Source organism: Poecilia reticulata, chromosome 1 (assembly GCF_904066995.2).
Source record: "Poecilia reticulata chromosome 1, P_reticulata-male-v2, whole genome shotgun sequence".
Lineage (NCBI taxonomy): Eukaryota > Metazoa > Chordata > Actinopteri > Cyprinodontiformes > Poeciliidae > Poecilia > Poecilia reticulata.
In genome coordinates, this window is record NC_088830.1 from 9882818 (window position 1) to 10026996 (window position 144179).

Sequence of the window (144179 nt, forward strand, 5' to 3'; positions counted from 1 at the left end):
TCATAACAAACCGTCATGACATGGTGACATTTTTAACAAATATGTAAATAAAATACTCTTTATAAAATTTACACAATGCAACTTTAAGCGTGATTTTCTTGCAGCCTTTGCTTTTGTCTCCTGCAAAACATGTTGGATTACCTTGTGAATAATAATAGTTGCCTTGGCTACCAGCACCTGTTTTTCTATAACAGACATCCAGTGATAACCCTGACTGTTGCCACTGGTTGGACACATTATTTCACAGAGTTAAGCTCTAACCAAATTCCACTGCTGATAATCAATCTCTTGCTCCCTGCAACTGTGGTGCTCCAACCAGACCCTGTCAAAACAAATCTGGAGCAGTAAAGAAAATGTTCCTCATCAACAATAAATGAATGTGCTCTCTCCTTTTTTCTTTTTAGTTATTTAAAGTTTGAATATCTATCTAAAGGACACAACAAGTCTTATCTCTCGCTGGAGCTTCTGCGTCGCCACACGTAAACAACTGTGCAGCGAGAGCGGCGAGTGGTCCCAATCAACTGTGCCTCGGCCACAAACATGCTGCTTGGAGCATGGCAGTATGGATTCTGGTGAGAACCCAGCTGCTCTGCTGCATATGGAGGGACATAAAAGGGCTTTATTGGAAGCTAAATTAGAGTACGTGATTTCGTTTTTTATTGTTTTTCCCAGGAAATGGCAATCTCCAACATACCATGAAGAATACCTCTGAAACCACATCCATATATCGAGCAACTGTGCAAACCGTAGCGAGACGGTTCCTGATAGGCTCTTCGTGCATGGCAGAGCTCGTTAAAGGTTACTGTTAATTGAAGTCTCGAAAAAATGTTTCACTGATTGCTCTAATTCAGCAGCACAAAACCCCAAAATTGGCTCCTTACGGTTCCTTTGAACGCAGTTCTAGATATTTAACGAAAACTCAAAAGGGGTAAAGAGTTAATGAAGCTAAGGCAGGACAGAAATGTACAAGAAAAATAAGAGATAAAGATGGGAGCAGTGACCATCCCTGGGAACTGAAGGTGGTGATGGTGAGGAGGGGGGATTTGAGCAAAGGAGGAAGAGGAGGTAGAGGAGGAGGAGGAGGAAGAAGGTGGATCCAAGCTGACCCCCGTGTCTGTGTGTGTTGTTGTGTGTCTCAGTGGGTTTCCTCTGCCCTGGCGCCAGCTGGAAATGCCTCCACTAAGCACAGGGAGCACACACATCATCCTCCATTCACCACCGTTCAGTCCCCCCTTTGATGAGGGTAACACTATACATGCCCAGCAAGCCCCACGGATCACAACAGGCCGCTGTTTAAAGGCTGCGTGGAGGAGCCAGGCCAGCTGATCATAACTTACACAAAGCTCCGCATCACGCAGGTTTTATTTTCCTAAAATAATAATCATAAAAAAATAATGTAACGTGAGTACAAATGAGACGGTGTTTTGTATTTGCAGCTATAAATCCGGGCAAAGTTTTCAGGAGACGCACTGCCACCTGCAGGGTGCTCCTGGTTACTGCAAAAGAGAAGCCTCTACTTTGAGCGAACGGTGCTAAAAAAAAAAAAAAGCCCTTTTAATGTCGATGTGATTGTTTCACCAGTAAATTTTTACCTCATTGGCCCTAACTAGAATACCCTGCAATCAGATGAACTCCAGGTGCTGTTTAAAGTTGACCTTCCTTATTAGTTCCATTTGTAAAATGACTCAATATCCATGAAATTAGTCATTACTTTGTTACCCTGCAGTGATGTTACCCTCACGCAACAAAAACGTTGCCAGTAAATAATTATCCGACCGGCATGGCCCAAAGCTGCAGCCCAGACGCTCAGCAGGAAAAAACAAGCAGCTTTACTTTGCTTAGATTCGGATTCGCTTTGTTCTGGCGATTACAGAGCTGAAATATTGTCATTACTCACAGACCGAGTCACTTTACGACATCCTGCAATTAAACTTTAGAGGAATAGGTTAATGAGACAAATTAAATTTGAACGCAGAAAGTCGGTTTCTTTTAGTGACAGCGATGCAGGGAGGAGTAGGATAGTGCACTCGCACTCACACACAGAGCACAGACTGGTTTGATTTGGGTTTTTGCGGTTCCCTCCCGGTGCAGCTTCAGACAACCAGAGGGGACCAAAGAGAGAGAGAGAGAGAGCAGTGAACTCCAGTTCAGCCCGGTCCCTGGCTGTCTCTGCTCAGCTTCAAGTCCAAACCTCTCAAATTGGGTTTAATCTGTGTTTTGCTTGGCCAATTATCGACCCGCAGAGCTGCGTGGCAAACGGGAATGAGTGATGCCGTCGATGGGCCTGGTAAAGAGGAAGGTCACTCTGTGATTTATGGTGATCCGCTGAATCCGCGGCAAAAAAACAAAAAAGTTAAAAAGTAAGATGGGTCGAGTCGTCGGCGAAAATGAACATCTGCAGGACAAATGCAGATCGTTGTGCTGCAGAAATGTAGCAGGAAACCAAATGTACAGCAAAATGAATTGTTCGGATAACCAAAGTGGTCGTGCAAACACATTTGTTTTTCAGCAAACTTGGTTTGTAAATGTCTCCAGACAGGAGATCTGGTTTCTGTCTCCTGCTATGTTGGAGCTGTGGTGGGAGCAGTTTAATGAAGATGAACTTGCTGTTTGGTAGCCTGATGTTCATTATAATCACTGGCAATTATTGTCAGAAAACCATGGAGCATATGATAGATTAATCTGGGATGATTCAGGTTTTGTTGTTTGGTTACGCTTTAAAATATTGTTCATCTTAACCAAGTTCAGATGTTGAATTTGATTTATTTAAAAAAAAAACATTGGATTTGCCAGAACAAGCTGCAAATGTACATGATCAATTCCTGCCTGATTCCCAATTATAACACTACCCATCTGTCTGCAAACTATAGAATATTCTCTCTACCTCTACTTTTGCACAACTTCTGTTGTCCTTTGTGCAATATTTTAGATGATGTTCATGTTGAAGTGCTCATCTGTTCATGTGGGTGTTCTCATCTGTCTCTTCTGGTGTCACACAAAGCATATTTGGGATTCCATAATTTAATTATAGGAACACAATGTTCACAGCAAATTACTCATTACACTCCACAGCAACAGAGCTCTGACATTTTAATCTCAATTCTCATCCTCTGTTTGAATATTGTTTTATTAGAGTCCTGTCCATAAAATCCAACATGGAGCTCTCGTAAACGTCATGTAAACCCTAGCCCACTGAGTTCAAGGTCGTTTAAACGTTGTTGTTGCTTATGTTAATGATGTCTTACTGATAAATGATGCTTTAATTGATGACATTTAATTTTTTTGTATTTCATTTAACATGAATGCGCCCAATATCATGTATTTTTTACATACCTTGCAACAATAAGTTTAGCTTTGACCACGCTAGGCTAAGCTACATTAAACTACCTGAGCGGAAATAATATAAACAAAGCTAAACGGAACTTAACTAATATAAGGAGATTTTCTAAGATAAGATAAGCTAAGTAAAACTGAGCTAACATATGCCAGGTTAAGCTAAAGTAAACTAAGCTGAGACAAACTAAACTTAGCTAGGCTAAGTTAAGATAAGCTGAGCTAAACTAAGCACCCTTTAGCACTTGGTAATGAGCGCTTTCTGATGTAAAAGTTAAACCAGAACAGATGCTGAGCTAAGATATCCCATGCTCAGCTAAAATAAACTTAACTAAGCTAACCTAAACTCGAGTACCGTTCACATTGGTGCCTATCTTTCGCAGGCAGTGTTGCCATGGACACTGGACTCCATGGCAACACAAACACCTACAGTAAATGGTGCTGAGCACTCACCTGCATTGCTGAAAGCTGATGAGTCTTCCACTAGAAAATAGAAATTAATTTGTTTACTTGAGGTGGAAGGAGGAAGAACAAAGTTCAAACATCAAAACAGAATTATATCCCATTGTTTATTTAATATTTTACCTATGGACGCTGTTTTGACGTCTATGCTAAGTTTGACAGGTTCAAGCAAACAGCAGCAACAAGGTAATATAATAATAAAAAAATTAAATCCTCAGAGCTCTACCAACACCTTTCCGTCCCCCAACAAGTTTCAGACTCTTGACTTTTTCCAGAATAGCAGTCCGGCATGCGGGTTTCCCATAAAGGGTGTTGAAAATCCAAACCCAAAACCCAAATTTAATCATTTAACATTTTTCACTGGTGACAAAGCAACAGCCAGCAAGTAGCATCTCTTTTCTCAGAAATGCTAAATATTTAAAAAACTTTGTGGGGAGAAGATATATCTGAGTTTTAGCGGGTAATAATTCATTTCATCCCTGTTCACATTTAACACGCGCTGTGGTGTACTAATTCCTATCTGGTAATAGGCTTCTTCTCCACATGTCTTCCTCTTTGTCTTTTTGTTGTTGTCTTGTTCGCACAGTAAATTCCTACATCTTTTGAAATTTAAACTAACAAATATAAGAGTCTATAATTGGTCTTTGCTGCCTCTAATCATGTCATTTTTACACTAAAAGTCATAATGATCATTTCTAAGTTTTACTCAAAAATAGAATAAATGTCAATACCAAGACCCCTTGATAACCTCGAGTTATATGTCTGTATCTAATCTGCTGCATGTGCAACATTCTTTAAAATTGCTAAATACTTTAAGTGTCTCATGATTTAATTGGTCTCAAAGCAGTGTTGTGAGTAGTCGTTGTTTTGTGGCTGAGGCCCCCTGCTGCTCCTTACATTTTGTTTGGATTCTGGGATAAATCCTAAACATAGAATGAGCATATTCAGTAACCTGGGAGAGAATGGAGTAAGGAGTGAAGAAAGCGTCAGCCTACGCTGTAAGATTGCAACGTTACGCAACATTAGCTCTGCTTGGGTTTTATTTGCAAGCGGCAAACCTACTGTGTGTGAAACACGCAGAAGGTTTCACACACTTTCATGAAAGTTTATGAATGTAAATCCAACAAATTAAGGATCCAAAAGACATCTGTGAGAAAAACAAAACAGGATTGAGGTTTGGGAATGTTCTGAATAACAACATGAACAACAACGATTAATTTTGTCATTTTCCTTTTGGATCCCAACTTGGCCAATATTTATATTTAATTGAGTGTAATATTGATTAAGCGAGTGTTTTTCTTCAGTGTTACGATATAACAGCGTGACAGTTTTTAGTCGATTTTTAAGACAGTTTTGGATCATTTGGCCTCTTTGGTTACGCCATCATGTTCTGGTAGCACAAATTGTATTCCTGGTACTGATCCGACTCATGCAGAATTAGGTTTTTGTACTGAGTGTTCCTCTGGTACTTCATTGTAATCTTTGCTTTGTTGTATGCAAATATTTTGTCCCACACAAAGTTTCTAAAGGCCATCCTTAACTGACTGTAGGCTGTTTTTTGTGAGGTTTCCTTAAGCCTAATGATAAATTGATGGCTGCAGACTCTGGTCAGTAGACTGCATTAGTTTTATTGGATCTGTCATCAGCTTTTGGCACAGCAGACCGCAAAACTCTGCTACATCCACTGCAGGGTGAGATGGGAATTTCTTAAGTGGTTTTCTTCCAGAACGTTTTTCCATGTTTGAAAGTAACATGGAAAAAAGTCCCTCCTTCGGATCATGGTGTTCCTCAGGGTTCAGTCCAAGGTCCCATTCTGTTCCTTTAATACATCAGATTATCAGAAGCTCTAATAAGACGAGTGTGGTTTTTTTTTTTTTTCTTGTTATTGTGCCACATGCACCGTGTTCTGGTTGCTTTTTAGCTGAGTGGATCTAATTTCTGAAAATGAAGAAAGGAAAAAAGAACAAAAACATCGCAAAGCATCTCACGATTAAATTGATCAAGTTTGATCTATGCATGGAAAGTAAAGCCGATGGTTTGGTTAAATTTCCAAAATCGTGTGTTGTCATGTCCTTCACCTCCACACATTGACTCAAACCAATTAATGAGACAGTTTTTATTTTATTTGTGTAGGAATTTACCAAACACTGACAAATGCTGTAACCGGTGATTCATGTGAAACACGCGCAGACGTCACACATTCAGATTTTGGCCCAACATTAAAGTTGTCCTTTGCTATTAGCATAACTACTAACCACAAGATTACATATTTATTATATCAAACTGTAAAATCCCCTGAATTCAACAGCAAAGTTAAGACTTTACAAACATTTCAATTCACTAAATATATACAACATAGAAACAAAGAACACAAATGCAAAACAGACGAGCAAACTGAGCAGATCAAAACAAGTGATGGTTTTTAAAATATTTTTTTCATGTGTTGCAGCTCATTTAAATGTCTTTTCCTGCTTTTGACTGCAAAATCTTTTAGTGATAATAAATTATTTCTTTTCTCTTATCAAATATTTATTAGGTGCAATATTATTGAAAATGTCACTGGTTTCAGTGCAGCCATCACTAAGGGAAAAACATCATGTAAATGATTTACACTCAAACTGTCGTGGTTGTTGAGTTTTGTGGTTTTTGTTATTTATGGTTGATAGTTTTTACATTGTTAGTTCTGTCTGTTGGTCTGTTTTCATACGTTATTCTGTTGTTTCCCTTCCCCGTGTTGTTTCTGTTGGTGATTTAGTTTATTCTGGATAAGTCTTTTTGTATTTTCTCTGCTTCCTTCTTTCCTTCCTTGCCAGGTTTTGCCAGTTCATTTCTATATTCATAGTTTATTCTTAATTCCTCTAATGTTCTTGGGTCAGAGTTCTGGTTTTCATCCATCCTCATTAGTTTCATTTGTGCCGGTCAGGTTTGATGTTCATTTATTTGGCTAATAATTGCTCTGTTATGTTTTTCTTACACTTCTCGTGTATTTATTTATTTTTCTTAGATTATTGTCAGGCCTGTTTCTCCTTTTGGTTCCTCAATTCAGCTACTTTGTCCCATTAATCAAGCCCATTGAACCAATCTGTGTTTCCTCGTCTTAGTCATGCTGCTCACCTGTTTCATCGGCTATTTTAAGTTTCTGGCTTTTCTTTGTTCACTGCAGGCTTTGTTGGTCCTTGTTCATGCCCGGCCTGTCTAAGGTTTTGCTTTGTTTTGAGAAAATAACTCAGCCTAATGCCACACTCCAACGGTTGTCTGTGATTTGGCTCCTCAAAACCTACTGTGATTTAGACTGGTGATTTCAAGCCTCTTTATTTCCTAGCTGATGAAAATACAACATTTAAGATTAGAATATTACATCAGACCAATTAAGGGCAACATTTATAAAAAATATATTTTTGGACATGTTTGTTGGAGCTACCACCATGTCGTGACAGCATGATATGAAACGGATGTGTGAAAAAAATCGATCTCCTCTGTCTTCTCCCAGTGCTAACTGGAACCAACCAATCAGAGCCAACAGGCGGGTCTTAGCGCTGCCAATCATTATCCATGTGCCCCTTGCTCTCTGCAGCTAGCACAGCCTGTCACGAATGCTCAGGCTAGTTAGCATAGCCACCGATGACAGCAGATAAACAGTTTTCCTGTAATGGTAAGTTGTTTCTCCGCCATTAGCACATTGAGCAGCAAGTACATGAGATTGAGTGGCAGCGTTAAGACCCTCCTCCTGGCTCTGACTAGTTGTTTTTGGTCGGAGCCTGCTCTTTTTAAAGGCGGCAGTAGCTCAGGGAGGAAGTGGAGTCGAACAATGTTTCTGCCTCATACCGTCACGACATGACAAATATGAAAAAAAAACATTTAAAAAAGTTACATGATGCAGGTTTAATAAAGAAATGCGGGGTTGACGAAAATTATGAGGTTATTTCTAAAACAAACAAGCCTCAGCATACTTTTCGTAGCTGAATATGACTAGATATTGTTTTTTAAGTTTTCAGCTTCTGTCATCACTTACTTCCTTGTGAACACTGAACCCTGAGGTGCAGCTTGCTTCAGGTGGGTCCAATGCTAAACTCCACATCAGCACCTCCCGGGCCGCATTCCCTGATCTGTCATTTTGGAGCTAAAAGGCAGCTGTGGTTGATTTTTTTTCTAGATTAATTTTGAATGCAACCGCTGATGGCTTGATTGCCTGAAGCCCCGCTGTGAGAGGTCACTCACACAGAGAGCGGCCTGTCAGCAAATCCCACCGAGACTCCAACGAACGACAACACGGTCCTCTGTCATTTGGAGGATCTCTGTCTGCCCGTACATGTTCCGTCCTCGTCGTCCTTCACGCAGGAAATTAAAACGTCTCTGTCAATTTCAGACACTTTCTTCACTCCGCTGGCTCTCGTTGCGTGGCGCAGCACCCGAGCCAAATGTGAGGACAATAAACCTCTGTGGAGGTTTTATTGATATTTATTGATTTGGTTATTCGGGAGGAATCTGCCGGGGAGAATCCCTCCAAACACGTCACATCCTGTGGGGTAACTCCTGTCATCTCTTCTTCAGCCCTCACCTCAGGAAGCCGCGGCCAGAAGTGGGGAAAACAAACGAAAATACTTTCAGGGGAGGGGGGAAAACACAATAAATCTGGTGAGTATGATGAACAATTGTCAACAAATAATGACAGTCGCTATTAAAAAACCCCGAAGCGTCCCACTCGCCACAAGCCTCCCCGGAGGGGATAGAGAGGGGGCGACGAAGGAAGCCAAGAATAAATTGCCTGTCTGTAGTCATTTGAATGCAACATTTAGCTGTGATTTATGTGAAGGCAGAAAAGCATTATGAGAAAAACATTTTCCAAGTGCAACAGCTTGCAGCAATTTACATTATATGGGGGGAAAACCACTGAAACAAATATTTGACCGGACTCCCATAATGAAATGGATATATTTATACACGCTGAATTGAGTCAAAGGCTGAGTAACGAAGGCACGGCCTTACCAAAGAACTAATCTGCGTTCTTGTTGTAAACATTTTACTGACGCTTCGGGGGCCTCAAATGAAAGTTATTAGAGCCGTAATTCTGCCAAAGATATTCCACATTTAGAGAGAGGGGAGACGTGAGCTAGCTAGCTGCTAGCAGGAAGTGGCTGCTGTCGGTTTGTGAAGGAAATGCGTTCAGATTTTCACATTTTAATCCTCATTATGCTTGAATTGGTTTCATTTATCAGTTTCTTAAAAAAAAAAAAATAAATGTATTTTTTTTAAAAACCGCGCTCAGTTGTCCCTCTTCCAGCTTGTCCTTTTTTCTCTCAAGATTAAGTCAGTTTTATCAGGTTACCATTAAAATTCCTGCAGGAAAATCTCTGGAAATCAAAAGTATTTTTTTTTCTCCCCCTTTCTATGAGAAAATAAACCAGGAGAGTAAAAAACCAGCAGAACCATCAGTCTGCTGGTGGTTCACTCTCAAACATCACTGTGTAAAAATGTGGGTAATTTGTCACAGGGACGGTCACTGTGTGTTAATTTGTATTCCTGGATATCCTCTGGCCGAGTCCAAAAGTTTTAGCGTGCAATCAGAAATCGGAGACAGGGGAGCATTATGTCATCTCTGATCGGTTCAGAGCACGATGTCTGTCTCGCTTTAAGGGCTTAAGGGTACGCTAATGTTCTGTTTTGAAGTTACAACAAAAGAACATAAAATATTATTCATGTACTTCGCAGAACTAATGAGTCATTTTACCATTGGAGTACTTTTGCTGCTTCATCTGGATTGTCTAACAGCGCACATCAATTTATAACCATCTTGTGGATTTTTTAATTTTTTTGTGATGTGATTTAAAGTAATTTTCTATAACTTACTGATACTTAAGGAAATGTGGTTATGTAACTCCAATAATATAGTCAGGGTCAAAATCATATTTCCATCTTTTTTTTTTCTTTTTTTTTTAGTTGAGGCAGCGAATCTAAAACACAATGAGAGGAAAACTATTGTAACACAAATTCAGTAATAAAAATAAAACCCAATAAAAAGAAATTATATGTGAGATTATAAAATAAGTAGTTTTTATTTTTCATAATTCAGCAATGCTCTTTTACACCAGTGCTTTAAAACGAATAAAATGGCAACTTCTTAGTGCAAAAAACAAATAAATTTGGTTGACTTGTGTTCACGTGAACATTGTCCAGATAAGAGAAGTGATTTTAACCACGTTCAGTATATTATTCACTCAATGTGCTAAACGTTTCACTCTTATTTATCTGATATTATCAGTTTACTAAACTTAAGTGTGCAGACCTTTATAACAATTTTAGTTTTACTCAAACATCACTTTTAATGCCTTTGTATGTGATGACTAATTTAAATATTTTTGACAGGGAAAGCCTGAAAACAAATCAGTTCATGTACTCTTATATTTACACCAGGGATTCTGACAACAAATTGTAGAAAAATAGAAAAAAGTTTTCCGGTAGAAATCAGGTGGTGACTCTAGTGGGTTTAATTACAGAACATGAGCAACACTCTTTGGTGTGGAAGCTGTTCCTGAGTGAAGGAGACCTAAATTATTAATACTCGTGGCAAATGTTTTTCGAAAGGCTAATTTTACATTGCTTTATTATCTTTTGAGAGATTTATCCCTCATTTCCTACCAGAAACAAACTTCTTGGCAGAATCAAAAATAATTATGAATTCAAAACTATTTTCCGTCAAACCATTTCAAAGTGAAATCAGAGGACGAACACTGATATAGGAAGCTATTTAAGAGACAACTATTTTATGAGATGTTGAGAAATTTCAGGCTGAGAGAAAGCGAAACTTACAAGAAGGATAATCACTATACTACTGCAAAACTGCTCCATTTAACCCTTAACATGGGTTTTTTTCCATCTGCAGTGGAAGATGTTAGATTTAGAAAAGTTGGCTGCCTTTCTGGAAATCTGAGTTAAGGTGAGAACATGGAGAGTGCTGCTCTTGTAATGCTAGCTAGATTTAAGGTAGTCTCTATGATACGGAAAGCAAAATGTGTACCCTGTAATTGTTTAGTTGATAAAGAGGCAGTGCCTAATGTTTGACGTCGCGTAGTGCTCCGTATTTCCACGCAGCTCTTCCTCTGGGATGCCGTCTCAAAGCTGAGTTTCTGCCTCACAGAGCAGCCCTGCCCCACCACTCCACTCAGCTCCTTCAGACTAGCGGCAGCAGCAATTAGCAACCACCCGGTGGAAGCGTGCACCTGCTGAGCTCAACATACAAGCTACTTCTCACGGCATCACTCCTAAAAATGGTGATATGTTATTGTGACGATGTCGGAAAGAGACAGAGGCCCAATTTCAAGGCGTTAGATTGTGAAGTCAAATTTCTAACAACTGAAATTTGTTAGAAATTGTCACTTTTTGTCCTTTTTCCTTAGTTACTTGAACTAAGGACGTAGTTACTTGATTGAGCTACAAAGTGGCTTATACAGGTCCTTCTCAAAAAATGTGCATATTGTGATAAAGTTCATTATTTTCCATAATGTAATAATAAAAATTAAACTGTCATATATTTTAGATTCATTGCACACCAACTGAAATATTTCAGGTCTTTTATTAATACTGATGATTGTGGCACACAGCTCATGAAAACCCAAAATCCCCGTCTTAAAAAATTAGCATATTTCATCCGACCAATAAAAGAAATGTGTTTTAATACCAAAAAAAGTCAACCTTCAAATAATTATGTTCAGTTACGCACTCAATACTTGGTCAGGAATCCTTTTGCAGCCTTCAATGCGGCGTGGCATGGAGGCAGTCAGCATGTGGCACTGCTGAGGTGTTATGGAGCCCAGGATGCTTCGATGGCGGCCTTAGGGTCTTGCGTCTCTCAACTTTCTCTTCACAATATCCCACAGATTCTCTATGGGGTTCAGGTCAAGAGAGTTGGCAGGACAATTGAGCACAGTAATACCGTGGTCAGTAAACCAGTGGTTTTGGCACTGTGAGCAGGTGCCAGGTTGTGCTGAAAAATGAAATCTTCAACTCCATAAAGTTTTTCAGCAGATGGAAGCATGAAGTGCTCCAAAATCTCCTGATAGCTGCTGCATTGACCCTGCCCTTGATAAAACACAGTGGACCAACACCAGCAGCGGACATGGCTCCCCAGACCATCACTGACTGCGGGTACTTGACACTGGACTTCTGGCCTTTTGGCATTTCCTTCTCCCCAGTCTTCCTCCAGACTCTGGCACCTTGATTTCCGAATGACATGCAAAATTTGCTTTCATCCGAAAAAAGTACTTTGGACCACTGAGCAACAGTCCAGTGCTGCTTCTCTGTAGCCCAGGTCAGGCGCTTCTGCAGTTGTTTCTGGTTCAAAAGTGGCTTGACCTTTGACCTGGGAAATGCATCACCTGTAGCACATTTCCTGCACACGCCTGTGCACGGTGGCCCTGGATGTTTCCACTCCAGACTCGGTCCACTGCTTCTGCAGTTTCCCCAAGGTCTGGAATTGGCCCTTCTGCACAATCTTTCTCAGGGTCCGGTCACCTCTTCTCGTTGTGCAGCGTTTTCTGCCACACTTTTTCCTTCCCATTGAGGTGCCTTGATACAACACTCTGCGGACAACCTATTCGTTCAGAAATTTCTTTCTGTGTCTTACCCTCTTACTTGAGGGTGTCAATGATGACCTTCTGGACAGCAGTCAGGTCGGCAGTCTTACCCATGATTGCGGTTTTGAGGAATGAACCAGGCTGGGAGTTTTTAAAAGCCTCAAGAATCTTTTGCAGGTGTTTAAAGTTACTTTGTTGATTCAGATGATTAGGTTAACTGCTCGTTCAGAGAACCTTTTCATGATATGCTAATTTTTTTGAGACGGGGATTTTGGGTTTTCATGAGCTGTATGCCAAAATCATCAGTATTAAAACAATAAAAGACCTGAAATATTTCAGTTGGTGTGCAATGAATCTAAAATATGACAGTTTAATTTTTATCATTACATTATGGAAAATAATGAACTTTATCACAATATGCTAATTTTTTTAGAAGGACCTGTATGTGCCTGGAAAATACATAACGCCACCCCTTTAAAACTTAGTGAAGTCCTCTTTTGACATCAGCCGATCTTTCGGCTGATGTTTCGGCTGATGTCATGCAGCTCAGTCGGTTCAATGTTTGTGTAAAGTCAACACTCACCAACCAAAATTCCCATTGCTGTTGCTGCATCCGATGAGGCCCAGCTGAAAACGCGCAGCTTGAAGTGAATAAAGTCGACCCACGTCACCACCATGAATAAATGTTTGGCAGCACACTTGTCAAAGAAGCTTTATAAAGGAGTACCATCTGCCATGTCGTGGTCAGAACGTTTTATGCTCCATAAAAACATCAGCTGATACTTTCAAGGGCGCAGAAGCCCGTTAGTGTGCATCTCGTTGCTGTTCATTCGTATTATCTCACAGCTAACATACGATGGAAAAGTCATATGTTAGTTAGTACTGCTTTCGAATGCAGCTGCACCTCCTCAAATTCAGCTTCAGCAACGTCTTTTCTTGTTTTTTAGTCTGCTGTAGGTCGACGATCAACAAACCCTTAAAAAAAAAAAAACCCAGATGAACTAGCTGCTGTCTTGTCCCACTCTCAGATCGGCACAACCGACGCCACGTGCAGTCATTTGTTATCACGCACGCAGAGCCCCGGCGGCGCTCATGCGCTGGCGGGAAGACGAACAGAGCTCTGTAATTAATATGTCACAGAGAAAATATTTTAATGGCTTACAAATGGGGGTGACTGTACGCTGCCCAGTGCCATTTACATGCGCTGAGGCTGAGACTTCCTGGCATGAGGCAACACATACAGCAAATTCTTAGACATCTAAATTACAGGGGACCCAGAGTGTCGCGGCTTCGGATACATATGTGTTACCCCTGTGGTCCTCAAGTACTCCCACACCCCCACTGCTTCCAATTTGCGTCTTCCCTAATCAGTGCCAAATGCTGTTTCTTTTTCTTATCCGTCTTGGGGGTACCGCTGCACGGAGTGGAAGGAAGCGTCTTCCATTTTTGTTTGTCTCCCCGCTCCCCCTGCTTCCACAACCTTTCGCGTAAGGAGCCCTTACAATTGCCAGCGCTTAATGTGTCACAGTCAGCGGTTGGTGGGAGAAGAAGGGCCAATTGGTTATAATTAAGAGGTATTTGTTTGGAAGCTGTGGGGTGCGAAATTCTTCATGCATATGGGCTCTTTTTCTGTCATATTTAGACTGGGGAGAAAAAATCCCAGTCCGGATTAAGATAGGATTTTTTTTTTAATGTGAGGAAGAGATCTTTGCTATTTAAACATGCAGTCAGAGGACTTGAGTTGCAACAGTTGGTGCACTTCTAATCTCATTTGCACCTAATGCCACAGTAAAAGAATTCCTCTCTTCACTCGGCATATGCAAGCCATTATTAATGAAGTGGGGTTTTTTTTCTGCTTGCATTTTTAATGAGAGGGAAAGCCCGTAAAAATACTCTCCCTCATACCCAAGGCAAATGCCTCGCAATTAAACTTTACTATGTGTTTGTTTTTCGATAGATTTTTAATGTCCGGCTGATGCAACAGCTTGGCAGACGTACACACGAACAAGTTAAAGTTCCTAATGCGAAGCAAACCAAGCGGCAGCGAGAGCGAGGAGGAAAGAAAAGGTTTCTTTCTTCCCTTTCTTTGAAAGAAGATAAAGGTCGCGTGTTTCCTTGTATTTTTTTATTAATTAATTTTTTTTGCTAATTGTGGTTTTTCTTGTCTTTTTATTGCTGTTTTAATTTGGTCGGAGCGCGGGATGGGATGTCAGCTGTTTGCCAGTTTCTAAATTTGCTGTCAGATATGTTAGTGGCTCAAATCGTAAAGGTTTGTACCTTTTTATGGTTTTACTCGTTGACCTTGAGGTGTTTTTATTACAAGACAAATTGTGTATTCAAAGGTATCTGATCAAGATTTATTTTCTGCTCAGAAATGGCAGATGACTTAATATTCTACTTAAAACAGTAGTTTAAACTTTTTCGAATAAGGTTCTGTTAAAATATCCAAATTCAAAAAATACTTTTGATTCCGAAAGGAAATTAAATGTTTCTATAACTCATATTATTCAAGATTCTTCAGAGTTACTGAAAATAGGCAGGAAAGAGCTCCTGTAGCATTCTCTTCTACAGTGAATTTGAAGAAGCCTCTGACTGAAGACCGTTTTTCTATGGCAATCTCATGAAGAGGATCTTCAGGGTTGTCCAAAATGTTCTTAATTTTGTGTAAATCCAGATTAGTTAGTTCCAAAATGCTAAAGCGTTTTAAACGCTTGGTGAGAGAGAGGCCAAAATGGACTTCTGCCACTATAATACTGTATCTTAGAAACATTATAGCCGTTTCTGTGAACATTTTCTGAATTGTCATGTTTGTTGTTGCTCTTGTTTTGTCCTGTTTCGACAGGAAGTGGTCATTGGAGTCTTTGCACCACCAGTGATCCTCCTGCGTGAAACAAATACTGACAGCAACAGCACATAAATTGAGCCTGGTCAGAGTAACTATCTGATATAAAAGTAAAGGAGTTAAAAAATAAAAAAAAAATTGCAGCAATAAAAGGGAATACAACTGATTTTTTTTTTTGCACTCCTTGATCAGGTATTTAATGTTCTGCGTTTCACACAGGAAGATATATGGCGACGCACCGTCTCCTCCTTCCATTTTCTGTGTAAACAATCATAGACTTGTGTGTAATTACCCATCCAATGCCTACATGGCAACAATAAAACGCCCATAAGAAGAAGCTGAGAAAGTGGAAATGCTGCAGGACGACCACTCAAGGTGAAAGGTCAAACTCCTGTTTCTGCTCCAGTTTCTCATGATCTGTTTTTTAACTAGTAAATGAAACGTGATAATAGTTAATGTTATCAGTAAAAACCTGGTAAAATGCAGTAGAGAAACCTTTTCATGGCGTTGCCACATGGAGGCTGCAGGCCACAAACAGGCGACAGGTGAAACGAAGCAGGTGTCTGCTGCAGCAACTCAAACAAAACCCAGCTGGAAACGCTTTCATCTTCCTCTCAATCAGCATGTAGGCGACGGTAAAGATGATGCTCTGAGACGCTACAACTTTAAAGTACATTATATATTTATAAAATGCTTTGATTAATTAATAGAAACCCCAATGATTTTTTTGAAAATAAATAATCCTTAGTGCAGGGATTTTATTCCCCTCATAGAAGAAATTGTTCAGTTTGTTGCTGCAATAAATGATAAATATGTTTTAAGTTGTTTTGCACACCTTTACCTGTAGTGCCATAGTTGTATTATTTTGCTTAAACTAAGTTTGTATCAAACTCTGTCCCATTTCAATCTAACAATACAAAGAATAAAATGACAATTAGCTTTTTTTTTTTTATTGTTTTAGCTCAATGTTTCTGTTTTCGACTTGTTTCCATTTACCTCGTTGGAGGCTTCCTTCAGCAAACACACAAGCTTTTGTTGCTGCCGTCGTCTCTTTCTGATGCCGCAAACAACAGGCTGGCTTCTTCTCACCTCCAGGGGAAGTTACTCAGATCAACAGAGGAGATTCTCTGCAGCGATGCTCTGCTCGGTGCAGCATTTGTGTACTTGTGAATGTCAGAGTGGGGGGTTATTACTGCCACAGCGTCATTTTGGTCCCGCTGACACGGCAGAAAAGAGTCTGGGTCACAGAGTCAGCTGGCACCAGAGCTAATGGGCCTCTGTGTGCATATGCGAGTGTGTGTGTGTGTGTGTGAATGTTTCACATGAGGGTCTTTTCTGTGTGCGTTTGACAGAGAGGCCCTCCCCGGACCTGACTTCATGCACAATGAGCAGCGTTCTGAAACATGGAGCCGCGCGATGACAGGTCGATCGGCGGGAGACAATGTGCTGTAATTTGTGAGGGGCCCTGCAGCAGGAGGAATGATGGGTAATTAAGAGGAAGACACTGAGAGAGGCTGCAGGGGGGCTCGGTTACAGGCAACAGGCGATTGGCTGTGTGTAGCGACAAGCCAACAAACCCTCCTCTGGTTCTCCGGTAACACGCCGCTGCCCCGCTCCGTTTCACACTCGGATACTAATGCAGCACTCAGGCTCTTCTCCGCTTTTCCCACAAACACGACTGAACTTTTACCACGTTTTTTAGAGCGAAGTTATAAATAGAAAAACCATAAACGTACGGGGCTTTCTGCAATAACAAAGTTTGTTTACACAATATTAGTGTATTGAGGCACACATTTCTGCATTTATTTAAGACCATCTAGATGTTTTCTTAGAACATTAAAAGAAAAGTGAAACTGCTCTGGGGCCGCTGCAGTTTTTCTTTTAAATGAAGGCTCGAAAACGTACTGCTCAACAGTAAATTAAATAAAACATATTTAAATTAAACAAGCGGTCTTATTTTTGTAGAAAAGTGGTTTATAAATCATTGAGGATCTGTAACAAAATAAGAGGATCTTGCCAAAAGAGAGGCTACGCCCAAGAAAGGGTCAATTACACAATGGAGCATTAGCGCCCCACTATGAAACAAAAAACAATTAAATTGTTAGAATAAAATCATAAAATTATGAGAATAAAGTCAAAATAATACAAGAACAAAGTGTCATTATTACAGCTTTATTCTTGTATAAATTTATTCTCATAATATTGACTTCATTCTTGTAATGCTCCGACTTTATTGTCGTATTACTTTACGGCTTTATTCTCGTTATGTTGGATTTACTCTCAAAATGTTATTTTTTTTATTTTTTCTTAGTGTGGCCTTAATACTCTGCCAAATTCTTTCCATTTTTTAACTGTACCATTAGAATCATTTCCCAGGTTTGCAAATGGCCGACAGGCTGCGCGTTCAAGAGGTTGAGCTAAAGGAAAGCAGCATAACCCCGAGCTTTAAAAGATTCCTTCACTTACGTGAAAATGTTGGACTACATTGTGTTATCAAGTCACATTTACACACTATATTAAAGAAAACGGTTCTGTTGGTTTGCCTCCTGCTTTGTACGTTAGCGTTTACAGTGCAGTGCAAAAGGTTTCATATTCCATGAACTTCCACATACGTCAGGAGAATTTATTTGGATTTTACACTACGATACGTCAACATAAAGCTGCTCAAAACGGTGAAGAGGAAGGACAAGGATACATGATTTTTTTAAAAATATTAAACCAATTAAAATCTGAAAAGTATGGTGTAAACTGCCCACCTGGTTCAATATTTTGTAAAATCAATCACAACTGCAAGTTTGTTGGGGTTTGCACTTGTGAGGCTACACTTTCTGCCTTTTATTTCTCACAAATAGCTGAAGATCAGTCAGAATAGAAGGAGAGCATCTATAACAGTCCACGCTCCAGTCTTTTGGACTGAGAGTGGACTGTCGCACTTAAAATAAGTATAATCAGTTATGTGGACTGTAAATACAGGCTACACTTTGACTGACAGAGACTCTGGATCATAAGACCCAAAAAATGACTTAAAGAACAGTTTCTGTGGCACTTCAGAAATTAAGAGAACATTTTATCTGAAGGTTTTGAGGGCCAGTCCCAAAGCCGATACGGTCAGTGACGATATCGGATAAAAGCTAAACGGAGATGACCTTGAAAACACACTGGAGTAATGTTACTGTGGTTACAGACGGCTTTAACCATCTCCTGTTGGATGTTTACCATCTACTGAATATCCAGAGTGGTAGATGTTGTTGCATAAAATTCATGACTTCTGCTGGGTTTCCCGTCTTTTATCATCTTTTGTAATTTCATCCATTTGAACACAACGTATATCCTCAGCCCAACACCAAACTGACCCAGAATAATGAACAAAACAAATTACTATTGATATATGAGCCAAAACGCTGTGCATGGACAGCTGCATGTTATTTAGATTTCCAACTCACTATTGGGATAATTTAATGTTTTGTGGAAACCTGTTTCTGCTTTCTTATTTTTTTAAAACTTGTATAAGTTTCAAAGTTTGTCTTCTTTCTAATTAAGAAAAAATGCCCCTTCGTTATGATTGTGCCTGGCTCCTGCCTGCTTTAGCGTCTTTGAGCACCTCATCATTTCCAGTTTTATTTTAACAGAAAAGTCAATTAAATCACCTGGACCGTCATTATAATTGTTTGTTTCGGAAACTCAGAAGAATTTCATGTTCTGCTGCATATTCTGCACTCAGTTTATGTTCACAAGATCATTGACGACACGCTGCCTTCATTGGAAATAAACATCGGCTACGGTTTAAAGTTTCATAAAACGGCGTTCCCATAAACCGCTACGATGTTTTTGAGGTTGTTTTAGGAGGGTGGAGGTCTGCTCTGGTCCTGGCCCCTCTGGGACTGGCGCTTAGCTTCGGCCTCCAGCTGATCTGAAAATGTTTTAAGGACTTCACTTCAACAATCCAGAATTACCCATAAATCCTGACATCTGACTCTGAACGAAAATGAGAAACAGTAAAATCTTCTCCAAAGATTACAGAAGTATTAAAATGTTCTTTTTAAATGAGAACATGATTTCCTGTGTTTCACAGTGAGGAAGTTGTTACCAGTCACAGGTGAGTGTTTACCAGTCATTGGTTGATTAAGCTGGAAAATGGCAACATTTTAAAACTAAAAGTACTTCAACTGCTTTAGCTTTTCCTTTTATGTGAATGTAATGTTTGTTTTACTCATTAAAATGCAAAAGTTGCCTCAAATGTTTTAAATTTAGTTGGTGTGCTTTTTATTCAGAGTGTTGGCTGCAACAGTCAGATGCTTGGTGTCGATATTATCGATATCTTTGATTGATCCCCCCGTCTCTACTGGACAAATAAATCTATAACAAACTTCCAGAAAACTGCAAAACAACCGAAACACTCAGTTGCTTTAAATGAAGGCTTAAAGTTTCCCTTCATTCACAATTAATGGAACATTGATCGACATATTATGATGATGATGATGATTGGTGACTCTTGATAATATCGACACCAACTATCACTTGCATGATAAGATCCATACTTAAGTTTTGGATCCAATCTTGAAATTGTATTTTTTGTAAATTATTTTGTATATTGTAGATTCTCAACTCAATTTTGTTGTGACTTACTCTCCATATATATATATATATATATATATATATATATATATATATATATATATATATTTTTTTTTTTTTTAACTTTTGCAAACATCTATAAACTTTATCCAAATTATTTCACAGGTTTGTAGAAAACAATTCAGGAAAAAAATGCACCAAAAAAAGGTCAGAAGTTTGATGTCAAACTTAAAAAGTATTGGCATCTGCATCAGCATTGGTAATACTGGCCCTGTATTTACTTGGTATCGGATGGATCCCAAAATATTCACTATTTTGTTATCTTTTTAGTTTTTTCCTCAAAATAAAAAGCAGCAGAGACCAATCTTCTCCATTAATCAGTAAATTTGACAGTTTATTCTGAGTCACTTCGTAACTCCAGCAGGTTGCTCTTGTTTCGATTTGAACGCTTACATGCTGCACTGAGACCTTCAAAGCTTTTCTATGGCACATAAAAACCTTTAGCATGTAAAAAAAAAAGAAAGAAAAGAAACTGTGGTTGAAACCAAACACTTATGAAAAAAGACCAGAAAATCTCAAACATTCTCGTCTCCCGTTGCATTTTTTCCTCTTCCTCTGCAAACCTTTTCATCTCGGCGCAATACTACTGAGACCTTACACCACAAGACCCGAGCCTTAAGGTGCGCAGAGCATCGGCTCGCTTCCCACACACACCCACAAAACCAAAAAAAAAAAAAGAAACACACGTTGGGCATGTCAGAACATCCCTCCCTCACATCTACCTTACAGCCTGTAAATCAGTAAAGTTCTCTTTTGGCCCCATTAAATAAATGTGCTGGAGTCACTGACTAATTGATGGCGTTACAATGTGAACTGCTTCGTAGCAGCTTTAAATTAGAAACACCCGGGGAGGAAGACCGGGGCGAGTCGGTAGTGGAGGAGAGGGGAGAGAGAGCCCAGTGGAAATGAGTGGAGGAGAAAGAAGACGAGTGGAAGTGAATGCAGCAGACACAGGAAGAAAAAGCGGGAAAAATTATTACTTTTAAGATGCAGTTGAGCCCAGAGGTTCACCTGCACTGAATAAAAAGACATTATTTTTCCCCCTCACTGTCTGAAGATAAATCAGATCAAACTTCTCTTTTGTTTTAGGTAAGTTACAATTACCAAAATTATTTCTATTTGCTAAACACCACAATAATGAGAGAGCGAATATGTCAGAGATTTATTTATTAATGTTTTTGAGTGATTACTATCTCTTTAAACAGTGAGGAGGAATCCTAGATGATGATGTCATCACTTTGGAAACTTCTGATAGGTTGACTGACCCATTTGAGCTAACACACCTGCATTTGTGTTGCAAGGCAGAAAATTGAGGACGACTCGCTCCTGTCTGATGCAAAAAGTTTAAAAATAACAAGAACTAAACCAACTAAAGACAAGAATCCTGATCAGTTATCTGGACCCGATCAGTTATCAGTTATCTGGACCCGATCACACAGACAGGAGGATGAAAAGAGAGGTTAGTAACAGACACAAGAACCTTATTTTGTCCATTTGCAAGCTCATCATTCAATTAATCACATGATAAATTAAAATGAGCTCCATTGTGATGATCAATATTTTTTGAAAGCCAGTTTATATTTTACAGACACATCATAATCTATTTTATTAGGGTTTGTGGTACTAATTTGGAAATATTTGCGCTTATTTAAGACGGTAAATGTGACTTTTTATATAGATCATGGACTATAATCTGACATCAACTAAGATTGTGGCAGCTGTTTAGTACAAGTCAGAAAGTTTTTGACATAATTTTTTTATGTAGCGCAAAAAAGTGTGAGGATTTGTCGATTTTGCATGAATTTCCACAATAATTCTTAAGAAACCAGAGACACTGATTGATATGTTTTGGCAGTAAACAGATAAAAACTGCATTGATTTGATTGATAACATAATATTTAAGAACACTTGGTGTTTAGAATCTACCGGGCCATATAAAAAGCTACGGTGGTCCAGATTTGGCCCACGGGCCTTGAGTTTGACACATGTGCTTTAGAAGATTTAAGTTTATCGGTTGTCAAAAGACAACAACAATATTAGCGTTTATTGTGATATTTACTGGGGCAGCTTATCATCCAGCATAGTTTGTAATATTAATGATCCTTGAAATTGTGACGGATTATTGCTGCTTATGCAGCTCGATGGCAACAGAAGCCATCTGAAACTAAAACGTACGTTTTAAGATCCGATTTTGAGCCTTCGAGAAAACAAGAGCAACGAAACACCAACATTTATATACCCTGTTGATTTCTGTCCAAAATGTCTGTGTTGGTCTGGTTGAAAATTTAGTCACACGGAAAGTAGCAGAGACAGAAAGCTGAATGAGGAGAGCAACGGTGAGCGGGGGGACTGAGGAGGAGGAGGAAGAGGAGGGGGACGTCGTCTTTGATCTGTCTGCATGTCTGCCATGCTGCTTTCCTTCAAGGCTTCCTGGTAAGTTTCAGTAGACACCAGCGGGTCCGGTCTCAGCGACTGGACGCTAATGGATCAGTTAAAGGGGCCTATTCTTTATGGTGGGGCTAAGCGTTATCATCTGGGGGTTAAAGACGCTGACCATGGGGCAAACTCCTGCCGGATAGCCACTCCTCTGGGGCATTACAGTAGGCCCAACGACAGAAACGCTGCTTCTTTTCGTCTGTCTTATTATCTCCCATTCTCCATCTAATTTTTCCCCTTGCCCCCCCCCTTTTTCCTTTGCATCTCTTCCCTCCTCACTTTTCTTTCTTCTCACACACACACACACACACACACACACACACACCAGGGAATACCTCTCTGAAGCCCCTCGAATGCTGTTTGAAACCATTTGTCAGCTTCTCGAGACAGAAAGCTGACGATGGATTCCAGAGGTTGAGGCGACCCCTTTCATTCGGCCGTTTATCCGTGGGACCTGTCAGGACCGACCGGACCTAAGATGACGCAGGCAGGGCCCGCCAGATAACCATCACAGAGACAGCGACAAGCCTCCCGAAGAGAGACCGCTCCCGACCCGTGTTTTTGTTTATCGAGCAGGCGACGGGCTGCGCCGGCAGCTCACAGACTCCCTCTGATTGAATGTGATGGCTCGAGTCATTTAGTTAATTGGCAGCTGGTTTTGATCACGACCTGTCACACTCGCTCAGACGCTTTACGGCATTATTTCTGCAGCTATGAAAGAGCACACGTCTCACGAACCCCGGCCTCGGCGGGGAAAGCCTGACCTTTCACTCGGGTTTCTTTGTCGTCTTCCACTGACGCAAACGTCGCTTTGCCCCGTTACTTTCCAGGCCTCCGCCAAACAAGAAGAGATATTTTTGCTGAATTTATCTACGTGCAAACCAGCGAAGATTTTGACAGCGAAGCGGCGATTTACAAAACCAGAAGCAAAGAGATATTTAGTGTATCTGTTGCGGTAAAGTGAGATTTTAAAATTTTTTTCTGTTTTAGAAACGGTGACGTAGTAGCGGCGGCTTGCTTCAAGCGTGCCCGCTATCGATTTCTGCACTGCAAACCACAAGAACACTGGAGCCGATTTTATGGGCTTCTCCACATCAGTCTCACCTTATCTCAACTCTGTTTTCAGTAAACTTCAAAGGCGTACTAAAAAAAAAAAAAGAAAAAAAAGGTAAAGACTGAGAGGAAATGGCAACCGGTGAGAAAAAAACAAGAACCTGGGAGATTCTTTACTCCAGGGATTGTTTTAGCCATTAGGTCCAAGTATGACTTTTTCACAGCATGATAACCTTGAGTTAAAAGACAAAAAACAAAACAGTTTAAACAAAAGAATGCTTCGTGCTTGTATTTAATACAAAAAAACAACATTTATTTGCACCAGTGGCATTACAGATGCTTAGAAATCAGACTTTGTCACATATTCTGATGCAAACTCCGATCCCACGATGGAGTTTCAGGGACATTCTAAGAAGAAACTACAAATTTTAAAAGTGAAATAATAAGAATAAAGTAGTAAAATTATGAGAACAAAGTTATAATGCTATGATTTTATTCTATAACTTTATTCTTGCATACTTTTTACATTTCTCGTAATTTTTTTTTTTCTTAGCGTGGGACCGATACTCCGTCGTACAAACCAGACTATTGAATAAAATTAACTTAAAATAATATCCTATCTCACAAACTATGCACAGCAATTATTTTCCTGCTATGTTAGAGAGAGCGCAGTGTGAAGAGAAACAGAAGAAATAATTGATAGACAAAGACACACAGAATCATTTGGCCTTTGCCAAATTGTAAATCTTGACTTGATCAGACTAAGAATTTGGTTGCATAGTTTGAATTCAATGAGGTTTGTTCACTATTCTACCTTGTAGGAAGCTCTGTTGTTTTGCATTCAAGCACCTGCAACAGAAACGTCCAACAAGATAGCAAGATATTTAATCTACAACTCACTTCTGAATATCAAAGTGAGGAGGAGGACAATCTTACACCTTCGCCTCCCTGTGGAGAAAACCTTCAGGCTGAGTTGGACCATAGTTGACGCTGTTCAATGCCTTCAAAGTCTGAAATGTTCCCACATTTCCTCAGTATTTGACAGCAGTGCCTTTGACCTGAACGAAATGGGTCAAACCTTTTGGGTTTCCGTCCTCGAGTTTCTCAGAACAGTTTACGGGAGTTCTGGACTGCTCTAGCTGACAGAACTGGTGGAACTGAGTTCATTTCGCAGGCCTCCACACGCCACTTTTCAGATCTACCCACAACGTCTCCCTTGCACTGATCTCTGGGCTTTGTGACGGCCACACCAAAACATTGGCTTTGTTGTCCTGAAGCCACTGTGTGACCTGATTGGCTGAGGCCCACTGTCCACTTGGAAGATCCATTTGGGCCAGAACTTTAACTTCCTGGTTGTTGTTTGTAGAAGTTGCTTCAATATTTCCACATCATGTTCTTTCCTCATGATGGCATTTATTTTATGAGGTGCACCAGTTCCTCCTGCAGCAAAACAGCCCCACAACATGATGCTGCAATCTGGCTTTTCTTACGTTTCTTTTGGATTACTGAAAACATTTCATTGTGGATAATCTCACTCTATTACCAACTTCATCCAGCTTTGACAACATCTTTCCCTTTTTTCGGGGATTGATTCGCATGTTTCGACTCTGCGTCTCTGGGACGCAGAACCCGACTCCCTCCTGAGCGTTATGGTGGCTGGAAATTCCCATCATCCCAACATGTGTATCACCGTTTGAACAGGCGGCACCTTCAAGCATCTGGAATCTGTTCCCAAGGATGAACCGGATTTGAGCAGCTGCACAATTCTCTTCCTGATATCTCGACATATTTTCTTTAGACTTTATAGTTGTGTCAAACAACAACAACAAAAAAGCAGTGTGTCTGAAATTAACTCAAATGTGTCGGCGAACCTGTCAGAAGTCTCGGCAGTCATCATCATCATCTGGGCTTTCTCTCGTTGTTTAAAGTGATGGTAATCATTCTGTATGCAAACTTCTGGTTTTGAAGCCACTGATGCATAAATCTCTATTGAGTTCATGATCTCTTTCTTGTGACATTTAGCAAGCAGAAATAATATTGGTAATTTTAACTAATCTTAAAAGAAGTTTGGAATAATTTACCTTCAGACTAACAAGGCGTATGTGTTGTTTTATTCAGCGTACGTACAGCCATATTCAGTAAATTAGAGAATAGAAGCTGATGAGGCGTGGACACTGTTGAAGCTGTTGGATCTGCTAACGTTTGACCTTGACACATATGCAGCACGCTAGCTTGATTGTGACTTAAGCTACGATTTGAAGCTTACCGGACTGACAATATGGATTGAATCACTTCATTTATTTCCATCATTGCTTAAATACAAGACCATAACTCAAGAACAGCACAGAAAATCTATGTCAAATCCTGGGAAATCAAGCTCAATGGGAAAAAGTCAACACAGATCACTGAAGGGAGATGAGAATCAAGCATAAGACAATGTTTGAGAAATGTATCATTAAACCAGATATTAAAAGTAATATGCTAACCTAAAGACTATCTCTGAACACCTGTTACACTTCTGAATTTTTTGGGGGGATTTCAGGAGTGCAACAGGTGGACAAACAGGAGAAAAACAAGACAAAGGAGCTTCAGTAGTTACACTTAGTGGTCAGACTGGAACATCCAGCAGCATGTCTCAGATGATGGAGCTCCTTCTCCCCGCTATTCTTGAGGCATTCGACTTTTGAAGCCTTTGTCGTCTCCCATAACGTCTCGCAGCGTCACCCTGGAACAGAACAGACATCGAATCCATTACTGAGAAATCACAGCTAAACTTTAAGAAGGATGGAGTCAATTCCTCACAACGTCTCCAGAGAATCTTCCAGAGTTAAACTCCTCAAAGCACTTTGTGAAAATCATTATTGTAATCGTATCAAAAAAGTTACATTTGGGACTCATTCAAAGCAGATTTCTTTCTTCCACATGTTTTCTGTTCAGCTGTCCTCTATGCGCAAAGCTGTGTCTACAGATTATTTACATTCAGGAGTTTTTTGAGGCTTATTACTGAAGATTTTGCAACTCTGACTCCAGTTTCATGAAAGAAATAATACACAAAGGTATGAAAAACTCATAGCATATTAAAATTAATAACATTTTATGATGTTTTGAAAACCATTTCTTTATCTCCTCAGACCTGCAGCTTCTGCCTCACAGAGCAGACCTCCTCACGACTCCCCCACTCAGCTCCTTCAGACTAGCCAGAAGCAATTAGCAAACACCTGGTGGAACTGCTCATCTGCTGAGCTCATTGTAGGAGCTACTTCTCAGTGCAACGGTAACTAAAAACGTTATTTAAGGGCTAATAAAGGAGCAATGTTGTGATGACTTCCTGAAGGCGGAGTGTTAAGAGCAGGAGCTTCTTAAAGAGACAGAGGCCCAATTTCAAGGCAGAAATTACAGCGTTAAATTTCCTTGAAGTCATGTTTGACATGAGTAGCATTTTTATAACTGAAGGTAATATAGGTACTTGCTACAAAATGGCATAATATGCCTGGAAAATACACAATACTGCCCCTTTAAGCCCGTTTTAAACTCTTTCACAACTTTCTTGCTGGAACATCAGCTGTGCTTTTTGGTTTTTATGATGCGTTTTGTTGTTTATTGTTCTCTATACCTTTGTGTTACACATTGGTAGACTCTGAATGCAAATCGGCTGACTTCTGGAGACAGCAAATTTTTATTTAGGTGGAACAGATTAGAGGTAGCTGAAAAAACCGCACATTTTTACATTTTTATTTGTTCATATCAAAACTACGTACTCATCTCGTTTTATGAGCTGTTTTGAGTAGGTCACATACAATCCTAATCAAATACATTTAAATTTGTAGTAGCAATGTCACAAAATGTTTAAAGTCTAGGTGTTATGAATACGTTTGCGCCGGCGTGTATTCCTGTCACGTGTCAAGCTGAGATGTGACGTTTTATAAACTAAACAAGCTTAAATCAAGAGAAATTGATCAACTATGATATAAAAAAAACAGTAACATGTGCTTTGACCTGGGTTATGGATCAGTTCAGAAAACTGTCTGATTATCGACCCGGTTACGCTTCTCTGTGTTGATAAAGCACCAGGGAATTGTGGGTCAATTAGTTTGCTGGGGCAGAAACTCCCGCAGACAGCCAATTAGAGCTGCTGGCCTGCAGTCATGCAGCCGTCTCTTCCTGTTGACGGCTCATGCAGTTATTCGTAGCCTCCGGCGGCTCCTCCTCAGCTCTGCCAGAGTAAAACTTTTTCTTTTTTATTTTCTTTTTTTACATCCAGAGCTATTATGAGAGTGCTTTAGGAAATCTCCATGGTTAGTTAGATTTCCTCTGAGAAAAAAAAAGAAGCTAAGCGTGTGTGTTTGAAGATTGTACAATGCACTGATTAAGTTCCTTTTTTTTAAGTCGCTGGAAAGTTGTTTATGCTCAAATGTAAACATACATAAACATATGAGGCAATAAGTGAAATCAAAAGAACAAAAAGGTACTCAAAGCAAAATGGGTTGATTGGAGTGAAGGCTAAAGTGGTGCAAAAGATGACAGGAGATGATTGCAGGGAATCAAGTTTTCCATTCTCCGCGCTCCTCCGTCTCTGTCACACGGCAAAACCTATCGTCTACAATTTCCAGGATGAACTTTTCAAACTTTTTTTTTGTCCCCCCCAACTCCCCCCTCCCCCTTTCTCTCTCTCTCCTGTTGCTTTGGAGTACCACAAGCTGTTATTACGGAGCCCTTTGTTCACATACGTTGCTGAGAAATACAATGTTTGTGCCGCTCTGCAAACGGAGCGTAAGAGTAAACACTGTTCCGCAGTGAGATGCCCGTAAGGCTTGCTAAGCGGAGTCGCTTTAAAAATGGCTGAGCTGAAATGTTCAGCTGTGCTTGTTTTCCTGTCTTTCTTGTTATCTTCTTGACAAACGGCATGCGAAAAGTAAGAAAACAACAACAAAAAACAACCCCAAAAAGGTTTAGAGCAAAGGAAAGCCAGAGCGTAAAACTTCAAAGATGAAGCATATAATTGAATCAGGTTTGGTCAGATGTCAGTCAGAGTGTCTGTCTGTGAGCCGAGGGGCTTGAAATGAAAGAGAGGGGAGTCTGGTTCCCTGGATCGCTGTCATCCCCGCAGCTATACGGCTACATGCATACCCACTTAGGATGATCGCCTGGAAGGAGTAGACAGACGCGGCGGGCGTCAGCTGATCCGCGCCCGACGGCCACAAAAAGTGGCAAACCCCGCAGAACAGCTCCTTTAAAACCCAATTATTACAAAAGGCCGACAGAACAAGATTCTTCCCCCCCTCCTCCCATCCACCCTGCCCCGATAAGGGACACATGGGTTCCATCACTCTTAATTGAAGCAGGGTTTCCTGAAGAAGAAACAAGCCTGCAGCAGAGTCACAAAACAAACAGCTTTAAGAACAGAACAGCTGTAGTTGTGATACAAACATTTTTCATAGTTTCATAGAAGTTGCTTCTTGGGGAGGCATTCGTCTTCAAAAGTCTCACGGTGAAGCAGCACAAAACGTGTGAGATTGTTTCTTTTTTTCTTTTCTTTACTGGACATCGTTCTGTCTTGGAGAGCGCGCCGTGGCGATAGGCTTCCAAACCTTCCCAAATTTAATTACAGGTCTGTGAAAGCCTCTAACAATGCCGTGGCGAGCACGACAATTACAGTCGCGAGCCAAAGGTCCGTCTGTGTCTTTGCTTTTCTTTCTCTCTTCTCCGTCTCTCGTTCTCATGACCTGAACCTGAAGACATACAAGTCTGATCTTTTTTTTTTTTTTTTTTTTTAACTGGAAACACGTGGAACAAATTTACAGTAAAGGCAAAAAAAAAACAGTTAAGAGGCTGATTTATTCGCACACTCAACAGAAGAAGACAGAAGTTTGGGTGCAATTTTAAGAAAATCCAAGAAGCAATTTGTTTCATTTTGTTTTACGAATAACAGGGTGTAGAAAATAATTTTTTACTCTTTCTGAAATGGTGTGGAAATCTTTATTGGTGTCATAACAATCGCACTGTAATAATTGCTGACCAGCTTTTTGTTTACCTTTGCTACCGAGCTCTGTGGTTCAGAGATAAATCATGTTGCAAAAGACTTGAGATTGGAGAGGAGGTTCACCTTCCAGCACGATAATATACATTAGAATGGCCAAGTTAAAGTCAGGATTTGAATTCAAATGCAAATCTTGCAGCAAAACTTGAAATTCTAACTGGTGATTTGCAGTAAAAGAGTTTCGGCTCTTTTGACGGTTCTGCAAAACTGGTAGAAGTACATTCCAAGAAGCTGGCTACTTGCAGAAAAAAAATCTATTTAATAATGCCCAAAAAAGAATTAAATGCCAATGCTGTAACCAATTTGTCATTTTAAATTTAATAAAGCCATTAAGGCATTAAATGGTAAAAATGGTTTCAAGTCAGGGGAGTGACGTTCTGAAGTGTGCCTGTCTGAAAGAGTAGGAGGTTCTTAAAGAGACAGAGGTCAATTCCATGGCATCAGATTCAGATATGATGTGGACTCAGATGTCTTACATATTCTGTTATAGAAAAATACATAACACCTCCCCCTTAAAATCATTTCAGAACATTTACAAACATACACTTTTCTTGTCATTTTTTTAGTTTGTTGATTAATAAATGTTGTGGTGGATGTCATTATATTCGCTCATCTAGGACGAGGCAGTTCATTTCAGTGATTCAATTTATTTCTGTTAGGTGAATTTAATAGATTGATAACTGAATATGCGATAATTCAGGAAGAGAACAGAGATCATTTGACTGATGCGTCAACGTTAACCAGTCAATAACGTAACACATTAGTTACATTATTGGTAAAATGTCCTGTCATTGGCTGGAAAAACTTGAATACATCACTGGAAGTCATTACAGGATTTACTTTATTATATTTAAAATGAGGGCTGTCCTGATCTGATATTGATATCGGAAGTTGGTCTGATATCAGGAAAAAAAAACGAGTATTGTATCGTATCGTATCGTATTGACCTGCATCTAAAATCTCAATATAAGCAGCAAATGGCATCACTCTGCTTCAGTCATTTTTATCCAGCAGGTTGTGTCCCACAATAAGAGCCACTGGTTTATAAAAAATGGGTCAGTTGTTCTATTGTTGACTATTGTTCTCCGTCTGAGTAACATCACTTGATCAAGCCTTTTCTAATGTTCCACAATACAAAATAAGTCATAAAATGACACTTGATTTGCGCTGACATTGTATCGGGTCAATATCGGTATTGGTCAATACTCAAAGCTGCGATATTTGTATTGTATCGGAAGTGATAAAGTTGTATCGGGACACTTCTAAACATTTTTTGTTGCACACACCTGTTTGCATCAATAAGTTACGACACAAAAAGTACAAAGTTATGACCCAGAGATGTCACATAAAGTGACTGGAAAATAAAAAGAAACTGAAATCCATGTAAACTTTTCTGTCGCCTTCACAATTAACCTAAAATTCCCACAAAAGACATTCAAGTTTTAAAGCTTGTAACATGACAAAAAAAAAAGAAAAACCTTCAAGGGTTATTAATACCTCTGTGAGGCACGGTATTTATGTAGACCTGAATAAAGACGAAGGTCAGTCTGAAGTACAGTAGTCCTCTACGTCTGGGCTCATACTGTTCCTGCCTATCTTTTTCATTTTACAGTTCCTCATTTATGGGGGTATCATTACCTCCCTGGCTCCGACCTCACGTTTTCCAAACTGCGCCGCTTTAATGTTAAGTTGTGTGGACATTAAAGTCTTTCCCTTGACTTACAAGACATGACATCCCTGGAAACCTACAACCCGGGTCAAAGATGGAGCTCATTAAAGGATTGCACACAACCACAAATTTACAAGAGAAACGGAGGGGGGGAGGGGATAAATGTCTAGCTAAGTGAGCTCGATCCACCGGGGTGGGGTGGGACCGGCCACGGAGGATGAGAGACGAAAACGGTGCCGTGCAGCCCGCTCAGTGGGGCTCCCCTGTCTTACTCACTTTACAACAGGCCGGTTGTGTTTGATATCAACAACGGCTTTTAATAAGCAATCAGAGGATATGACTAGGAGGAGATAAAAGCTCAGAACGACACACATTCTACTCTTCCTCCTCTGATGTTTAAATTAAAAGCACATTCCTCTTAAAAGGTCATATATGATTAGAAGCTGGTGCAGCTGTTTGTACACAAACGGATTTCCTCTTTGTCTCAACGGCACCAAGCTGATGCAACATTTTCCAGCATTTGCTTCTGGCACATAAAAGGAAAAAAAAGAAAAAAAGAAAATATAATCCTTCAAGGAATTTATCAAGCAAATCTCCAATAGAGTTGTTTGGTCTTTGCCGCAGCTACAGCCATGGGCCAAGCAGGCAGAACTATTTGTCTCATTAACTGCAGTTTGTAACTCATTAAATCAAGCCAGGGAAAGACATAATGACCCCCACTGACTTGCAAATTACAGAGTCACCATTGCAAACTTTAATTAGAGTTTACTAACTGCCATCAGATTTGGCGAGTTATTTTAAAAGTCTGATTTTTCTTCTTCCCCCCCCTCCAACGGAAATCCCATAGAAAAACGCTTTAGCTCCAGCATGCAACTTTACACATTCCCCCATAACCGGTCAATAATGCCAGTTGCTTCATTTAGCAAGAAGCTCTTTATCCCACTCCCCTCCCCCTTCCCCTCTACCCCCTCCCCACACACACACACACACACTCCCTGTGCTAAATTACCCAACATCATGATGCAATTTGGGTTTTTTAATCACCATTTTAGCAGTTACAGCTCGGCTGTCCGATTTCCTGCAACAAAAGAGTGTTGAGCCATTAGCGCGAGTAATTCCACACAGCAGGCCTCCAGTTGTGGATGTGATGGCAGCAGAAGGAAAACAACAAGCTTCACCATGGAAAACCTGAGCTAATGTCCTCAATCAGCCGACCTTGTTGTGGTTCTCTCTCTTTTATTGGGGCAGTTGCATTCTGAAAGCATTATGAGCGAGAAAGATCTGCAGATGACGACCAATCCTCTGCCTCCTGTGCTTTTCTATGCTGCGGCGCCCTGTGCACGATGGCATGGCGCTTTTTTCCACATTGTGTCACCTTATGAGCTAGTAGACGATCGTCAAAGGGCGGGGCTTCAGAGGGTTTCACACACTCGAATTTAAGACTTTTTAGTACACTTTGAAGATCAGTATGAATGGAATTTAAGTCCTATATCATATATATTGCATGTATCAGACATGTACACCTATATCGCCACAGAAATGTACGAACTTCGTCCAGCCAACTGACAATAAACTTACAATTTCCCATGATAGACACACATAAAGCCAGCTAGCTAGCAAGGCTACATTAGCAGCTATTTACTGGTAGCCTCAACGGCCTTGAGTCACACAAAGCAGTGAGGGCGTTTGAGTGGGACGCAAACTTTTGCCTGACAGAAAAAGAACAGAATATACGAGAATAAATAGTACTGCAAGGATCAAATTTAACGCCGGTGATTTATGTATTTAAGGCCAACTGACTTTTAGAAATGAATTTAAGATGTTTTATGGACTTGATTTTAGACACGTGAATTTAAGACTTTTTAAGGATGTGTGGATACCCTGGAGGGGGAAGGAAATCATGCATGGATTGCAAAACTTTTTCACAGGTAGGAATCTGAAGTTCAAGGTGTACATTTTTATTTAACCCCTTTTTTTTTTACCTTAATACTGCTAAAAAAAAATCCATGGAAACCATCTGTTAGTCTGATTCAGGTCAGCTCGCTTTCCTAGAAAGTCCAGTTTGTTTGGGGAGGTGTGAACCTGATCCAGACACCGCTCCAAAAGCAGGAAGTGAACTATAGCACAGGGTATTATGGGTAAATACAACAAAAAAAGAACATGAAAGTCTAACGCTAGTGGGTGAAATGACTTGTTTATTTTTACCAAAGACAAAATAGAAATCCAACAACTTCTAATATTTGATGCTATTTTTGTTTACATTTTGTGAAGAAGGAATTGCGCTCCTGTCTTCTTTGGGAAATTTGGGTGCCATTTCCTTCAGTGTTTTTTGGTGCAGTGCCCCCACAGGCGAGGGAGTGAACAGGTTTTTCAAAGGGTTTGGATCATTTGACAAAGCGTAGTGTGAAACCAAACTCGACCAGCTGAAAATGTAACAAATGTTGCAGTTTTGGTCCCGAATTGAACCGAGTCTACCCAGGAGTGAAACCACTCCATCAGTTTGTCGGTCACAGACATTTTTTTAAAGAATCATTTTTCTTATTTTTCTTACTACATTCTGTAGGCCTGTCACATAAAACCCCACTGCGCTCCTCTGAAGTTTGTTGTTGCAGAGTAGGGAAACGTGAAAAAGTTCAAGGAGCACAAAAACTTTTATTACGCTGTGTGTTCAGGTGTGTTTACACTGTGTCATGTAGAATATAGAAATCTATGTCCCTAAAGATTTCCTAAATGGGTCTGGAGGAGAGCTGGAACATTACAACAAGGTCAGCGGTGAGTCATGGAGCTGATGGCAGGCGGCAGGGGAGTGCGGTGCGCCGCTGGGATACTTTGCTACCGTGTCACTGCTGCACCAAGAGATGTCAGGGTCAGACTTTTTAAGCACTTCCACAAAAGAATCCCAGATTCTTTTTGTTTTTCCTTCGCTCTGGTCAGCAGAAGTCATTATGTTGAAAAAACCGATGTTTCTCACCACAGCGACGTTCTCCTCCAGAACGACGCAGAAGTCAAACAAGCAAAGCCCCTCAGCGGGGCAGGTATTGAACACAGTGTGCACTTCTGTGCCCCCCCCCGCCCCCCCCCCCCCCAAAAAAAAAAGCAAAACAGAGAGACGTCTTGTCCTGCTTAAACATTTTCTTACATAAACGCAGCCGGGGCTGGGGGTGATATCTGATAAAACAGATCAAAATTACATTATTGGCTTTTATAGCCCACTGAAAACATAGCCCAAAGGTATGCTATTTGGCAGAGAGCGGCTCGTAATATGTCGAAGAATTGTTACCATCTGGCTCGACTGCGGGGAAGGCTTCTCTCTTAAAAACCTCAAAGTCAAAATGATACAAGTAAAATGCAGCATTCATAACCAGGTTGGCTTTTTATGGATGCCTGTCCACATTGATTTGGCTCCATGGTGTCTTGCGAGTCAACTCGTGCACTTTAGGGATAATCATTTTTACCCCAAGAAGCAGGTCTTTGATGCCGCAGCATCCGAGTACAGTCAAATATTTCAGGCATGACAGATACTCTTTGTTTAACTTTGTTACTCTTTTTGTTTTTTCTCCAAAAAAAAGTGACTTCCAGTAATCTCTTTAGGCTGCAGCATTCCAGACGGATAAAGAAGAATCCAGCAGGCGACTGTTATCGGTTTGCAAGTTTGTCTGCATCGACACAACCTCCCGAATACGGAAAAAAAAAAAAAAAGTCAAATCCAACCCTTCCAGTCTGACATTTCGACCCGTTTTTGCCGAGCTACACCCTTCTAATCGCACTTCTGTACTCGGTTTCAACCCCCCATTACCTCATTATGAGATTACAATGTCAGTGTGGTCAGAATTGTGACAATTACAATAAGTGCCGGAGTAATTTTCGGCGTTAAATGGGCTCTTTGTGCTCTACGTTGCTGTGTGTTTCCGCGACCCGTCACAGGTTGAAAGAAGGCGAGTCCAGTACTTTCTCATGTGCTCAATGAAGCGAGCAAAGAAAACAGATGCATGCATGCATGTTTGTGTGTCCACATTGTGTTTCTTTAATCCTTATATCACAAATGTCATATTTTATTTGGATTTCATGTGATGGATCAACACAAAGTTGACCAAAATTGTAAAGTGGGGGGGGGGGGACAACGTCACAAGTTTTCTTTTTATCTTCGTATAACTCGATGGGCTTCGTCTCCACCGTTAGAAATTTAGCTGTATTCGTCTTCAACTCTGACCTTCGAGCAGACCTGAAACTTCAATCCCCAACGTCTGCTTTGATGCAGTATTTGGTGTGTAACACCTTTTCAGGTGCCATGCATTCAAATTCTGCACGCTGACATTTGGTTTGTAAGATGGATTTTCACTGCCTTTTGTGTCCGCATGCAATCTGGACCCTCAAGTCACTTTATTTCAAAGATGCCTTCTTTTTTCATCCCAAAGTTATTGTAACTCATATCATGCAAGAATCTGAAAAGAGTCGCTGTAGATGGTTATAATGTGTAGCAGTCAGTCTTGCGGTGAATCTGAACAGGCCTCTGACTGATATCAGTCTCGTCATGACATGGCAACCCGGTGACAGTCCACAGCAACACGTCCTGGACAACACCATCAATCGTTATCGAGCACTGCTAATCCCACTCCTTTGCTTTTGCCGCTCCTTTCTGTCAGGTCTCAAGATTATGATGATGGAAAGAAAGAGAAGAGCGAGGAAAATACGGATGATTGCCATCGCAGAACTGAACAATAATTCCAAGATTTCCTACCGCCATGCAGCAATAGCTTGCATTCGTTCCGCACATTTTGCATTTTGAGATGAGGAACAGAAAAGCGCTTCTTGAGATGATCAACGATTTTTGTTTTTATTGCCTAACACTACCTCGCTTTAACTCAACATCGCAACCTCCGACCTGTCTGCTGCGTTTCTTGGTTTTTGTGATGTTGTTTGCTCATCGGTGTTCACTAACAAACCTCTCAGGCCTTCATAGAACAGCTGTTTTTAAACTGACACACAACAGGACTCTGCTGGAGGTAGTGGATTGTAATTTGGTGCCATCAGATTGAATTCATTACACGTTTTTCTTTCTTTTTTTGTAAAAATGTTGATGAAAATGCAACACTTTTAATGAACTTCACCATTATGAGCCAGTTTGTGTTAATCTGTCACACAGAATCCCAATGCAACACCTTGAAGCTTGTGGTTTTTAAGCGTCAAGATAGAGGGAAGTTTAAACTACAGATTATACGTTGTTTCCTCATATTAGTAAATATGCACTCAGTGTCACACCAATGGGATTGTTGTGTGTGTTTGGTAAATGGACCAACCTCACATAGCGCCTTTCCAGTCATTTTGATGCCTTACACTACAGCCACATTCATCCAGTCGCACTCATAAACGCACACACTTTTTTATTCCTATACACAAGCTAATTGACCCTATAAAATAAATTAATTTGCTTAATGAAAACATTAATTTAAAAAAAAAAAAAGCTCACGTTTTTTACTGAAACACTTTTGCACTAGGATGAGGTGGGTTTCTTTGGCTCCATCTAAATGAGAGTATTTCAGACCCTTTTTTTTTCGCATCACACGAGTCAAGTGGTCGACATCGGGATGTTACCGGCAGAAAAAGACAACAGGAAGTGGCAGGAGGCATGCTTCTTAATGACTTACGGCGTGAACAAACTTATTCATATGTGATTTTAATCGCATTTCTTGTTTAACAGAAACACTGCAACTGCAATTTTTTTTTCTCGACATTAGCAGAATGTTGACAAAGTTTGGAGCAAATTTGAAGCGGAAAAGCAGCTGCTGATCGGCAGGCCTCAACTGTAATGTTTGCACAAAGCCTTTGGCTGCTTGGACCAAGACTCTGGGTGGAGCGGCGCGCCCTATTGGAGGGGACAGTCTTCTCAATACCGCTTGGACCTGCCACTATTGATGATGTGTGTGTGTGTGTGTGTGTGTGTGTGTGTGTGTGTGTGTGTGTGTGTGTGTGTGTGTGTGTGTGTGTGTGTGTGTGTGTGTGTGTGTGTGAGAGAATCCAGCAGACATCTACAGAAAGGCAACCCCCTCCACCCCCCACCAACACCACCACCCTCCCTATATCCTCTCACCCCACCCTTACCCTGCACCTCCTCCTCCTCCTCCTCCTCCCCTGGCGCCCTGGTATGAGAGAGAAAGCTGTTGTTAATAAAAAGTTTTCAAATAATGGGATGAAAAGGGAGGTGAAATTGAGCGGCCCTAGCGGTATTATTTCTTCTCCGTATGGGAGCTGGCCTCTCGCGGTCTCTCCGACGCTCCCTGACCGGGAGGGGGTCGCTATAGGCACGGTGACCATTCCTGCCCCGGGGCTAGGGCAAATGATTTGCCTCTCTGAGGCTTCAAAGGGGAGCAATTACACTTAAGTAACCAAATGAATAGATAGCCCAGCTTGGCAGCAGTTTGGTGGGGTTGAGGGTGTGTGTGTGTGTGTGTGTTGGGGGGGACAGTGGAGGCCTTTGAGGGAAGAGGCACCACACCTCACGGGTAATGTGGAACAGCTCGCATCCCTGAGAGCACAGAAGAAAATAAACAAGCTGATGGTTTGCCGCTGAATTCAGGAAAAAAAAAAAGGTGTTGAAACGTTCCAAAACCAAAACAACAACATCACCGAGGATGGTTTACCAATGCAGCCGATAGCTTTTAAAGTAATTATTGCCTGACAGAAATAGAGCGTCTACCGCTGGCCTCTGTGGCTGCACAATATCACATAAACTTATATTGTGTGGAGCGTCCCATAATGGCAAACTTGGAAGAAATTAGACATCTTCTCCTGCTCCTCTGATGAGTCTGTGCTGCGCTTTCCCCTCTGCAGGTTTGTTTTTCTAAGCTAATCATCTAAGCCAATCACGGTCCCTCTGTTTGTTTACAGTGTAATCAATGCCTGAGCAGACTTCAAAAACTCTCAAACAAGATGTGAATCATCCTGCAGCCCAGTCAAACCGAACCAACGTGGACCGCAAGCCCTGAGAACGTTGAGCCTGTGTGAGTGGCACACATAAAGTCAGCCTCTGCCCGGCTGATAAAAGGGCTCGGTGGGGCCCTATTGAGTAAAAGTGGAGACTAGGAGTTGGGTAGGGGAGCTCACCTGTGGAGAGGAGTCTATAGCTGCATAGAATGCCCAACAGCTGCCAGGGTTGTAAGTCTAGGCACCTAGCGGAGCCACAGAATGGGAAATGCAAGGGGCTCTTTGAATACACTGCCACTTAGTAACAGAAGGCATGTGCCAAACTTGCAGAATGAGAATGAAAACTCCCCCTTTGGAGTTCACTAAATATCAGCAGCGACTCTCTTTTCATCCAGCCCCCCACTCCTCCAGCCCCGTCCTCTTTCTTCCTCTTTTGGTCCATTATAATTCCTCCATAAAAGAACAATGGCTGACTGAAAGACCCCCAAACCACAGAGATATACCAACAATCGGCGGGGAAAGTGGGGGGTTGGCGGGGCGGGGGGATACTCGGCTGAAGTGTGGAAGCCATCAATTACGGAGGGCCTAAAGTTAACATCCCAGCAGGGTAGGTGCATTAGAATGCAGATATGGACAGGCCATGGGCAGCAGATGCCAAGCGGAGCGGTCAAAAGAGCAACTCATGACTCCTGACAGGACATATGCAATGTGGGAGACTCCCGCCTCTGCTGCTGCCGCCGCCGCTGCTGCTACTGCCTCAGCCTGGAATCCACAGAAGAATGGGAAAATTAAATTGAATGATGATTGTAGCGGTGGCACAAAAGAACCATTGTGCGAAACTAACCAGAATTACGGGTTCGAGAAGTGACAAACAACCGACATCTCGCAAAACGGTCGCCAGCGCGCACGGCCGCAGTGCGAGTTTCTATAAATCTCACACATCAGCAGCTGAGACTGATGTGCGAGACTGCAACAAGTGTCCCTCCGAGTCCAAAACATGCCAAGATCCCCCTGCTACTTGATTCCCTCACCCCCACACTCCCCCTCTCTCTCTCTCTTTCTCCACATCTCTCTCAGCAAGACTCTGCCCTGCAGGCTTCCTCACTCCGCTAATTTACATTAGCCTGCAGGCTATCTTCACAGTCAGGACAGTGCAGTTGTATTTTCAGGCTCATTAAGCAATAGCACAAAAAAAAATAAAGAAGAGGGGGATCCTTAAAACCTACCTTCCTCCCCCATCCCGTCGCTAACATTCCCGTCCGAGGTTCGAAGGAGACATAAATAATGTCATAAAGAACAGCAGGAAAGCTCTAAATTATGGTTGTTTGTGTTTACTACATCAAATGGTTTGGTATCCGAGGAAGAGGAGGAGAAGAAGGCGGAGAGGCCGCGGGGTCTCGGCCCCTGAGAACCAATCCGGCTGCTCCGTAGCGGCTCTATTCAGGGTCTACTCATGCCTGTTTATTTGAAAGAAGCCCCGCTTTTTTAACTTCCCACCCTCTCCATTGTTCGGCCGCTCATGGGGAGGACTTTGAAATTGTAATCTCGGGATATTCAAACACACACATTTGTTCGGACCTTTGGTGCCTGCAATAACATTATTACTGCCAGACAAGCATTGTCAGCCTGAGCCTACAGTGCGTTAAGCTGCCGCCTGGCTTAACGCGGTCCGCCCTTCGGCGTTTTATTGGCTTGCGAGCCTTTATGTGATGAGCGAGTTTACATGGCGCGGCTTCCTGAGATTGTATGAGAGGCTAATTAGAAGAAAATAAAACTTCAGAAAAGGACAAAATATATATATATATAACAACGCTGCATTTTGTAAAATTTTGTTCACTTCAGTTTATTTATGTGGCACCGAATCGTAGCAATCTAAAGTCACTTCAGGAAGAAAATATCCCAGTAATGTAATGAGTTTTCTTTTTTGTCCTTCTTCTCTTTTACATTTTTTAAAAACCTTTTGCTAGCAGATATTGTATTTGATGTTTTAGGGTTATATGTAATTTCTGTGTTTTTCCTGTTTTATGATTTGCCTGTTGTTTTTTTTTTTGTTTTTTTTAACGAAGCTTCTGTCGAATGTGGTTATGGTTTCTGGTTTTATTGTGTTTTCCTTGTTTTGCAAATGTTGTTGATGCCATTTCATACTTGAGCGGTTCCGGACTTTTCATACCCAACTTTTACAAGCCTGCTTCACTTAGTACCCGCTTTGGAGATACTTTGTTGTGCAATTAAAATCAATCATTTTAAATATTTTTTTCAGTTTTACATATTGTCTCCTGGAAAGAAGGTTGTGGTCCAAATCAATATCTTATAAAAGTATTTATAGTCTTTGAACTTTTTCAAGCTTTTACTGGGATTTATTTGTATTTTATGCAACTGACTGACAAAATATTGCAGAGGTCAAAAACCAAATTTTGCTGCAATTATAGCTGCAATTTTGGAGTGTTTGACGTTTTTGTGATGTGAACATCTAACAGATTCCCCGCCTCCACCTGAGCTGTGGATCTCTGCAGCTTCTCCAGAGCTACCATCAACCTCTTGGCTGTGTCTGCAATCAATGCTCAGTTTATTCAACCTGTCAGATTTGTTTTAATGAAGATGTCTTGGAGTCGGGAACATTCACAGATGGTGCTATAGCACTTGCCCCTTTTTTCTCTGAACAAAAAAGTGCCCTTCCGAAATCTTTCACTTTTTCTTACTGTGTATTGTGTTTGGCCCAAGACAGAAAATAACTATCAAATTGAAATATAAATGTATACGAATATAAATGTATACGGCCACAAAAATAATCGATGTGTCACTACGATACATAGGTCCCAATTTCCAAACAGCTGAATTGGCTTTTCATGCTCTGTCAATCTGGGTCAATCAATAGTATTTTAGTATTCATTGTAAAAATCCCGATGAGTGTGTGGCTGTGCTGATGTGCTTTGAAGCTTTTAGTTAAAAGAGAACAAAACAAATCAGAAACCTCACCGGCAGTCAAATATGGCATTTTATCTGCCGTTTGGAATGATGCAAAAATAACTAGGAAGAAAACTGACCTGTGTGTGTGAACAAAGACTTTACCTTGGCATCCCAAATATGTTCATTTGCTCATTTAATATATGAAGTTATTTGAGTTATTTTTAAGGACATGCTTTTAAGTATTATTGAGGTCGAGTAGAAAATCATAAAGTCTTTATATATATATATATATATATATATATATATATATATATATATATATATATATTTACACATACATACATTATTTTTTTATTAAGAGTAAGGTGGAATAAGCACCAAATTGCAGTAATTTATACAATAGCTGCTGGTTTTTGGTTTAAACCGTGCGGTAAAAGGGAGAAAATTTACGCTGCTGCCTCTCAGATGTGCTCCATCACATCTTTGGCTGCAGGGAACGTATGAAATTGTGGTGACATTCTTGGGTTTTACGAATGAGACCACGGAGTAGCCGCACAGAGTTCCTCGTCCCAAGCGCTCGGCCTAACTCGCCCACTCGCATTGTCTCTAGACTTTCCTCAAGAATGTGGATTTCTATGGCCGATGGCAGGCCAGATGCAGCTGCCAACTGCATTGTCACCTCTCGCGGTTTTTCTCCGTAACGATCTCCGCCGGCAGCAGAGGAACGGCTCAATCAATAGCAGCAAAAGAAAAAATAAAGAAGTCTCTCTTGTGCGTCAGCATGTGAGCAAACATTAGTTTAAGCTGGAGGTCAAAATGTAGATTCCAACACCACTAACTAATGGAACCCACCCTGTTGTACGCCCGGTTTGACTCAAAAAAAAAAAAAAAAAGGAGCAATTGTAAAACCGCAGGACACTCCATCCCCTGATTGCTTTTTTACAGTCCAAAAACGAAGCCTTGATGGAGGCAATTTGCTTCCCCTGCTTTCGCACGGCACGAATCTTTCCCTCATTACCCGGCGCTCAAACACAGGGCACTGGGATGCCACAAGAGGAAGTGGCTTTGGCAGAAAATGTCAAACCGACGTCTAAGTGCAGGAGCCGAGCCAGTCTGATGTGGACGGAATCAACTTGTTAAGTCAAATGAAAGGTCAAAGATATTTCCCACAGTGCTAAAAAACATAAATAACTGTAATTTGAGATGCTGGTAAAAATTAAAAAAAAAGAATCGAGAGCTCCACGCTGGTCACCTAATGTGATGAAGGCGAAGAAATAAAAGCGTTCAAAGATGAAGAAAATAGAAATAGAGGAAATAGATAGAGCAGATTGTTGCTTTGCCACGACTTCTCTTCCGCAGTTTAGGGGAGGGAGAAAGAAAGTAAAAAGGAAATGTATCAAGTTTTTTACAAGCAAAAATGTTTAAAAAGTGGTGTACCTTAAAAATAAGTGTAAACAGGCAACCTGTTTGGTAAATAGAGTCCACATCACTATATTTCAGTCTTATTTCAAAGTCAGTCAGGCAGGAATACTTGTCCTGTCCAACTGAGGCAGGAAGCCTGCCTCTACTGAGAATCTACTGAGAATCTGTAGCAAGACTTGAACTGATCCCAGTCTGACTGAGTTTGAGCTGCGTAGCAAACAGGTACTGGCAAAAACGTGAGCAAATATTGAAATAGCATGCAGTTGTAACACCAGCAGGAGGTGGAGATAAAATATTTTGAACTATTGGAGGTAAATACAGCAAGAGTTTAAAAATTTTTTATTTTATTTTGAAAGCTGTGTATTCATTTTCTATTTGTCTTCCTCTATTTCATACCGGACTATCGCATAAAAACCCAACCAAAGACGTTGAAGTTTGCAGTTTAAGAGTGAGGGTAAAAGTTTATGGCCTATGTATGCTTATGTAACGCATTTCACAGGGAGTTGGTTCCAAAGTTTGTTCTTTAAATAATGTTTATTTTTTCTCTGCAGCAGAGTAAAGAAAAAAAAAAGCCCATTCACCATAAGTGAACATTGGCACACCTTTAAAACGCACAATCTAAAGCAACAGAAATGCACTATTTGCAGATGGTTTTGATCAAGAGGATGCTTTTGTTTTTGTTGGGAGGCCTGAGAGAAAGAAGAAGAAAAAGACGGCAAGAGAATCACATGAAAAGTGTGTGTAGCCTAAATCTGTTTTCTCACACCACGCTACCACTTGGCCCTTGAACTTTACGGAGCAGATAAATGGTTTCATCAGAGCTCCTCTGCTGCGGAGATCGGCTCATGCAGAACCAAAACCTTTAAAACAAAAAAAAAAAGTTTCATTTTTGGAGCCAGCTGAGGGGGGGAAAGTGCCCGCATCGACCTTGAGGAGCAGATCTGCTTTCAAACTCCCTAACACCTTCTGACACAACTCACTCGCCTGCATGCTGTTATAGAAAATGTCTTTTTGGGGCAATGGAGGGAGGGAGACGAGGAAAGGCGGGGGACGAAGCTAAACACCGCTATCTTTGGGCGTACCTGTATCAGATGGATCTCCACGGACTCCCATCCCACGGTCTCGTTGCGTGTCGGGACGCACTTGCTTGGCATTTAAACACAAACCAGCTGGGCGAAGAGAAGCAGCGGGGAGACAGAGGGCTGGTTTCACCTGATAGGAAATGAAAGGAGCAGACTCGACATCAGGACTTACTCAGGCCTGAATCATTGACCAAAAAAGCTGCGCCTCTCACCTGACGAAGGCTAAACTGTTTTCTGCACCTGAGGGCTTTCGAGAGGTCGGCCATCCGTGACCCCTGAGCATAAATCCTGTCAGTCAAAGGATCGCTTGTTCTTTGTCTGGTTGTGGGGGGGGGGAATGGCCGTCTCACGTCGTGAGTCAGACGTTGTCCGTTCAACGTTTCTTCAATTCGGGAAGCGCGACCATAAAGCGGACAAATGAAGCTATTAAAGTGGCGAGGGAGCATGGAGACATTAATAGGGCCGATGTTTTCCCTTTGCACGCCGGTTCGCTCGGGAAGTGTGATTGGTGGTGTTGACGGCTGCTAATGCTCCGTGGAATCTCGTGTTGGTTTGGTGGCCGCAGTGCGCTGCTGCTGACACGCTTAATGAGACGTCAGTTTGGATGTGCTGAAAGGCAAGAATTCAGATCATTAACAAAGTGTCTTCGTGTGTTATTGCTTGTTTCTTCTTTTGGAAAATGTGAGCAAATTATTTTATTTTTTTATTATTATTATTTTAAACAAAGTATCTATTATAACACGCCTCGTCCTAAACTGCTGGAGGAATGAAACCTTGTTTGTGAAGCCTTGGGAAAGTGAGGGGGAAAGTCCGCCTGTACGCTGAAAATCTATTGGTTCGATGCTTCTTTATATGCTATTGGCTGGCGTTTGCAAAACAGCCAATCCTGTAAACCCATTAATTTTCCGTGATACTGATTGGTTGCATACCCAAGAGTGGAGGTAAGTAAGACTGTAGATATTAGCTAGGAGCTAAGGCGGTTTCCAAATGCGCGTTAACATATATTTTGTGTTTGAACAATTAAAATAGGCAGTTTAAGTGTTTTTAAATGCCTTCTCAAGTATTTGCGGATTTTAGGTATTCGTGTCCGGTTGTGGTCCTTAATGTCCACTCGAGAAATGCACCAATACGAAAATTTGAGCCAATATCGATAACAGATGTTAATATGACCGATAACTGATATTTACCAATATGACATACATTTCGTTACCCTTTCAGCACCTTGACAAACACGACACACCGCTAACTTCACCGCTGCTTCATCTTGCACTGCATCACTATCGCTGTCACATGACCAAACAAATACCCCATGACCAACCTCCTCCAGTAACCGATGGCAACCAGATGGAAATGAAAGTTGATTGGCCAGTTTTATAGATCGGACCAATACAGATATGTTAAAAAAGTGACATATCAGCCGATGCCGATGTTGGTGCTGATATATTTAACGTGCCTCGTCGACTGTGGATGTCTTTCAGACTTACAAACATGGAGCATTAAAAAAAGAGTTGCAGCCAACAAACCTATTGTACCTCTGGAGGAGATGCAGATATCAACCAGCTCAGGTGCGAGTATATCCAGACAGGACAAGTGAAATAATGTGATTTGAGGAGATGCGCAACAAAACATGCATTTTGCACTTTTTTTATACTTTTATCCAATAAAGACGTTTGGTAAACCTGCATTTTTTGTGCTCTCACTTCCCATTTCAATGCTACATGAACTTGTCACTGTACGGTGACAAAATATGAAAAGGTTTAAGGGGTTAGAATACTTTTACAGAGTCTGTCTGGACTGTTGATATTGATTGCACAAGTTCAAATATGTCATATGTTATTTTAGTTTGTAAAGCTGATACTTGTAACTAAAAAGTAGAATTTCTGCAGAACAGGTGTTTGGTGTTAATTGGGGGGCCCAGAAGAATCGGGCTTGCCCCGGGCAGCATTCACACAAGAACCGCCACAGACCGATAGAGGAACCCAAAATAAAAAATAAAAAATAAACTCTCCTTGAACTGGTCTAATTCTGCACTATATCGCGTTAACTTCTACTCAGATCGTTAATATGGGAGCTTATCACAACAAACCTGATGAAACAAATCATTTCCATACTCACAAAACACCTTCCTGCCGTTTCATCTCCTGCTTTAGTAAAAAAAAAAAAAAAAAAAACTCATGAAGCGCTCCAACATGAACCGCAGCAGCCTTGCCTTCTTCTTCTTCCTCCTCCCTGCTCCACGCGGTGGACTATGAAATATTTTGAGGACAATTGGTTAAGTGGAGTTACCTAGTTGCCTTTTTCTTTCTTTCTTTCTTTCTTGTCTGCCCGAGGTATCTTCCGTTTTTTTTTTTTTTTTTTTTTGATCCCGCAGAGCCTGGCGCCTCGCAAAACGCAACTTTGTCTGGCTTATTAAATAGTATGACCTGGAGAAAGAAAACGCCTGTTGCTTCTCAGCCGAGGCCATTGTGAGGGAGAGGAGCTGCTGACAGGCCTTAAATTGCTGTAATGCTGTGTGACCAACAGTCATACCTAATCAATTTCTATTCGAAGTGTGGACGGATGTTGTTGTTTCTTTTTCTTCTCCTTCTTCTTCTTTTAGACAATTAAATTCTCTCCGCGCTTTAATTCATTTCATGTTTTATGGATTCAATTTTAGACCTTCGTTTCTTTTCTTTCGCCTCATCTTACTCCGTTATCAGTTTTTCTGATCATATTTACAGTAAAAAACTAACTCCGTACAGTTGGAAGTGCGCTGTTAATGGACGTAAAATGCGCAGGGAAGTCCTCCCCACTGCTTAATTGCGTTCAAATTGGTCAAAGCTATACGTTGTGAGAGGCATCAATAACCCCCCGCTCTGCAGGGGATCTGTATGATTAAAGTCCCCTCGCTTTCTCGTAGGCCTCTTGATCTACAACTCCCCCCCCTCTAACCCCCCAAGCACCCGTCCCCCTTCCACAAAAAAGGCGAGTGGGCCAATCGAAACCGCACGAGGAGACGTCACGAAGACAGCACGAGAAGCTGATTGGATGGCGCGGGGAGACGGGAACAGCCCCTGTCCTTTTATAGGCGACCCCCGTCCCACTTGTGCGTAAAAAAACGCTACTGGGCACGGCTGACAGGCGCAACAACTCTCACAGTGGAGACCTCACGCTCGAGCCGCTGCGTTTCACCACAAGGGCCACGCCGACGTGCATGGCCCCCAGCCTCTTTTGTCATACGATGAATCGTGCGCAGCCTGGGTCACCGTCTCAAGACGCCAAACTGCAGCTTCACCAAATGGAGGAGAGCGCGGAGGGCGCGGAGAGCGACGAGCTCCAGCCGAAAGACATGACCACGGATAAAGGATACAAACTGCAGCGGAGCAGCCTGCCCTTCAGCGTCGAGTCGCTGATTTCGAAGAAGAGCACCTGTCGGACTTCTTATCCGGCCTTCGATTCGGCGGCGGCGCCGCCGACGACGACGACGGCGGCGGCGCCCGGGGCCGGTCAGGGCGCGCAGTTCTCTCCGAGGACTTTTTACGCGGAGAGGAAGCTTTCCGGGGAGAGTTCGCAGGGAGTTGCCAAGAGCTCCGGGGAGGACTGCGCGCAGTTTTGCGAGAAAGAGCAGAGCACTTGGTTCCAGACGTCCTCCTTCTCGACACCTCCCCGTAAGTCCGTCCCATCCGTGTTATAAGAAGCGCAGAGATGCTTCGTTTAGCGTTTCATCAGAAATCCCCGAGTAAATTTGTGACGAGTTCAATAGTTGTCAGAAAAGTTCCACTTTGTAATCCCCTCGTTCTTCCAGCCGCCTGCGCGCACATCATCTCTGCAGCAGATTGTGTTTGTTTTCTTTATTCCTAATCGCCAAAAATTGAAAGAATGTTTTTGTTACTTGCTTTTGCTCCAAACTCAACTTCAAATGCGTATTTTGCAGGCCTGGGATGAGTTTGAGGCACAAGTTAAATGAACTTGATTACCATCAATTAATGACAAAATAGTCAGTCCAGGCTGCTTTAAAGTACAAGCAGATCGATCGAGTTAATCAATACAAGCCGTTCAATTCAGTTGCACACAGTTAAATTGACAATCATATGCAGTTCAATTCTTTAAAACTGTATAAACGGTTAAAAAAAGTAAAATATCAAAGGAATTCAGCTGACTGCATCCTCATGAGCACCAGACTTCATTTATCAATAAACTTTTGCACTGTGTTGATTATTGCGCACTGTTTTTGCGCATTTTGTGTCTCTGATCAGCTGGTCAAACTAACCTCATATATTTTCCTGTTTATTTTTATTTTTTATTTTATTATTATTTTTTCTGCACCAGGGAGCTCTAGTCCGACCCAGTGTACCCTAAGGAAGCACAAAAACAACAGGAAACCTCGCACCCCGTTCACTACCTCCCAGCTGCTGGCGCTGGAGCGCAAGTTCCGCCAGAAGCAGTACCTCTCCATCGCCGAGAGAGCCGAGTTCTCCAACTCTCTCAACCTTACGGAGACTCAGGTCAAAATCTGGTTCCAGAACCGCCGAGCCAAAGCCAAGAGACTGCAGGAGGCCGAGCTGGAGAAGTTCAAGTTGGCCTCCAAGCCCGTCCTGCCCGCGTTCGCGCTGCCTTTCCCCCTCGGAGCGCACATGAGCTCTCCGTCGTGGGGCCCGTCCAACGTCTTTCCGAGGCCCAGCCTGCCGGTCCCGGGACTGTTCAGCGGACCCGTCACCTATGGGATGTACTATTTGTCTTAGGATCTCCAGGAAGGGGATGAGAAAAAAAATACTTTGTATTATTAAAAAAACAAACAAAAAAAAACTCAAAGTCAAGTTGGGATTTTTTTCTTTTCTTTTTTCTTTTTCTTTTTTAACATGCGCGCATTTCTGGGACTAAAATGACCTAAATTTCTGCCCACTTCAGTTTTAAATTCCCAGAAAAAAAAAGAATGAAATAAAATCCTTGAAATGCCTTACTTTAGGTGATCCACTGTGGTTCCGCAATAATATAAAAGTGGACGCTTAAATTGGAAAAAGAGGGAAATGAAACAGCAAAGTACTTATTATTCGGTGTCTGTGCCTTATGAAAGTGTCTTTATTGTCACTTGAAGTATTTTTTTTTTTTACCATTTTGTTACCCAACATTACCTGTGTGGTTTTCCAGTGAAGCTGCTGAAAGGATTGATATTTTTAACAGCAGCTCCTGTCAAGTTTTATATTTTGTAATTAAAAATTATAATAATAATAAACATAAAAAGGGACCAAATTCTATTTTAGTAAATGGTATTAGTTTTTTAAACATTCACAATGTGGCCTTAATGGGTACTATAGTTTTTTTTTCTTCTTTTTTGCTGTAATTGTAAATAAAATGTGTAGCGTTCAAGAAAAAAAAGCGTTGCAGCGTCGTTGGAAGCGCAGGGAAAGTGGTATTTATTGAATGTCTTTGTATCTGTACTGTGTACATTTCTTTGTAAAGAAAACTGACTTTAGTAAATAAACATTTAAAGACTTGAAAATAACTGCGTGAGCTATTTTTAACTGTAACAATTAATTAGAGTCGGAGCGTTTGCGTCTGTTTCTGCACATCACACCTTAACAATAACTTTTGTTGTTTTCTTTCTCTCTCTTTTTTGTGGTTGTTTTTATGGGAGGGGTGGGGGGTGACTTTCTTTCTTTTCACTGGATGTTTTTTTTTATTCTTCCCACAGAAACACACAAGACATAAAAGTTTGCCAAACCTCGACTCCTGATTGCTGCTGTCAACTTTGAGGAATGCCAAACAATTGCATTTTTTCCGTAGCGCTATAGTTTTTTTTTTTTTTTTTTACTCCTTTCTTTTCTGAAACTTGTGTATTAGGCTCAGATGTCGTTGTTCCGTGTTCTGATGCGTAAATTTGAATCCTAAATGTTGAAATCTATTTTCCTCATGTGTCTCAGGACTTTTTTTAGCCGGAATACAACAAGACCGCCATGTTTTCTCGCGTTTTTTTCCACATAAAATTTACTTCCAAGTCAATTAACGTTTTCATTCAGTGTTGAAATGTATTTTTAATGCAATATATTTGTGTGAATATGTCAAAATTGCAAACTTCGTCGAAGGTGTCTTTAAAAACATATATATGCCACATCCAGTGAAGTGAAAACAGAAACATTAAGAAAATAAAACCTGTAATATAAAATGCACATGTTGGCAACAAGCGGTTTAAACCCACCAAGTTTCCCGTTTAAAGACGTTAAAAAGTTTGCATAATGTTTTTCTAAACGTTTTAAAGTTACGTGGTATTTAAACGATATTGGTTTTACACCTGCACTTTCAGGGCTTGTATTATGGAGGACTAATGGTGCCATAATCCAACACATACAAATATGTGACAACTGAAAGAAAGGAAGGCAACTGAGAGAAAGAAATACAACAACTTAAATGTGTCGGCAACCTTTTTGGTCTACACAGAGCCAAAGCTGCAATTTCCCTAACAAAACAAAACAAAAATCTGATGAATTACTACCTACATAAATATGTGATAATGGAAGCCGAAAAAAAGTATTTTTTTAATGAGCGTTTCAGTGTTCTAAAACTGCTACAATTCTTTAAATTGAAAGAAAAGTTAAATTAGTGTCTGTGATAAATAAATGGATTTATAGTTATCATAATTTGTCAATACTTAATGGAATTGACAAATAATTAGTTATAAAATAAATAAATTAGTATTTAAAATGTGAATTTCTTATATTTTACAAGTTATATGATCACTTCAGCATAGTGTGATTATATGATTCTCGAACTGTCATGAAACATTTCAGGTTGTCACTTTGGTTCATCAAGCCGAACTCATAGACTTTGACAGAAGAGTAGCAGCACAAGAATGGAAAAAAATTAAATAAATGGTCTAATAATTATGAAAATTTTATTTTATTTGGAGACATTTTTGTATCCAGTTTAAATTTTTCTACTCTGCTTAATAAGCTATTGGCATATTAACTGAACAAAATATAAGAGTAGCTATATTCATTTTACTTTCATGTGTGTTTCCAATTTTATTTAAATGACATCTAAAAATTAATTCTTTATTTATTCAACGTTTAGTCCCTGACACCCGACATGATATCAGGGATCAAACTAGAATCTTTAAGAAGATTCAAATGATCCGAAATTTTGCCTTATTATTCAAATTCTAAACAAATGCTGTACTTTAATTCCAGCAATGTTGAAAACAGACATACACTATCTGTTAAGTTTGATTCTCATTCTTGTGCCTACTTAAATCAAGCCTTCAGATTTCTATTACCAGATATATCACTTGTGGTCACCTTGTAGCTGACCCCCTCCAAGACTTTCTGGAAGAACCAAGTCAGTGTTGAATCAACTGTGAGTGCTCAGTCGGTCCCCTAGAGGGCAGTAGTGGTTATACGCTTCTGCTCTCACTACTTCTCATAAAAAGAGACTTCCGTTCCTCTGAACCGTCACAGTTATCTGCAGCGAGGTGAGTACACAGCTGCGTTACAGATTGAAGGATTGGTGTGGAATAATTGTGTAGAAACGGTCGTGTTTTTTTTCCACGGCTGCATCTTTATACAGGAAACAGTCAGTTCAACATATGTGCGGCTCGCTGTTTTGAGATACGGCTCTCGTTTTAAATGGAAACGTCTGACCTTGGCTAGCAGGCTAACGGAACGAGCTAACGTTAGCCTGTGTTAATGTTAGAAAACGTCAAGGACGGTGACTTTACTACAAGTGTAGTTCTGCATTTGATCTTTTTAAACGGTTTAGTTTTGATTTATTAACACACTACTTTGTGTAGTTTAATTTTAGGTTGTAGTTAAACGGCAAAGATTGTTGCTTTTCGACCACGTAGATTATAAAAATAGATTTCATTTTGCGAAAAGCCTGGTTAAAAGGTCCTAGCACATTTATTCTCACTGACTTTATAGTTCCAAGAAACGGACATGAACACACGCTTGATGATGTTACAATACATTGTAGAAGTGGCTGCATTATTCTTTAGCCTGTTCGCAAAAATAATCATAGTTATGACAGGTGCGCCGTATTCCAATACGGTCGTGCGATTTAGGAATCATATTTTCTATTTATTTGTGCAAAGTTATTTCGATTAATATCTTTTTTTCTGCAGTGTAGATTATTTTTAACTGTTATATTTAGTATTTTCGACGCAGGTTGTGGTGTGCTTTTATTTGATTATCACTTCAACTGCATTTTTTAACGAGAGCTGCACTGTTGGTGGCCAGACCAGTAGGTTTCCAAACAAGATGTCCTACAAATATAAAACTATTGTCACAATTCATGATTTAGTCTCAGAGCCTCAAAGCACTTACAGAGAAAAATGAGATTCTTTCAATAGATCTGAAAATAAAACCACAGAATTTTAAGGGATGATGTTCTACGAAAATATGTTTCCGAATATATGTAAAAAATAAATAGTCTCAATAAAATCAGTCAAAAGAAGTGGTTCAGACAGCGTTTTGCTTTTAATCAAAAGATATTTTACTTTCATATACTTAAAGTAGGAAATTAAGATTAAAACTATTTCAAATATTTGGCTGCAATATGGACCTTGTGTGGATTAAGTAAGTGTGTCAGATCTGGTGATTGATTTTATTTTAGTCTGTAGACCTAAAAATATTAACAAGCATACTGTTTGTTTTTTCTAACATTATTTGCATGTCTTCATAACGTAACAAATCAACCCTGTCAATGTGGCAAACAAAAAGCGACTGCAAATATCTAAAATGTCTTTTCCAAGTGGAAATCAAGGAGATTCAACAGTCAGAAGAGAATTTCGTCTTCCACTAAGTTCAGTTTGAGGTATAGGAACCTTATGTTAAAAAAAAAAATATATATATATATATCCTCAGTTTTCTATAGTTATGTCTTCTCGATTTAGTACATTTTTCCCAAGTAAAAGTATAAACTCTAGGATGAAAAAAAAAGTTTAAAAAGCTCCTAGAAACAGATTTTAATCAATTTGTGGAAGCTGTGTGAAGAACAGCTGACCCATCATAAATATAGTAAAATTTTAGAGACTTTACAGTCACCTCAAGTTTAACTGGGTAGCATAACTAAAGAACATTTCAATTTAAAGGGAAGATAACAGCAGCGGCATGTGTGCGACTGAAAAATCTTGTTTTTCACAGAGTCAACATGGCAGGCCGTCGTGCAGCCCTGAAGGCCGTTGACTGGTTGGCGTTTGCTGAGCGGGTTCCGTCCAACCAGCGGGTCATGTTCAACGCTCTGAAGACTCGCACCGATGCCATCTCTGCTAAGTATGTCACCACGGTGGTTGATCCAATTATAACTGTGACTTAGTTTTCAGAAATGGGGTCGACGAAAAGTTGTTTCCGAGGCACAACTAAACACGTAGTGCATTAAGAAGATGCTTTGTGAAAAGCAAAGCCATGAATTTCATCTTACTCTATATATTTCTCAGCATGCAGTAAGAAAATGGCCCAGGTTTCTGTTTCTGGGTTAAAGTTGCCAAAAAGACATAGAGATGGAAAGTTTGATCTTTTAAAGTAAAGCTCACGCAGATACTTTTATAAATAAGATTATCACTGTCCTAATGGGACAGTGATAATCCCATTAGGATCATCACTGTCCTAATGGGATTATCATTAGGACAGTGATTCTGAATTTTATTCTTTTCAAAAATAAAGCTAACAGATTTATTTTATTTTATTTGATATTTTTGAAATAGTTGCAATGAAAATTGTTAATTTTTACGTTCAAAATAATACTCAAATTATTCAGTCAATAACATGATAACCGTAGGGTTCCATATTATGACATTAAGGCAAATATTCTTGACTTTTTAATAAACAAAACCAACATTCTTCAAAATAAAAACTATTTTATGTTCTATATCTTAACACATGTTAGTCTTCCAAAATCTGGTGCTCATTCAGTAGCAAACACCACTTTTTAGTTTGATTAATTTCTTTTTGTTATGCCTCGGTTTGCGTATATTAAAGCTATTCTTTTTCTATTTGTTCCCACCCAACAGTTTCCATACATTTAATTGTTTACAGTTGTGTCTGCTCATCGTTCCTTCCTTTTTAATCTGTTGAAACCGATGCCTGTGTTTGTTCCAGACTAGCCTCACTGCCTGAGACTCCTCCTGCCATCGACTGGAGCTACTACAGGAGCGCTGTGGCTAAAGCAGGCCTGGTCGATGAGTTTGAGAAGAAGGTAATTTTCCTTTATAAATACACAATACCAGTGTTGAAAGTGTGTACTTTCTGGTAAAATCCATCCAGAAATTAAAAAAAAAAAAAATTTTTTAGACCTTCCTTTTAAGGCAGTATGCATTTAAAATTAGATAAACTGCTTATTTTATTTGGCTATATATATGATCATCCGGTTGACGTATAATTTTATGAATAATCCGAACCAGTTTGTGGATTACGTAGGTAAGACAATAATTTCTTTTCTCTTTTTTTTTTTTTGGCAGTTCAAAGCACTACAAATCCCTGAGCCCGTCGACACGCAGACGAGCAAAATCAACGCACAGGAGGTTGAAGCCGTAAGTGGCTACTTCAGAAATATCAGTTTGGTTTCACATATTTGCATTTGAAAGTTGGACCCAGGAATTAAAAGCCTGGATGTTTTTGCAGTATTGCTAAATATTTATTTTTCATGTTGTAAAGTGTTATCTGCAGTTTTATTTCCAGACCTGTTCTTTCACTTTCCGCGAACAGAACAAGAGTGCACTGGCTTTCGTTGAAAACTCAAAGACGCGTATCACGGAGTATGAGAAGGAGGTGAGATGCTAGTTGATGAAGGGACTTGATGCAAGAGGAATGTCATCAGGAATGTTTCTAATAAAGTTTTTTCTCTGCTTTTTTTTTGTGTTCAGCTGGAGAAATTTAAGAACATGATTCCCTTCGATCAAATGACCATCGAAGACCTGAACGAGGCCTTCCCTGAGACCAAGTTAGACAAGGTCAAATATCCTTACTGGCCTCACAAGCCCATTGCAAATCTGTAATCCCATTACCCGGCACTCATGTCCCAATAAAGTTTATGTATTTTAAGGAGAATCATTTATCGCCTCCGTTATTTCACGACATGGTGAAAACATTTAGAACGTTGCATTGTTTGAGGAGATCCAAATTATGATTTCTCAAGTACACATGTGGTGGAAAATTGGTATGTTTTCATCTTTGTTTTAAATATAGTCTAATGAATATAGTTGGAAAAACTCAGTAACAGTGCAGACATGAAAAAATGGGGTGAATTTGTGATGCAACAGCATTGAAAAGTGACTTCAGGTGAAACTCAAGTCCTCTGCACAGATGACTCCTGTAAAAAAAACCACTTCTTTTTAATGGTAAAACCTTTTATTTTACACATTTTTGATCATGTAACCTGTGGTATTGAACAATTCTTATTGGTCACATTTCAGATGCTTAAACTCCTTGATGGTGCTTTCAGAACCTAGTGATTCAGTTAGTCTTCATTTTATTACATCTAGTGTTGGAGAAAAATAAAGATATGCAGCTTAACAGTAAAAGAAGACCATTAGGCATTTACTAGCCACTTTGGCTGATTTCATAACAAAGCATTATTGACCAAAACTTAATTTTGACTTCTTTCTTAAATCTGTGTGCTGGTAATGAATATCCTGCTTTGTTTATTTTAATATTTACCCACGTTATTCCAAGCTCCTTTAAAAAAAAAGTTAGCCACTCTGCCTACAAAATGTTTATGCATTTTATTTTTGAAGTTTATAACCAATAAATTATCGCATGTAAGGTATGTCTTTAGTATTATTCATGCACAATTTCAAGTGTTACAGTGACAAGAAAATACAGAAACAGATTTACATCAGAAACAACGATTGCATCCAGAGAATGAGAGGAATTGAATTTAAACGGTCCTAATTTAAATGAGTCAACGGTTTCTTCTCGTTCAGGTTTCAAGCAGTCTGAGAACTGAGACCACACCAACTTTGTAGTTTTGATCAGTCAAGTGGTGGCACATAAATATAAACATGTCATCTTTTTAGATATTAGGTCATTTAGATGTTGAAGAAAAACAAATATGGTCTGAAATTAACCCCACATGTGATCCTTGTTTGTTCAGTGAGAAATGACATGTCAGTCCTGGTCTGCTAAATAAGATCTGATTGAGCACCAGGAAATCCCTCCTTTATTTCCAATATATCAATCAAAAATGTTCACTGTATCAAAGGTGGCACTGACATCCAAACTTCCATCCAAGATGGAAGTTTTCCATACATCACTACCAAGATGACCGTTATTCAAAAACTCTTACCAAGGGTCATTGGTGTTGCCTAACCTGACTGGAAAACATTTAAACAGACTTTTTGTAATCAAAAACGAGTAAATTACGAAAGTCAATGAAGTGCCCACAAGGGGGTGTAATAACTTTAGTTGCAATATAATCTTTTTGCAGTAGGATTAAATTGTATTTTTTTCCACCACGATTCAGTTCATCTTTAATCTTTCACTAATAACTACCACATATTTTTCTTGGTAAACGTGCTTCTTTGGTCTCTCACCGTTTAAGGTACCGAATATGTTATTGAATTAGGAGACGACTGTTTTTAAGAAAAAAGCTAAAAACAACATAATACAAATATAAAAGTTATTTATCAAGACTCTGTTCGACTTTAGCTCTTTAAGGTGCTGCCTGGTGGTTAAATATAAATTACAGGTAAGCGCAATTGTAATAATTTCCACCGCCGTCCAATCAACGCCTGAGCTGTTTGTTTCTCTTTAAGCTCATTGGACATAGCGTCTATCTGTAAAAAACATGGGCGGGACATTACTGCTTCGTCCCTTTTCCGTAGTTCCGATTGGTTCGGCGTCCATCTCGCCGGTTGTTGATTGGATAGATGTATTGTGGAAAAGGAGGGACTTCATATAACATAATTTCCGTTGTATTCTTCGCTTGAAAGTCAGTGACGATTGACGGGAGTGCATTAGCTTAGGTAAGTTTGACAGAAAAAAATGAATATTTAATCAAATAGGTTGTGTTCACTGCATGTTTAAGCACTCAACAATGTAACTGTAGAAGCGTTTTGATTCCGTGTTAGCTTAAATCGGGTCTAGTGTTTTCAATAAGGTTCTCTGTCAAAATGATCTCGTGGAGGTCAAAGAGAGTATAAAACATGATTGGAAGACGAAAACAGTTGTAGTAATGGTTGTTACATTAACATACATGTTTGTGGCCATCCCCAAGGACTGCCATCGACACTGACTGCACGGACATTGTTAGCCATTAGAGGTAACGTTAGCAGGGATTGGCAGAGTGCTGCCTTTCCCACCTAGGATGTTGAATTTGCCTGTTTTTCCTCAATGAATTAAAAAAAAAAAAAAAACCTGGACTAATTTAGATGCTAAAAGTTAAAAATAATAATCGATTTAATCTCTGATCAACAAGGCCTTATTATGTATAGATTATTGTATTTGAGTAGTGTATAATTCTAGTTGGATCCACTTTATTTAATATTTCGCAGTTTATGGAATGGAAAACTATCAATTTTGTCTTCCTGCTTGGTGTTCCTGGACTCCCATGTTTACAACACAGCCAAACGGCCCTGCCGAGGAAATTTCTAGAGATCAGGAAGAAAACACCATGAGAGGAAAATATGCAAAACTATTCTGGTTGAATGAGAAGACAAGCTGAGGGCAGCTAAAGTACATAGATTGCTACTGTTCTTTTTCTTATTTGCACAAACAATATATACCTTTAGGGCTGGACGATATGGCAGAAAAACGTATCACGATATAAGCATTTAATTTCAGTTGATATTGATAATTATAGATTAGTTTTTTGTTTTAAATATTTGAAGTACTACCAAAACACAGTTTTTACTCCACTATGTTATGAGGCAAGGTGGCAAGACCTTGAAACTGCTGCCATGCAAGTTTCTCAACAGGTTGTTGCTAAGTAACCAAAGGGTGAGTTGATGCCACCCATCTTGTTAACTGGCCATGAGAGGCTGAGTAGCTGAAGTCTTTCCTCTCTGCCTACATTCCCCAGAATGCTGTGTGGTTCTTGATCAAAGTTCAGTGAAAATATTGAGTATTCTTTCCCATAAATTATCAATTGATATTGATCATGTGTCTGCTGTGATATATATTGTTATTGATTTATTGTGCAGCCCCAGGTTCCTACTATCTATTTGATTCTACCTTTATAAGGCCAAACACATCTTAAAGACCTGAAACTAAATGTTTGACTGTTGTCGTTGGTCTCATGGTTAGAAAGGCTGTTTAAAAAAAAAAAAAAAATCCAGCTGGTTGTGTTGGTGGGTTGTATGGGCTTGACCCTGAATTGTGTGGTCAACACTGGTTTCATTGTTTTCAAGAGGACAATGGAAGCAGGCCTGTACAGAGGGAGGCTGATGGGGGGGCACAAGGGCTTGGATAATGCATCGCCCCTTTGCTGCTACAAGTCTGTGCAAAACTCCAGTGTGAGGAAACAAAAAGACAATGTTGTGTCGTAAAAGGTTTCTTATGCAACTTTGTGATGTTTTCGCAGCACCTCCTGCACTAAGTACTGTTTTTCAGCTCTTGTGACAACAGTGTCATACTTTGTTTACAGTTTATCTACCGACGGTTCACGGAAGTTTAAATGTAAACAACTCACAAGACAAACCGGACCAATTTCTATCTAGTTATTTTACTTCTTTTCAACTTAAATCATCTCTCTATTAAAGCCCAACCTGCTTTATCAAGTTGTTGACAGCAACTTCTCCTCCCATTGAAGCATTTGGTAAAAGAGGAAGTCTCAAACTTTTCAGTAGAAGAAAACCACAGCAGAACCAGGATCAGTGTGAGAGAGAGCCCATTGGGCTGAAATCTACTGGGGACTGGATTCAGTGCTTAAACAGAGAAGCACCGGACCTGGAATACAAGGTGTACACAAAAGGTTAATGGCAGCAATAGTTCTGTCAATGACTTTATCTTTGGAAAATACACAACCAACCACAGAAACGCTGAACCAGAACAATTTTCTTGGAGGAAAGGGAACAAAGGGAGCACCAAAAATGAATGACATGCAGATTTTGTGTTCATGGTACCTGAACTAAAATATACCTAAGTCCTGTTTGATATTTTCTTGATATTAATTATATTTCTTGCTGGGGTTTTTTTTTGTCATTCATTAAATCAAAGATATTTGTATTATATATTGCTTGTACTATACCATTATATTGGTTATAATGTGAAGCCTATTTAATAAATAATGGCTGGACTAAGGAGTACATAAAATGGCAGTGGCCTTCAAAGCCGTCCTTCAAAACAGCACCCTGTTCTATGGTTTGTTTATGAATTACAGGGTTACTCCCGTGTAACATGACCCTCCATCCTCAGTTGTGCACTGATTGAATTTCATCCATACAGCAGCTCAACCCCCTCCTGCCCCCCCGCTCTGCCTCCCAGTCCAGATATGCTGTAAAGTACATTAAGCAGGAAATACATCAGAACAGACCGGACCAGTGTGCTGGAAAGTGTGCCAGTATCAGTGACGAGTACAGCATGTTTAGCAAGTTTCAGTCTAGTTTCACACGGAAACAATATCTTGACTGTTTATTTCATTTGACATACTTAATTATTACTGTGTGTTTTCACTTAACCATAAACTCAAAATCTTAATGTTTTATCCTCATTATGCTGCTAAAAAGCGTAATTAAAGATGTACTCTGGGCTTTTGTTTACAATGAATACCGTTGAAATTAGAATTGCTGGTAGGCTAAATTATTAAGATGCTAATTAACTACAGTTCTCTGGTCATAAAATCTTTTTAGAAATGAGATTTTGAAGGTTTAATGGTGACATGTTTGAAGCAGTCAAACTTATGTGGCTGGTTTCTGATAAGTCTTTGAGTTACCGGTACCTGTTTTAGCCGTTTTATGATTTTTTTTTTCAGAACTGTAATATAATAAGATATAAGAAAGAGCATTGAAACTATTTTTTATTGCCCTTTTGCAGTAAACATACATTAACTATTTAGATTAGTAGAAGTAGTGTAATTATCCTGCATTTTTGTTTCAGTTGAGCTATTTCAGAAGATACCTAATAATTAAAAAAAAAAATTATTTAAAATGATACATGGGACATAAAAAAGGAAAAAAGACTAATACCTAAGTGGCACATTCAAACAAATTTCTTACAATGGTAGTAGAACTTGGACTGCAAAAAATATTTAACTATTGTTATTTTAAAGGTTTCGGATAATAAAAAAAAGATGGTATCAAAGATAAAAACAATAAGTAGTTTCATAAGGTGATTTCAGTTATTACAAGGAAGTAGCTGCTCAAACCAAGTAATTGCCCTCTTTACCAGTCTGCTTAGCAGCAACAACTGCCCTTTGTAAGCTACTCAGGAGCCACCTTGCTATTGTGTTTAGCATTATTGTCCCTTTCCGTAACCTCAAGTGCACTTGAACTTACGTTCTCAATCCAATGCCTGGACTTTCTTCTACAGGTTTCTCTGATGGAGAGCAGAATTTATGATTACACCAATTAAAATAATTTCACATGGTCCTGATGAAGCATAGCACAAGGAGACCTTTACTAGCTACCTCCAGCGTGTAGCTAGTAAAACTCAACGTTGTTTTGCGTAGCCCCTCAAACACTCCCACCAAAAATAATTGCTTTTAAAGTGTCTTTATGTATGTCTAAAAGTGCTGTATGGGTGACAATTTTCATGAGAGAAAAACCTAAGGCTAGCTTTGCTAGCTAGCTTACTAGAAAAGCCACCAGCTAGCTTTGGGTGCTGGCTAGCGAGCTAGCTACCTGACAATTTCTTTTTGTATTTCTTCAGCTTTTCTTTTCCTATCAGTAAAATTTATTTGATCAGAAACACTTAAATGTGAAAGGGTAAGATGGAAGTAATCTTCAGACGCAAATGTTTTCTCACTGCTTTGTAATTGTGGTGTATAAATTAAGTAAAGGAAGCAGAAACCCGCAGTTGCTTCATCTTTTATGAGAGCTCGAACAGGGAGGTAGTATTTGACCAGCTGTATGGGAGGAGGCATTTGCATTAAATAGAGAAAGAAAAATATTTACCTTAGGAGGTGTTGATCTTTAAATGGGACTAATTTGTTAGTGAGATCAAGGTTTGGTTTGTGGGAGGAAAAAAATGCAATCAATTACTCAGTTGCCAATATGCAACCTGGTTTGCATCATATCTAGCAGATTTAGTAACTTTCCACATTAATTTCAAAGCACTTTGTTGCCTGCCATCAAAATAACCCCATCAGATTCTAACTCTTCAGGCTGACTCACTGGTGAGGCAAAAAAAAGACTGAAACACAAACAAAAAGGAAATCTGTAATGAAGAATTATGTTGAGCAAATTTCTTTAAAGATAAATCCCTTACTAAAGCGGAACCAGCTTATTGTGACAGTGAAGGTCGTTCCTCCTCCTTAGGAAGAGGACAGTAGTGTGAGGTACACAACCAAAAGCAGTTCATTTGTTTTATGGCTCACCCAAACAATTGATTAGATCAACAACAAGGTCAGTAGGTCCTGTGCTGTAGCCCCTGCTGTGATGCGTAGCTATGACATCCTCCTGTTTGTCTGCAGTGGCTGTTGATGGACCATCCCTATGAAAACACAAAGCTACAATGGGACAGAATACCTCAGAACAAGAGGACCAAGAAGAACCCTTCTCGGTAGGTTTTGGACTAAAGCACGTGTTTACAAGTCCAGATTGGTCAATTGGTATGTTAGTGAGGTGAGTTAGAAGAGACCTGTAGTTTTCTGAGGTGATTCAGTTGTGAGGCGACAAACATGTCATGTGACCCGTCATGATCGGCAGCCTATCTAGTCCTTCTCCCGCTTCTCCTGTGGCGCTGATTGAACGGCAAACTCACTGATGATATGATTGAACAAATGATTGTTGTGCAAAGTCCTCTTGTTAAAAAGCTATGTAAATGCAGGCCATTTCCTTCTTCTTGCCTTTCTGCCACATTGCTTTTATCTTTAAATTATACAGGATACATGTCACATTAAAGCTGCGTTTTGGCAATAAGTTAATGTTTTTTGGTGTCTGGAAAATGAGTTGTTTGAAAAACTTCCAGAATGTAAATTGCCATCCAGAAACCACTTGCTGCTTTCTTATTGGATATACAGGAGGCGCCACTTCTGCTTTTCAAGGACGTATGGTTGTATAATTACGCCTCTGTGTGCAGCCATTCTCACGTGCGAGTGTAAACGTTGAGTTGGGGGGGCGTGGCCAGCAGCAGCTAATTTGGATTTAAAGTGACAGACGCCCTAAATGGTTCGTTCTGAAAGGAGCTCAAAACGGGGAGAACTGAGCAGACTAATGTCTCATTATCTAAGAATGAATTTATGCAAAAAATGTAATGAACATGTTTTCTATCGACCTATCCTAATCTGTTCATGGAAGCATAATAATAGGTCACCTTTAACCTCACAAAACCTGGGTGGGTACTTGAGAGATCCAGAGCATGTTGCACTCCTCTCCATGTCCGTTGTACTTTTGTCCCATCCAGCCCATTTACTGCCAAATAGCCTCAAGCTTGCTACAAACGTATAGATAATCGCAGATAACACTGATAAACGTCCACTGGCTCTCTGCCAGAACTCTACAGACCAATTGCCCTCACTTTTAATCTTATGATGTTAAATCTTATGGTTGACCAAACACACACAAAGCAAACAGTCTTATCTCTGCACTCTCAACAGACATGCTTTTCTGCTTTTTAAAAACTTTTTAGTGATTGCAGTCATTTTAATCAAGATCATTTTAACCTTATATTGCCAGGAAACGGGGAAGAAAATCTCTATGTATTTGAATTATGTCCACCAAATAAGAAAAGAAAGTAGATTGAGAAATATTAGATGCGGTGCAACTTTTCCGCTTTGTGCGGATGTTGCTGCCTGCAGGGTGAATTCCTGATTCCCACATGCTTTCACAGTTCGGTGAAAGAAAGACCGCCGCCGGGTCCACGTTTCGCGCAGCAACATTGTAGTTTGAAACCGTTAACTCGTCGGCTTATCGCGTGCACTAGCATTCCTGTGCATTTCTCTTTTTGTCTTTCAGGAGAGATTTGAAAACCTCAAGACGTTTGTGGAGGAAGAGCTACAGACGAGCATGGTGAGAGCAGTTTCATTTCTGTCTTCTTTCAGCTGTTTTTACCACTGCAGCAGATTTTATTACCGTAGCTAAAAGTTTAGTCCACCACTGTCTGTGAATTCAAGCAGATTTAACGGAGAGCCCGGTGCTCTCATTTTTCTTTTGCCACACACACATATACATATGTATATTTTTCTGTTCTCTCTCTCCAGATGGTGGGAATAGTTATTGGTGCTGGCGTCGCCATAATCCTCATCGCCATCCTCATCTTCTTCATCTTGCGGAGGATGCGGCTCCGAAGTCAGTAAACGCAGATTCCCTTCTCAGCCTGCTCTGAAAAGTTGTCATGGAAACGGCACATTATACAGCTCTGGTTCATTTTGACGTTAACCTTTATTTCGCAGACATAGAGGTCGAGGAGGCACCGAAGTACCGCTTCCGCAAGAGAGACAAAGTCATGTTCTACGGACGAAAGATTATGCGGAAAGTGAGTGGCGGGCTGGAAATGTTTAGGTTTTTCGCGTCTGGTGGCGTTCCGGCCACAAACATTCACCTACTTAATTCAAATTTCATGTGCTGGATTAATTCAAAGCAGAAAATAGATGAGAAGTAGAAGAAAACTGAGATAGATGTTTATTTTTAGATGTTTATTTTTGTAATTTTGTTGTGAAAATCATGCATCACTTTCATCTAAGTTACGGTAATTCATTTGGGTTTGTGGGTAAAACACGCCAAAATATGTAAAAATTCTAGACATGACTTTTTTTTTTTATCCTTCTTAAAGCAGAGACGCATGTTTTTGCAAGAACAAACATTAGCACTGGAACCCATACTCGCATCCATTTCCCCACAGGTTTCCCAGTCTACCTCTTCGCTGGTGGGGGCTTCCTCCTCTTCTCGTCCACGCCTAAAGAAGAAGCAGAAAATGCTCAACATTGCCAAAAAGTAAAATGCTCTTCATAAAAATTGCCCTCCCTTCTTTATCCTTTCCCCCGCTTTAATCTCTCTTCATGCCATGGTGTGTTGCTCGTGCAGGATCCTGCGCTTCAAGAAGGAGGTGCCCATCCTGCAGGCGAAGGAGCCCCCTCCCTCGGTGCTGGAGGCAGATCTCACTGAATTCGACGTGGCCAACTCCCACCTCCCGTCCGAGGTGCTCTACATGCTCAAAAACGTCCGGTAGGTCCGTGCGATGAGGCGCTTTTCGCGTTTGTAGTTGCCCACTCGTGTTCTCGTTTCCTTACCTTGGCCACTTGTTGTCTTGTTGCTAACCGTAGGGTTTTGGGTCACTTTGAGAAGCCGCTCTTCCTGGAGCTGTGCAAGCACATGGTGTTTCTGCAGTTCCAGCAGGGGGAGCACGTCTTCAGGCCAGGACAGCCTGACAGCAGCATCTACGTGGTTCAGGACGGGAAGCTAGAACTGTGCCTTACAGGGGTGGTGAGGCTGCAGTTCACTTCGCTTCACTCTCCTTGTTTGTCAGCTGTCATTTATCTAAGCTTAGCACAAAGTTAGAGTTAATTTAGCGCTGAGAAATGGTAGTTTTATTTTATTGTTGAATAGGTTTGTCCAAATAATTAGTGTTTTGATCAATTCAACACTTATTTGCGTATAAATCTGAAGACGGGGTTCGTATGGGTGCTTGAAATCCTTGAAAATGCTTGAATTTCAATGTGTTTTCCAGATTTGGAACTTGCTTGGTTTCTGTAAAAAGTCCATGCAAGTGCTTGATAGTCAAGCTGGACAGTTTTGTCTTAAAGTTAAATCTAATGTTTGATTAAAAGCCCAAAGCTTGGAAAACATTATTTGCATTTATCACCAGATATTTTCATACACCTAATGAAAAGAGGCGCATTTTTTACTCAATAAGGGAAGTTAAATCAGACCCAACTTTTCTTGTTGTAGGTCAGGTAGAACACTACGCCACACTATGGGAATTTTAGTTAAATTATAAGAATACATTTATAATATCAGCATAAAAAAAGATGCAGTTTTACCAGGAAAGCATCTTAAACATGTTGCTTTAATGATAAAACACTTTCTATAGTTATCAAGCGTGATCGTCTTGGTCCTGTGAGACAAAGCTCCAGGCTGATGGAAACTTCTGGTCATTTCAGATTTTACATTTCTTCCATTTCTTAATAAACACACCCACAGCTACACAGCCATATCCATTACTTTCTCACTAACTTTATGCAGTTTGTCTTGTAATCCATCCCAGGTTTTTGTAGATCCATCGTGTCCCTGAACTCGGCTTGTTGGTCTCACTGTTGGTGGTGGTGAAGATTTAACCGATTTTTGTGGAAAAATTAGCTTTCTACAGCTACGACAGGTTTAGGGTTATTTATAAATGACTTTAGCTTTTCACCAATATTTAGGAGTCAAAGCCATTACAGTTGCAGAGGATTAAATCCTGGGTGTCTGCATTCTTAAAAAGTCCTTAAAATGGCCTTACAAGGTCTTAAAAAGTCTTAAATTTGAGTTGGTGAAACCGGCAGAGACCGTGAGGCCTCTTTCACTTATAGACATGCAACTTTATTAATAAAAAAATAATAATCAATTGAGATTGGTTTCCTGATAAAGACGTCTTTTCAAATGTAAATCGGTAAAAAAGAAATGATTAAATATCTCGTGATGCCCCCCAAACCTGTATGTCTCCTGTTTATCCTCCAGGATGGCAAAGAGAGTGTGGTCAAGGAGGTTTTTGCTGGAGACAGCGTTCACAGCCTCCTCAGCATTCTGGATGTCATTACAGTAGGTCACGTCGCACGATGCAAACACAAAGCTTTTCTTCCCCCCAATTCCCAGAGAAGCTTGTAATTATTACCCTAAAGTGAGATAAAGTACTTTTATAGCATTGATTGTATATTCCTGACACCGCTGATGTTTAACTACTGACTCACAAAACATTCCTCCTCTATCATGAGTCACACAGACATGCTTGATTTCATTTCAATCCAAGTTTAGTTAAGACTTTAGTGCTTGAATGATGTCTGCAGTGACTCTGTTGAACGTTGTTGTCTGAATGGTTTAAGAATGAAGCAACATTTGTTCCCAGGGCCATCAGAAGCCTTACAGAACGGTGTCGGCTCGAGCTGCAGAGGTCACCACTGTTCTCCGTTTGCCCGTCGAGGCCTTCCTCACCATCTTTGAGAAGTATCCCGAGAGTCTGGTGCGAGTAGTTCAGGTGAGTTTAGTACTTCTCATTGTTTTATCATCAGTATAAATGTTCACCACTGGATACTGAAGGAGATTTCAGCGAGTAGTAGATACGCCCCCCACCTCCTTCAAGTTAGACAAATTTGGTGTCAAACATTTGTGCAGCAAACATTTTTTTTGTTTTTGCCGCCATCATTTTAAAGATATTAAGAAACGTTTCCAGAGGTCATGAAAGGTCAACCTGCCCCTTCTACCTTCTTCAAATCAGATGAAATTGGTGTCAATCAACTCGACTATGTTTGTGCAGCAAAAGGTTTTGTTTGTGCTGCTATCATTTAAAGATATTAATGTCTCGTTACAGAGCCTCGGAGTACTTTTTTTCCCCCTTGCTTGTTTCAAGGTGATGCATAAATAACTTTCCGTTTCCTTTCTGTTCAGATTATCATGGTGCGCCTCCAGAGGGTGACAGTCCTGGCCCTGCACAACTACCTGGGGCTGACCAATGAGCTGTTCAGCCATGTGAGTTATTAGAGGCACAAAACACACTCAGTGTAGTATCTGTTATTTTGTATCTACATCTAGGTCTGTCGCAGTAAACAATAAATCAATTAATCGCATGATAAATGAAAATTATCGTTTTAATTTATCGGCTTTGTCGTTTCTTCCTGCCTTTTTCTCTGTCTTGATGACACTGGATGAAAAATGTGTCATATGTTGTATTCAGTTTTTATTCAGGTGCAGTTTTTGTTAACAGAGACTCGGAGTCCATTTTATTTTTTTTTTAAACAAAACAAAAATGTTTTGTCTATTTTGTTTACCAGTTCCAGTGTTAAGTGTTCCTTTGAAAATAAAGTGTATTTATTTTTGGCACGATGTCGCTTGCATTATTATGTCATTACCATTACATCAGTTTAAAATGATCTTCAAACAATTTTATTGTTTATCGCAATAATTTTTGAGACAATTAATCGCTCAGTAACATTAAAATTTGTTATTGTGACAGGCCTATCTACATCTATTGGAGGTCATTTTACTCACAGATCACTTAAAAAACAACAAACAAACAAAAACAAAATCTTACCAGGTAACCTTGGGATGTTTTCTATTGTAATATCTTAGTTCACTTGAAATAAGACAAAACTAACAAGTAACTTTTCAGTGAAAGATAGGAGCTTGTTTTAAGCCAGCAATTCCTTAATATTGATGAAAAAAAGTACAATAAGTGAAATAATCTACCATATTATAACTTATGGTAAATCACAACTGGTATTTTTTTATCAACATGAAGGAATTGTTGACTTAAAACAAGCATCTTTATCTTGCTAAAGTTATTTAAAATGTAAGTTAGTTTTCTCATTTCAAGTGAACAAAAATATTTGCTATAGAATTTAGACCAAAAATACTTGGTATGTTTTCATGTAAACATTCTGACATACACTGCATAGACTAGACATATAATCATTACTCCTCAGTTTCTGACATTAAATCAGACTAAGTGGATGTAGCAGAAATTTGTAACTTCAGGTCTTTTCACTACACATAATGGAACCTACATGAAGCAGCCCGTATTAATTTCTTCTTTTGTTAGGCTCTGATTACAGATTTTATGCCTCATGCATGTTTTCCAACGTCCCGTGGTTTCACAGGAAATGCTTCCTTCCCGTCTCCCGCCGACGTCTCCCCACGCGCCGCGCACCAGCCCCATCCGACACGGGAAGCGATTCGGCTGCCTGAGCATGTCAGAGGAGCACCGTGAAGCTGCCGTTAAAAGTGAAGCTTCAGGTAAGCGTAGCTTAATGCCACCGTGCTGGGATCAGTGAGCAGCACAAACTGCAGCAGTTGGTAGAAAAAGAAGCAGCTACTTAGAAAAACAAAATGCCCGTGTAGTTTAGGGATAATAAAAACGCTGTAGCTTACCTGTGTTGGGAATTTATTTCCGAAACGTAAATTTTTGTTTTAAGTATTTTTTTCTCTAACTGTAACCTTCCACTGCAGAAGAAAACCTGCCACAGCAAACAGACTTAAGGGAATTAATGACATGTAAAAATGAATTAATAAAATTAAAACTTCTCCCAGTAGGAATCTGTTTATTATTTTGACAAAAATATTTCTGATATTAAGAAAGAACTGACTTTTAAGAAAGAACTGATCAGCTTCTTACCTGCTTCCGACATGTTTCAGTCTGAAAAGTTTGAATAAGCATGTTATATGGTGATATGGCTCATTTTCCAGGTCTGGATAAGTTCGGGTAAAGACATTTGTGTTTCAATAGTTTCTTCCCTACCCCATCGCCAAAATGTTGTGACCTTGTTTCCATCTTCCTTCCTTTTCTCCTTAAATCCTTCCTTATTAATTGTGCCCTTTCCTTTTCCCTTGCGACCTTCCTCCATATTTCCTTGTGCCATTTGTTTTTCTTTTTGCAGACTTTCTTCCTTTTGCCTTGTTTCTTCTTTCCTTTTCCTTCCTCCTTCCTTATTTTTTTCTTTCCTTGTCTTTCTTTTCTTTCTTCCTGTATTCATTTATCCCATGTTCCGAAAGTTGGCCACTATATTTACCTGCCATAAAATCACTGGAAATCTTTTTATTTTGCACTTATAAATGGATTGAAAGGACCGGAAACAGGACATTCTTTTCTCAAAGAATGTCCTGTTGTTTTCTGTTGTTTTCATGCATTTTGTTTAATCACAGGGTCGGACCAAGGAAAAGAAGGAGGTCCGCCAAATCTCAGCAGGACCATGTCCATGCCAGTGGACATCTCTGGTGAGAGACTTTTGGTCCTTTTTTTAACGGTTTTCCAGCTTCACCAATAACAAGTTTGAATTGTTATTTACTTTTGCAGTTTTTCATTGACCCATTAACAGGTCTGGTTGTTTATTTGCAGTCTGCATGTTTGAAATGTAGCCCAGCTGAGAAAAATTAAAGAAAGAGATTAAAGATGTCTCTGTGTAACCATGGAAACACCAGGTCTGCTTTGCTTGGTGGTGTGGTATGTTTAACCAAATACTGGGCCTTTTCCATCACATGTATTTAAGCCTTAAAATCATTTTAAATTTCCCCTTTATGGACTTTATAAGATGACCTTATTGGTGCTTAAAAGACAATATTTTCATACCAGATCGCTTTTTCTGAACCGTTCCAACTGCAGTTCTCTCACTCGGTCATTGGGAAGTAATGACTTGTTGGTTTATGGTTTTATGACTAAACAGATGGTGAGATATGAAAATCAGCAGAGCGAAAAGCTCAGCTTGGCAGAATGAAACGAGACAACTCTGTGATGTGCTTTTTGAAGTTATGACGCATCACAATAATCTTCATTTGTTCGCAGCAGATGTTGATGGAAACAGGACAAATCATCAAGAAAAGCAAGCATCGATGCTTTCACTTGGATGAAAACTCTTTTTCTCATACATGTGTTTGTGTGCAGAAATGACTGGATTATTTTTCGTTTGCTTTTTTTTAAACCAACATTAAAACAGTTTTCTCTTTTTTTTTTTTGTGCAGGTATTCAGAAAAGTGTGAAGTCAGATTTTGACATGGCGTTCGAACGAGGACGGATTTCTGTATCTGCAGAAGACGGCAACACACTTCCAACCTTCAGTCGGGTCGGTGCACAACCCAAATAAAACCATAAGCTCACTTCTATCTTCCTCGCATGAGGAAAAGTGTTTTGAGTTTCACTTGACAACAAAACCTGAAGCCACTTTTTACTTGTGGTAGCGAGGAAGCAAAGCGACTCATCCAAATGAAGCGTTTATACAAAAGGTTCCATTTTAAAATTACTGGGTTTTCTTTGCAGTCCGTTTCCAGCGAACAGCGTGAGAGGAAAGTGACGGTTGATGAAGTTCCATCAGGGATCTATTTGTATCCTGAGGAGGAATCGGGCATGGACAACATCTTCTTCACACAGTCATCCAGTCGGTGCAGCACTTCGCTCTTTGAGGAAGCTCAAAAAGAAATTCTCAAAATCATGCAAATAGAGGTATGGTTTAACTTTTCATGCAGTCACAAAACTTTTCTTTCTTTTGTCTAGAAGTGGCACCACATTTCAAAAATTGCTGTTGTTGGAATGTCCAGTGAGTCGCCACGATAAAAACAAAAACCAGATCTGTCCTCGTATATTTCATCCTGAGTTTTATAAGTAGCACCTGAGTGTCTTTCTTTATTTGCAAAAAATAAACGTGTACTTAATTCAGGATGTACGTGGATCCTTAAAAGTCTTAAGTTCATTTATCTAAAATTAAGGCCTAAAATTGTTTTGAATCCATTCAAGAAAGTGTAAGTAGGCCTTAAGTATGTTAATAAAGTCTTAAATTTTGTCGTGGCAAGGCTATTTGATCTCATATATTCTACATAGGTTTTTTTATCGCTGGACTTTTCTATTAGGCAAAAGTTTGAGTTGTGTGCAGATGTTTTCACTCACTGCCTTCTGCGACTCAATACGGTTAAGGCTACCGGTAACAAGCTATACTTACTTTCTCGCTAGCTAACTAGCTTTCTCACACTATGCCATGTGAGAAGAGACACAAAAAAGATCCAGAAATTTCTCAGCTTTGTTTCCCTGCGTTTCTTCTGCACAGCTCTGTTGTGGTATATGTCTTAAGTTTTATTCATCATGGTCTTAAAAAGTTTGAATTGGTGAAACATTCATAAACCTAGTAATTACTCACTGCTTTAGCATCATATCTTCGTTTAAATAATAAAATAATTGCTTCGTATGCTGTCGCATATTGTTGCTTGTCTGACTGAATTCAAAGTCCAAATAATTAGAAGCTGTAAAATTCATTTATCAAGCAACTTGATGGGACCTGGCTGTACTGAAATCACTCTGAACTATGGAAACCCAGAGTGTGCTTTGGTGACAAAAAATAAATAAAAATCCAGATTTTCCTGAAATTAAATATTCAAAAACAAAAAATTGGATCAAAGGACAAAACTAATTTATCTGCCAGCCCAATCAATCAATCAATCAATCAATCAATCAATCAATCAATCAATCAATCAATCAATCAATCAATCAATCAATCCTCTTTATTTAGACACAATTATGGTCCATAAACAGAACAAGAACAACAAAAACAAGAAAAGAAAAAAAACACATTTGCATATGATGTGTAAATGCTTTTATTTTGAAATGTTAGGACTGAAACAGGGCCTTCTTACTTTGCCTTTGTTCTTTCTTCTTTTTGTGGGTGTAAGTTCTTTTGACATTCAACCCAGACCACTTGCTAACCTTTCCTATGCAGAGACTAGTTTTTCTGTCACATTGTCTAAATTGTTGTTTCCAACCAACGCACTGATTAAAATGTTCGATTGGATCCAAAAATATATTTTTGTGTGTGTGTGGTCATTCATGTATCTGAATAATGTGACTGCAATCAAACTTCCATGTGAAGCGTCTCTAAAGTGTCATGCACTCGCATTTTGTCCGACTGTATTCTCCTCCATCTTCGTCTTGACAGCATGTCTCCACTCTTTTAGGATCCAGGTTTGTTAAGCGGGAAAGCGACTTTGCACTACGCAAAAGCTGGAGCCGTTTTAGCGAGTCAGGGAGACCAGGTAACTACTCCACCGGACGCGGATCGTAAAGGCTGTGTGTGTGGCAACGGGCACGAAAACAATTTATTTCCGTTCATGGTCCCGCAGGATGTGAGTCTGCACTTCGTCCTGTCTGGTTGCCTGCATGTTTACCAGCGAATGATCGACAAACAGGAGGCCGTCTGCTTGTTTGTGACCCACCCAGGAGAGATGGTAGGCCAGCTCGCGGTGCTCACCGGAGAGCCCCTTATCTTTTCCATTAAGGCTGTCCGAGACTGTACTTACCTGAAGATCTCAAAGTCAGATTTCTATGAGTGAGTCTTTTCCTCTTTTCTGTGGCCAAAGATTGCATAATTGAAAAGATGCTAGTTATGAGCTCGGTTTAGAACCATCAGCATGTTTCCCTCTGAATTAATCATTTTAGCCGAAGCAAATTGTCTTTTTGTTTGTCATTGCTGTTCACTATTGCCCTTCGTTCAATCAGTACTCCTCCTCGTTTCTGGCCCCTGCAGGATTATGAAGGAACAGCCCAACGTGGTGCTGAGTGTGGCCCACACGGTGGCCATTCGAATGTCGGCTTTTGTCAGGCAGATGGACTTTGCGATCGACTGGATGGCCGTTGAAGCGGGCAGAGCCCTCTACAGGTTCGTTCAGGTTTTCCTCACACAGACATATTTGCATTTATTTGCAATAAAGGAAAATATTACATAAACATGTTTTGCTTGCTGTTCTCACACAGTTCAGCTGCATGTTTGTACAATCTTTACTGATGGATGATGCATCTTAGTAAACTAGAATGAAAGCTTCCATTTTTTTGGACAACTTTGTTACAATATGAAGGGATATATTTAGTTTCCATCACTTATTTAAAGCTAATTAAAAACTTTCCAATTCAGTTTCTCAGGGAGTTGCCATAATATCTCTCTCTAAAGATTGAGACAAATAAAAAGGACAAAAGTATTTATTTTTTTTGGTACAGAAATCTTTAATCCATGTTGTGATCTACAGAATTGACTTGGATGTTGTCCAGCAGACTGTCACTATTGCATTAGTTTGAAATTTCCCCTTGTTTCTACCGCACTTTTTCCACCCACTTAACTTTCCATTATTATGGTTAGAAACAGAACTTGATAAGCTTCTGTTGTGGCTTACTTACACGATTATTTAAAATTATTTTGGGATTCTCATTAGATGTAAGCTGCTAGCATGAGCTCAAACAGTTCCACTTTGGCTTCATCAAACCTCTGGATGCGTCTCCAAAAATGAAGATCTTTGTCCCTGTGTGTATTTTTGAACTTCAGTTTGGTTCTTTTGTGTTTCTTTTGGAGTACCAGCTTCCTCCTCACTGAATGTCCTGTCAGCCTATGTCAGCATGGAACATGTTTCACTGTGAATAATCACTCTTACCAGAGTCAATTTGCACATTTCTGATGAAAACCAATTCATTTCTGGGACACAGAACCCGTCTACTTAGCAAAATCATGTTGGTAATTCTAACTGATGGTAAAACAAGAGAAGTTTGGTCTTTTAATTTGGTGTAAAACTTCTGGTTTCAGCTGTATGTGCTTCACAAAGAGAATATCAAATCCATCACTATGTGAAATGAATCCATATCGAATGAATTAAATAAAACACATCTGCACGTTTCGCACCGTTTGCGATGATGATGGCGGCTGTTTAACTGCAGACAAGACGACCAGTCGGACTGCACCTACATCATCCTGAACGGACGTCTGCGATCGGTCATCCGGAAGGCGAACGGCAAGAAGGAGTTGGTGGGGGAATACGGCAGAGGAGACCTCATTGGTGTCGTAAGCATACTTGGTTTCCTCTTCTCTTGAGCGGGCACTCGACTCTTGAGCCAAACTCTGGGTTTTGGAGCAGGATGTTGTTTGTCCTCCAGGTGGAGGCGCTGACCAAGCAGCCCAGAGCCACCACCGTGCACGCTGTGAGGGACACGGAGCTGGTCAAGCTACCAGAGGGAACGCTCAACAACATCAAGAGACGATACCCACAGGTGAAACGAGCGCGTTGTTTAGATCTCCGCAGCATTCACACACACTTCTGAAACGTTTAACTAGACAAGTATGCTAAAAAAATAAGGAAAACAAGCAGGCTTCAGTCTTTTTTTGCTTGTGTTGTTTGAAAGATAAAAAAAATAAGAAGAATTTCTTATGAACGAGGCACTTTTCACATTTTTACTGAAGTGGCATCAGTCTTTGACTTGCAGCGTCACAATTAGAATTTTCGTCAAATTCATTGATTGCTTTGCTTGTTGAGAATCCACAAATGCATGCATAAAAAAAAAAAAGAAAAACCAGAATAAAACCCAAAACTTTTTTGTTGTGTTCTAAACCTTGTTGTTTCAGAGTTTTGAAATGAACTTGTGGTTCTTAAATAATTGGGAAACCATGATTAAATAATAACATTTATATTATAATTTACTTATTTTATAATTCAGTTTCAGTTTTGAGAGCTCTACCTGTTTTCCTCTGTTGCTCAGCAGGCGATTGGTCTGCAGCTGTTGCTATGAAGGTCACCAGAGGTTTTGGGTCTTTGTGATGATCAATAATGACTCGTTTCTCCTCTCTCCTTATAATCTGTGGCACAGAAAACATGAAAAAAAAAAACAATCATATTTACACCACATGTGATGAATCTGTATAAAACACTTCCAAATTTTATTACATGTGTACTTTTTGAGCTGCACATCGTTTCTATTTTTATTTCTCAACATTTTTATGTTATCACATATATAAATACTTGATTAATTTATTGAATTTTGTAATTTTATGGGTGCTCTTCTGATTCACGTTTGTTGTCTTTTTTTTTTTTTTTTCTTTTTTCTTAGGTCGTGACAAGGTTGATCCACTTGTTGGGCCAGAAGATTCTGGGGAACCTGCAGCACGGTCGGGGGCCGTTCCCAGGTCAGAGGATGACTAAACACACCTCCCTGTCTCTCTCTCTCTCTCTCTCTCTCTCTCTCTCTCTCTCTCTCTCTCTCTCTCTCTCTCTCTCTCTCTCTCTCTCTCTCTCTCTCACTCTTTGCTCCCCGCTCACCAGGTGCGGCGCTGAATTTGCCAAGTATGACGAAAAGTGCAGATGTCACCAACCCCACCAGTAACCTCTCCACCGTGGCTGTGCTTCCTGTGGGTGACGAAGTGCCAATAAGCGCCTTTAACTTGGAGCTCAGCCACGCTCTCAGTGCCATCGGTAACTCCCCCCCCACGCCCCCTTCACTTTCTGGACATTTTTTCTCCATTTCTTCATCTCATTCTCTTCATCTTGTTTTGGTTTATTTATTTGACCTTCTCCCCGTTTGACACGCGAAGGCCCCACTCTGCTTCTCACCAGTGACATCATCAGGGAGCGCCTGGGAGCGTCTGCTCTGGACAGGTCAGTCTGGTGCTCAGGGAAGCGTTTCCCTTTTCCAGTATTTTTTTCTTATTCTTACTAATTACAAACACGTTTTCCAGAAAAATCGAAAGCATTTCTAAAATCGAACACATTCTCAAATCCTTTTCGTATATTAATTTGTTTGAGGTTTATCCAGAGATCCTTCGCTGTGTGGAAAAGTAAGGAATTTATTTTTCATATTTTCCAGGCCTGGTAAAGTATGGAAAATGGAAACTAGAGTGTGAATTTAATTTGCTTAATTTCTTCAGATTTGATTCGATGCCTCATTGTCTAAATCAGACTTCAGTCATTTTGCCCTCGGCTCACAGACAAAAACAATCGAGCCGCAATTTCTCTCTCTAGATATAATTTGCAATTTTTAAAGAAACACCATTTTATTGCTATTTATAAGTTTTAAAATACAAAAAATAAAGTTTTGAAAAATGAGAAGATGAAAACATTTTCTTCCATAGGATAATATTTGTGGATTTTTTTAAATCACATTTTTCCAAATAAGAAACAAATAAACATATATTAGTTGTTGTTTTTGGTCATTCTGTTTTGAAAATGTTATGCAATTAACTTCATTAAGAAAAAAAAACTTTTATTTTATATCCACGTTTAAAAACTCAACAGTGGACTCTCAGGTACCAGCCGTGACTCACCAGCCTAGTAAAACTAAATTCTGAAAAGTCGAGAGCATAAAACATTATTTATTTGCTACATTTTGTTCCATTTCACTCAAATTTAGATTATTACAGAACCACAAATGGGCGTGGGATCCACAAATTCAGTATTTGCATATTCAGACTGTTTGCGAATGTTTTCGTGTACCGTAACTCCAAACACAACAAATGCTAATATATTCAAGAGAAAATGCAGCTTGGGAACTTGAAAGTACCTTAGAGCAATGCTTAATGATAGGCTTTCACAGCAGCCAATCCAGGAGCCTCATTCGTTTTCCTTGGTGCTGATTGGCTGCACCTGCAAGAGCCAAAATAGGAAGACTGTAATTGGTAGCTATTCAAAGTAGCTTCCAGAGTGGCTGTTAATCACCACTCTGGAAGATCCACAGAGAACTGTCCGCCATGTTTGTGAGACTTTATCATGGTGTCATTATTTCACTGGTATCTCAGACCTTTAAGCCCTTGTTTTGCTTTTAAAACCTTCAATGTTGCTGGAATAAAACCCAGTTCCTCATCTCCCCGTTGATTTCAGCATCTACGAGTACCGTCTTTCTGGCTGGCTGGCCCAGCAGGAGGACATCAACCGAATCGTCCTGTACCAGACGGACAGCAGCATGACGCCGTGGACGCAGCGCTGCATCCGGCAGGCTGACTGCATCCTGATAGTGGGTGTGGGGGATCAGGAGCCCGCTCTAGGGGAGGTGCGTGTCCATAGAGCAGAGGACTGTGAGGGTGATAACTGCACCGTAACGCTAATCTCCTCTCCTTGTCGTCTCTAAAGTTGGAGCAGATGCTGGAAAACACAGCCGTCCGCGCGCTGAAGAAGCTCATCCTGCTGCACAAGGAAGACGGACCCGGTCCGTCCAGAACCGTGGAGTGGCTCAACATGCGCAGCTGGTGCTCGGGTCATCTCCACCTGAAGTGTCCCCGCCGGGTCTTCTCCAGACGCAGCCCCACTAAGCTGGTACATTTCTGTACAATTTAAAAAAAAAAGTCTTCTGAATTAAAGAGCTAATTTTCATGTGTTGCCGTTTGTATTTTGTCTCCGCAGAGGGAAGTTTATGAGAAGGTGTTTCAGAAAACGGCGGACAGACACAGCGATTTCTCTCGGCTGGCCCGAGTTCTCACTGGAAACAGCATCGCGCTCGTGCTGGGTGGAGGCGGAGCCAGGTGAGTCTGAGCCCAAAGCAGATGGTTTAAGTAGCTAACCAGCTGCTAATATACATTTGCTAGCTAGCTTTCGCGCTCTCCTCGTAGGGACGCAACACGCTGGTTTTATATTATTTTATTATTATTTCTATTATTATTTTTCCAGTTACACGAAGCATCAAACCATATCAAATGCTTTGTCCACTTAGTCACCCAGAGTTATTGCACGCGGCCGCGTGGAGATCTGAGAGACTCGTCCCTTAAAACTCGAGCAACCAAAACATTTTCTGTGATTCTTATTAAAAACACAACAGACACTAAATGGAAGCGCTACTAAAGCCACATTAGTAACATTAAATGAAATCTTCTATTTGTTGAGTTGAGCATGCAGCGGGTTTAACTCATACAGGGCCGGTCCAAGGCTGTATGGGGCCTGGAGCAGAATTTGACTTGGGGGCCCCTTTTGCTGCTATAAACATCAGCACCTCTAACAGCTTCTGGGTTAGATTTAGTAAAATCTGGGAGAGTGGAGTAGTTTAATTGGCCAACCTAAAAGCAATCATTTATAATTGCAGTTTACTAATTTGTATTTGTAAACAAATAGCTCAAACTCAAAGACTAAACTCACAGAATCAGAATTTTTAGTGCATATCTAGTTAATCAACGATTATTTTGTGCAAATAATGTGAAAGTTCACTTCATCACATGCTCATAGACTCCCACATCCTGCACATTTTGTCCTGCAGAGGCTGCTCACATGTGGGGGTGATTAAAGCCATGGAGGAAGCTGGGATTCCCATCGACATCGTGGGCGGCACGTCCATCGGCTCGTTCATCGGAGCGCTGTATGCCGAGGAAAGGACCGCCGTTCGGACCAAACAGAGAGCCAGAGAATGGTCCAAGGTTCGGTGCAATCCGTTGTTGTGTCCATTCTTGGTCCATTTTCTTATACGTAGTGGCTAGTTTACATGTAACACGTCACCAAGAAGCACTAATGTGTCTGAGCGATGGAACAGAAGTTGATGTGTCTTTGCTTTTTGGTTTAACAGTCGATGAATTCAGTATTTAAAACGGTCCTGGACCTCACCTATCCCATCACCTCCATGTTCTCTGGTTCGGCCTTCAACACCAGCATCTATAATGTGTTTGAGGACAAGCAAATTGAGGTAAGAGATGTTTTTTTTAATTCTCTAGCAAGACTTTTCATATGCAGTCGTTCCTGATAAATTTCCCCTTCGCTGGGTTTGTATGGGTGCTTGAAATCCTTAGAAATGCTTGAATTTCATTCTGCTGTTCTCAAGGTTTAGAAGGTTATTGATTTCTGTATAAAGTCATTGAAACTGTGTGGTTTTGGAATAAAGTGCAACCTAACATTTGATTGAAAGCCTAAATGTATTTACAGTTGAAACCAGATATTTAAAGATAATTTTAAAAAACACTTTTTTCAGTCTGTCTGAAGTTAAATCAAACAAAATTTCTCTTGTTTTAGGTCAGTTGCAATTAGCAAATATATTCCTCTTTGCTAAATGCCAGAGAACTTAGCAAGAGCATGTTTTTTTTAGGTCAGGCGTATACGTTATGTGTAATAGAGACATTTAATAGCAGTAATAAATTATATTATAAAACTGTGTTTAAACTGTCTTCTTTAATTCATTTGTGTTGTTTTTATCTCTAAAGTGATCCAGGGAAAGTTTGAAAACTTACCTTGAAAATGCTTTGAAAAGTGCTTAAATTTTGCTGTAGGAGAAAAGTACAAACCTTCATTCTGTTAATAGAGCAATATTGAAAAATACGGCAGCATTTAAAGACCCTGTCTTTAACCTTCAGGACCTGTGGCTCCCATACTTCAACGTCACCACGGACATCACGGCGTCGGCCATGCGCGTCCATCAGGACGGTGAGTCGCAGCCGGACTGAGTTGAGGGCGTTACAGAACCAGTGCAATGGCATGTCACTGCAGTCAGTCAACCATCAAAAACTACTTTGTACAAGTTTTGCATCTGCTGGTGTTAAATGTAAAAATAATAACAGTTTGAATAACCTGGAGCACAAAATGGACAAAAACCCGACTTTTAGACCGATTTGGCTTAATGATGGCAGAGATTTGCTTTCTGATTTGAGGTAAAGACTGAAGCTGCTGTGTTCATAACCTCCACTGAGGCCAAACACCTGCAGAAACACTTAGGGGAAGTAGAAATCACACCAATAAGAGTTCACTGGTTTTCAAGAAGAATGTTTTAAAAACTTTATCAATGCGTAAAATATTAGAAACGAATGTGACGGTGGCTTCTGGAAGGTCCAATGGAGATCTAAATGTTCACCAGGCCAGAAGGTCACCGTTTTGACCATCCTCCAGGCAGGTTAGCAGGAACGTTTGAAGATCAGCGTTGGGGACGAGTTGATGCCAGGAAGCTGCGGTCTCGCTTTCACTGACGATAATTAAGTTACTAGAGAGAGAGATTCACAAAACAATGTTCACAGCCTTATGATGCATGAAGACAGGCTGGGACTAAAAGTGAAAAGAAGTCACTTGAATGAGACTGCGAGGCTCTCTAGTTGTGAGGCTGACATGAAGTTAGGCTGGGCGATACAGTTTCAAAGTAAAATAAAAAGTTTTTAATACTAGATCCAATTTCTGATTTTAAGAATTTTTTTCCCCTCATCATTTTCTTTTCTAAAAAAGAAATTACAAATGACAGGACCTATTTTCAAAGAGTGGCTTTTGTTTCTATTATCCCTTCTGTGAGCTGTGAGGACATAGTCACAACAATAGCAGAAAAAAGACAAATGTATTTTGTTTTCCTCATGAGAAAAAAGCTTGGATATATTTTTGTTATTTTTTCTGTTGGAGTTCTTATAAAATTACTACTTCATTCCCCTGATATCACGACTTTATTCTGGTAATGTTAAGACTTTATTTTCATATTATTTCAAAATTTTTCTCACAATAAATCATACTGTTAGAAATAAAGTTTGTAGCATTATGACTTTAGATTTTATTTATTTATTTAATCTGAGCCTGATCCTTACATTTTGTCGTAATGAACTCAAAGTCCGGATAAATGGAAGCTGTGAAACGCGCTCTTCAAACAAGATGGCGACTTTAAGCTTGTTGGCATCACTCTGAACCATGGAAACCCACGGAGCAAAATGGTGGGGGGAATAAAAATCCAGATTATTCCAAGAATTTAATCTTCAAAAACCAAAAATTTGATAAAATCGATTTATCGCCCAGCTCTAGAAACTCCAAAATGTATCTTCCTTAAAAGATCATGATCAGCAGTGTAATATTGATTAATCGTTGGCCATTAACCAGTTTTCTTTCTCCATTTTCTTATTAATTCATTTTCCTAACTGCGATTCACCTCAGAGAACCTGAGGCACTTCGTCTCCAACCCTGACTTCCAAAGACTCGCCAGGTCTTGTTCAGGTTTCTCGTTAGCGTTTGGATGAAGTGGAGGTGGTGGACGTTAAATGTTCTCTCCATCAAACAATTTAACGGCAGACATCAAAGTCCAAAACGACTTTAATTCACATGTTCAACTGTTTGCGATTCTGCACGAATAATCCTCTAATTATGTTTGAATTAGCTTCAGCCGAAGAGTTAACCTGTTGTGTGCTGCGTTTTCTGAATGTGTAAAATCAAATCCAGCGCTCTTGACTTCCAGTTAACGTAACGCTAAGCTATCTTTTGCAGCGTGGTGCGTCACGTTGACATCTTGCTGCTTTAATTGCATTGTAGCTGCTGGTTTTATGGAGCTTTAGCGCTGTATTTGATGAGTTGGTAGTCCTGCAGGAATGCTGCTGATGTTTGCACCTTGGCATGTGTGTGGACTAACTGCTGAAGCAAAGCCTTTTCCTCTTTCATTGCTCCTGTTATGTGCTTCATCCTAGACTCTTTCTTCCTCTTCTTTTCTCACTTCCTCTACACGTCCCTTCTTTTCATAAAGTGCAAACGTTGGTTTTTATTATTATTATTTATGTTAGTGTAAATATGCCTCACTCTGTTAGCCTTTTAAAGCTTCTACCCAAGATATAACCTGTGTAGATGTTGATCCTAAATCACAAAAGTCCCCTGTTACGTCGGTGTCAACATGTAGGATCCAGAACACATCGCTTCTTAAATCTTTTCCATTCCCCCCCTTCAGTAACGTACTACGTTGTTTCTGTCCTATATTCACCTTCATCCTTTGCTTCCTGTAGTTTTTATTTGGTACCATTTCAGTACTCCAGGTTTGGGAAGGAAAAACTTACTGGGCAGCCATTTTAATGGCTGTCGCATAGAAAGCGACTTCCTTTTTTTTTCTTTGGCCGTATCCCGACGTCGAAGCTACAGAGATGGCACAAATGTTGCTAATTTCCCCATTAATCTCCTTTTTATGGAAAAATAATTACATCTCCAGTAGTTTAAAACCGATGGTCTCCTCACTCACTCTTTCTCTTCTCTTTTCTCTCTCTTGCCGTTGTCTGAGTGGTTCTTCCCACGTCACCCGTTTGATCCGGTCTCCTAACAACACTAATGCTATGTTAAGCTCAATTTTAAAGCACCAATCCTTCAGAAGCTGACGTTCTAAACCAGTTTCGTTGAGTAATTCTCAATCGTCAACCATTAAGTTTGACTGATACTAATCCAATCAAGCTTTTCTTTGTTTTTAGTTTATTTTTCAGTATTTGTCTGCCTATTTTTGGAGTCTTTAAAACAAATCTGGCTGCATTTGAAAATGTACAACTACAACAAGTTTGAATTAAAAATGTATATTTCTGTACACAAATGCTATACTTTGCTTCAAAACGTGCCAGACTTTCTTGAGGACTTTTCAAGTGATCTTGACACAGTGGTTTCCCAAGTATGGAAAGCCTTTAGTATCAAAAATCAAATATTAACATGTTGTAAATGGCGTGATGCGCTGTTTTTGCGTGGAAACATGTTGTGAATCTAAACATTTGGTGGTGTAAATAAAGCGCGATCACGTAAAAAAATGCACAGTGGCTTAAATAATGTGCAGTATACATATTTTGTCACATTTCATACATGTTTTATCATCCAGAGGATGTTTTATTTGTGCTCAGTTACTAGATTTTGGGGCATTTTACCCACCAGAAGAAAAACGCATCCCGCTATTCATGGTTCAGAACAGCATATTAGAAGTCTGCTTTTTGATGCTAATAGTTTGCCATACTCACGTTTCCATCCACATGAAAACATTTTTTCTAAAACAGGTTGTCAGTTTCACATGCGTCCACAAAGAACCATTAAAAAAAAAAAAGCATTCAGACACACAAAAACTCGAGGAACGGCCCAAAACGCAATTTCTTTAACTCCTCCAGACCTATAAGTGGTGCTAAACATGAAGTATGGGACATAAGGCTTCCACATGAGGTTAGTGGTAAACACAGTAAGGAAACAAAAAATGGTTAAGTCTGATTGATATGACACGTTTGGGGTTATAGATCAGGTTAGCAGTTGGGCTACATGATCATTTTCACTGTCCAGAAGAATACACAGGACAGAAATTTTCACTCTGGAACCCCTTTTGTTCCAAATCAGTTTAGTTTTCTCTAAAATGTCGTCTCTGTTTGAACACAGGATGAAAACCTTTGGAAAAATCTTTTTAGGGTTGGGCAAAAACAAAACAAAACATGTGGACAGGAACATGAAGCAGACAGTGAAAGAACGACAGTAAGGTTATAAAAGTAATACTTGAGAGCAGCTCAAAAACGAGGTCTATGTTTTGGCCATCCCAGTAGGAGGCTGATATACACTCATTATCGACATGAAAGTCGCTTGGGCCTTTTTAAAAGTGCGTTTAACTCGTTCCTGCATCGGATACCAACATAAAACTCGAATGAATTTTAAAAACAGGAACAAGTTTGAAGTTGATGCACAAAAAACTTCTGGCACTGTTCCATTTAAATATTTTAACACTTCTTCAATCGCAAATGGCATTGTTCATTTAAATACGATGGATTCCTACCACAAGTCTGACTTTTAATCCATACGACTGAGGTCTGGGCCATTGCTAACATGCTTTATATATTACTAAATCAGTTCTGATGTGTCCGTGGAAATCTCTGTCTAATTAGAAATACAAACTAAAAGGAGCATTTCTGTTTGAGAGCAACAGAAGAACCCCTAAGGCTTAAAGTATCATAGCTAGATGATCCCTGAATATGGACCCAGGGTGCCGTCTAAGAAAGAAACACCTGCTCCAAAGCAACACCTTCAGCTTTTAGAAGTTTTTTTTTCCTCCCACATGGACAAACGAAATCCCTTCTGGAAAAAAGTTTTGTTCTTGTATGAGAAAAAATTTGGTTTCAGTGACCAGAAATAAGTTCGGATGGAATCAGATTTTCCAACTTACGGACACTTGGAAAAACAAAACCACCATAAACCAAAAGTTCATTGAAAGTGGCAGTAATCTTCTGGATTGGTCCAGACCTCAAGCTTTTTGGAAATGTATAGATTATGTTTAAAAGCAAGTTCCAACCAACCTAAATGATCTCTCCTATGTCTGCTGATCTCAAGCCAGATTTGTGAAAAAGCTTGATGGAGGCTTATAAAGGAATGAGCTTTTTCTGCGGCTTGGTAAGGAACATTTACTCAAATGTCAGTGGAGGTGTATGTGTTTATTAGAGCCGGTGCGTGTGAATTTGACTATTCATATCAGACAAAATCCACGATAACTTCAAACTTGTGCACCTTCTTTTTGCTTTTAAAATTCAGGTTGTGTATCTTCTAACAAGGAACAGTTTAAATGCATTCTTAAAAGCCAATAAAGAAAGACTTTTATTACAATGATAAGTTGACCAACGTTGTATAAAGAGAACTGGGATGCCCCAAGACTTTTGCACATTACTGTAAGTAGACTTTAGTGAGAAAACATCCCGTTTCTTTCTGTTTCTTTTCTCCTTGGAGCCTCTTTAGCTTTTTGTCTCTGTGTCTCAAGCGTTTCTTCCTCTCCGTCTTTTGCCTTCTTCTCTATTCCTTTCACTGTCCTTCTCATTTTGTTTTCTTTTCCTCCTCCTGTTTTTTTTTCTTCTCCATCTGTGACGTGGAGTCCGGCTCATATTTGATGTGATCCTCCTTGTCCATCTCCATTTCCCCGACAGGTTGCGTCTGGCGCTATGTTAGAGCCAGCGCCTCCTACACCCCCTATTTACCTCCCCTGTGCGACCCCAAGGATGGCCACTTGCTTGTGGATGGTTGCTATGTTAACAATGTCCCAGGTCAGAGTTCAAACACCCACTCACCAAAAATCACCTCTGTCTCTCTCCCCACGGTCCCTGAATAGACGGTCAACCACTTGGCTACCCTCCTCTTTACTGTTATCCCAGTTCTCATTTGTAACTAACCCATCCTTGACCAGGTGGACATTGGGAGCCCATGGTTTGGAAGGAAATACTTTATAGATGTAGTTTAAGTATCCTGTTTTACATGTCCTATTCTAGATCCCACTGGCTTTGTTATACACCCACATAAGCCTTTCTGTTCTTAAATCAGTGTGTTGGACTATAATCCAGCTATGCAACATTTCCGAGATCTGAGATGCTCCCTGGGCATGTTTGAGCGTCTTATGCATGACCACGAAGTTTCTTTTTGTCCAAGACATTTGAGCTAAAATAATTTATTTTCCCTTGGAAGTTCATAATATGACACAAAAAAAATTGTCTGTGCTGGCTTTTTTTTTTTAGTATATATATATATATATTTTTTTTTTTCTACAATAAGTTGAGGGTTAATGAGTTGATTTTGACATGGAGATAGCGATTTGTTGCGAAACTCTTCACGCTCCTTGAACTTTTTCACATTTTAATGGCATTTTATGTGTTGGAGAAACACATAGATTAGTGCCGGGGAATAAATCAATGGCAACACATATGGAGATAGACGCGTATCGGTAGATAATGCATCCGATAGAATTTTCAATACTTTTACTGAACTCCAATCCAGAACCGCACAGCATTCTGGGTAATGTAGACAGATTGAAAGACTTTAGCCGCCCAACCTCTCACTGCCAGCTAGGCTAGGTTGGTGGGATCAACCAACTCACTCACTCTTTGGTTACCTAGCAACAACCTGCTCAGTAACGTGCGCAGCAGCAGTTTCAGGTTTGGCCACCGTGCCTCATAACCGCTTAAAAATAAACGACTGTGTGGAGTGAAAAATGTGGATAAAACAGGAAATGTCATATTACCAGTTTGGCTGGATATTTAAAACAAAAAAAACTAATCAATAAATGTTTAATATTGACTGATAAGAAATCCTTATCAGGATACCGTTTTTGCCACTTTGCCGAGCCATAACATGAATATAAACATTGGCCACAAATGTTCAGATTTTTACCCGATAAAATACTTTGAATTTCTTGGTTTTAACATTAATAAAATGTGAAAAAGTTTAAGGATAATGAATAGTGTTGCAACTCTGAAGTCTCATGAAACACCAAACCTTCATCGTGTGTTTTCTGTTGCTACGGATCGCTCTGCGTTTCGGAGGATCGAAGTGTTTCTGTCCACGTGGGCTGAACTGATGCCATCCCCCTCCTCCCCCCCGGGAGCGTGTCACTCTCCTGTTTTTACTTCAATCATCTCTACCTACAGGAACATGTTCAGCCTCTCCTGCTCAGCTCCTGTCCTTCTCCCTGGCTTTGCTTCCTTTTAATTTGCATGCCAGTTCTTGAAGATCAGCTGTAAATATGAGAATGTGTTCTGGATCCTGTTGTTGCACACTGTAAACCCTTATCTAAACCGAACAAAGCCCTTGAATCGAAATTTAAGCCGGTTGCCTCTCTATAGTCATGTTTTAGTAGGATAATCCCACCTTAGCAATCAGCATACTACATGCACAGCGGCACCCCTCGCTTTTCTCTGTGGTGCTCCTTATCCTTCCAACCCATGCAGCGTCTAGCCTTCTCTTGCCCCCTGCTGGCTCTGAGCTGTGCTGCAGGACTGAGTAGGCTGGTTGCTTCTCTGCCATGTTCACAGTATCAGACCTTGAAATGTTGTCCAGTCAACATCTGCTGCTGCTTTGTCAATAGAAACATTGCAAGTAAAGGAGCTTTGCTTCCATCTAGCTAGCTAGATATCTAGCTAGATTGATAACTAGATATATTGCTAGATGTATATTTGCTAGCTAGATATCTAAATATATCTAGATATTTAGATTTATATTTCTAGATATTTGGATATCTAGATATCTAAATAACTTTCTAGCTAGCTAAATATCTAGCTAGATTGATAACTAGTTGTATAGCTAGCAAGATATCTAAATATCTAGCTAGATACATTAAAATATTTGGATATCTAGATATCTATGTCTAAATATCTAATTTAATTAGATATCAAGCTAGTTATCTAGCTAGCTATACAGCTAAGTATCTATCTATCCAGCTACCTAGCTATCTAGTGAGCTAAATAGTTATGTAGCTACACAGCTGATTATCTAGCTAGTTACTAGCTAGATAATTAGTCAGCTAATTATCTAGCTATGTAGCTATCTATGTAGACATTTACAAAAGAAATAATTTCGCACAATTAGAAGCAATGAGGCACTGTTGATGGGACACCGTTTGGAGGTCTGTGATAGCCTCTGTGCTCTCTTGGGGGGTTGTTGCCATTTGCTTTATTACCTTTTGCATAAGTCTCACAGGGCTTCTGTGTCGGGTAATGAGGTTTGCAACAGAGTCTAAAGATGAGCAGCACGGCAGTCCCAGCATACGCGGGGATCAGCTGCCGCCCTCTGGCTGAGCTCCCTCTGCTGTTTGGGTTGCGGTCTGTGTCAGCACTAATCAAATAAGGTGTAGGAAACGTTATTGAGATGTTATCCCCCCCTTCCCCTTCCTTCCTCCTCCCTGGTGTGCCAGGCTCTCTGTGGCGCTATGTACGGGCGAGCATGACCCTCTCGGGGTACCTGCCGCCTCTCTGCGACCCCAAAGACGGCAACTTGCTAATGGACGGTGGCTACATCAACAACCTGCCAGGCAAGTACAGGTGGAGTCCCTCAGCCCCCAAAACGCTCCGTGCCTCTGAATGTCTGGCCAGCTCCAGGCGGGGGGGAGGTGGAGCGATGGATGGGGAAGCGCTGTATGAGGGGGAGCCGTATTAATCAATTTACTAATGTTTACCTGTAACGGTAAGTAAGGAGACAGGGTTAGATGAGGGTAGTCCAGTGGTGATGCTGAGTTTTCCCAGTCTAAAAAACATTAAACCAGTATACATTGTTACTTAACTCATCTAATCTCAAGTCAAATATTGATTTATTTTGAGTTAAGATAACAAATCTCATATTTTACAGAGATTCATTACACACACAGTGATATGTTTAAATCCAGTTTGTGTTCATTCTGTTGACTAAATGCGTAGAAATGAAATTCACTTTTTGAATTAAATAAATGAAATAAGGTTTTGATTATTCTTTTACGTACTGAAATGCACCTCTATGTAAAGTTAAGCCTAAAATTATTCATACCCCTGACAAATTTCATTTAAAAATTGAAGTGAGCTCAAATAAATAAATAAAAGGAAACTCGGTTGTGAAAATAAATGTAATTGATCTGTCCCCATTATTGCTCAGCAGATTTTTACAGTTTCTCATCTCCTGGGTTGAGATGAGAAGTGGTGACTCTTTGCCATCACCTTAATCTGTATCCCCCTTCTGATTAAGTCACTCCAAAATGTTATGATTACGCCCATTCAGAAGGAAATGTAGTTAAAATTGAATAGATTAATCTAAGCTTAAATCTGCCAGGGATATGAATAATTTAAGACCATAAAGGTGAATTTCTCAAATGCGTCTTCCGTCAGTTCAATTTTATTTCAGTTAAATAAATGATTGAATGTTTGCTGAATACAGCTCTGGTTTAAAGACGGGAAAAGTCAGCATTTTATTAAACTTGTAGCCATTGGTCCTGATATTGAAGTGGCTGAGAGGATTTTTGCCCCGTCAAGCAGCCTGGTGTGGATCAAGTAAACATTGGGTGGAGAATTTGCCTTCAGTCTTGCACTAAAAACAAAAAAAAATAACAAAGAATATTTGCTTTTATCTTGCACAGCACACCAGTTTGTCCTGACAAGAAAATCCAAAATTGTTAAGTTGGTATTTCTGATTTGTTGTTGGGCTGGGCGATTTCGTATGCTGTCATTATCTCATTTTAGATATTTCTCTTTTATTTATTTAAGACATCTATACGTTAACAAAAGGCATAACTGAGGAACTAAATTGGCTCATTTTGGCTTTATTATGACGCTCAATTTTAACTTGCGCCCAATCTGATTCCAAAAAAATAAGCAACCCCGATGCAAATCGCCCACCCCCACGTCTGTCTGTCATTTTGAAATTATGAAGTCAGTTTCTGTCAACTGTGGAAAACATAAACGTTATCTGTGTGTGTTGATACTGAGGGGAGGAACTTTGATTTATAAATAATTACATTTATCTCTTGAATGCATTTAAGGCAGCAGCATCTGGCCTCTATTGGACTCGGGTTAAATCCAGACGTGCTGCTCTAAGCTGTACATTGTACTGATTAAGACTCGCCAGAGGAAATAATCAGACGAAACACTAATATTTGGACATTTTGTCTCTGCGTTCTTCTGATAAGCCAGACAAAAGGCTTGAAGAAACCCCTTTAAATCAGTATCTTACATGTAATGAATTCAGCTGTTTTTTATTGTATTTCCTGGCTCATACTGAAGGTTGATTGTTTGGGGGTTTGCGGATAGACTTCCTGTTTCTGTCCTTAAAGTAATTCAACGCCACAAAAATGTTTATAGCCACAGAATTCTAAGACAGAGACAGAAAAGCCACAATTTAGACTCCATACCTTTCGAACTGGATATATGTAGTTTTCATCTAACAAATTGGCCATAAATAATCTGAAGTACATCAGCACAAACCCACATTTTTGTGGTTCAAGTCCATCCAGACTCTGTTCCGCCCTGAGTCGGCGTCCAAACAATCGAATCCACGAACACGCTGGTAACTTTGCTCTGCTTTTTTGCTGCTGGTTTTCGTTTTTCCGGGTTGATGTTAAACGTCCAAACAGCGGACATTGCGAGAAACGTGGGTACCAGGACGGTCATCGCCATTGATGTGGGCAGCCAGGACGAAACGGACCTCTGTAACTACGGCGACAGCCTGTCCGGCTGGTGGCTGCTCTGGAAGCGGATCAATCCCTGGGCAGAAAAAGTTAAGGTAAAGAACGGGATGGACTCGGAGTTTACAGCCTTTGAGGACTGTTTGCTGAAAAAAATAAATCTATGAAATCTACTAAAATTTCTGGAATACAATCACAATACTCCAGTTGGCTTAATTTCCTCCCTCAGGTGCCGGACATGGCGGAGATCCAGTCACGCTTGGCGTATGTGTCCTGTGTGCGGCAGCTGGAGGTGGTAAAGAAAAGTGCCTACTGCGAGTACATCAGACCCCCCATCGACCGCTTCAAGACCATGGACTTTGGCAAGTTTGATGAGATCTATGTGAGTGACGATTTATTCCTAGAGCACATTTAGAAGAGCAGGAGCTTCTTAAAGAGACAGAGACCCAAATTAAAGGCCGTAAATTGCAAAGTCAAATGTCTTTTAAATCACGTTTGATATTTTTATAACTGAAGGCAACACAGTCACTTGATTGTGACTTGATTGGAGGTGTAATACACACGCCTCCAAATTGAATATAAACTCAAGTACTTCTATCCTCCTAAAGTTCGGCCATGTTATATCACTAATTAGCTGGAGAAAAAACAAGTGTTTTCTAAAACTTTCAGCATTTTTGAACGTCTGTTGCAGGAGATCGGTTATCAGCACGCCAAGATGCTGTTCACCGGCTGGGCGCGGGGCGACATCATCAAGAACATGTTGAGGGATCACCGCTCAGCTGACTACAACGGCAGCAAGAGGACGGAGGATGTGAGCCCCGCTATAACACACACACACACACATCATGAACGCTGTTGGTTTCCTGTAGAACATACACGTTCACTACAACAGATGTGGATTTACAATATAAGGAGGAAAATCCTTTTGTCTCTCAGATCGACACGTGTCCCGGGGCTGACTTCACGGATCTTGCGGAGATCGTGTCCAGGATAGAGCCGGTGCAAAGCTACGTGGCTACAGAAGGTGAAACCTGCTTCCCAGAACGGAGGAAATGTCAGTTCTGCCCGTAGCGGCATGTTTCTGGAACAGACGTTGCTTTATTCGTGTGTTAGGGTTAGGAATCAATAAGATTTGGAGCCTCTTACTTGTTCTTTTTAGTATTAATACCAATTAAAGGGTCCAGGATACCAATTAAATTAGAATTTTCTGCTACTCTAAATGGCCCCTGCTACTAATACAGTAGGTGTTATTTATATTGTGGGCCCAGTTGAGTGACCTCTATAATGTGTGCCTTAAATCTCTGTGTCCAGCGGAGGAATCAGACTATCTGACGGAGTACGAGGAAGATGGGATGGACACTGTGAGAGAGGAAGAGGGGGATGAGGAAGAGCAAGAGCAAGAGGAAGCCGAGGACCAGTCCCCAGAAGAGTGGGGACAGAACGGCGTTTTCCAGACTGTGAGTCCTGATGAGAAATAAATAAAAGACACAAAAAAAACAAGAGGCTTGTGTCTGCTTCTGGTTTCTGGTTCATGTCTGAACAGTCAAATATTCTGTAGGTTATACAGGGTGTTAGACTCATTTATCTAAAATTAAGGCCTTGAATTATTTTCTTAAAAATGTAAGTAGGCTTTAAATACGTTAATCAAAGGTCTTAAGTCTTGTCGTGGTAAGAATATTTAATTTCATACATTCTTTTTAATCAGGCCAAAGTTTGAGCCGTGTGCAGACTTTCCTTCATTCACTGCGTTCTGTGACTCAAGCTGGTCACGGCCACCGTCAACAGGCTGAAAATACCTGCTAGCTAGCTGGCTAACAAAAAAGCCATTAGCCATCGTAGCACAAAGTTCCTACGACAACGAGCCACAAAAAGACCCCAGAAATTTCACAGTTTTGGTCACTTGCATGTCTCTTGTACATCTCTATCATGACATAGGTCTTAAATTTTATTCATGATTGTCTTTAAAAGTCTTAAATTTGAGTTGCTGACCCCTTCATTTACCCTCTTATAGAATGAATCCACATAAAGTCTTATTGAAAAATACTAAAGCTACTTTATAACTTTCTCTTCATCACGTTTCGCGTACTTGGCTTCCACTAAGTTAATTTTTCTTGATGAACTCTAAAGCAGTGACTCGTTTGGCGGTTTTGTAAACTTCTAGTTGAGTAAAGTTTGACTTCTCTGTTGAAGTTTTGGTTAGTGACAGCTTGGTGACAACATTTTACCCAGCAGTTCAGTTTCCTCTCATGTTCTCCACCTGGGATGCAGTGCAGCAAATGACGTGTTTTACCCAGAATGTGTCGCTGTTTAAAATCTAACGATGTCTTGTTACCATGTTCAACTAGGCAACATCAGCGACAATAAAACTGAAACCATTGAGTGAAAGATCTGTTTCAAAGAATAACTTCTATGTTATGTTGGAACGCGTAAAGAAAACATACAGAACATTTTTAAATATGAGTTGGAATATGACTATTCAATATTCAAGCTGCAAAGCTTGAATATTTAGGGTAATATCAAAAGCATCGCCTCCTTTAGGGCCCTGGTTTTCAGAAAAAAATTATTGAAGCAGAAAGAGGCCTCGAGTGTCACACTTTAACCTTAAAATGACTTTTTTCTGCTCTGCAGGATGAGGAGAAATCTGTGAGGCAACGGCGGAAACCTGCCAGCGACTCGAACGCTACAGACTGCTGACAGAAGGCCCTGGACCAGCAGAGGACAAAATGGAGGGTCAGACGAACGAGGGGCCATAAACTCTTGACTTAAGACTTGAAATGTGGATGCCACACTCAACATCTGAAATTTCTGCAACGTCGGAGCAATGTTTTTTTTAGGGAGTTTTCTTTGTTTTTCTTTTTGACCACCTTCAAGAACCAGTTTTGTTCTTATTGTGTCGCATTTGCTTTAATCTCTGCGGTCCTAAATGTAAGCAGTTTCTCCTCTTACAGACACTAAGCTGAACTCAATTTATACCACTAGACAAGCTCTCTAAATTTGACTTTAACAGTTATAATTTCTAGAAAAATATGTTTGATTCGACAAAGCGTCTCTCCATTGAGGGTTTGTCTTATTTCACGGTCCTCATTTGCTTTTGCCCGTTCGCTTGTGTGCGTTTTACTCGTGCCACGGTCATTTTTATTTCAGATTGGAAAAGCTTCAATTAGCTTGTTACCAAGACAGCGCTAGGAAAACACTCTGTTGGACAGGCAGAGTGTAAAGGTAAATGTATAACAATCAGGTAGGGTTTATGGTGAATAAAATAAAGCAGCATTTTATTTCACAGGAAAAACGAAACACAACTTGTGTATTTTGAATTCAGCAGAGCAAGGTGAACTAACGGTGCTTTTTCTAGTCTAGATCCGTTGTGAGGAAGCGATCGGAACAGACAAACGCGACTAGATTCTGAGCGACCATTTGTAGGAGTCGGAAACTGTTTCACTTTAGAGATCATGTCGGAATGCGTTAAAGCCTTTTCAACCACACTTCACTGCGGTCAGTGAGCGCGACTGCGGCACATTTGTTGGACTCGCTTCACTACACAAACAAGCTTGTTGGTTCTGTTTGCACAATGTCTGCGCTCAGGGTTTCTGCGTATAACTTGACGTTCACGGGGAAAAAGTAAAAAAAAAATTTAAAAAAAAAGTTGAACAGGGTTTGTTTTTTCAGCTTGATTCTCCAATCGGGTGCACACACACACACACACACTAAAAAAATGTCCCCAAATCTACTGTAAATATTTATTTGAGAACAAAAAATACGCAGAAATCCCGAGTCATCTCAGTGATACTTCTGTTAGAAACTGTAACAAGATTATAACATGTTTAATAACGTCGGTATTCATACATGTATATGGAAGGGATTTTGTAAGTTGACACTTTGCTGCATAACAGGAAACCTAAACCAAAAATAATAAGTTGTTCTCTAAACATCTCTTCTGTTTGTTTCAGCATTTGCTGGTCTGTTTTGTTTTTTTTATTAATTCTATTTATTTTTTAATTTATGCGTCTACCACTGGCTTTGCGATTTAACGAAAGGCGGTCAAGTGTTATTTTAATTAACATGGCTTCAGCTTTTTGCACTGAAATGTCTGATGTACTTTTTGCTAGGACAAGGATTACAAAGAGGTTGTAATTTATGATGCATATTGGGAAATAAACATTACATTTACCCTGGCCTGTTTGAAGTTATCTTAAATCGCTTTGTTTAAATGGTGATAAAATGCATTTCAGTTCGTTGGTCAGTTGTGGAGGTCGATGTTTGCTTTTCGACACGTGCGGCTGAAATTCTCCACACATTGTGCAGTTTGTTTTATTTATTTTTTTGTCACATTGGTGCATTTCTCAGAATTTAAATTTCAGAAACCAGTTGTTCAATCTTCATATTGCGACACTTTTGCATATCAAAAAAGCAATTCAGCCTCAGGATACTACAAATTTGAAAATGTAAGCTGAGAACACCTGCCCAGTACCTCTCCTTGCATCTTAAGTCAAGTTAATTCATATTTTACATTTTTAGCAAATTCGGTAGTTCAAAGTCCTGAACACGATTAAAACACATGATAAAAGGAAATATTCCAAGGTAGTGGCAGAATAAAGAGACATCATGAAAACTGTGATCTACTTTCCAGATATTTCTCCATCAAAGGTAATTCTAAACAAGTGGGGTTTCATCTTTGATTTAACAGCCCTTAGAGTTTCAGCAATTTTGCAGTTTTCTGGAAGTTTGTTCCAGTTTAAAATGCTCCTTCTCCATGTTTGCATCCGTCTCTGGGGGTTGCATCTTTAAGAACGAGTATGTTCACACATTGAAAACACTTGACAATAAAACACACATTTCATATTTTCTCATCATGATTACTTTGTTAGTTTGTGTATGAAGTTTTGTCTGTGGGAATCCGTCTGTTCCTACCATCCAAAAAAAAGCTTCTGTTATGATTATGAAAGCTTTGGAAACTCATGGCTCCGTCAAAAAAGAAGAAAAAAAAAAACGTGGGTTGTTGTTTGAACAGTGGAGGAGAGGATAAAACACGCTGAACTTGGGAACATTCCCATCTGCAGATAAAACAAAAAACACTCCTGGCAACTGCCATGTGATGCTGATAAATCAATTTCACACATTTTTTTTTAAAAAATGCTCCAAATGCATCAAAATATACTTGGCTGCTTGTGCAGAGTTAAATTATCGTATCTTATGATGAATAACAAGACTCGTGGCGTCTTGAGAAACTTTCACAGCTCGTGAATGTTTCATATTTTTTCCATTAGTGCCGAAATGTCCATTGTTTATTTTATTAGCCCAGCCCTCCTAGCATCCTGCATCACTACTCCAACATACCAGAATCAAATGGCTGAATTCCCTCATCAGCATTTAGTCGTTCAACTCTGTAGACATGATAACGCGCCATTTTTTTAGTGAGCTCAAATAGCCTCTAACCAAATTAAACGTTCTTATCTGAAGACTGTGGAACAAAAAACAAGCTAGCTATTAGCAGAACATGTGAACAGAGTCAGCTGAGTGCGGCTATATAAGGAGGACTGTGTTTGGACTTTCCTCAAGGCGCCTACAGGTTGTCCTGCTCCAGAAATTTCTCAATATGAACTCCGTCTGTGTGCTGTCCTGCTTCAGCCTGGTGCTGGTAGCTGCTTCCGGTCAGGCACCAAAACCCTGCGGTGAGTGTTTCTGGGAAATGTTTTGGATTCTTTTCCATTTGGAGTCTGTCGCCGTAGTTTATAGACAAAACGAGGAAAACGTGTTTAGGTTATTTCTGTTTCCCCCACCTATATATATATATATATATATATATATATATTTTTTTTTTTTTTTTTTTTTTTTACATTTTATATTTTTACATATTTGTCATTACATATTTGTTAAAATTATGATTATGTTGTGATAAGATACATAATCTGTAAACAAAAAATGGAGCTTCCATTTCTTTTCCCAGTGCTCCCAGTACTAAGAGCAGAAACAACCAATCAGAGCCAGAAGGAGGGACTTAGCATTGTCAATCACTCTTGTGTTCAACCTCTACCCCTTGGTCTCTGCTATGCTACAGCTGGTTCACTACAGCCACAAATGCTAACACTAGTTAGCATAGCTACCGATGATGACACATAGGCGGGTCTTCTGTAGGTAATTTTTTTCTGAGCCATTAGTGAGTTGATTGACAGCGCTAAGACACTCCTCCTGGCTGTGATTGGTTGTTTTTGACCAGAGCGATGCATTTTTGTAGCTCAGTAATCATTTGGAGGAGCCTCACACCTAATTGTCACAACATCATGACGGTTTTAATAAACATTGAAAAAAAAAAAACATTTTCATAAGCTGTGTAAAACATAGTGTTACATTTTTAAATGGATTTGGATTAAGAGCATTTCTCAGTTATTTTAATTTGCTTTTCCATAGGTGCTCCAGAACTGTTGACTGGTGGCGTTTCTGTGGTGCGTTCACTGACTTCTCGTACCCCTTTAAAGATTTTTCCTGCTGGACTCTCATCTAGATTGAAACCTTGGATCTCGGAGTCCTTACTCGCGTTCTTAACATTTGAATCTCTTCACCAGATAACCGCCAGTGGACTAATGATGACATCAGGAACAGTCGCCTACGACGCTCTGGGACAGAGGCTGCGGGCCAGACACTATGGCAACTTCGGGAATCTTACCGTGGCAGTGGATGAGCTGATGCTCTACAACCAGGTTGGACACATCAGTTATACTGACCTTTCATCTGGAGGAACCCGTCCCACAGATTTATTTTTTCTGAATTTATTTTCTTTCTTTTAGAGATCTTCAGCGTTTCCATCAGACCACAAAGATTTTTTTTTCAATTAAACTTTTGAATTGGAAATATATTTTCTTTAAACCTGAGATATGTTGGGGGTTTTTTCCAGTTGTATGTTACTATTTTAAAACAACTTTTTGATTGGCACAGAGAAACACAAATTAGGTTTTATGCGATTAATGATTAACTCATGCTGAGTATAATATGCATGAAAAAAAACATTCATTTTTTTTGTCTCGTTCCCTGACCTGCAGAAACATGTTTTATTACAGAAAAATGGCACCAGTACATTTATAATGTTTATTCTTTGTTAAACAACTAAAGCAAAAATGAAAATATTTAGGCAGGGATAAAGACTGATAAACTGCTGTCCTTGTCAATTTTTACTTAAATTGATAAGGCAATTTAAGTAAAAATCATAGCAAATTTCATTATTTTCATCCCAAATCTATCAACAATCTGTTTTTGAAATAAATTATTTTACTCAGTGAATTCTAAATGTGTTCTTTAAAATGATAAGAACAGATGCAGGGTTTCCCCAGAAAAGCCCGGTGGTCAACCGTGTTTTTGTAGATGTTAGGTTGGCAGGAAATGTAAAAATATTACTGGGTAATTATAAATGTTACGGGAGGACATTGCCAGTGAAATGCTATTTAAACCCGCAACTATATAGTCTTACAAACAACAAATAAAAACTAGACATATTAAATTTCTGAAGCGTTCTGACACTTAACTAATAATACATCCATGCAAGCCAGCAAGATTGCACAGCTGGACTTGCTCTTGGTAAGAATCAGGATCACATCCGTGCAGTACTGACATGGTTCACCGCCAGAGTGCAACAGCTGATCTGGTTCACCACTACAGTACAGTGGCTGAACCCCATCCACAGTGAAATTCAGTCCAAGACTGACGACTATAAGTTCGCATGTGTGGTTCTCACTCATGCTGCGAAATAAAAAAAACATAAACCACAATTGTTTTTTTTTTCTAGAAAATGTTCAACCTTTTTTGATGACTGCCTGCATCTGTTCTTTCAGGAGGTCATGTATGAAATCAACTGGAGCGCTCAGAAGTGCAGGAAGTTTCCTCTGGATACCTACTTCATGCCCATGCATGTTCCTGAAGATGCTTTGCTGCTCGGTCAGACGTTCCTGGGCTCCAGCTCCTCTTGGGGCATGGGTCTGCTGACCAACACCTGGGTGGGACAATTTCCCAATAACGGTGAGAATGAACCCTGACCTGTGACACGTGAGTCGATTCAGTTTCTACAAGGACTGTGTGTCAAATTAATTTGGGAGCTGTAAGGAAGTGAACAACGTTTTATGATATTATCATTTATTACGATCATTTTTTTAAGTTAATATGAAGCCAACCTGGACATGTGTGAAACATTCAGATCCCCTCTTGTTGAGTCATAAATTTACAATTACATTTGACCTCAAATGAACTCATTGGCCACGTTTCTAGTCCAAAACGTGTGTTGACGCAAAATAATACAAAAACTCTTTTAATTTTTGCCAATCTAAATGGTGTACCACAAACCTTTTGAATAGTTTTCTGTGGACTGATGAGACAAAGGCTCACCGTCTTGAAAGGTGTGTGTACATGTAGTATAAATCTAACCTTATTCATAAAAAGAAAATTATTCCCTCTATCAAACAGGGTGGTAGCAGCCTGGTGGTCAGGACTCGGATGATATGCCCGAATTAAAATAAAAGATTGTAACATATCTGGTTTGTGCCTTTAAGCCGAAGCACACTCGGGTTATGCAGCAGAACAATGACATGAAGCACACCAGCAAGTCCACCTCTGAATTATAAAAAAAACTTTATTTGGGGGTGGCCAGTTAAAGTCCAAACTTAAATCCAATTCAGAAACTGTGGCCTGACCATAAACTCGCTGGCAATGCTCAAAAACCCCTCCAATATGGCTGCATATTGGCTTGACAACACAAGCTCTCATTGAACTAACGTAATTTTTGGATGCAACGTATAAACTCGTGTTTCATGTTTGTGCAGACACGTATTTATCCACCTTCACTGAGATCGGCTGCCTCCCTGTGACTTTGACACACTACTCTCCAAAAACAGGATGGACCACCATCAGGTTGGACAAACACAACAACCACCTCAATGCAGAACATCAACACATCTATTTTTCCTACCAAAATAAAGTAACATTGCAGTAAGAGATTAGTGGTTTTAAAAAAAGAAAATCCCACAGAAATCTATCTTTAGATAATAGTTAATAGACAAAGTGTAAAAGATCTAAATAAATTTTGTTAAGGCAAAATTAACTAATGTTTTTTTTCATTTCTGTTTCAGCACCTACAACTGGGTGATTGGGTTGTCTAATCCAGAGGATTTCTTCCCTCCTCCTTTCTGTTACGAAGCAAAAATGGAGAAATTTGTCAAGCCGCAAAACTTCTTCTCTGCCATGGGGTCCCTGGCCACGACGGTGCAGTCTATGAAGTGAGCAGCAGGATCTTCTTAAAAGTTTCAGATTATGTTTTCCTGATTGCTGACGCTGTCTAGGAAATGCTACCAATAAAAACGTTCAAATAGAAATCAAATGAAACACAATTTATGGTGTTTTTACTGGTTTTCACTCGAAAAAGATGGCTGAAAACGAGTATTAATTTATGAGAAAACGTCAGATGGACAAAATATGTTTGTAAAACAGGAATATCAGTATAACAGGAAGAAATGTGGTGACTTTTCGGTGACCCACGCCAAAGCAGTCAGTTTGCAGTTAGTTCTGGGCGTATCAATCTAAATATCGATACTATTGATACCAAGGTGAGTACTGGTATTGTAATGAGATTGATATTTCTGTCTGCAGTTTCTCTAATTTATGTCCACATCACAGAGTTTATGCAGGAATTAAAATGCCAAATATCAATACATTTTCAATATTAGCAGGATTGTATACCTTTGTAGAGTTTGACAATTTTAATAGGGCTAAATATGATTTGTGTTAAAAATAGTACTCCTACTTAGGTTGTATCCAGACTACAGTTAGCAACTTAGTTAATAAACAGTTGTGTGTAGTACAGGTGAAAAGTGAACTATTTTATTTATTTTCTTCTACATTGCTATGTTGTAGTTGACTAAAAAACACAGTTATTTGCCAAAACTCTTTGCCCTGTATTTGATCATAATCATGACTAAGTGAAGTCCAGTCATTACATTATTCAGTGATAATGACATTTCAAGATAAAATGATCAGTACTGGTATCGGTTTCGGATCCGATACTGGTCTCGATATTAGTATCGGTGATACTTTCCTTGTATTTATACAGCATAAAATCTATACCAAAACAGTTAGCCACGCTAACAGTTAGCCACGCTAACAGTTAGCCACGCTAACTAGCTAACTGATTGAAGAAGGCAAAGTTTTGCAGGTGATGTTTTTGCTGTTGAATTTAAAAGAAAAAAATTCTTATACATAATTGCACAGTTTTATAAATTCAATTTCTGAACAGTGATTCCCATGAGACTGTATTTCTTCCACACATTAATAACTGAGCAACGGTTCGTCGCACATTACCTCTCGGCCTTGAAGATTTGTGAGTCGTCTTCTTCTAATCATCGTCTGTTTGGTCAGAGGCGTCCGTCTGTCTTCGCTGTCTAAAATTACTCATCTGCCTGGTGTGATTAACGCGATGTGAGTCTGCTCTGGAAGCATCAGCTGCAATAATAGCATTGCCACTCCAATTATCAGACTAATCGTTCTCTGAGCGCGCTGGCTCTGCGGCTGTGTAGGAGAGGAGACACAATTTACTGTACCTGAGCATTAGTGAGGGAGACACTGAAACCATGGTTGTTAATTTTCACACTGAATACATTTACAGGCCTCTATTTCAACATAGATTCTATAAATATTGAAACACCAACTTCAGCCAGAGTGAATCTACCACAAACTTTTGAAATCAACTTATCTCCTCGAGGCTGTGGAAATCTTTTTCTTACATATTTTTTACCCTCCACTCAACTTTACAGTAACAGTTTTGACTTCCAGTGGTGTTTAGATTTTACTGGTCTGCAATAGTTTACATCAGATGCATCATTGTATAGGGATTTGTTTTTACCATTTCAAAAGGTGATTAGGCAAATTTCTTTCTGTTAATTTTGGCCCAACTTTAAATATCTGGGAAAACAATTTTGCCCTAACAGTTTTAACATGTTCATGTCAAGATATTTATAGATATATTTTATTTATCTAAGCAAAAGCACATTGATTGCTTAAAAAAACAAAACATATGTGTAAGCCTCACTCTTCAGCTACCAAATGAAAAAAAGTATTATTCTTTTATAAAACAGAAATAAAAGGATGAATTAAACAATGTCTATGTTAGGCTTGCTTGAAATAGACACTTTGTTTTTGGCAGCTGAGTTAGTAAAAGCCTGAAATAATAAAAGTGATCTGCTTTCGTTTAAAAGATTAACCAAACAAAGTATTTTCAGGCAACAAATGATCAGTAATAGTTTTATGTAAAACTGTATTACCTACTGTCAGTCAGCAGGGGGCGGCAGTGTTGTTCTCTACCTTCTTCTTCATGGTCAACGTGTAGCTCGCTTCATCTCAACCAGACTGCACTTTCAGTTAAAAACAAACCTTATTTTATTTAATAATCTCTTTTTCTAAATGCACTTTATGTACAGCTGTTTATTTTATTATTGGTGTTAGATTAGTGTAATCTTTCCTTAAAATTTAATTGGAAAAGGATGAATGTCTTCCAAAAAGAAACGAAATGATGTTAAATGCTTTGATCAAAGGTCGAGATTGAAAATTCAGTGTGATAAGCTAAGTGTGCTTTTAAACCTTTTACAAATATTTTTTGTAGAAAGCATCCTGCCATGAACATGTCACTATTGCTAAAAAGAGTATTATTGTTAAGTGAAAAAATGCAACACAAATTTGAAACTTGCTGCCAAGGCTAATTATGCAGAAATCTGTTTTTCATCATTTGTATTCGCTTTTTTGTTCTTTTGTTTTTTTCTTTTTTTGTAAGAAAGTATAATTGAAACCTCGAAACATAAATTATCTTGTGAAATGTGCCTGTCACTGGGAATACACCACTGCAAAATGATAACCAAAACAAGAATGTTTCTTTTAATGAAACAGACGATGCATTATTTACAAATCAAGACAAACTGAACATATCCCAATAATTACTCAAAACGTAACGTAGAAAACACCCAAAGTGTGAAAACACCCTTGTCCGCCATGCAGTCCCAGAACCAGTAAAAATGTGCGCGGCGTCCTGGGGAAGATTTTTGACTGTGCGCACCTGCTGGGAGAGGGAAATGGCAGAGGTGACTTTTCACAAGAACGAACTGACCTGTCATGTTTCACTTCCTTCATCTGCTCTCATCTTATGTATTTATAGTGTAAACAGTCATTTAATTTGATACTGAAAAGTTAGATGATCAATTTGACCTTATAGCAGAAAATGACAAGATGTTAAAGAAGCCACACCCAAACCAAACTCCTGCATTCAATCAAAATAAAATGAACTGAAACCCAGATGCTGCCTTTAACAGTGACATCAAATCATCATTAAATATAAATGTAACAATGATTCACTGTTACACTTATCCACACATGCAAGAAAATCAAAGCAAGTTTGATCACAAATGATGCTGAGTAAAGGTTTCAGATAGTAAAGGCAACATATATTGAGCATATTTATACAAAAGCCTTTTTTAGTAATAACAATAAGGAGACATGAACTGTCCTTTGTTGGTTCTGGGGGTTGTTTTTATTTTCTCTGACTTCTTTCCATGGATTTTCAATGCAATAAAAGAGCGATGACTGACCCAGCCGTTCTGTTTTACTTTATTTCCAGAGAACAAACTGAGAGTTTCAGCAGTTTTAGTTTAACAATCCACACTTACTACTACTTCATTTCCTTGCTAGCAATAGCCAATCATCCTTCAGTTTTATGAGATCTGCTGGTGCCATGTGTGTCCTGTAAAATGCACACCAGATTATTTTATCCCAGCATTTCACTGACTTGTTAAAATATTCTGTAGGAAACTTTTTTAACAAGCTCAACAAGGACCTTTTCTTCAGCAGTGGAGTCTGGCGCAGTAAGAATATATGAATGATATTGTGGTTGAGCGCATTTCTTATGCTTTTTCTGACGGAAAAAAAAAAATATTTACATTTCCATGACTTTGTGATGAGCTCTGGGATTTTTCTTATATAATCAACACTTTGACTGGATTACGGCAGAATAATGTTTTCACCCATTGACTTGTACGGCATTTACCAAAACATTCAGAAGTTTATACCACTCCACTGACTTCAGATTTTGTGGCTTTTCCATCTCTTTGCTTGAAGATAAATAGTTTCTAAATACTGAGAGATGTCAGTACTTATTCCTTTACCTGTTCCAATGTTTTGTCCAACGTTTTGTTAGATTGATTGTTTTTTTTCCCATTTCTATATGTGGATAACTTTTACTGTTGCTAAAATCTGGTGTGGATTTTAAGCCATTAGATGAATATTTAAACTAAGAAAAAATGTTGACATGTTTGATGTCTTACCCACTAAATGCAGTTTCAGATTTGCTGCATCTTCCACTTACACATTCAGATAACTCCTTGACATTTTACTCTTCTTTAGTGAATATCTTAAAAGGCACATTTAACATACTGAAAGGCTGAATGCGTCCTCTGTTTCTTCTTCTTCTTCCAGTAACGACACACTAACCCAGTGAGCGTCACGAACTGTTCTCTTATTCATTAGAGGTTCGTCGCACATTACCTCTCAGCCTTGAAGATTTGTGAGTCGTCTTCTGCTAATCATTGTCTGTTTGGTCAGAGGCGTTTGGTCCTCGCTGTCTAAAATTACTCATCTGCCTGGTGTGATTAACGCGATGTGAGTCTGCTCTGGAAGCATCAGCTGCAATAATAGCATTGCCACTCCAATTATCAGACTAATCGTTCTCTGAGCGCGCTGGCTCTGCGGCTGAAACGTGTGTAGGACGAGAAGCTGCTGAGTCTGAGTTGCAGTAAGAAAATTACATTGTTAATTGTCCATTCCACTCCCAAATATTGCCAAAATCCACCTGAGCCTGAATATCGATGTAAGAGACACATCAATGATTAATCGTTTTGTCTCTGTGCCAGTCAAAGGCGAAGCCCGTAGAAGCACAAAGCAATTCCTTGAAAACTAATGGGCTAAATTTAAATGGAAATTAGGAAAAGGACACACAATCAGAGAAATCAAGTAAATTAACATATAATATGAATGATATCTATATGTGATATGCTGTGATTTTGTTTTGCCATAGGATTAAAGATTTTAAACCTGCTCTCATGTTGGTCAGTTTGAATCGAGAATTATAGACAAGACTGCTTTAAAAAACACTCGCTTTGGAAAATATGTTTTTCTAATGTCATCATTTTGAGAAAAAGAAATATCTAACTGGATTAAATTTGTTCCAACCTAGAATAAAAAACCACTTAACTGTTCTTCAGTGGAGAAATTTCAGGGTAATTTGTTAGATTAAAAACACACAGATACAGCTGAAAACAATAGATGATCTTTTTATCTGTTAATATTAGTGATGCAAAAAGTATCTGTGCATTTTAATTTGGTTTATTAAATATATTACCAGTTCCTCTCAGCTGCTGGGAACAAACATGTGATGCACAAAAGAGAAAACTCATTTTCTACCGGTCTTTTCTTCCTTTAGATCTTTAGTTTACTAATGGACTTCAGCAATGTCTGGTGCAAGCTGGTTTATGAAAACTAGGCTCTCTGTGTGATTCTAAATCCAAAGCAATTCTAATCCCGTCAACCTTCCACATCCACAACTAATCAGATCTGTCCAAATTCAAATTACCAAACACTTTTTACCCTGTAATGTCCGTGTCCTGGTGAGCAGGGTAGCTCCGGTTCATTTTAAGCCAACAGGACAGCTTGAACTTGTTATTGTGAGCTTGTTCTGGAAGACGGCTTGTTTTAGTTTCTGCGGTTGCATGGTGGATACCTTTTAAATATTAGTTCAAGACAGTCTTTACGCCATCACCCAGAATGTACATACAAAGTCTTACTGGATGTATTCTCATGTCCTTGTTTGTTTACGTGTAAAGAAAGGAAACAGGAGAGTTTTCCCCACCATTTTCAGTCTCGTCGTGTCGCGTTTAGATGCACAAGAAGTCACACCGGCTTCCCTCATCCAGCCCGACAGGTCCAGTTGTGAGGGACTCTGTTGTTAAATGATCGATCAATCCTCTGTAAGATGATCAGTGCTTGAGATGTTATTTTGCAACCTAACCCTCTTCACAGCGGACATGTCTGCTGCTTTCCTTCGTCGTCATGATGCCCTTTCTTCTCCCGTGTTCTCCAACAAATCAACTCAGAACTGCAATAATGTAATAATGTAACTATAATTGGTAGCTCCTATTTGTCATTTAGAGAGGCAGTATTATGTGTTTTCCAGCCCCAATAAAGTGTTTCATATCAATCAAGTATCTGTCGCCTTCAGTTGTTCTAAAAACTCTATATATATCAAACGAACCTTTAAAAAAATGTGACTTTGTAATTTAGCGCCTTGACATTTGGACTCTGTCTCTTTAAGAAGCTCCTGCTCTTTCTTGAACCCCATCTTCAGGAAGTCTTCACAACACTGCTCCTATATTAACCCTTTAGCAACGTTTCTATCAGCGTTGCGCTGAGAAGCAGCTCGTAAAATGAGCTCAGCAGAAGCGCAGTTCAATTAGATGTTTGCTAATGGCTGCTGGCTAGTTTGAAGGAGCTGAATTGTTGAGTCGCGGGAAAGGGCTGCTCTGTGAGGCGGACACTTGGGAACAGCAGCTATGAGGAGGAGCTTTGTCCTCGAAGGCGGAGCTAAGTCCAACCAGGCGTTTTTGCACAGACGAATGGTTGCCATGGAAATTAAATGATTTCTCAGAATCGAGTCAACACTCCAGGTGAGGGGATAACCTTATAACATGATTGAAAGCTAAAAAAAAAAATCTGATTTCACTTAATATTGTCCCTTTAGTAAAATGCAAAAGTTTAATTTCAGAACAACGGAGGGAAAAACAGTCGATGCCTTCCTGAACTTAACCCACAGCACACAACACATGCCCACACTTTGTGTTTTTTTTTTCTTTTCAAGTGTACTTTTTGAGTATCCATCCGCCCTGATCAAAGGGCTCTAATTACACGCATTAGTGAATAATGAGTCCAGTGAGTGGGTACTACACGTACAAAGGAGGTTCCAGGTTTCACTGTTTGTGCAAGAGAATTTGTGGGAGGATGAGAGCCGACGGTGAACCTTGGAGTCCGTTCCAGCTCGCGTTGCGACGGAGCATTGTTTTTCCACCGTCACCCTGTTATTCCGCACTGGATGGCTAACGTCAGAAGATCACACCAATTATCCTCTTTTCACCGATGGAGGAGGTTCTGCATCTGCATACTCTTTAAAGTTAATCCACTCTAATCCACTCACTCTCTCTTTGCTTGTCAATTATGCTCTGTTTTTTTTCTCTCTCTCTCCCCTCCAGCTGCCAGCACATTTATCTACCAGAAAACTTAAGAGCAAAAAAAAAAAGAAAAATAAAAGACAAGATTTGCCAAAGAGACTCATATAAATGAATATTTGAGCAATCAACTGAAGGTGCTGTGGTTTGGGGGCTTCACAACTGCCTGAAACAGAAGGACTAAAGCACAATTCTGATGGTATTTGATGCTAATATAATCAATATACTTCATGTTCTTTTAATTAAAATTACCTGCCTATTAAAAGTTGCTTAGGGTCTCTATTTCTCAAGAAAAAACAAAAAAATGCTTGATTAGAAAAAAAGATTTTTGCACGATTAAATGGGAATTATTCATTTTCCAGGTACCTGGAGCCATTTTAAATAACTATTACCTTCAGTTTTTATTTTTAAAAACCGCATAGAGAAAACATGACTAAAAAGAAATTTATTTTTGCAATTTGATACCTTAAAAAAAAGGCCTCTGTCTCTTTAAGAAGCTCTTTTCTTACAGAGAGAGCACATCATCGCAAAGCAACGTTTCTCCATTGATAACACATTAACAACCGTTCTTAGGAGCGCCGGACTGAGAAGTAGCTCCTACGTTAAACTCAGCAGGCTCGCGGTTCCACCAGGTGTTTACTAATTGCTGCTGCCGCTAGTCTGGAGGAGCAGAGTGGGGTAGAGATGCTCTAACATGCTCAAGAAAGTTGATTTTACATAATATCCCCCCACCTTTAATGGATGAATGTTCAGCATGTTATTATGAACCACTGAGGCTCTAAGAGATGTGAGTTCTTCATCAGATGTTTCAAAAATCCTGAGTGGAAAAAGTTCTCCAAGCACCGGAACTAAACACAAAGAAGGACGACCTCAGGATGGCAGAAATGAAAAGCAAACATAAACATCTCAGATTTTCCTAATTATCACTTATGGGGGCCAATAAGTCCCAATAAAGTGTTGAGTTCAGACTGAGGCCTCTTTTGGCCATTAGTGGCAAAATGTCTGAAAATGTCTTTTCCTTTCTTTCCCCCCGCCCCCAGTAGTCCATGTCCCGTCAACCAATCGGTAGACGACGCTGCAGCAGATATGTGTCTAAGAGGGTGACTGGACTCATAAGTACACATTAGCTGACCTTATTAGACATTTTTCCCCCACACAGAACCAGAGACAATCCTCCAGGCTTTGACCAATTAAAAGAATAAAAATCTCAAAAATGCTTTTAACGAGGAGCGTGAAACAGCAGCAGTAGCCCGGTGCACATTTAAAAATACTCTGAGCCCAAATCATGTGTTCAAATGAAGCATTACATTCTTATAAACGTGTAATTAAAGCTTATGCTGTGCATGACCCGATTCAACAGCAGACTGAACGTCCTGAAGTGGTAAAACATGTTTCAGCTAATTAATTTTGAAAAAAAAAGAGATATCCTATGCACATGGTATGTTCCCAATCACTGTCATTTTAAGACTTTTCCACAAAGAGAAGAATAAATATTTATCAGTTCAGATATAGCATCTCCACAATGTAGTCTGACATTATAATTAGGTAATTGCTGCGACATTTTCGAAGCATTTATGCAAATTTTGTAACGGTGAAATTAGGCTTAGGCAAATAAGAGATTCAATTTTTTTCTCTTATTTGCATTTATTTAATTCCAAGGGGGGGGGGTAATTTAGTTAGCCTGTTTAGCAGCATCATTTATTTTTTTACTCTGGCGAAAGATGGGGATTTTAAGGAAAACACAAGCTACCAAACCGCCTCGGTGCTTCCATCATTTGTACACCGACTTCTCTCATCTGTGTGTGGTTTGCCCAGCTGCACTGAGGCAGACAAGAAAACAGTCCAAAGAGCTGCTGAGATCACAGGATGCTGTATCTCCTCTAGTGAGAATCCTTACAGTTTCTCTTTTTCTGACCAACAACAAGCTGAGCGCATCGCATCAGCCCAGACGCTTCCTGTTTGAACTGCTGCAGAGGCTTTGGGAGACATGGAAATGTTCTTTTAGCATAAGTTTGGCCTTAGCTCTTGCGTTAATGTATACTTGATCCAGTTTTGCATACAGACCTAAATAAATAACTAAGCCTTTTTTTATTTATTCATATTTTGGCTGGTAAAAATAGTGTCTCTGTGGTTACTGGAAGTACAGAAAACCTGCAGGTGGGGCGATTCCTCAGATTTTATGCTTACATTTGGAGGAACATAATCAAGATTACCATTGACATCTTCCTAATATAATGACCTCAGTAGAAAGAAAAAAATTATTTTGTAAAAAGTGACAAAGTTCATTACTGATTCTGAACATGTAAGACAAATTGATTTTAAAACCTCCATAGAAAAAAAAAATATAGGTTTACTAAACAAGTTGATCTTGTCTGAATGAACTCCTTTCTGTCTCTCTTTTTACAGACATTCGTGGAGAAACAGTAGGTTTCTCATGCTTATAGTTGTACTTCTCTGCAGGCTAAATCCTCTTAGCACAGATATGAATGTAAAAAAATTTGATTCACGTACATAAAAAGATGTGACGAATAATTGATTTTTTATTTTATTTTATTGACTCATGCAGTCTTGACATCTCTCTGTCAGAGGTACAAGACTTTGAACCTGTGGGTGTTTTATCATGGAAAAACATCTACAGTAAATTTGCATGTTGAACTGTTGTTTTTAATATGTTATTATTTATTACAGACTACAGTAGTTTTTGGATCTTAGTCAAACCACTACCAGTTCAGTTTCTGTTTGGAAATCCTGAGATACCAAAAACATCAAGAGAGAGAAGGTGCAATGGGTTATTTGGATGTCTGAACATCAATACATATATTTCCTTGACATAGTTTGCCAAAAAAAAAAACATGCTGAATGGAACAGACAAATATCTCTGACGCGTCCTTGTAAAATGATATTTTCCTGCTTGGCAATCTGATTTTCTGCACTCACAAGAAGAAGTTGCTTTTGCCGACTGAAGGAAAACAAGAGATCTCCAGAGAAAACATGTCGTTTCAAGAAAATCTTACCTCTGGGTGCTCCATCTGAGCCCGTTATCCCCTCACAGAGGGTGACTTTTAACGAAGTTTAGCAGGATTAAAATCAGCTTTCCTCAAATTCCTTAAAGTAAATGGACCATTAAAAAAACAGGTTGACAGCATTTTCTCCTGTCATCTTGATTTGGACCATTTTTGAAAGTGCTGTTCTCAACAGGGTCGCAACTACATATTATTCATAAAAAACATAAATCGGCTCTAAAACATAAAGCTCTAAAAGTCATTCAAGTAACTTCTATGTTACATGAATGACTCATAAATTAGACTTTGTTAATAAACTAAGTTTAGCTGCACAGCACATTTCAGCAACAAGGCAGTTCAAAGCGCTTTACATCATAAAAACTTTATGATGACTGAGTTCAAAATTAACTTGTTATTTTTCTACTAAGATTAAGTGTGAATTTGACAATTCATTGCCAGGAATCGCATGTTGAATTTTTAAGGTGAGTTCTCCTTTAAAAGTTTTATGCACTGCTCCTGAAACTTACATGAACTCCTTTAGTGAAGATTATTTCTGCACCATCAGAGACCAGTTTAAAAAAAAAAATAGTCTAAGTTATTCATGTGATTGAGCTTTAGATGGAAACATGAGCCAAACAGTGTATTTACACAGATGCACAAATATTTCTATAATTACATTTGTGTATGAAAGACATAAAAATGAATTTAAAAAAACATGCAGAAGACGCATGCACGCCTGCAAATTTCAAGAGAATTTTATTTTCAGAAGCTTCTATGTTGAACAGGCTGAAAAGTCCACATTAGTGTTTAAAAATCGGAAACTCGCTCCCGTTTCAAAAGGTCACTTGGCTGAAAAAATGCACTGCAGTAATTTGGACAAAAGTCACACTTGTAAAAGCATTAGCATGGCTGCAGAGACATCCCAGGCAAACAGAGTTACAATGTTAGAATACGAGTTATAAAGCTGTAATTTGGAATATGCAAACGCGACTGGCAAACCGAGCCTCTCTCACAAAATGCCTCTTTATATGTTATATATTGTCAGATGGAATGAGCTCAATAACAAAGAGACTTTTGTTTGACATGGCACCGCCGTCTCTCAGATGTGTCTGCTAGATAAAAGAGCACGCCGTGCACACGTTGTTATCCCAGACACTTTGCTCTGCAGCTTAACATGAACCAGTTTGGTCACTTGTTCACGCTGTGAGAATCTGTTGATTTATGCTTCTTTGCTCAGTGGGAAACCAACGAGAGATCCGGCTGGACATCCGTCCTCCAGGGTTCATCGCTCAGCGTGTCAACGAAGCCCGACGAGCAACAGACTCTAGGACAACTTGAACTTGCGCAGATGTGGTTAACGCACCACTGTGTTTTTTTTTCCTTTTCTTTTCCTTTTATTTATGTTTGCACTGAGAATGTGTTGTTTGAGCATGATTTCTCTTGTTTGCCCATTTGGGAGGATTCAGTTTCAGTACAATCAGAGATTAAAACGTTCCCTGCACTCACAGAAAAGTTTTGGAGTTGTTCTATTATTTTATCCTTTTTTTTTTGTGAAAAAATGGACAGGAAATAGTTGGGGGACTGCAGCTGAAAAAGCAATGACATCAGTAACAAGTAAAAAAAGAAAAAGCCATTAGTTGTTAAGATTTTACTCATTACTTTTCTAAAACAATAGGTTTTAATGCAACTGCTTGTTGCAGTGTGACATTTAAATTTATAAATTTCTGTACTTTTTTGCAATAATAGAAGTGAAAAAATGTGATAAATATGTTATGTGACACACACGGAAGACATTATTATGTACAGGTTAATCTCCAATTGTATGACCACGGCACTGTTACGAACTCTAAATGGAGGGAAGTCATGAATCCAGATCATCTACAAACACACAAAGATGCAGAATGTTCCCTCATCTTCCTCAAACACATAATGGCCCAAATATGAAAAACAAGTCGGCTCTGGGACACCAGAACAACCCAATCTGTCGGCAGAAGCAAAAGAAGTAATGGAGACCGACTATTCTTAACCTCGGCTCCACTTAGAGAGCCATTTCAGCAGCTGCAGGAACAGACACAAACACAGGGACACGGACACAGAACTTAAACAGATACGTGATGATTAACGAGTCGGTAATGGCAGGTGGTTGATGGACTGGTCCCATAATTCCTCCCATCATCTGCGGCTGGCTGTTTGTGTTACAGTCGCAGCACAGGCAGGTGCTTTTGGGTTCAATCCAACATCCGTTTTGGTTCACCCATGAACAAGAACTGAAATGGCTTGTTTGTTTGTTTTACCAATCTAAAATGAAATAATCAAAACAGCTGTGAATATTTTTGCCAAACCTCCTACAGACAACAGATGCTGTAAATTTGCCCGTTTTGTGCAACATAGCAAAGTGTTAGTTCTCTAAATGTCTCATTCCAGTGGTTTGTACGTCTCGTTGAGCTTGCGCATATTTTCATCATCACTACAGCTTGAGCTTCTTGTTTGTTCCAGACAGTCAAGTATCAGTTCAGACAATATGCAAATGCTTACAACGCCACTGTTGTTGCCTCACATGAAGAACATTGTAGGTTCGGACCTCGTTCAGGGTCGTTCTGTGAGACGTCGAGTTCTCAGCTCTCATTATCAACGTGACGTTAGGAGACCCTAAGTTAACATAAGTGTGTCCATCAGTGGCGTCTTGGTCCAGTGATGGACTTAGATTATTAGGCAGACTGAATCCCAACTCTCGCCAGCGGCCCTCTTTCCTTCCCCTTTGACCTTTAGTAGGGTTTTATGAGTCTTTTGTCTTTTCAGTCGAACGTCAGCCAACTTTCTGCACAAGACGTTGGAGAATAAACAACAGCCCTGATCTTCAATGTCAAGTCTTAATGCTGTTGGTTGTAAAAAGCAAGAAAATGCAGGGTGAGATCAGCTTTAAGTCGTACAACTGTCCCATCAAATGATTGGACGTCTGTGTACCGAGATGCCAGAAAAAGTGCTGGAGTGACCAGACTTTTTCCAAGCTGTTTGAAACAGAGTAATGACACGTGCCCCTCTCCAACCTGTTTCTGTATAGTCAGTCACCAAGGTTTCTCTTCACTTGGTCACCTGCTGGATGAGCAGTTTGGACTCTGAGGAAATAAAAGATGCGTATGCTTTGTTTGTGCTCATCTTGTGTTTAGAAGGTCGTGTACAGATTGATTGTGCCTTCAAGTACTTTTGAGCTCTCTCAAAATTTGTTCCATTGTTATGCTGTCATTTGTATTTCCTGCTTTAGCTCCTATTTCTACCTTGATCTTAATGCCTTTTTCTTTTCATTGAGCGTGGCATTAATGTCAGAAGTGACCGCCACACTGGTCTCTTTGGCAAACTGCTCTCTACAGTTTCTCATGTGGTTGAAATAGTCCATTACTCTCACCAGTCTCAAAGTCACCACTCCTCATCCTCCTCATTTTCTTGGTGGCTCTGTGTCCTTTTTACCTCAGGCATGTAAAAAGCCTGGACTTAATGAGCTGTATGAATCTTATGTTCAGCAAATCTAACATTTTATAGTCTTTTGCAATGCTTTTGGCTCACTGGGTTAGTGTGGAATGGAAAACAGACAATCACAATTGAAGTCTTTGAAATGTGAAGGCGGCAGTGGCTGAAAAGTCTCCAGCTGTGACCAAATGGTTCGTGAGCGCTCAGAGGCTGCGGACCGCATTAACCAAGAGTGAGATGTGAGCCGTTATTGAAAATGATGTGTGAAAATTCCCGTAGAGAGTAATATGTCTGACGCACATCCACCAGGAACTTGGTGTCTCTTGTACACAGCATTTCCTCAACAGTGAGCCAACATCTATCATCCCTGCTTATTACCGCCGCCCCAACTCCTCTGCTGCTGAATCTGCTGAGACAGAGTTTAGGTTTTAGAACAGACCGATTTGATGCGAGCGCAAGAACATGGAGAACACGATGCTAATCAGACGTACTTTAGATAACGTTGTACTGGTTACTAGAACTCTTTTTGTTCTCTCTCTTACTTCTTTCCTCTGGCATAGACTAGATTCATGACTTCATTATAAGCCAGGAGTCTTCATCTCTGGTCCATAAGGGCCAGAGATGAAACCAAACGTTTCAGGGTTGGTGTCCTGAAACTTTTAGATGTGTCCAACACACATGAATCAAATGGGTGAATCACCTCCTCACTACGCAGTCATTTTCTCCTTGAACCTGTGTTGTTTTCATTTGATTTCATTTCAGTTCACTTTTCTTTGTAGTTAAACATTTTCATTCATTTCCAAGACATTTGTCTTCTGTAATTTCAATTAGTTGTATATTTCTTTCTTAATATTTTCTGTTACGCACCAATTCCAGTAACTTTCAACCAACTTGTATAAAATATAACAAAATTTGATCAAACAAATGTTGGTAGTGCTGCTCTCAAGCAAACTAAACAACCTCCTGTTAGTAAATTTAAATTACAAACGTTTTAACAGTAAACTGTGCAGAATGTAGAAAATGACTTTGAAAAAAACTTTATGGAAAAATAGCACGAGTAATAGAAAAATGTACAATAGCCTGTTTTTAATAGATGATGTCTAATTTGATATAATTGCCAAAGGGTCAAACAGATAAATATCACATCAAACATTTAGGACTTACAAATGTTTTCCTCTCAGGCAACATTTTTAATATTTAATATCAATAAAATGTATAACTGTATTTAACTCTGTCTGCAGAATAGTTTGATCATCCTCTTTTTATTCTAACTTGCTAAAAATTGTGCAATTTATACAAACAAATTTTAAAAATGCCATATTTATACAGCTTTCTGTCAGTTGATATGGTGGACTGACTGACTGATTGGACCCTTTTACTAAGTTCATTGTTTTCCTCTGCTGTGGATTTATGTACTATATCTGTGCATACAGCAATTCAAAAGCATTAACAGAGATATACTGTATACACTTCTGATTGGTAAAAGGATAACAAATAATCCAGAAATTTTACTATAATACTGACACAAAAATGCATACAGAGGAAAACTAAAAGTTGGTGCAGTTTATGTCTATGATAAAAGTCAAACCCTATTTCTATTTTTGTCTTCCTACATTTTATGTTTTGGTAGCAACATCTGAATTATCAGTCATAGATTTATCTGAAACTTTTTTTTTATTCACTGAAGTGCACAAGCATCTGGAACCTTAATAACACACATACCCCATACTCACACCAACCAGGTCAATTTTGGCTCAATTGGAACAAAATTGGTGTTTGAGTAAAAAGAAAATTGGAGTTTGAGTACATTTTTTTATTTAACTCATGACCTTAGCTTAAATTGTCTTTATGTATATTTTTTGCCACCTTTTCAATAAGTTTATTTTACTTGTTAACTGCTCCATGTGCTATAATGCGGTGTTTTATTTTTATTTGTGAAAATGAAAATAAATGAGGATATTCTTCATCAGCATATCAAAAATGATAACTGACTTGTTATGAAGGAGGACACAACAGCTGAGGTGTGGCTGGAGCCAGAAGCTAGTTCATTCCAACATTGTTGTCTGGTGGTGAGCATAGTCTGTGGTAGCGACTCAGTGACATTTGCCAACACATTTTTTTGTTCAATAAAAAAAAAATCCTACAGACATTAGATTAATTTCTGTGTTGTGTTGCATTTGATAACTTTGAACTCAATCTAAATGACGTCTGCATTTAAAGTAAATGCCACACTTGTTTCTCTCTTCAGTCATTGACCTGGTTATCTTTGTGTCTCTAATTTTACATGCATCCTCCATCTCAGTGTGGTCAAGAATATTCCTCATTCCTGACTTTTACACCTCTTAGTTTTGCTTTTCAAATCTGAACTTTTCAATTTTCCATTGGAGACATGTTTTTTTTTTTTTTCCTCCATGTTCTCCAGTGTAGCATTGCCAAAGCTGCACAGCATGGATGCGGCACTGCCAAGCCGAACACTCAGCATTAGAGGTTTGATGCCAAGCACTCTTCAAGAGAGACTGTTAAACATCTCTTTGTCGCCCCTGGCGTTATGAAACCTGTTCTCCAGTCAGCCTACTCCTCTGCTCCTGTTCCAAACTTTGTTCCCCGCTCAGGCTACTGAGACAGTTTCACTGCTTTATTGTGTTCTCCAGAGTTAGTCACCGCTTTGGGTGATGCTTCGCTTTCACTGCTGATCATGACTGTATGCTTGGCTGTTGGCCATTAAAGTGATTTGGTGCTGGGGCAGAGGGTCCATCTGAAAAATGATCCCTTGTTTGTCCCTACATATTGGCCTTTCCATCACAGTCCTCTTGCGCTTTATTCATCCAGCTCTCTCAGCGCTCTGTTTTTTATTCTGCCTTCTGTTACTTCAGTCCTTATTCCTTCCAGTTTGGGGAATAAACTTGCCTAATAATAATGCTTTTATAAACACTAGGTTACTGTCGATAATTGCTAAAGAAAAAAAAAAATCGGTGCCTTTATTATTTTATAAGACTTTTGCCTCACATCAGTTGCAAACTATTCATTTGCTAAAAGCTAAAGAGATCACTTCTGACTCTGACTGAATTTCCCAGAAGCAGATTGTCCTTCGGCGTCTATTCTTCCCCCTTCTGCGTCTGAGTTATAAAACTCCATTCTTCACCAGATTTTTCTTCCTCCCTCCCTTCCAACTGGAAAACATTTTCTATTTATGCAGACATTTTCTCACTCTGTCAATTCAAATTGCCAACTGTGAATTTGCATGTAATTGGGCCTTTTCGTTTACTTGCATCCATGCCACTTCCAAAAATGCACTTTGCATTCTGTGTGAAATCTGTTTGACAGGTGTAATTATGCGAGCTCTGCCTCTTGAAATGATTGGTAGCACAAAACGACAGGACTGTTTTCTCCCACCAGGTGTGATCATAAGAACGAGAAAGGCATTCATCTGTACACTCGGGATATTTTTATTATAGAACCTATGCATGAGAGTTAAATTGGTCATCTCTGTAAGGAGGAGGCAAATCAAGGATAGAGAATGGCATTTGAATATGAATCAATATAAAGACCTTTTCAGTTTATTAGCTATTATGAGGTTTTTGGCCTTCAGGAAATTGAAGAAAAACGTTTGTATAGTTTCCTACCCAGTTTTATTTTTCTCCATACCTTTGAGGACTGCATAGGAATCCCCTCCATTGATATTTTATCAGAGCAGCATTTAGTTTCTACTCACACTGCAAAACTAGTAGAAAGTCATTTTGCAGTGTTTACTCAAGTAAACTTCATAGCATTGAACTGGTGCACTACAAATGTCAGAAAGAAATGTTTGTGACTAGGACAAATTTAAAAACTCAAACTAGTTTCATTGATCAAGCTATCAAAGAAACAGGGACTCTGTTCTTGATTGACCAGCAAACTCACTTTACTCAAACCTCACATGACAGAAATATCAAGATGGACCCCAGACCCAACAATGCAGACGAGATTAACTGCTTTGAAAACAACCTTGGGTTCCTCAGCACTTCACAGATCCATACGCTGATCGCCTCAACACCACGTTGCAGCGATGCAGTAATTCATACAAAAATCAAATTCAAAAGTACTTCATTGATCCCACAGGGAAATTAAATGAAAATGTGCTCTGATCAAGTGTTAAGTATATCAGCCGTGCAGCACTTATAGGCAAACAGCCTTTGCGTTAAAAATCCTTTTCTCTTTGGTCTCATGTTATATTTAGTCATATTTATTTATTTTTTTTAATTACTTTTCTTTGCAGCATTAGTTGTAAATGTAGTGTTGGTTGGTTTTGTTATCAGGGTCCTGGGCTTCAAATTAGCTTTTGGGTAGTCGGTCTACCAGCCAGGCTGTTGCCTTCCTATGCAATTCCACTCTCCCTTCAGCACGCCATCTGGGATTTCTCCCATTGACTTGGATTCCTTCGGTAAAATTTCAAATGTGCCAATCAGCAAACAGAAAGAGAAGTTTTGAACGATGATGCTGATTTTCTGCACTGTTATTGAACTGAAGTCTGCATGTAGTTTTAGCAATGGCAGCGGAGGAAGTGGAAGTGAAAGAAGCCGTTGGCCACACTTCTAAGTATTGAATTAGCATTAACAGCCCCCTGCAGTAACAGTGGTGGATGGTTGTTTGCAGGGAATTTCCAGTAAACTTCATAGCATTGAACTGGTGCATTGCATGTGTCGGAAAAAAACGTTAGCGACTGGGCAAAATTTAAAACCTCAACGGAGTCCCCACCTCCAGGAAGCAATCATCTCTAAATACCCGAGACTCCAGAAAACGAAGGATAGAACAAGTGTTTGCTCTTTACCAGACAGAGGTAAACGGTTTATTTTTTAACATAACATGGTTTCATGTCTTATCCCATTGCAAATAATTTTAAGATATTCCATAACAATAACAAAAGGGCTACTCCGTGGATAGCAGCAGGATGGTCCTGGCGGGTGGGGGAGTCTTTCTGCATGGAGTTTGCATGTTCTCCCTGTGCCTGCGTGGGATTTCTCTGGGTACTCCCACAGTCCAAACATGTGACTCTTAGGTTAATGGGTCTTTCTAAATTGTTCTTAGGTGTTTGTGTGTGTCTGTGTAGACCTGACAACCTGTCTAGCCGTCCTGCGGTCTCAGCGCAACGTTCAGGAGGAGCTCGGAAAATGTCAAGGTCAGATGGCAGGGAAGCAGGGGGTTGTCCCATCAGATAGTTCATTTCAAAAACCACTGAAAAACAAAACCTTGTGAAAGCGCACATGTGGTCAGTGAGACCCCGCCAGACTGCGCACAGAGTAAAAAACTTGTGGAGTCTAAATGACTCCATATCTTAAGACTGGGGAAGGGCTAGGGTGTACACCACCATGTGTCCAATGACAGCTGGAGACAGACACCACCCCAATGCAACCCTATCTATATTTAAAGATGATGGATGAATAATAATAAATAAATAAATTCAAATATTCTGACAAACATGTATTCTGGTTTTCATTAGTTACAAGCCCAAAAAATGAATATTTCTCTCTGTTGGTGATGAATCTCTATAGTTAAATGTTAAATGAACAAAATTAACTTTTTGAAGATGTTCCTCAATCTTTGCGGTGCTTTTGCTGCCTTGCATGGACCCCCACCCCCTCGCATTTCAGTTTATATTTTCACGCCGCACTAAAATCCGACGAGTTTGATCCCTGCACGTATCCTCACTGACTCACCCAAAGAGGAGGACGACTGACAGCCTGCAGATGGTGTTTAATCTCCCAGAGCAGCGCGCGTTCCTCAGCCAAACCTTCCACGCCGAGCCCCCAATGGTCCGCAGCCAGCAGAATAACATTTACAAGGAAATCCCCCCCACCTGGCCGCCACCATTCAGATACAGATGGTGCTTACGGTCTCAGTTTGTGAAGCAAAAAGGATGCGACAACCGGCACCGTCGGCATCAGCGCGTTTGTTTGCAAACATAAGGAGAAGACGGTGGGATGTGACGGACCGTCTCGCTGAGAGACGTGGGATGTGTTTGTTCTCAAGGCCGCCCGAGGTTCCTGACTTGTTCGGTGAAAAGGTGCTGAAAGAAGGATAATAGCTTCAGGCCGGCCTCACAGTGACAAAGCACTTTGAGAACGAGGGGAAAAAAAGTCAGTTCAATTTTCATCTTGTCTAGCTTGTTACATTGCAGGCTGAGAAAGCTAAATTGACAAATTGAAAACTGTAATAAGACAACAAAGAGGAGGGGTTGCTTTTAAATTAGCTTTCATGATAAGAAATCTTTCACCGGCGTAACGATGTGGGGGGGTTTGACAGATTGCAGCCAAAGAGTGGCAGGAAGAACATTACCCAAGCTGGCATTAGGTGAGACACACATACAGAGAGACTTCCAGACACTACAGTCAGCTAGGTTAGGTTTAGTCGCTGATGTGGTGCGGTCTTCCCAGTGGAGGTGGGCGGATCGATCCCAATATCGATACCAACACTGGTATCGATACCAACACTGGTATCGATATTGAGCAATACTCATGGGAAAAGATCGATACTCAAGCTCTTTTTCTGTCCCACCTGCACTGACTGCTGCACTGTCACGCTACTCCGAGCTGCGCTGCTCCACCCTCTATTCTCTGTTGTTGCACCGTCATGTGACTCAGTGGCGCCAGCCAGACAGGGGAGAAAGTATTCTTTCTTTATTTAATTTTCACTTGTTGATTTTGTTTAAAACCAGAAGTGCACTGAAGGAAATAAGTTTCTTATTCTTTGTATTACTGTATTGTTCGACTTGAAAAACAGAATAAGTTTGAAACTGTATTTGTTGTGATGTGTTAATTTTGGTGCATTGTGGCCTCTACAGTATTTTTTTGTCTCGTAAAATGTTTGGCAAAATTCTGTCCTAGGTCTTCTGGATCTGTTGAATCTACGAAGCTTAAATATGAAAAAGTATTGGTATTGGCATTGATATCAGCGATACTGGCCCTGCGTTTACTTGGTACTGGATCGATACCAACATTCCCAGTATCACCTACCTTTACTTTCTAGAGACCACATCGCATATCGCATGCTGAAATGACTTTTGTTTTTCAGTTCTTCTATCAGTTTTTCTATGCATTTCTACTTACAATCATTGATAAATTAATTAGATCGTGATAATTAAAAGTGACTGAAAGTAAATTGTGGAAACATTATTATTATTATTATTATTATTATTATTATTATTATTATTATTATTATTATTATTATTATTATTATTATTATTATTATTATTTTCTTGATTAAATTCAGTTTTTGGCCCCATTATTTTATTATTCAGGGAAACAGAGAGGCAGAGGTTAATATCTGCACACAAAAAGAGGTGAGGTACGTCTAGGAAACATCACTGGTGCATCATATTTAAGTCAAGGTGGACATTACTAAAGATAATGTAAACTTTGATGCATTAATAATGGCTGTAATCCACCAGGAAGAAGTTAGGCATTTGAATATGATCCTGCCGTTTCATGTCAAAATGATTTAAAACAGGGTCTTCGTGACTTATCATCCGATAAAGAAGTGATGTTGAAATTGTTCTCCTTTGGGGCTTTTTCGAAAAAAGCCCCCGATTGGAAAGATCTCTGAAAGCAGAAAGGCTGAGGAACCATTTTGTCTGATTGTAGAACGCTAAAACACTTTAGCATGGCTAAAGCAATGTAAGGTTCATGTTTCTCCTAACACAGTTGTAACTTGTATTTTCTTTGACACTGATGTGGAACATGTTTCATTTAATGAAAGTGTTTTTGCAATCTGAATTTGTCAATATTGTATGTGAACAGGATTATTGTGGTCATACATTTTCTGATAATCTGGTATGAATTTGACTTTTTTCTCCTTTAAAGAGCCTTGAGGTGACACACGCTAGCGCTTTAGAGTTAAACTGAGTTTAACCGATTTGCTTTGCTGTGTCTTTTTCATAAACTTGATTTAATTTTCTCAGTCAGAGCAGACTTAGACAGAAAATCCACCTTGACGTCTGATAGAGGCTCACAACTGCATGGCGGTGATTCTGTTTGTTGTTTGTATCTTATTTCTTTATACACAATTTTAATAAGTCAACATGTGCAAAACTCACCAACAAAATTCTGCTAATGTCAACCCAGTCTGACTATTCAGTGGAAACAAAACTGTAAAGTTTTGATTATGTTTAGAAAAAAAATACTTTTGACATTGATTTCATAACAACTGTGTTTTCTCACTTATGCAATAAACCCAAATCAAAGCCAAAAAGCTGACAACGTCTGTTATTGCAGTACAACTAACCAGACTGTAATCACATGTTTTCAGAGAAGCGATGCTTCTGCTAATACTGAACCTTGTTAATCTACATTTTCTTCATCAACAGGAGGTGGAGATGTTTGACACCCCAAGGGCTTCCTAAAATGTTAATTACATTGGAGGTAATGCCAGCGGACGCCCCCAGCAGTGCTTCTTTCATCTCTTTCTCTACATGACTCTACTTCACTGTTTCAGGCACTAAAACGCTTTGAATGCGGCTGCGAATAATCGGATTTTACAACAACAGCATGTATCAATTTAGAAAGAACAACAAAAAAATCTTTAATGTCATAATTTCCAAAGTAAAGATGTTGTTTGCTTAGCAAATTGTTTTGGGGATGAAGTTCAAGATCCGGTTCCACAGCAGAGATAACTATATCCCATTCTACTTTTTTATTATTTCTGTATCCACCAGTAGACCTGCAGTATGAGAGCGAAGCGCTCCATTAGGAACATATGGACCAATCAGATCTCTGATGTAGGATGGAGCTTCATCGCCTCTTGAAAATAACGGCCAAAAGATGATTTAGGCAGGAGAATCACTTTGGGAAAAATGACTTTATTTCAGGAAGGTGATGATATGTGAAAAGGAGAATATTAAATTCTATTCTGAATTTAACAGGGAGCCACTGAAGGGAAGTTAAAATAGCAGAAATTAGGACTTTCCTTTTTGTTTTACACAGATTTTTTTGATGCAGCGTTTGAACAAGCTGAAGGTTTTTAACTACATTTTAATGACAAGACATAAAACTTTGTGGGCTCGACTCGACTGGCTCCTCTTGCTTCCGAAAAGCACATTTTAAAATGACTGGTATGCCTTGAAAGTCAATTAAATGGGCAGTTATGATTTAAGCATGTTTTTTATTTTCTACATTTGATTTCATCTATCGTTTTGTGTGCTTCATTAACGGATTAGTTTATGACAAAATGCAGAGGACTGATGAGATATTAAAGTTAAAATAAAGTGATTTAATTGTAAGGTTTGATCAGACATCAAGTCCAGCGGAGGATTTTTTTGTTGAGGATTTGAAAATAAAATCTTTGCTCCACAAATATAAATTCAAAACACAAGCTTTCGTTTCTATACATTTAAAACAAGGTATCATCCCTCTTTGAAAGAGGAGTTGTTTTTCTTTTCCAGCTTTTGAGCTTAACTGGGAGAATCTGGGAGGTACAAATCCCTGGGGATCAAAAATCTGTTTCCTTTCCCCTCCACCCAAAAAAAAAAAAAAAAGAAATTCTGATTTTATGTGAGAGTAACCAGGCAACTGAAGTCTCTATGATTATTATTCAAACCACTTACTTCTGCTGGAAAACCATTTCACACCGAGGTCCAACAACGAAGCAAACCAGCGAGGCAACAGCTGCGTTTCTAATCCTCACATTTATTGTTTTCTGCATCTTAACTGTGATGAAGAAGAGAGGATGAAAAGACGGAAGGTCACTAAATAATGGTATGAAAAAAGAAAAGAACCAAAACACATGTTTTTACAATTTAATCCATAAAGTATTATTTATTTTCCAAAAGCAGAATGTTCTGTAAAATGCTCCTAAACTACTTTATGTATAGTGGCATTAAGCATGTCTTACTACATGTTGCTATAATCTTCTCTCTTTGTGGTGACGTCGCTTCTATGAGTCAATTTAATACATTTTTTATAAAAAAAAGCCATTTCTTGAGCAGGAAAAGTTTATAACCTAAACTTTGAATCTACATAAAAAATTTATTAGTATTTGTACTTGTATTAGTTCACTTCTTTTGTATGATTTTAATTTTGTTTTATAGGATCTTTTTAATAGCCTCATTCAGATCAATGTCACAGTCATGAGCTTCATGAAATCTATTTTGTAGAAAGTTTTACCTTGAAACAACCTTTTTGTGTTTCAAAAGTTGGGAGGGAAAAAAAACAACCAATTTTCAAATGTTTTGTCAAATGGAAGATATTAACTCGACATTGGTTGGTATGCGGCGATGCCGTCGTGTTCATCGCTCAGAGTAAACTCCTTTAATCAAACCTTCTGTTCTCTGAATGCATTTATTCCCTTTAAAGCTCTTTTAGTCGCTGTTTCCAAGAACGACTACATTAACATTATGGATGCATAAAGTACCTATTCAGAACTCATGGTCATAATCGTGAGGAGGAAGGATAATATATATTTTTAATTCAGTGCCAGTAAAAATCTAAGATGTGTGAGAAGGGTTAATATCCATCCCCTCTTACTCATGAACCCCTAAATGAAATCCATCGCTTGAATTGGTGAACAGAGTCCAGCTGATTTGTTTATTGTGAAGCAATTTTGAACAAAGAGAACAATGAAGACCAAGAAAAACAGCAGCAGGATCGAGTGTAAAGTTGTGTCTAAAGCAGGATCAGTGTCAGGATCCAGGCCTGGTTTTCTTCCAGTTGCTTCTTGTTACTTAGATTTGATTTCATGGTTCATTTTGTGGTTGTTAAGCTCATTATCCTCCTCTTATATTCAATGAGAAATCGTGCAATGCAACATAAAAAACAGTCTTTTCTTTTTTGAGATGAATTTATCCCTTCAGTAGAATCCTATTTAGCGACAGACAGATTGAGTTTAACTGATGAAATCTCTTGAGCCTTCGTAGCTTTGCAGATATTTCCACTTTTTACACCACGATATAGAAACTTGGTAATGTTGCTGCGAACGTTGAAGCCCTGAAGGATGAACAGTAAACGTGTGTAATTCATCAGAAAGAGCCCAGAGGGGCCTACTACTGTCTGGTTAGGGTTTGTGCTGTACTTTTAAACTTTTTGTTGGCTTTACTCCAAACTGAGTTTCTTATATTACTTTTTACTTAAAATGTTTACATCCCCTCCCATGTGAAATAACCCACTAAAAGAGGAGTAAATAAACTCAGAGTCACTAGAAGAACAGTCGAATAAGCCAGTGAAGACCAGGACCAGCCACTGAAATATACTGACAGATGGACTTAGGAAGCGTTTCTCCTCTCTGCTCCTTTCTGCAAAGGAGAGGGGGGCTGTTGATCATCCCTTTGGGGCTCAGAGCAGCAATCTGTGGGAACGTCTGTAGCAGTGGAAAATACTTTCAGCGTACTCCTCCAAAGTCTCTGAGGGTGCTCCTGGTTTGTTGTCGTCTCACATGTTTAGAACCGGATAGCTTTCTTGTTGACAGTGCATGACTTTGCAGCTGTTGCCATTAACCTAAGTTTATTGAAGTAAGTGAAAAGTTTGTAGTTTTAGAAAGAAAGTCCCAATCATGGGATATACCAGGACGCCGTTACCAGAAAGAGACTAAAATAGGGTTTTGTTGCATTAGGAAATGGTTTTTCTCTCCATAAGACAGTTTTCAGAAACCTTTACCAGAAAGGATGAACAAATAACTGCACATATGCATGATAGTCCGGTAGATTAATCATAAAATTTCTACATTTGTTTTGTTTTCAGCTGGTACGATTCACTTTCACTGTGTCAAACTATCCAAGCCCTTTGAAAAGCTTGTTCCCCTCCTCGCCTGAGGTGGCGCTGCACCAAGAACCACTGAAGGAAGCGACACAAAAACCTCAGAAGAAAACATTAGCACAACTTCCTTCTTTATGAAATGCAAATAAAAACGGAGTAGCATCAGATTTCAGCAGTTGTAGGATTTCTCTTTTGTCTTTGGCAAACACCACAAGCCATTTCTCATGTTAGTACTGGACACACATGTTTGTTTTTGCTTTTGTTTACCCAGAATGCTGTGCATCATAGCGTGCTTCCTGCTTTTGGAGCGGTCTTCTGTCTGCTTGCATCCCGTATGCATTCGAGCTAAACCAGAGTTCACTTCAACCGAACCGAGACGCAAGTTTGTAGACGGACCAGAGTTCTTCTTCTTTCTTTTTCTTTTTTTCTGGGTTTCCAGTAATTATGCCACCATTTTTTACAGTGAGATTCTGAATGGGACTACACTAAAACTAAACAGAGACCAGTTTTTACAGTGCCAAGCCACATCTAGTCAAACGAGAAGCTGATATTCAGCATTTCTTCCCTGGTGTTAGTAAAAGGTCACATCGGTGTCTCCCTCCCACTCCCAGTTGTTCTCTCCTCTGGCCTTCTCTAATTGTGTTGTAAAGTTGACTCAAGAAGTGAAGCTCAAATAGAATTAGCCCCGTTCTGCCTCATTTGGCAGAGGCAGAATAATCTGGGCCCCCTCCACCAGCGGTGAGCTCTGTGGTCTGACGTTCACTGGTTAAACAGACTCTAGTAAACAGAAAGGAGGCAAAACCACAACCTTCTCCTCCTGCAAAACTCTTCTGCGTTTACATTTATTCATTTATTTTTATTTTTTACAAAGTTGACAATGAATCATCTTGTTTCTGGTTGGGTAAAATGGAATTTATCAACTTTTCAGGGCCATAAACAGATGACGTTTTACTCATCAAGTCCCTAAATGAAAAATTATGCTGTCTCATTTGATTTGACTCATTTAGAGGGAAAACATTGAGCTGCAGCTTAAACTTGGAAGCGAACGTTGATCACAGACACTTAAACTATAAATTACGTAATTAAATTATAACAAATTAACTTTCCCTATTCTAACGGTCATTAAAAAATATATTAATTAATTAACATTTTTAAAAATAACTATGTAAAGACTAAAGAAAACATCTAATGAATGAAGCGGCATATGCAGCATGGCTGTTATAACACTTCTTTAAATGTTATTTTACCTTAAATCCTTTATTTTACCTTAAATCCTAATTATTAATAGACTAAAACATGTAACGTAACAAGTTTTTGCCCCTTGCAGATTTAATCTGTTTTTTCCTGTAACACTACTGTCTAAAGACATAAAGTTACTCTGACTGTCATAATATTTCTGTCTTTTGGGTAGTATTCGCCTGACCATCTTTGGCAGGAAGTTCATGTATAAAAACCCCCAAGTGTTCACCTAATTATTAGCTGAACGAATCAGAAAATAGTTAGGACTAGATGCTACTGTTAGTCAATCATCATTTTGACATTTGTGTAACTTTCATCACTGCGCTTCCCTCAAAATCTGTTGACGTGCACAAAACGTGTCTGCACATGTCAAAGCTGGAGATTACTCTTTGCAAGCTGGTATCAGGCAGGCGGAGAGGCAGTTCTGGGCCTGGATTTACTTACAGTCCTGCATCTTTATTTACACAATAGGCTGACTGGGCCATATGAAATGATTTGTTCTGGACCAGCTGTTTCCTCAGGTAAGTCATTAGTGCCTGCATCCGGTCCAGCTATTAATGGAATCAAATAAATCACAACCACAGCTACTTTTTCCATTCTGATGCGCTGATGACATTTTGGAGCAATGTCAGTGATACCAATACAAATAAAAAAAGACCACATTCAAAAGCTTTCAGGTGTGTAATTTTAGCAATATAACGTGAACAGTACACTATGAAATTAATGTAATTATCCAAACAGAGTAGAGTGAGCGCCACTTTGTGTCATTCTAGTAATTAGTTCAGCTGAATTTATGCATAAAGTATCTGAGTAGCCGCTGTACAACACGCTGACTGATTCCCGCTTCCTGTGAGTCCTGATTCTGTTGTTCTTGATGTTCTTGCGCTGAATTCCCATGTGATATCGTTGATATCAAGGCAGAGCTTTGTGTCTATAACCAATCCATTTTATTTCCATTTCATCTGCCCTCCTTTGTTGTTTGAAAAAAAAAGAAGAAATAAAACAAACACTTAAGATTCCAGGGCTTTTTGCCGAAACGTTGCAAAAGCAGCGGAAATGCAAAATAATAAATAATGCAGCATGCGTCGGTGCGATGTAAACATTTTAACAGCAGCAGGTTTAATTTGGGGGTGTTAGCCGGTTACCGTCTGTTGGTGACACTGAGTGGGAGCAGGTCATACGTTGCGGTGGTGAATTTGTACGAAAATCTCTACTGGAACAGGATGAAGAGGAGAAATAGGAGGAGGAGGAGGAGGAGGAGGAAGGGGACGGAGGAGTGAGCAGCCTGAGGCTAGTAAATAATACCGACCCGTGCAATGAGCTCCAGGCTGAACACAGACATCTTTAAACTCACTTATTGATTTGGACAAATCAGGCGGAGTTGAACCTCCGCTGTCAAACCTGGAGGTTTGTGGAAGAGAACAATGATGAAGTGTTTTAATGAAGCTTGCTGCGACTGCTTTTGTCTCACTCTGTTCCCGGTTTGATGAAGATGGATAAAGGCATACTAACGTACAGAGGATCATGAAAAGTGTACATACTCATGTCAAAAGGTCTTGATGCTCTTGATGACAGGTGAAAATGACATATAGTTTCAAAATGATTAGTATGCAGACCCTTAACAATATTTTGCTTTAGCACCTTTTCATTTGATCTAATAGTAGTTTTCTAAGGGGGTTTAGTATTATGAAAACATGAGTTTTAGCTACTCTTATTTAAAAGCTATTTTAAAAATATCAATATTATCTCATAAAGACCGTTTCTCCTGTAACCGGTGGGTTGCCGGTTCAAACACCCACACCGTCTGTCCCCATTGTTGAGTCCATCGTTGGACGAGACAGTTCCTCTGCTCTGCCTGCTGGTGTGTGTGAAAGGGTGAATGATTGAATGTGGTGTGAGGTGCTTTGAAGTCCTCTTGACTTGATAAAGTGCTATACAAGTACAGGCTGTTTGCCATTCACCAAAGAAATCAGTCTGGAGAGGTATACAAAATATCCATCCATCAAAAACACTTGAGCAAGGTCAAGAGAAACAAGCATAAAAACATATTTGTCAGCAGATGACCATGTCCTCTGTTCTCCACCTTTGTCAACTAAGATGAGGTCGACAGTAGAAATAATCTCTTCAAAAAAAAAAAAAAAAAAAAAAAAGCAGGCCTGGCTAGAATCTCCCCAAACATTGTAGAACAAGGATTTATTTAACCTGTTACTAGCCACTGGATAGTTTAGGTCCAAATGTGTTTTCAAACTGCAGCATAACTCTTCTTCATATACAAAAAATTGTGTCATTAATACATTCCCTTTTTGTACATTTTTGTTCCACTTTTAACCAGCATATCCCTTTAATCCTGACACCTGGACTGTTTTTAACCCAGTGCTGAAACTACTCATTTCAGAAGCTCACAGATTACATGGGACTAACGTGTGTACTGGCAGGCTTAGCTTTAGCTGTTAACATTTTAATATTTTCATCTTTAAAACCAGTAAATACATGTTGTTCACCCCTAATGGCATATTAACACCACTACACAATGAAAGGATACAAAACAGAGCTTGTATGATAAAAAATAGCTTGAAATGTATCAAAAGAAATCAAAATGGCGCCCGCGGCTTCGCCCTGACTCCATTTTCAGTCTTTTCACACGATTAAAAACGCAGTTTATGCACCCACATTTAGCTGCTTTTCTTATATGTACTTAACAACCCCTTTCATGTGGTTTTAACCCATCGTTAACCTCTAAAACACAGAGAAATAACGGAGGGGAGGCTGATGACCTCGCCTTTCTGTCTCACGGAGCAATGCGCCACCTTCTGGCAAGGGGATGAAACTACAACTTCAACAAGCTTATCCCCAGTAGCGTTTTCTCTCATTTTAAACCAGTACAAATATTTAATGTGATTACACTTTAGTGTGTCGCAATACCCCAACAAAAGTGAAAAAGATTTTGAAATGATTTGCCATGGTGTCATTAAACACATCACAAAAGCATGGCATTAACAGTCGTATCTGCACTTTTCAGACCCATTGTGGTATCGCCAGCCTCCCAGTGCTTCCGTAATTTGTTCCTAAGAAATAATACAATCAGAAACCTGTACTCTGTCTCCACAGGTCACTCACCACATGTGAAAATCTGTAACTTCTCCTGCGATCAGAACCTTTTCATTGACACTGCCGCACCAACACCTTCGCAGCTCTTCTGTGCCCTTTCGCACCATTAATCTTGTCCTGTTTGCTCAGGTTATAATCACTCACCCAGACACCTGTTGGGAGGGTTTAATGACAGCTACTGCAGACAGACAGAGTCATGTAACCAGCAGACATGGATGATGATTACTCAATGTAGTGACGATTAGCTTTAAAGCTTCACCTTCATATTTATTCCCATTTATTCTTTTCCATTTTGTTCAACCTCTTCTCCTTCTTTTAAGACTTTAAAACAGACCACTCCTATTTTAAGTTTAAGCTATTCTTTCAGCAGGCTGTCTTTTCAATGTTGAAAATTTTTGCCATATTGTATTTGATGACAACGCGAAGGTCCTTCTTCTCACCCTTGCGGTGCTTCGATCAGTCACTGAAGCACATTTTATCTCTCCAATTCTTTTTCATTTTCTTGCTCCTCTCATTCCTCTGGTAAATGGTTTTCCTGAAAAAAAAATCTCTTTTTTTTCCCCTGTATCTCATTTCTCTGAGTCCCCAAGCCGACATTTTCCCGCCAAGAAATTGTATTGGCTGACAAGAAAGGCAAAGTACACCTTGAAATCTGCTGAAGAAAATGTTCTGAGTCAAGAAAAGTTGCTTTAAAGGGAGAGGTATTATGTATTTTCCAGGCACATAGTGCCATTTGTAGAATAGTCAAGTAACTATATTACCTTCAGTTGTTATGAAAATGGTGCATATATCAAATTTAAAATCAAATTAGCCTCTGTTTCTTTAAGAACTTCTTACCCTTTCCAACACGCCCCCTTCAGCACATCGTCACAACCATGCTTCTCCATAATGCTGTTTACAGTCAATGGGATTGTTGCAGTTTGTATGATAAGCTCAACAGTTTCGCAGTTCCCCCAGATGTCCGCTAATTGCTGCTGCCGCTAGTCTGGAGGAGCTGTGTGTGGGAGGAACGCTCCGAGGGGCCTTTGGGTAAACAGTAGGCCGTTGTATGAGCCTTGAATGACAAGGCCTTAGTGCCTTGACATTCAAGGCGCTAAGGCAACCTTGAATGCCTGCCACAGGAGATTCAAGGATTTCTCAAACATGAAGCTTTCCTTTTGATAGTGTTCTGAAAAGGGTGGAATTGAGGAAATAAATAGCATAAATTTTAAATTTATAAACATTTTTGAATAATCGCTGCGATTTTTCAGTTTCCAGAAATTATTTTTTACTTTCTTTGTGCTGGGCTCCAGAGCTTCACCAGTAAGCTTGTTTTAAGTGTTTAGTATTACCAGTAGATGTCAGTCATCCTATTATTACTATGTAACTTCTTTATCTTTATCAGCTTTATCCAATTGTAAATGAAACATTTTAATGTATGATAATAAATGTAAATGGCTGACCTAAAAGGACTGCTAAGGGTCACAGTGTGCAACATCCTGAAACGTACATAAACAATATGGAAAATTCAATGAGAAGTAATTTACTAAATGCAGGCACAGATTCTTATGAAAGTGAAGCGAATCATCACAAACAAATTCAAATGAATCTATTCTCTTCCTCCTCTCAACTGTGACAAACGCAATCAACAAAAGTTCACTACCTCAAAGCGAGGGATGGTTGGGCGTTGGATATTTAAAAGTTCATATGCAAGCTCCACGTTTACAGCTCCAAAGTGCATTGCTGTCATGGAAACCATCTGCCATCATCGAAGAGAAAAAAAAAAAAAAAACCTAAGAAAGTGCCTCGCCAGGCAGAGACTCAGGCAAAGGCTCTGGTTGCCTTTCTGCACATTTACGTTGAGGCTAACTTTGATTCATCAGAGTATTAACACCATTCTTTATTCCTGCAAATTCAATTTTCCCACTCTGAGGGAGGAAGAAGGAAGGAGGCCATTGTCGCCTGAGTCATATTCAAACAGGAGGCAACACGGTAAATAGAAGAGATGACCTGAGCTGTGTATTCTGCAGCGCCGACATGTTCAGTATGAAGCCTGTGAGACGGACAATGTAGCACGTTCCTGAACCCCAGGGTTAAAGGTTAATAACCTTAATGATGGGTTGGGCATCAGCTCGTACAAAGGCTTCTTCCTGTGTGTCACATTCGAGATTTCTCACTGATCTGCCGAATCGGCAACCAAAAACTGCCTTTTAAAAGGATCCAGCAAGAAAGCACGGTGACAGTGGCATCACTTTGGATAAAATTACTTTTATCCAGTTAAAACCCGTTCCATTCACGTCACAAAAGACTATTTTTCCTCCATATCTGGAACTTCATATTTTTTATTTTTACAGCTCAGAGAAAATTGTTCTTTTTGAGAATAAAGAACCCTTTTTATTTGAAGTTCTGTGGGCTCTCGTCATTTTTATCCTTTGAAAATATGAAGCCATGGAGTAAAAATGTAAATAGGTGTCTCTAATGTTACTTGGAAAAAAAAATTCAGAGATTCAATCTGAATTCACGAGGACCGAAGCTGAATTAAAAGTACTGAATAATTATAGAGAATATCTGAATTACCAAACATGGGACTCTTTTCCCATATTTTGTCTGAATAAATTAACGGCAAGTATAAGTTTGATTTGTATCATGCCGTAGCACTTACAAGTTTAATTTAATTTAACACATTTTATTAATTAGTTTTATTCATAATGTGACTTTTAGATTGAACGCAGATGTCAAAATAAATTCAATGATTCATGTAATGTAATGCCACTGGTGTGAAAATATAGGTGCATAACTGTTATTTTTTTTCTATTTTACCACTTATGGCTCTTTGTGCAGATAAAATCACAACTACAGACTGTAAGCTAACACAACGGGGCGGGGGGGAATCAATCTTTAATGTATTTCATTGAAATAAAAATCTGAACAGTTTGAAGTAAAAAGCGTCGTCTTCAGCTCAGAGCCGAAACGAAGCTTTTTAGACAAAGAGAGAAGCAGGTTTGAGAAAAATAAAGTCCAGCTGACGTCTCTTAAAACGCTGCAGACTCCACTGTGGTGTGGTGTAGAAGCTTATACGCCTTTTATTTTTCACCTCTTATCTGATAGTTTCTTTCTTTCCTCTGATCTGATTTGAAGGAGAAATATTGTGCATGGAGAGTGAAATGTCTTTACCATCTTTTAAAGCGCTCTAGATGACTTTCACTTGGGGAATCATTTTCACCACCAAACTCTACAACAGACTTAAAGTGTTTGCTGTAATTTATTTATTTATTTTTTATTAAACTATTTTTGGTTGCAATCAGAAATCATCAACCAACACCCCAGAAGAGTTTAGTGTTTCTGCTTTATGTGACTCATTGAGTGATGCAGTAAAATCCATGATGTTTGTGTTTAGCCATTATTCAACCCCCCTGAAAAATGGTTGTTTTTACTCCTATCTGGCCTAATGTGGAGTTGAGATAATTAGGCCTTTGGGAACTCGGAAATGATCCTTCAGTTTCTTCAGCTGTGATGATTTTCAGTGAAAGACAATTATGAGGTATAGAAAGGGTCTTTGACAAAAGCTTTGGCCCACGTACTGTATTGATACAATGTCTCTAAAATGTTAACTTTTCTTTTGACTTTCTCAGTCCCATTGTTCAGTCTTGGAACGGTACTGAAAATGAAATTTTACAGAGTCGGTAGGGGTTTAAAAACCTTGGCTGAGAAAGATCTCTGTGATTCATTAAACGAGATTAATCAAAAGTAGTAAGTAAAATGCTTATTGGGTGATCATCACAGTGTCTAAAATGTGTTTATATTGCTCAAAGCACTTATTTTGTCCTTTACTAATAATCTTTCATCTACGTTTCTATAGCATCGTTTGAAATGTGGCTGTTATTTCTGATTTCGACTTAAATGTCTTTTTTTTATTATTAGATTTTCAATCATTCTCAGAAGCTGTGATTCACTTTGGGGTTACATCTATAAACAAAACCTTTTCAACTTGCAAATGATGATATAAATTTTCTTTTTTCATGACTTTGTTTTAAGCCTCAGTCATATTTTCCTTTCGTTGTTGGTGGATTTACCGTTTTGTTTGAAGGCTGTCATGTGTTTTTGAATTAAGTTACACCTTAAATCTTTTGTTTGATAAAAATAATCTTGACTAGAATTAGTGGTAATTTATTTAATTAACAAAAGCCACGAATCCTAAATCCTTATCATCATCGTCCATCCTCTGTGCCACCTTTTGAGTAAAACTAACTTGATTGTTTTTAGTTAGGTTAGAAAAAGGTCAATACCATGAAATATTACACTTCCCTTTTCTTTTACCTCTTGCATCTGTAACAAGTTTTCTTCAAATCGTTTTTGTATTTCAAAGGAGGAACTGAGTTGTTTTAATGGGAGGCAGTATATAATACTGCCACTAATTTTTTTATAGGTTAAACTTTGATGTGAGGTAATAAAATTTGATCCAGTGTTATTACCTTTTGCTCACTCCATTATTTCCAGGATATTGTCTCGCTCTCTCAGTCAGCATAAAGCAATATTTTTGTTCTCATAACCAAATCGAATACTTTTATATCATGCTCGTTTTGAATTGTATTTGCCTGACATATAACGCTTATCAAAATGATTTTTTTTCTCTTCTGCCCCTCGAGTTTACGGTTCAGACAGCTTTTGAGACGTGGTCAGATCTAAACGCGATTATTTTTGGCAGCAGATTTGTCACAGGCAAACATTTCTAGATATATTCTGCTTTTTTTTTTTTTTTTTTTTTTTTTTGGTGTGTGGCTCCAGTAAATTCATATTTGCAGAAGATTGTGTTTGTTCGATCATTGCTGTCGACGCTGCTCTGGTGCAAGTTCAGGACCGTCGCTGATCCCACCAACATTCTATTGGAGGAGACTCCCGCTAATTTCATAACGCCTTAACAAAAAAAACTTAATGTCAATCTAAAGAAAGCAAAATAATTTCCTCACCAGTGACGTGCGGTGAGGTTCATGTCTGGTGAGGCACCGACTTAATTATAATCGGATTTACAAATCTAGACCCCTGCATGTTATTGTTTACATAAGGAAATTTTGCGCATGCGTACAATGCTGGAGGGCAAAAAGACTATTCTTTAACGTGTGATGCTTAGCCGCGCCGCCGCCGCAGAATAATTCCATTATCTCAAACTTAGACATGTAGATATTATTCATTTCGTGCTGTGCTTAACAGCAAAGGGAGAAACCGTTAAAGTACAACTCAAAACCACGTCTTTCTCGCTCTTTGAATCAGCGCAGCTACTGTATAGCTAGCTCGCTGTTACTGTCTCTTACTCTGCAGTTGTGGAGTCACAGTGTCTGGGATCATGAGCGCCCCCAGCAGTGAGGCACGAGAACTGCCTGCCTCACCTCGAATCTGTTCTCTGCCATTTCTGATCGCTCCTCAGCACACAAAACATGTTACACACACAGAGTTGGTGACAATAAAAACACAGAACATTAAATACATAAGCTAAATTATGGAAAATCAGTTCATGCATTAAATGTTTTTAACCATTTTATTGGCGATGTACAGACAGGAGGAGCATGCTCTCATAGAATGGCAGCCGGTGCAGTTAGCGAGAGGTTGTGCAATCCCAGGTGAGGCTCAACTCGCTGCTGCCTCACCGGCTTCGCTTCTGAGCATTTGAATGGGAAAATGCCAAAATTCAGCTATATTTAAGAAAAAAAATCAGCAGATTTGGTTAAATTAAATGAAAAATAGGTACTTTATAGCACAAACCACAGGGTGAAAATATCTTTATAAATGATTTTATTATATTATTTTTCCATGATGACAGGTGAGGCTGTGCCTCACCTGCCTCCCCTGACCGCACGTCACTGTTCCTCACATGCAAATTATTAAGGAATGAAAGGAAGAATACTTCACTTGATAAGGAGTTAATACACTTTAATTATGACGTTGAGGTAGGAACCGTTTCTCATCTCACAGAGCGTCCATGGGTTGGTTGGTAGTTTTTGATACCATATTTAATGAAGATCAGATGAAACATGTTTCGGTGTTAAAATGTTAAACTCGTGACGCCAGCGTGTTCGGCTTGCATCAGCACTTCAGCATCATCCAGTGAATCACCCTGATGCCTCAGGCTCTTACAGTGTGATTTATTTTGTGCCTGCATCTCGCTCCGCTCCTCCATCTTCATGCCCCCCTTACCTGTAATTTTGTCTCGGCACAACCTCTTGAATAGTATTTAGTCTTGTAAATATGCATCTGGTGGAGAAGTAAGGGCACAAAAAACAAAACAAGCCTCTAGGAGGAGTTGCAGAAGAGGATGCGACGGCGTTTCCTTCATAACAACCCGTTTGTCTCTCGTTGTGCGTCGAAGCGAAGGAACACACCGTACAACGCGCTGTAAATCCAATTAAAAGTCAATGTGCAACCTGTCACAAACACCGTTATTGGTCATGTGAGAGAGACAAAAATGCGGACGGATTATTTGTCTGGCGTGTCGTATTTCATTAAAGCTGCTTTGAAACGATGCCTCTGAAGGAGGGATGTCATATTTTATTAAATGTCTCCACAACTCTTCAGAAAGCATTTTAGGTGGAGGAGACAAGGACGAGATGAGCCATGAAGGGCTTAGGGATGCACAGCCTAACAAATATGAAGCAGGATGAAAGGAAAAGGAGGAAATGGTGCAGTGGGAAGTACTTCTTCTAGAGTTGAAGGTTGGAAAGATTGAGTTAAATCCCTAACAAAAAATATTAAATCAGAAGAATCGTACAGAGGTTCGCCTCTGACCTTTAACCTCCAACCAGAGATGCAACAGGATAGCTTAGATCAGAGCATATTTATGTGTTTGAATGGTTCAATGTAAACTAGAAGCCAAATCTGAATGAGAATATTTGGCAAGTAGGCGTGAACCTAAAGATTTATCACAATATTTTGTGATAGCGATAAATGTTATCACAAACATATAATTGAACAAACAGTGGAAAAAATAGTAGAAAAAAAACCCCAATCCTGACGATACGGACAGCATTGTTGTTTTTCTTCTTTTTTTTTTTAAGCATCACTGATTTAAATTTAGCGTGACAACAATAAATCAAAGTCTTATGCTGAGAAATGTATCACGATAAATGATAAACGGAATGATAAACGTCCACCAGATGCTGTTTGTCTAGTCTGACTGAGTTTGGGCCATTTTACAAAGAAGAAAAAAAAAAACTAGAATCAATTTGTAGGTGTGTGAAGCAGATAGAAACATGAGATTTGACTGTGATTGCAGCAAAATGAATTAATTTAACTTCATGGTTATAGCTGAACAAAATGTGAAAATCATTCAATGTGAATATTTTCTCCTCCCATCCTTTTAAACAAGTAGTGCAGTAGGAGGACGAAACAGAAATGACAATCAACAGGACTTCATCCTTTCACATGCTGTTTAAACTTTAAATGTTTTTTGACAAACTGATTTTATGATTTTAAACTGAACTATTATTGCTCACATATCAGGCTTTATAACCATAATAAGACTTAATAGTTCATCTAAAAGCTTATTTCCATATATTCTTTTTTGCACTTCCACATGACAATAAGGCCAAAGAAATAGAGAAAGCTTCACAAAAAGGACTATAATATTTGTGCCTCTAATTGTATCAGTGCGATTACTTCCGCTTTGTTTTGGGAGGAACGTCACATTTGTTCTCACATGTGGAGCATTTGTTTGGACTAATAATGTTTCTTTTTACACTTTGCAATTCAGGCAGAGCTGAGCTGCAGATGGACAGGAAACAATTACAAAAGAACAACAGAAACTGAAAGCAAAGTGCACAATTCAGCATGAAACAAAACAAAGCAGATGACAAAGCTCTGCAAATGTGTGAAAAAATATATCCTGGAGTTAATGTTTGTTGATCTGCAAACGTTGACGGTGTCACATTTAAAAGACAGCAGAGCAAAGACGTCCTCGGTTGTCCCACTAGAGAAACGATCTGCGAATCCTAAGCTACTGAACATCCTGCTGACGCAGCAGATTTCCTTCTAAACGTGCATTTATAAAGGCTGGATACTAAAGTTAGCATCTGATGCGTAGCTTCTTTTTGGGAAATGAAAAAGCAGTTTCACAGGTTTCTTTAAAGCTGTACTGCATTTGATCACCTCTAGGTAAAAGATATTAAATATTGCTATATACTATAGACTATTTTTTAGCTTATTTAGCTGTTCAGTACTGTCAAGCCTGAGCTGGATTATTTTTGCACTGCACAGAGATTATTTTGAAGTTTTATGAAACTTTTATTCTTATTGTGAAAATTCAAAGAGATCTAATAACACCTGGACTACAAATTCTTTAAATTGTAGTTTTATATATATATATTTTTTTAAAAAGATGAGGTGGAATTTTTGCTAAAATCTTCTCCTTGTGAACAAAATATTGTGTTTCGTCTTTTCTCGAGCTGCATACATCCTTACAAAGCTAATTTACACTTTGGGGATTAAATCATTAATAGGTTTAGTTCTTTTCTTTTGGAGGTCATTAATTCAAGTAATGAAAATAAATTGAAAGTCTTCACACAATAAATCTGGGAACAAAACCCTAGTCCTAAACTTTAGTCTGAATTCAACATACAATCATGTTCAATAAATTAGAAATTGTGCCGATCAGGCTTTTTTTTTGTCAGATTAAAAGTGCATTTTGAAACTAAACTTTAAGCAGGAATAAAACATACTTTTCAATCAGCACAGATTTCTGTATTAAAAATAGTTTTTTATAAGTCTGATTTAATATTTTAATCTTAATCTACAAGTGGAAAATCATAATAAGTAACAAAAGTGAAGTCTTAAAAACATCAGTCTTTGTAGTTAATCTATATAATGGGTTTTATTTAGTGAATTAAATTACTGAAATAAACGTTTCGATGTGATTTATCAAATGGGTCTGTACTATTAAAACTACAGACGATGTAACTGGTTTTAACAACAAATCAAGCCAATGAGCAAACGGCTCCTCCTCTTCCTCCTTCACAAAGAGGCACTTTGTTTCAAAAGTTGCTAACATGTTTTCTCCGTCGCAGAATTCAGATTCCTGCCACGTATCCATCCCGCTCACAGGGCCAAGCCCCAGATCACACCGACCCCGGGTGGTTGATGTACTTCTCCTTTGATCTTCACCTCATGAGCCACCGATCCTTTCTGACCACAACAAGCTCCTAATGCACCAATCAGCCCATTTGGAGTCCTGCAGAGCGAAGGGAGTGAGAACAGTCACCCATCTGTACGTGAGAAGCATCCATACTCCCTTTGCTTTACCTGTTATGAGCATTCTCCCCCCCCACACACACACCTCACGTTGTTTTCCAAGCCTCTCTGATCCCTCCACTCTAATGCGCTATCCCTTCTCCCATGAGATCAATATTAGGCATCATGGGAGGGGAAAAAAAGGTTTTTCTACATTAGCAGGCTACTGACCTACACGCGAAGCGCCATCGCCAGTCTGTCCTCATTGCATTATCTGCAACAAGCACAAAAGCTGTAATGCTAAATATGTCATCACATTGCATACAAATTAAACAACTGTTTATTTTAAAGAACAGGAGGTAATTTTGAGGGTTAATTAATAAGAAACTACTTTTGTTGAAAGCATCCTTTTTTTTTGCTCAAGTTTCCTGACTTATATAAATCAGGAACTTTTTCTTTGTAAAAAAGTTCCTGACTTATATTATGCAGATCAATAAACTTTTTAAGGTCAGCTGCTTTGTGTGTGGTTTCGGATCAGACAGGTTCTAGAAGCAAAGTGCCTGTAAACTGATTACTGTGGGTCTCTCTGCAGATGTTTGAGTTGAACCACCAGACCAGCTGCTTGACTTTGTGAAGTGCCAAGAGTCAAAGCAACATGCAACCAGCTTGTGTGTTTTGGCAGCGGCGAACTCCTTGCTGGAACAAGATAAGCAGATTGCCCTGTGGGATTTCTTCCAGTTGAGGCGAGTGCTTGAAGGATCAGGAAACCCCTCGTTCAGAGAGTAGTGCCAACTTCTGGATCACTGCAGCTAGAGAAATGTTCCCCGATTTCAAAACTTCGGTTTAAGTGGTGCTTGTAACTCCAGTCCCAAGTGTGGCAGCAGAGCGCAGATTCATCCTCTAGCACAACATGAAGAAGCTTGAGAAATTTCATTATGCACTGGATCATGTAAGCCCATGCAGACCAGGAAGAAGTTGTGAAACTGTGTGTTCAGGCCACAGTTATTTCTAATCGTTTAATTTAATTATTTATGTTATTAGAGCCGCAGTCGGTGGTTTTGATCACTGCAGACAGGCCTAAAGAGAAACGATCTACAGTCACACATAGTTTCATTTATTATAAATAGAAACCGCTGATCATTCCTGCTATTTGAGTGTAGTGATGAACTCTGACCTGAACCTTCAGCGTCACAAAAAGACAGTTACAAAGTCAGACTTCTATCACCTGAACAACATTTCTAGGACTAAAGGACTAAGTCCTAGCAAAGTGCAGAGAAAGTCATCTTTAGTCACATCGATTACGGCAACAGCGTCTTCACAACTCTGCCTAAAAAGTAAATTCTCCAGCTGCAGCTGATCCAGAACGCTGCTGCTTACATTCTGACTAAAACTGAAGATGGAGCACAACACCACAGATCTAAAGTCCTTCCACTGGCTTCCAGTAGCTCAGAGAATAAACTTTAAATACCATTATTAGTTTATAAATCACTGAATGGCTTAGCACCACAATACATTGAAGATCTGTTGTTGCATCAACCTTCCAGACCCATCAGGTCTTCTGGTTCTGCTCTGCATCCAAAGAACCAAACGAGGAGAAGCAGCATTCAGCTTCTATGCACCACAAATCTGCAACTTCCAGAAAACTGCAAAACAGCTGAAACACTGAGTTCCTTTAAATCAGCACTAAATACCCGCACATATTCATCTGCTTGATGGCACGATGTGGATTCAGCTTGCTGAATATTAACTAAACCAAATGAATTTTAAATTCAACTGAATATGTCATCGCTATCATTCTATAAATGGACGGGTAAAAAAAAAAAGTTCATGACGGGATTTTTTTTGGACCATGCCAGTCAAAATGACAGACAACGAAAACTGTTGCCTTCCCACAGCTTCATCTTGATGAGAAACGTGTATTATTAACACAGTGTCTATAAATTCACTCATAAAGATGCTGTTTTTTTCTCTCACAAATTTAAAGCATAAAGCAAACCATGGAGTTCTGGACTTCCTGTTGTCACAGTTGTAATCGTCACTTGGATGCTGTGAGGTTAGACAAAGATTCAACCATAAAAATCCAGTCAACTTAAAGGTTTCACAAGATGTTGTTAGACTGGCATCGTTTGTATTTACCCAGCACACATGAAGGGTTTCTTCATTTTCCCGGGCTTCTCTGCCTCTGGACAAAAACACACATTTTTTTCCTTCTGTTTTCTGATAAAATTTCAAAAACAAGTAGAAAACATCAATGGAGAGAAATTGAATGATTCAAGGTTAATCATAATTTTGCTTGTTTCTTCCCTCCTACTGCGCACTGAGAGCTTTCAGACCAAGTATGTTTTAAAGTGGACCGCTGCAACATCAAAGACCACAATTTGGCTGCAAAACATCAAACAGACAGTTACAGGCAACGGCCTCACTTGACGCCCTGGCAACATTTTCCTCGTTTTGAGGCGTACAGGTGCATCACAGCGAATTACAGAGTACCACTGAAAATGTAAATTATAACCGAGAAACTGAGACTTGCAGATAATGAAGACATGAAACACTTCACACAGTGAAGAGTTTCATGTCTTTTTCTGCTGATTTTGACAATTGTGAAAACTCAAAATTCTATATTTTAATTTTGTGTTTCTCAGAAGATTTGTTTGGCATAAGACTAATAAAAATAAGACTTGTTTTTAGCAGATGTTCAGCAGTCACTGAAATGCAGAAGGGACATGTTTTCCAGCCACATAGAATCATTTTATAGCATAATCTAGTAACTATGTTACCTTTAGTTGTTACAAAAATGCTATACATATTCAAACATGACGAAGAAATTTCACTTCATAATTTAGTGCCTTGAAATTGGGCGTCTGTCTCTCTAAGAAGCTGCTATTCTTTCTGACACGCCCCCTTCAATGCGCCATCACAACATTATTTCTCCATGATGCCGTTTACACCCGTTCTTGGGAGCGTTGAGAAGTAGTTTCTCTGAAGAGCTCTGCAGAGCTCCAGCTCCACCAGGTGTTGACTAATTGCTGCTGCCGCTAGTCTGAAGGAGCTGAGTGGGGAAGTGGTGCTGTGTAGGAGACAGCAACTCCAAGACAGAGCTTTTACGCACCCCAGAATGGTTGCCATGGGAGAACATGCACAAAAGAATCAAAACAACACTCCAGGTATGTTTTTGATGAGGGAGCAAAGGATGTAAGGCTCAAAAAAAGTCAATTTTGCATCAAAGCCCCAATTTAATTCCTCTGCAAGGCACTGCACTTGATACATCAAATTCCTGGTCTGATTTCTTTTTAACTATTAAACCTCATTTTCCCAATTTTTCTTACGTTGAATTGTGATCCCAATTTTCAATCATTTCCGACTGAAGCGTTTGCCTCCTCCTGTTGAACGGCCCTGCTCTTTCCCTTGTCTGGCAGAGCGGGGCGACGGTCGCTTGGAGGGATATAAGACGCATTGTGGCATGTGATTGCTTCTTTTAGCAGGCAATCAAACTCTGACAGCATCTGTGTTGCATTTGGCAGTCCGACTATAACATCTGTGTTCAATTTGGAGTTGCAAGTCCCAGAAAGGAAGCTCGGTCACGACATTTGTGTCAGTTGCACAAGCCGAGGAGAGGCAGATGTGAATTGTAAATTGGCATTTGATACAGACGGCCCGGGGAGGTGAACGTTCAGGTCCCGCCGGGAACGTATGTTTGGATCTCACGTAAAGAGGGCCGTAAAACTCTCAGCAGACGGAGGGCATGGTGGACGCAGAGCATGTAATGAGCGCCAGCCGTGAGACTTGTAAACAGTGGCAGACCCATAAAAGGAGTTTGGTGGAACAAATAGCGGCAGGAAAAACACAGCCAGGAAGCTGAAAATGTCATTTTGAAGAATACTTGTGATGATGCATCAATCACTACTTAAACCAGAAAAAAAAAAAATTTGAACCTTTCCACTGACTTAAAAGTGTAGGTTTTTACAAACATCACTCATTTGTTTTGTAGTTTTGGTCCAACAGTGTTGGCGTTGTTTTTCACAGTGCTAGAGAATAACTGTAAGACTCTCAGAAGTGTTGATTTTAAGGTTTCAATGAAAGCTTTCCTTGTTCTTTGTCTTCAGTGGATTTTGGACATATTTGGTCATATGAGGGGAGGGACCTCAGCTTTGTATGACTAAGCATTTTGGAATCAGGAGATTCCAGAATTTCTCAAACATGCATGGATTCATCAAGGCAATACTCCTGGTGTGTTTATGAGGAGGGAATAGCAATAACATGACATAAAGCTCAAAAAAGTCGATTCTGTCCCCTCCCATTGTGACGCTGGGTGGGATCTTCCTAAAGACAACCGTTTGTAATTTGCAGCTAGATAGTATTTGTTTTTTTAGTGTAATTCTTGGAAATAAAGAAGGAAGTGTATGTCTTCCAGGCACTATCGTGTGTGATTTCTCCCTCTGCAGAGATTTTATAGAACAGTCTGGGAGTTTAGCAGCTAATCTGGGATTAGCATTCCAGTTTCAGGACCAGAGGTTACTATCAGGCACTTGGCTTGGGGTCAAAGTTACAAACTTATTTTTAATATCATGACTATCTTTGACGTTGTCACAGAAACGCAAGCGTAATCTGTGACTGCGGGTTTGGTTTTCACATACGAGGTGAAATCCTTTCAGACCTGATTGGAATCTTATTGTTCTGAGCAGAAGATGTCAACAAAAACATGTCACTAGCTTTACCAGAAGGAATCAATCAATCGGGTAAGAAATGAGGATGATTAAAGCATGAAGAGCTAACCTGGCACCCATTTGGGGACGTTTGTTGTTTGTTTTTTTAAACCCAGCATTTAACTAAGAATTAAGCATCATAATTCAGCCTGTGGAGGAGGAATCATTTTCTAACCCATCTTTGAGACTTTGGGGTTTGTTATGTAACTAAAACGGTCCTTTTAGCCAGGCAAAACAGAAACCCAACTCCCTGTTGTCCGCGCATTAATTAATTGTAGTAAATGTCAGTAGCTCCTGGCAAGGGAGAGGGCGATTAAAGGCAGTCATCATTTAGCAGGTCGTGCTTTTGATAAGGGCAATTAGACCACAAGCTGTTGGAGAAAATCGATGGGCGAAAGGAGGAGGCGACCTCTCAGGAATCGCACAGTCCACTGGTGTCTGTGGAGAAGGAGGCAGAGTCGCGCAGAGCATCGCAACTCTGAACAATTACAATATAAACACCAGTAACAGCGGATGTGTCAATTGTTCACAGCAAAACCAAAGATGAATATGGGGAAAATAAAACTTTTAATCAGCTGATTCAGTGAGAATGTGAGGGCAAAAATGTCGAATACAATACAATTCAACAGATGTCATTCCTTTCAGTCGTCGGCAGAAAATGGTTGACGTCCCAATAAAGGACTTTTTCCCGCTCCGGCTCTTGGTGCATCCATCTACATTTCTCTCATTAGTGTCGGCTGGCAGGTTTGGGTCTCAAGCCTATGAGTTATGCCAACAGCAGACAAGCGTCCAGTGGTAATGAAATATTCCGCAGTTGACAAATGGCAGTTCTCACAGCTCTGCTGTTATTAGGTTAGCCGTCTTTGAATGTCTCTTTAGTGACTTCAGGGGAACTTGACACCCAGCTGTGAGGGAAAAGTGCGGAGCAGCAGGAATGTTCCTGCTCACTTCGCCGCTCTCATTCCCCAGCTCTGATGTACGAGTGGTGAAAAAGCCTCTCATCTGCTCATCTTGACAGAATAAATTTGGTCTGAGGGGTAACATTAGTGTGGAAATGAAGGCACGAGTTCGCGGTGCGTTCCCAATAAGGTGTCCAGGAATGACATAAAGAGAGAGTTTAAACATTTTATTTCTCTTTTCAGTATAACTTTCCTCTCTTTTTGCCGGAAAGCGTGGGGGAAATCATGTCAGCGCTGAGAGGATATAGAGGTAATTATGTCGACAAGGTGAGCAGTAGAGGGAGGCTTCCTCTGAAGAGGATCAATCACAACCTGCTGACTTGTTTATGGTTCAGACAGCAGTGTGCGTTTCTGCTGCTCATATTCTGGATCTGAAACCCAGCTCTTTGTACGAATGTGGAGGGACGGTCCAATGAAACGGGACGTTTTGTCTTTACTTACGCCTTGTTGGCTGTCTGCCTGAATGCTTTATTCAGTTTTTAAACCTCCTTGTTTCTGAATACATGTGTGCAATTTTTGGGAATGCGGACAGAAATGTCTAAAACCATCGTCATTCCTACCAATATAAGTATTTACAGCTGTACAACAGATTTGTTTATGTATCTTCTAAAAGTAACTTGACAAGAGTCTCTTATGAAGATTGTGAAAAACCTACACAAAATAATCCATTAAGACAAAGTAGAAACACAATTTTAGACATTTTTGTAAATTTATTAAAAATCTAAACATTACAAAATATTAACTAAGCCAGGATAATTTGGCTTAGTTACATTGTGACGAGGGCTGCACAGTGGCGCAGTTGATAGAGCTGTTGCCTTGCAGCAAGAAGGTTTTGGGTTCGATTCCCAGCCCGGGTCTTTCTGCATGGAGTTTGCATGTTCTCCCTGTGCATGTGTGGGTTTTCTCCGGGTACTCCGGTTTCCTCCCACAGTCCACAAACATGACTGTCAGGTTAATTGGCCTCTCCAAATTGCCCCTAGGTGTGAGTGTGCGTGTGCGTGTGCATGGTTGTGTGTCTCTGTGTTGCCCTGCAACAGACTGGCGACCTGTCCAGGGTGACCCCGCCTCTCACCCGGTATGCTAGCTGGAGATAGGCACCAGCACCTCCCGACCCCACTGAGGGACAAGGGTGTAAGAAGATGGATGGACATTGTGACGATCAAAAAAATGTGCTAACATGGATCAGAGTGTCATCCTGCAAGGAGCACTGTTTGGTTCTTTAATTTTTAATCATCCACTGATCAGCTATTTCTTTGTCAAAGTCATACAGATACATAAAATAAATGCTTTACAACACTCTTTGTAGAGGTTTTAGAAGTCAGTAAAAGGTTTGCTGTTTTTCTCTGTACTTTCCTCTCAGTCCCCTTTCCTTATTTACCCACCTGCACCTGAGGGCCAGCTCTGCCAGATAAGACACCTCTGACCAAAGTCTAATGGATGTACACTGACAGCCGAGCCATAAAATCAAATCTGGAGCATCTTAACTAAACTATGTCACAACCATCAGCAAACAGTACAACTGTTCTCAGGTAATTTCCACTGATGCCCAGTGTTCGCTCCGTATTCAGAGCAGCTGACACAGAAGACGAGTCATAACGACGACAGAGGAAATTATTTTTAGCCTCATTATTACGGTTATGACAGGTTGGCAAAGTTTGCTGTCAGATTGATGGAGTTTGTTCCCCCCGCCCCCTCTCACCACCTTTGAAAGTAATTGCATCTTATGACCTCTGGGAAAAAAATAAGTTTGTTCTGTTATTTGAAAGTGAACAGCGAGTTCTTGCTCAAGGTCACAGATGCCAAAGACTGACTCATGTCGATGTGGAACAAGGCAGTGAGAGGCTACTTCAGCAGAAACATCTGGAAACCTGGGGAGCTGACTCAGAGCGGTGTGGGATCCAAGTCAGTCAGAACCCCAATATGATAAGAGATGAAGTAGATTATCATCTCCATCATCACTGAGAATCTACAGGTTGCACACATCGCTCAACGGTGCCAGGGTTTCTCTTCGAAAATAGGACAAAACATTTTGCGAATGATACGAAAGGTGAAAACAGGCAACTCTGTTTCATCG

General features: G+C 39.5%; 4 protein-coding genes and 2 long non-coding RNA genes across 9 annotated transcripts; 5 read left to right on the forward strand and 1 right to left on the reverse strand.

The window, feature by feature from the left end:
• Nucleotides 1-25614: 25614 nt before the first annotated feature.
• Nucleotides 25615-46862, reverse strand: LOC103466791 (uncharacterized). 2 transcript variants are annotated; one of them, XR_014086885.1, is made up of 4 exons: nucleotides 46778-46862; nucleotides 43582-43978; nucleotides 43370-43499; nucleotides 25615-26056 (listed from the first exon to the last, which is right to left on the reverse strand). It is a non-coding gene; the product is annotated as an uncharacterized LOC103466791 (long non-coding RNA). The 2 variants fall into 2 exon arrangements; XR_533988.2 differs by lacking the exon at nucleotides 46778-46862 and adding an exon at nucleotides 45485-46270.
• Nucleotides 46474-48851, forward strand: LOC103466724 (homeobox protein MSH-C-like). Its single transcript, XM_008412553.3, has 2 exons — nucleotides 46474-47016; nucleotides 47678-48851. Exons 1-2 carry the CDS (start codon nucleotides 46563-46565, stop codon nucleotides 48088-48090), a joined length of 867 nt encoding a protein of 288 aa, XP_008410775.1. The 5' UTR covers nucleotides 46474-46562; the 3' UTR covers nucleotides 48091-48851.
• A 1826-nt stretch (nucleotides 48852-50677) lies between these two features.
• Nucleotides 50678-54384, forward strand: atp5pd (ATP synthase peripheral stalk subunit d). The gene is made up of 6 exons (XM_008412430.3): nucleotides 50678-50813; nucleotides 52483-52611; nucleotides 53437-53533; nucleotides 53796-53867; nucleotides 54043-54105; nucleotides 54201-54384. The coding sequence occupies exons 2-6, from the start codon at nucleotides 52490-52492 to the stop codon at nucleotides 54330-54332; spliced, it is 486 nt and encodes a 161-aa protein (XP_008410652.1). The 5' UTR covers nucleotides 50678-50813; nucleotides 52483-52489; the 3' UTR covers nucleotides 54333-54384.
• A 1808-nt stretch (nucleotides 54385-56192) lies between these two features.
• Nucleotides 56193-92606, forward strand: pnpla6 (patatin-like phospholipase domain containing 6). Of its 3 annotated transcripts, XM_008412136.3 has the most exons (37): nucleotides 56193-56300; nucleotides 60905-60993; nucleotides 62388-62441; nucleotides 62633-62720; nucleotides 62825-62907; nucleotides 63274-63365; nucleotides 63456-63596; nucleotides 63695-63854; nucleotides 65088-65168; nucleotides 65473-65601; nucleotides 66012-66092; nucleotides 67220-67355; nucleotides 68262-68333; nucleotides 69075-69175; nucleotides 69370-69552; nucleotides 71052-71129; nucleotides 71217-71422; nucleotides 71621-71752; nucleotides 72796-72919; nucleotides 73012-73125; nucleotides 73960-74035; nucleotides 74172-74321; nucleotides 74441-74504; nucleotides 75723-75891; nucleotides 75972-76154; nucleotides 76242-76360; nucleotides 77086-77242; nucleotides 77389-77505; nucleotides 78167-78236; nucleotides 83450-83566; nucleotides 86203-86319; nucleotides 88384-88532; nucleotides 88664-88816; nucleotides 89126-89245; nucleotides 89371-89458; nucleotides 89746-89891; nucleotides 91063-92606. In XM_008412136.3, exons 2-37 carry the CDS (start codon nucleotides 60946-60948, stop codon nucleotides 91126-91128), a joined length of 4164 nt encoding a protein of 1387 aa, XP_008410358.1. In that variant the 5' UTR covers nucleotides 56193-56300; nucleotides 60905-60945; the 3' UTR covers nucleotides 91129-92606. The 3 variants fall into 3 exon arrangements, with proteins under 3 accessions (XP_008410358.1, XP_008410526.1, XP_008410445.1); XM_008412304.3 differs by lacking the exon at nucleotides 86203-86319; XM_008412223.3 differs by lacking the exon at nucleotides 83450-83566.
• An 83-nt stretch (nucleotides 92607-92689) lies between these two features.
• On the forward strand, nucleotides 92690-98194 carry LOC103466375 (ependymin-like). Its single transcript, XM_008412007.3, has 6 exons — nucleotides 92690-94103; nucleotides 94840-94874; nucleotides 94995-95129; nucleotides 96255-96438; nucleotides 97236-97323; nucleotides 97542-98194. The coding sequence occupies exons 1-6, from the start codon at nucleotides 94028-94030 to the stop codon at nucleotides 97690-97692; spliced, it is 669 nt and encodes a 222-aa protein (XP_008410229.1). The 5' UTR covers nucleotides 92690-94027; the 3' UTR covers nucleotides 97693-98194.
• Nucleotides 98195-118775: 20581 nt separating this feature from the next.
• On the forward strand, nucleotides 118776-123071 carry LOC145551089 (uncharacterized). Its single transcript, XR_014086887.1, has 2 exons — nucleotides 118776-120912; nucleotides 122890-123071. It is a non-coding gene; the product is annotated as an uncharacterized LOC145551089 (long non-coding RNA).
• Nucleotides 123072-144179: the final 21108 nt, after the last annotated feature.

Excerpts from the sequence above, each read along its gene's own strand:
- LOC103466724 (XM_008412553.3), top strand. The coding sequence starts at position 46,563 with ATGGCCCCCAGCCTCTTTTGTCATACGATGAATCGTGCGCAGCCTGGG. Across the intron at positions 47,017-47,677 it reads CTCCTTCTCGACACCTCCCC|GGAGCTCTAGTCCGACCCAG; the intron begins GTAAGTCCGTCC and ends TTTCTGCACCAG.
- atp5pd (XM_008412430.3), top strand. The coding sequence starts at position 52,490 with ATGGCAGGCCGTCGTGCAGCCCTGAAGGCCGTTGACTGGTTGGCGTTT. Across the intron at positions 53,868-54,042 it reads ACGCACAGGAGGTTGAAGCC|AACAAGAGTGCACTGGCTTT; the intron begins GTAAGTGGCTAC and ends TTCCGCGAACAG. Across the intron at positions 54,106-54,200 it reads TCACGGAGTATGAGAAGGAG|CTGGAGAAATTTAAGAACAT; the intron begins GTGAGATGCTAG and ends TTTTGTGTTCAG.
- pnpla6 (XM_008412136.3), top strand. The coding sequence starts at position 60,946 with ATGGGACAGAATACCTCAGAACAAGAGGACCAAGAAGAACCCTTCTCG. Across the intron at positions 75,892-75,971 it reads AGGAGCCCGCTCTAGGGGAG|TTGGAGCAGATGCTGGAAAA; the intron begins GTGCGTGTCCAT and ends TCGTCTCTAAAG. Across the intron at positions 86,320-88,383 it reads CTACATCAACAACCTGCCAG|CGGACATTGCGAGAAACGTG; the intron begins GCAAGTACAGGT and ends ACGTCCAAACAG.
- LOC103466375 (XM_008412007.3), top strand. The coding sequence starts at position 94,028 with ATGAACTCCGTCTGTGTGCTGTCCTGCTTCAGCCTGGTGCTGGTAGCT. Across the intron at positions 95,130-96,254 it reads AGCTGATGCTCTACAACCAG|GAGGTCATGTATGAAATCAA; the intron begins GTTGGACACATC and ends CTGTTCTTTCAG. Across the intron at positions 97,324-97,541 it reads ACAGGATGGACCACCATCAG|CACCTACAACTGGGTGATTG; the intron begins GTTGGACAAACA and ends TTTCTGTTTCAG.